The sequence below is a fragment of the Lynx rufus genome, unplaced genomic scaffold (assembly GCF_022079265.1).
Source record: "Lynx rufus isolate CCGP_SWC_20201006 ecotype Redwood Valley unplaced genomic scaffold, mLynRuf1.p SCAF_14, whole genome shotgun sequence".
Classification (NCBI taxonomy): domain Eukaryota; kingdom Metazoa; phylum Chordata; class Mammalia; order Carnivora; family Felidae; genus Lynx; species Lynx rufus.
In genome coordinates, this window is record NW_025814828.1 from 11481668 (window position 1) to 11613907 (window position 132240).

A 132240-nucleotide genomic window follows, 5' to 3' on the forward strand; every position below is an offset into this window, starting at 1 on the left:
ACTATTGAGACCACATCAAAATAAAACTTTTGCACAGCAAAGGAAGCAATCAACAAAACTAGAAGACAACCTACTGATAAGAGAAGATATTTGCAAATGACATAGCCAATAAAGAGTTAATACCTGGGGCACCTGGGTGGCTCAGTCAGTTAAGATTCCAACTTTGATTCAGGTCATGATCAGTGAGTCAGGTCAGTCAGTGAGTTCAAGCCCCACATCGGGCTCTGTGCTGACAGCTCAGAGCCTGGAGCCTGCTTCGGATTCTGTGTCTCCCTCCCTCTGCCCCTCCCCCACCCACACTCTGTCTCTCTCAAAAATGAATAAACATTAAAAAATTTTTAAAAAAGAGTTAATACCTAAAATAGAGAACTTATACAACTCAACACCAAAAAACACAAATAATCCAATTAAAACTGGGCAGAAGACATGAACAGACATTTCTCCCAAGAAGACATCCAGATGGCCAACAGACACATGAAAAGATGCTCACCATCACTCATCATCAGAGAAATATAAATCAAAACCACAATGAAATATCTCCTCCAACCTGTCAGAATGTCTAAGATCAACAGTGCAAGAAACAACAAATGTTGGAGAGGATGTGGAGAAAAAGGAAGCCTTATGAACTGTTGGTGGGAATGCAAACTGGAATATCCACTGTGGAAAACAGTATGAAGGTTCTTCAAAAAACTAAAAATAGAATTACCATACAATCCATAATGCTGCTATCGGGTATTTAGCCAAAGAAAATGAAAACACTAATTTGAAAAGATATATGTGCCTTTATGCTTACAGCAGCATCTTTTACAACACCCAAATTATGGAAGCAACCCATATGTCCATCTATAGATGGATAAAGAAGAAGTAATATAGATAGGTAGGTAGGTGGGTAGATAGATAGATATAAAATGTAATATTAATCAGCTATAAAAGGGAATGAATTCTTGCCATTTGCAACAACATGGATGGATCTAGAGTGTATTATGCTAAGTGAAATAAGTCAATCAGAGAAAGACAAATACCATATGATTTTATTCATATGTGGAATGTAAGAAACAAAACGAATGAATAAAATAAAGACTAACCAAAACCAGAGCCTTCAGTATAGAGAACAAACTGAGGGTTACCAGAGGGGAGGGGGTGGGAATGGGTAAAATAGGGGAAGGGGATTAAGAGGACACTTATCATGATGAGCACTGAGTAATGTATAGAATTGTTGAATCACTGTATTGTACACCTGAAACTAATATAACACTCTGTTATCTACACTGGAATCAAAATTAAAAAATAAAGTGGGCAAGGAGGCTCACAACCTATATGACTAGCCTGTTAACAAAATAAAAGAAATACTTTTTCTGGGGTGACACCGCAGAGATTTTGATTTAAGAGACATGGTGTGGACACTGGCATTCCTTATAGCTTCTCTGGTGATTCTAAGGTACAGCCAAGGTTGAGAAGTAACATGCTAGAATTTTGTTTCTTGGGGACAGGATGGTCTTATTCATCTGGGTATTCTCCCTATGACATTCCCCAGAGTGATCCCATAATAGATACTCAACTGATGTCTATTGAATCAATACAATAAAATGAGTGAGAGAAGCAAAGCTTGAATGAAGACGGGTAAAGCTTAGAATCTCATCAGTTGAGCATTCTTAGTACTGTGATTCTTAGCACTTTACATGCTTTAGTATCTGGGCTCATTGCAGCAGCCTTGCGTAGGTAGATGTTTTTCTGCTTTGTTTTTTTCTGAGGCAGATGTTGATATTCAGAAAAGTTAGACTGACTCATTCAAGATCAAGGAGCAGAGCCATGACTCAAACTTTAACTGCCCTGACTCCAAAGACCGGGTCCTGTCTCAAACAGATAATGGCAAGTAGGGATTCCAGAAGAGCGTGATTCCTTTCCTCTTACAAGGACCTGAAAGGAGTGCCATAGGGCACTCCTAATGATACTCTATATACTCAGTGGTGGAGATTACACACAGAACATTAGCGCCATGGCAGGCAATGGAAAATCAGAAACCATCATCTCCAACAGGAGCTAATTCAGCACTGCTGAGATGTGACCATAGGACCTTCTTCAATGAAATCCAAGTCTTTGTGTGCAAGCTTTTTTTATGATTTGAGCCCAGTAAGCAAGAGGAAGGACAAAGAACTCAATGGCTTTAACCCTATGAATCAGAGATAATACAAGTATAAGCATCCACTAACCAGAAATAAGTTTGCAATGATTGATAGGTAGGCTGTAGAGAGTGAGGTTTCCTTGTCTGAACATCAACTGTTTATAAAACACAAAACATGACAGAGACTGCGAGGCCTCTAGTTCTTCTCATTCTAGAAAAGATGGTGAGGGAAAAAGGCTACTGGTCCACACACATGCGATTACACCACAGAAGGTTTCCATCTGTCTTGGCATTAACTTCTCCCCCACCACATCCACAAAAGAATTTATCTTAACGGGTATGGCTTGAGTAGAATGGTGCACGTCATGGGGTTAGAAATTTCCAGCTGCTGTTCCATACACTTTGTGAGGGGGCAACCAACAGTAACAGCAAGCCGCCTTTGGTTTCATAGACTTAAATCTTGTGATGTACAAATGGAGACACTTTGTACAACATAAACACAACCTGACTATTAACAGTAGTACGAGGAAACACTGCTATTTTTTTTTTTAAATATAGAGATTTCCCCCCAACCTGCTGCGACGCTTTCTTCCTACAAAGCCTGGGAAACAAAAAGTCGACAAGTCTGACAGGGACTCAGAAATGCTATACTCCATCGCTCAATTTCTGTGTCTTCTGACTTGCTGACAACCTTTTGATGATGCGTGAAGTATCAAATGTGAAATGCGTGGTAGATGTCACAAATGCAATGATGCTCTCAATCTGGCCCCTTTTCAGTGGAATATATCTATGCCCGAGAGCTGCAGGAGCAAGTCGATTTGTATGTGTAATTCAATAATGTGGTGCTTCAGAATGAAGACAAATTTAAAGCTCTGTGTTACGACACTGTCATCATCTCAACGAAATGAGAAATGGCATGTTGAAAGAAAGTTAACACAGGGCCAAGAAAATGGTAACTTTTAGGTCAAAGCATAGCCATGTCTCCCGGTTCACCATTAACTTGTCCATCAGAAAATCCTCACATCTAAGGTGAATTGCCCTGTGCTTGCTGGCCTCTATGTATTCTCAAACCCGAAGCCTTTCAGGCACAGTAATCAGTAAATGTTGGCCTCCCTAATCAGGTTTTCAGTGAAGACCAAACTCTACCCATGTCTCCAGTTAAGTCTATTTATGGTGCCAAAATCAGGAGACAAAAATGCTGTAAACAAGCTGTTGAGTCCCTCCCAGCACAAATGGAACACAGAGGACATTCATCAGAGCAGAGACGAATAAATCACTCTCCCAACTGTCTCAGATAGGCAAGCCAAAAATTGTTTTACTTTCCAGCGCTAAAATATCTGTTGGTAAAATTTTTTTTTTTATTTTCCCACTCTGTATTTTTAATCTATCCTTTCACGGAAAGAAAAGATATATTTGAGGTAACAATAGCAATCAGACACGAAGTTTAAAGGGATACTTATGCCAGAGAAGCCTCGGTGTTAGAATCCTTAGTAGGATCTTGAGCCAAAGTTTTGAAAATTAAATTTCATAAGGAGAAAGTGAGTAAGAATATTAAAGTCACTTTGCTCATTCGTGATACTATTTAAATAGGTAAACTTCTATTTCTGGCCCAATGGATTCTAGAGACAGGAAAACGGAAGACTCAAGATTGATCATTTGAGAACACTCGTGTCCTATAAGAAAGGGAAAATTTGGAATCAGCAAAGTGTTCAGAAAAAGAGGCTGGGAAGCAAGGCAAGACGCCCTTCGGACCCTACTACCCTACGTAGCAGTTCTGTGGAGAAAACAGGACCCCCCCTTCCCAAGGACCCACATCTTCTCATCCCCTCACTTTCTCTCCATCTTTTGTACTCTCCCTTATCTGGCAAGTCTTTTTCTAGTCTGCTTGGCAGGAAGCATAGCCCTGTCTTATCACAACTTATTCTCTGTCTGTGCTCCAAGTCCCCTTAGGACCTAAGCTACGACACAAAGTCCTGCTCCTGTCCTCCCGCCGCCCCCTTGTTGCAACATCCCTTTCCACCGGCTGGAGCTGCCCAAATGATCAAGAGGGCCAGAGAGGGTAAGGGATATACATCAATAACAAGGGGGGAGGATGAAGCTCTGGGCACAGCTGCCTCTGCTTACTCCTAACCATGGACATCTGGCCACAGCTTCATCCAGGTCACATGCTAAATCTGGGAGAGTCACAAGATACCAACGGTCTCTCTCCGGATATGTGCTTGGTAGGACGAGAAAGGGCTTCCCTTGTAAGGTCTCACTCCTGGATTTATTTATTTCGTGCTTTTTACTGAGATCTAACACACACACACACAGTAAGCCGTGTAAAGTACGCAAAAATGCACTGTTCCGAGGAGTTTTACCAACGTTTACACCAAGTGACCACCACCTAGATCAAAGACACTTCCAACGCCCCAAGAGGCTCCTTCAGGCCCTTCCCCTGTCAATAGCCCCCTCCCTCCCCATACTCTACAGCAGTAAACACCATCGTGACTTCTGTCACCACTGCTTACTTTGGCCTCTTCCTGAACATCACGTATAGCACACACCCTCTGTGTCTGGCTTCATCCACTAGAGCGTGTGCAAGGGTTCTCCATATGGCTGCACATATCAGCGGTTCTTTCTTTTTCATTGCTATGGAGTATTCCATTGTACGAATACACCACAACTTACGTTTCATTCTCCTCTTGATGGACACATACGTTGTTCCCCGGTTGGTGCTAATATGAATGAAGCTGCTATGAACTTCCTTGGCCCTTTTTTTTTTTTTAATGGGCAGAGGCACTCATTTCTCTCAGGTATATATCTGGGAGTATAAAATTGCTGGGTCATAAGGTAGACATTTGTTTAGGGTTAGTGGACACCAAAGGGCTCCCCGTTGAGAAGTTCAGATACCCTCTGCAGCAGCAAGTTGAATCTCTTTATAAACCTCTGAGTCATGTGACTTCACAATGTTACCGCCAACAGTAAAGACTTAGTGATGGAGAAAGCCATTGAACAGAAGCCAGGCAAGATGCTTGAACATGCACGATTCTTCCAGAAAGCAAACCCCGTTTAGTTTCCACCAGTGGTATGCATCTATAGGTTTATCCCCCGGGAGAGAAATTAGAATCTTAAGCATTGGATATTTTATCTTCCCCAAATTGCAATCTCATTACACAGTATACCCAGTTTGTAAACGAGTTTCAGCTACTTGCCATTTTTGCCAAGACATTTAATTAGTTGTTTCTGTTCTCAGTGCCCTGTTCCCTCTGGAGATACATAGGTAATAAAATAAATGAATTAAACATTCTTTAATATTCACTTGGCAACATGTGTCATTTAGCCTGCAATTAAGAGAATACTTATACATGAGACTGGTTAGTTTATACATATTTAAAAATTTCCCCAAATCAATTGTGTTGTCGCACTATGGAGTATAGATTTCTCAGGAAACTTACACTGGTCTCGTGTTTACTTTTTTAGGTCTCTGTAATTAATTCTATGTGGGATCGTGGAAAGAAGGGAGGGAGGGAGGGAGGGAGAAAAGATCGATTTTTCATGTAGCAATTTCATTTATTTATTTATTTTTCATGTAGCAATCTTATACTCACGTTCCATTTCAGGTCGCACTTCACCCCACTGTCACTACATCAGTGTAATAACCTACTAAGGACCCGGCACCAAGTTTGTCCTTACAAATTCTGTCCTCAGAAATCTCAGTGGCTTTTGATAAATTGTGAGCCGAATTGCCTCCCCATGAGTTCTAAAAATATCTCTAGATGGATATTGGGTACCTCAAAATATAGAAGCAATAGATCAGTAGATGAGACAAACACCCAACTGACTTCAATTCTCTATGTTCACTCAGGGAGAAGTAAAGCACTTCTGGGAATGGAGGTATAGATTTTTGCCGGCCCACACTATTCAAGAGGTATAGAAATTTAGGAAGTTGACAGAGATCAGAGTCACAAATCATAGAAAAGAGATGTCCTAGAAGCTGTGTCAATTTCACAAACCAAACAACAAGAGATATTATAAGCCAGGTTATTGGAGCTGGATTTCCATAAGGTAGGATACAGGAAAAAATCCTGTCAAATCACAGAGTTGAGAGAAACTTTAGACATCACCAAAAATGAGGAAGTTCTTGGTCAAAAGGTGAAGTAATTTGCCTAAGAGAACAAAGAGAAGAAGATTAACATAATTATTATAAAATTAACAAGAATAAGTTCCTGGCCATTATATCTTATGCATAATGTGTGTTAAATATTTCTGCAGGTACGTGTCGTGTGTATGTATGTGCATATCTTACCATATAGGTATATGATTATTCCTAATTTACAAACTAGGAAGAAGTTAACAATAGTTACTCCTGAGGATAGGGATAGGAGTGGGAAGTATGACATTATTTTAATTTTTTACTTTACAAATCTATTTAGTTTTTGAATTGACTATTTTAATTGGTTGCTTGAGGACAACAAATAATGTATTATTTCTAATTTAAAAACTTACTGAGTCTGAAAGAAAGACACAAAATCCAGACTCCACAAAGGTCATTAAATTTGACTATTAAAAAAAATTCTGCACGGGGAAAATTCCCAACAAAAGAATTTTAAAATATATGTGCATCATTTACATTATGGCATTAATTTCAAAGGGTTCATTCTAATGCAGAAGAAAAAGCAGGACAATAGAAAAATAGAAAAAGAATATAAACAGGCAGTTTCCAGGAAACAAATTATAAATAGCCAATAAACATGTGAAAACATGATGAAACTCCTCTGTAATTTTGAAAACGCAAGTCAAGAGATATTTTTTCATGCACTAAGTCAGCACAAATCTCATGGGTTTCTTGATACGCAGTATTTTCATGCCACATGTGTTATAAACATTACTATCTCTTTTAAATTTTTTTTTAAGTTTATTTTTTTTTCAACTTTTTTTTTTTTTTTTTTTTTGGGACAGAGAGAGACAGAGCATGAACGGGGGAGGGGCAGAGAGAGAGGGAGACACAGAATCGGAAACAGGCTCCAGGCTCTGAGCCATCAGCCCAGAGCCTGACGCGGGGCTCGAACTCACGGACCGCGAGATCGTGACCTGGCTGAAGTCGGACGCTTAACCGACTGCGCCACCCAGGCGCCCCTTTTAAGTTTATTTTTTGACAGAGACAGAGTGCGAGCATGAGCTGGGGAGGGGCAGAGAGAGAGGGAGACACAGAATCGGAAGCAGGCTCCAGGCTTTGAGCTGTCAGCACAGAGCCCGACATGGGGGTCGAACCCACGAACCCTGAGATCATGACCTGGGCTGAAGTCGGACGCTTAACTGACTGAGCCACCCAGGCGCCCTGGACATCACTATCTCTTTTAAAAGTCATAGCAATCCTACACGTGAAGTAATTATGAAAGGAAACATACATGTACAAATCTATATATTATCTTTTTTTCAGTTAGAGGGTGTTTTCCTAGGTTAAGACCAACAGTGATCTGCTAATTTAAAAAAAAATTAATCTTAGGGGCGCCTGGGTGTCTCGATTGGGCATCCAACACTCGTTTTCCGCTCAGGTCGTGGTCTCACAGTTCGTGGATTCGAGCCCTGCATCGGGCTCTGTGCTGATTGTCCAGAGCCTGCTTGGGATTCTCCCTCTCCCTCTCCCTCTTCCGTGGCTATCTCTCTCTCCCTTCCTCTCTCTTTCAAAATAAATAAATACACTTAAAAAAATAAAATATAGTATGCTCTCCAGGAAATCAAAATACACGCACATTGCACTAAACAAAAGATACCCAGCATTTTCGAGAGTGTAGGGGAAACATGCATTTTCATACATTGTTAGTGGGAGTATAAAGAGCTCTGGGGGGGCAACTAGGGTAGTATCTATCTAATATAGAATTATGCAGGCTCTTTATCAATTTTTCTCTCAAAATTTGTCCTATGCGTCTACTTCACCATGCATAGGTAGAAGGATGTTTATGACACCATTTCTCTGAGTGACAAAGAACTTGAAGCACTTCAAAGTCCATCAGCAGGGAGCTGATTAAAGAAAGTATAAAACATCAATCCTGTGGAACTTTATGGAGCTTTAAAAGAATGAGGTAGATTTGTGTGCTTATGTGAAAGGTAGAGAAAATATATCATGCAGTAAAAAAGTAAGGTACAGAACAGCTTGTGTCATGAATTCCTCTGGTGTCACGGAAGAAAAGTGTGTGTCTGTATCTCTCAATATTGCTATAAAGATATATGCACAGACATATAAAGTATATATTCCAAATACAGATAGATGATAGGAAGATAGAAAAAACTTTTTTTGTGCAGGGCTGGGATCAGGGTGAGGGAAGTGAGGCACTTCAAAAGGACACCAAAAAACGTAGTCATCAAAATATGTAATATTTTCAAAATCAAAATGCAAAAACTTCATGATGAAAAAATATCAAAAGTTTAAATAAAGATAGGCTGCTATTTGTTTGTTTTATGACCTATGGTATCAGGCAAGGCTGTTTTCACAGCCCTGGAAGACAGAGTTAGTGTCTGTCTCCAGGACAGGAGGCAGGTTTGTTTGCTGTGCGATATAATTAAGATAATGTTCCTATCTGGGACAAAATTTAGGCAGGTTTGCTTGCAGCCTATTATAGAATATTTTAGTTTCCTAAGATTGGGGCTCCTCAGCTATGACATGAACCCACTCTGTATGCAGCATTCTCTGGGCCACTCCATGTTGCCTTTGTGGGACCCGGTGGGCAAGGGAAACTGGCACAAACATGAAGTTCATGCTTCTTGTTGTACCACAAGTAATAAAGATGTTTGTCTCTGACTCAGGGGTTTCGTGTCTCCTCACTACATCCATGAAATCCATGCTAACTTGTATAATTGCTAGTAGGGCAAAAATCACAGAACCTTCACAATTCTTGACAAGAAGACTTCTTTTCTCCAATTTTGGGAAAAAGGAATAGTTTATATAAAGATTTGGGGTTCCAAGAGAAGTAAAGCTTGGATAAACTTAAAAGGTAGCGTGAACAAAGGGAAATAGCTGGAGATCGAGACAGAGAATGGGATTGAGGCTGGACCTTGAAGAGTCCTTTGGGCCACGCAAATAACCTGAACTTTGGTTCATAGGCTTCACGCAGCCAATCAACATTTTAAGCCAAAATAGAAGTTTCACATTTGTTTATTAGAAAGATCACTCAGTGGCAAAGTGGAATGTTGATAGGAATCAGGAAGAACCATTAGGAAGCTGGTGAAATAGTAAGATAATATAATAAAAATAATAATCTGGGGCACTTGGGTGGCTCAGTCGGTTGGGCGTCCAACTTCGGCTCGGGTCATGATCTCACAGTTTGTGGGTTCGAGCCCCGCGTCGGGCTCTGTGCTGACAGCTCAGAGCCCGGGGCCTGCTTCGGATTCTGTGTCTCTTCCTCTCTCTGCCCCTCCCCTGCTCATGCTCTGTCTCTCTCTGTCTCTTAATAATAAACGTTAAAAAAATTTAAATAATAATCAAAATTGCTAACATGTATTGGTTCCCGGGTGCCAGACACTGCGCTAGACTCCTCAGCTAGGATTATATTCTTTATTCCTGTGAGAAAAGAAATGATTATTTGTATTTTATACATGAGGGAAATGAAGTATAAAGTAAATGAACTCATTCAAGTCAATGGCAGAAATGAGATCGAGACTCAAGCTGACAGCAGATTCCAAGGTCTTAATCACTGAGTGGAATTTTGATTAAATGTATTCAATTTTGGGGGCACCCGGGTGGCTCAGTTGGTTAGGCATCCGACTTCGGCTCAGGTCTTCTTGCGGTTCGTGGGTTCGAGCCCCGCATCAGGCTCTCTGCTAACAGCTCAGAGCCTGGAGCCTGCTTTGGATTCTGTGTCTCCTTCTCTCTGTGCTCACCCCCCCCCCATGCTCATGCTCTGTCTCTCTCAGTCTCTCAATAATAAATAAACGTTAAAAAATTTTTTTAATGTATTCAATTTCTGCCATTTAAATTCCTATATTGTCATCTTCTCTCCAACATGGAGTACAGGCTCTTTATATTACACTGAATGTTTACTTCTGCTTATATTTAATCTGTAATTCTAGCTATTTTTGGCTATACTACCTTCCAAATATATTACTATCACAGTTGTTTTTATCTCCTCCAAATACATTACTTTGTCATCGAACAGGTTAAATCCTCATAGCTTGATTCTTATCCACATCAACTCAAATTCTCTAGATCTATTTTTATAACTTTATTGGCCTCCCCAGTGTGAGAAAGCTTTCTAATTGGGTATCAGTGGAAAATTTAATGAGCCTGCTATTTATTCTCTCTTCCAGACCAGTAATGAAGACTTAAAATAAAATTTCCTTTCTTTTCGTGTCATCATGCGTTACAAATTAATGCAATCCTTAGAATGTTAGGAGATTCTGTATGTATTAAGAAATGTAAGTAGAAAACACTAATTAGGCACGCCTGTAAAAGACTACCAAACCTAATACATATTGACCGTTTATATGGATTATTCTATTAATGAATGACAGCAAGCACCATTAGATAATCTGTAATTCCTCACATAATATAGATGGAAATTGCGAAACAATTCCCAAATCAGCCCAGTTTTTGTCAGTTTGTTGTGATTCATTACGATTTATTATAATTTATCACTCAAGGGGAAGTTGTCACGATACAAAACAACACACTTTAGTAAGAAAGAAAATGGGAGGGGGGAGGAAAATTAGATGGAGATACTCAAACCTTTCTGAAGGAAAACACCAAATCAACTATCTTATAAATACATAGCTCCATTTTCTACTTCACAGTTGGGATCATAAACTATTAGTTTGAGGAAACGGGACCATTTCATGTTGCTAGATATTTACCCTTCTTCTGTAACAGATTTATTTAGATACCACTCACATACCATAAAATTCAAATATATAATTCAATGGGTTTTAGGACATCCACAGAGTTGTGCGATCAGTGCCCAATTTGCAAACATTTTCATCACTCCCAAGAGAAACTCCATGCCCTTCAATTATCACCTCCCAATTCTCACATCCCCTGCAGCTCTTGGTAACCACCAGCTATATTCTGCCTCTATAGATTTTTCTATGCTCGGAATTTTATATCCTTGGGATCATATAATATGTGATCTTTGGTGACCGGCTTCTTTTGCTTAGCATGACGTTTTCAAGGTTCGTCCATCTTGTAGCCTGTATCACTGTTTCACTTCTTTTTGTGGTCAAATATCATTCCATTGTATGGACGTGCCATATTTTGTTCATCCATTCATTACCCGAGAGACACCGGGATAGATTCCACTTCTTGGCTATTATGAATACACCGCCATCAACAGTTGCGTACAAATTTTTGTGTGGACACATTTTTCTTTCTCTGGGGTGTATATGCAGGAGTGAGGAACTACCCCATTCTTTTCCATAGTGGCTGCACCACTTTACATTCCCACCAGCAGTGTGTAAAGGTTCCAACTTCCCCCACGCTTGCCAACACTTATTGCCTTAATTTTTTTTTATTATTATACCCATGCTAGTGGGTGTAAAGTGATATCTAATTGTGGATTTGATTTACATTTCTCTCATGACTACTGATGTTGAGCTTCTTTTCATGTGTTTATGGGCCATTTGTGTATCCTTTTTTTTTAGAGAGAGAGAGAGAGAGCACGCGCACATATGAGCAGGGGAGGGGTGGTGGGGGGAAGGCTTAATCAACTGAACCACCCAGGTGCCCCTTGTGTATCTTCTTTGGAGAAATGTCTATTCAGACCCATAGCCCATTTTTTAATGGGGTTATGTCTTTTTATCACTGAGTTGCAAGAGTTCTTTATATATTCTAGATGTAAGTCCTTTATCAGACATGTGATTTGAAAAATCTTTTCTCCCATTCTGTGGGTTGTCTTTTGACTTTCTTGATAATCTTCTTGGAAGTGCAGAAATTTTTTTAACTTTAATGAAGCCGAATTTATCTAGTTTTTCTTTTGTTGCTTGTGCTTTTGGTGTCATATCTAAGAATCTACTACCAAATTCAAGACCACAAAGATTTAGTCCCATGTATTTCTCTAAGAGCATTAAAATTTTTGCTCTTACATTTAGGTCTTTGGTCCATTTCATGTTAATTTTTGTATATGCTATGAGGTAAGGGGTCCAACTTCATTCTTTTATATGTCGCATCCTTGTCAAAAATCAATTTACCAATATATTTACTTTTAAAAGTATATACTTCTCTTTTTCATACATAAAATTTTCTTTTATCTTATTTCTGGTAACATCACTCCCATATTCTCTTTTCCTTCTTTGCTTGTGACTCTTTAAGGGAGAAATTCACACTCATGATACATAACTCATCTCTGGCCAATCAGGACATTTCATTCCCTCAACCACAACTACTATTGGTTAAGGGATATACTTGTGACTCAAGTGAAGCCAATAGTTCCAGTAAGAGTCAAACCCTGGTCTTGGTGAGAACTACAGAAAAAAAAAAAAATCTTTCCCTTTGGATTTGAATCTGGGATGATGAAGAGTCAAGGGATAGAGCTTCTTGGGCTAAACCCACTTTGAGTTGGGTTTCCATTTCTTGCAGCAAAGAGAGTCCTAACTGATGCATAAGCCAAGTGGCTTTTTATTTTTTTTTTTCAACGTTTATTTATTTTTGGGACAGAGAGAGACAGAGCATGAACGGGGGAGGGGCAGAGAGAGAGGGAGACACAGAATCCGAAACAGGCTCCAGGCTCTGAGCCATCAGCCCAGAGCCTGACGCGGGGCTCGAACTCACGGACCGCGAGATAGTGACCTGGCTGAAGTCAGACGCTTAACCGACTGCGCCACCCAGGCGCCCCCCAAGTGGCTTTTTAAACAAAGAGAGGAAAAGAGTTTCTTTCCAACCCTTCCTCTCTAAAAACATACCAGGAGGAAAGTTCAAGGGGTTCATATTTCCCTTAATGGAGAGAATGCAGGCAGGGACCACATATATTCAGAATAACCATGACCCAAGCTTCTTATATGAAATCAGAGCACCGGTGCTTTGAATTCAAGAGCAGGATTTGGGTTTTCAATGTCATGTTGTATTTGTGCACCTAGCAGAATATCCAACACATGATAGGCTTTTAATAAAGATAATGGATGAGTGATTAGTTGAAAAAGTATCCCATCTGCCTGTAACCTTTTGATACGAAGGTATTTATCCCATCCAATTCTTTCCAGGACCATGACTCCGTGTATGGCCCTGAAGCGTTTAGTTTTAAGGTCTACTTCTGGTTGTGTTAGTCAGTTATTGCTACATAATAAATAACTATACTCATGTGTCTGTGAGTTGGCTGAGTCTGGATGTTCTAGGTTGGCCTCTAACAGGCTGTTCTGCTTCAAGCTGTGGGACCAGCCAGGACTCGGCTCTGTCCTGTTCAAATATATTTCATTCTTTAGCCCAGGCTGAAGATGTACCAACTCCCCAGAGGAAGTTCTTCTCACAGTGACAGCAGAGACACAAGTGTGCACACCCAACCCCCAAGTAGGCTTAAAAACTTTGCATCATGCCTGCTAACACCTCACTGGCCCTAGTAAGTCACATAACTAAGCCCAACATCAGTGGAGCTGCAAAATGTATTCCTTTATTGGAGGTGGAAAGAAGGAAGAGTACGTTATGAATGATAATTCTATCACAGTGTTGTAGAACTCTTTTCACATCAAGGGTTAAATCTTTTTTCTTGAAAAAAAAAACCCATCTTTGGTTGCTCTAAGTCAAATGATTCCATTCACTTAGTCACTCATTCACTTATTAAAAAGCAATTCATTGAACATCTACTAATGCCTTGTGTGTGTGTGTGTGTGTGTGTGTGTGTGTGTGTGTGTGTGTAGGAGGGAAACGGGAAGGTTGAAAGTACTTCTCAGAATAAATCTACAACTATTCAGAGGTTGACCTTTTTTCCTCAAGGATAGCGCTAATACATCCTGTACCATCGTCTCCGGGACAATGATTCAACAGCCCGATAACCCTCAAGGAAGAATACAAGGAAAGCAGGGGAAACCATGGATGGCATAACAACACGCTTTGTTTTCCTCTCGTCAGGCATTTGAATTATCCTCGTGTTGACAAAGCAGTACCCAGATTCCCAAACTAAGCCCTCTTTGTGTCCAGTCGTGCTGCCAGCACAATCCAGCATGGCTCCTTTGTGGTTCGCAATAAAGAGAGGCTTCCACGAATCCGCCCGCTTTCAAGGGGAAACTGCAAGGGCAGATGTGCGGTCTGGGATGGCTTCCAGAAGCTGACAGTGCTGAGTTGACAGCAGCTCCTGCGTCCACCAGGAGAGGTCCACCTGTAAAGACGCAGTCACCTGCACCCACATTTTAACCAACGTTCACGGCCACTGGAGCACAGAGGTTTGGCTCTTTCCACCTAGCAACTCCGCCCACAGACCTCTTGTTCAACACAGACTACAGCCTCCAAACGACATGCCATTCAGTAGAGCCAAGCTGAATTTGCCTTACACCTGCTTGTGAAGGCCAACTGTTAAGATGCCGGGACTGGAGACTCACCTGGTAAGCACAGCCTATGTTAAAAATTAAAGGACACAAACTTACAATTAAATTCTTTTTTTAAAGTTTTGTTAACGTTTATGTATTTTTCAGAGACTGAGAGAGACAGGGCGTGAGCAGGGGAGGGGCAGAGAGAGAGGGAGACGCAGAACCTGAAGCAGGCTCCGGGCTCCGAGCTGTCAGCACAGAGCCCGGCCCGGAGTTCGAACCCAGGAGCTGTGAGATCATGACCTGAGCCAAAGTCAGACGCTTAACCAACTGAGCCCCCCAGGCGTCCCATAAACTTGCAATCAAATGATTTTAAAAGCAAGGTTAATACTCAAAACTCATCACTTTCTAATTATTTTACTACCTTATAGGATCATGCTCTTGAGACCGAGGATATCTATTATTTCTGTATGTTGGAAATACCACATAACGGTGTTACTGTACTTCTCTCTTCCCAAGTTTTCAATGATGCCATGTCAGTAGCTTTGTACCTGCCACTGTGGGAGTATTTATACCGTGGAAATCAACAAACGCTGCAAATCAGACATCTGACGTAACTTTTTTTTGAGAACTGGCTGCTCAACGTTTACAAGCACATTACTAATGCCCTTCGGTATCTACTTTGTATAATAAAGGCATATTTACATTTTATAAATATTAACCCCTTTTAACCTTCATAACAACCCTATGGGTAGGCACTCCTGTTGGCCTCACTCTACTGTGGCATGGCGGAGTTAAGGGACTTTCCCAAGCTCACATAGCTAGTAAGTGGGGAGTCTGATTCCAGGCTCCATGTTTTTATTCACTGTCTACTCAGCCTCTCCTTTCCTGAAATCACAGCATATTCTAGGGAACATTCTACCTTCACTCCTAATTAGAGCCTGAGTTGTTCTCATCATCTCCAACCTCCTTACTGTGCTCACCCTGGTCCTAGGCCCACGCTGGTAACTGGTCTCAATCTACAGAGTTCAAAGCCCAAATCCAGGGCTGGCCACCTGGGTCCCCACGTGCAGAATTCCCTCACCACCTTCCTCTTCCCCTTCTCACTCCATCATGCCTGTCTGGTTTGCCCACATTGCTATTTTCAGCTAACGTCTCTTACTAGCATTGTGACCCTGCGAAAAATATGTAAAACCTGTTGGAGTCTTAGTTTTTCCGGCCACAAATTGGGGCTCATAATGGATGGGTAACATATGCCAAGACATTGCTCTGCGTCAAGCAAGTTTGAGTTGAATTCGAATGGGCTGCTACTCACCTCCACACATTCTCCCCTCTTTAGCTTAGTTTGCAGGGATCCAACCTGCTGGCTTCACCCTGTCTAGAATGCCTTCTCAAGTCATCAAGAAAGCGATGGGGGATCCTGCTTCTAGACAGGATTTCTTAGAGAGTAATAGTTTCTGCAAAGATGCAGGATTGCTGGATGGGTCTGCGGGGTCAATAGCCAGCCTTGTCTTCAACAGAAACGCAATCCGTTTTGGCTGCCTCAGTGGGACTCCTGGGGCTTCGACCCTATGCAAATGCAATCCCTGATTTTCACTTAGCTCTGTGAGTTCGCTCCTGGCCCTCACCGTTATCCCCATCTCTCCAAGACTCTTCTGCAATTCGGCCTCTTTGTGACAAAAACTGCCTGTGGGTCTCCTCTCCAGGCTGCCTCTGACCCAGTGCTCCTTCTCCGTTGGCCAAATACACTACTCCCTTGTGCTCTGCTCAAACTTGTTAGAAAAAAAATTCTTCCAACAGCTGGGACCGGCGATTCAGAGCAAACTCTGTCAAACAGAGCAGGACTCAAGCCCCTCGTTCCGTTACAGCCCGAGTCGGCAAACTTTATAAAAGCAGACAGTAAATATTTTAGGCTTTGCTGGCCATACAGTTTCTGCTTCACCTACTCCATTCTGCTGCTGCAACAGGAAAGCAGCCACAGAAAATAAGGAAGCAAATGGATGTGGCTGGGAGACAGTGAAACTGTATTAGCGGACCCTAAGATTTCAATGGCATATAATTTCACACCCCACAAATACTATAATTCTTTTGATTTCGGGGGGGGGGGCATTTAAAAACATCAACTATTCTTAGCTTACGGGCTATACAAAAATGGGCTGTGTGCCAGATTTGCTCCATTGGGTCATAGTTTGCCGGCCGATGCTCTACAGGAAATCTGCGGTGGAAAAACAGTCTAGGAGTTTCATGTTATCTTCCCAGGGTACCAGGCATCCAGACCTAACACCTGTGCCTGAGCCAAGCCGTCCACGTGTGCTTATTCACTGGATGCTGTCAGTTTGGGGCAAATACCTCTTAATGGCCCTTTGAAGTGTTTGAAAGGCAGAGAAGGTATTTTTTTTCTAATTTTTACAAAAAAAAATTTTTTTTTTTTACTGTTTATTTATTTTTGACAGAGAGAGAGACAGAGCATGAGCGAGCGGAGGGGCAGAGAGAGAGGGAGACACAGAATCCGAAGCAGGCCCCAGGCTCCGAGCTGTCAGCCCAGAGCCCGGCGCGGGGCTCGAACTCACGAGCCGTGAGATCACGGCCTGAGCCGAAGTCGGATGCTTAACCCACTGAGCCACCCAAGAGCCCCAAGGTATTTTTTTTTAACCAGATTTCTCTGAATCAGTGAATAATTCTTAAAAGAAATTTTAAGTAACTGTTTGGTCACCGCCCAGCCCCTGTCTTCGAATCAGTTCCCTAGAAGCCAGGCCTGAGACCGTTTTTGAAAGGATGTGGTTTATTGAAAGGAGAGCCCTCTAGAGAAAGGGAGGGCCGGAAGTGGATAGGGTGGGGGTGGGGGAGGGGGCGTGGCTGGAGATCAACTTCCGTCTGACCCCATGGGAAGCTCCGGGGCATAAACAGCACCGCGGAGCCCTGCATTCTTTCAGGCCCTCATGCCAATAGGTCATCGGCTGTGGACTCTGGGGGTGGCAACAGAGGCCTTCAGTTCCAAGTGAGCCTGCTGCCATCCAACCGAGGACACAGCACGTGGGGGATGGGGGCCTTAGCCCAATAAAGGGGATCCTCTGGGCCACCTACAGAGTTAGAGCCAGCCAACAGCAACAAGAACACATGGGCTGCCCGTCCTTTCTGGCTCCTTCCTCGCCACAGACTCCCCTCCCCAAGACTTCCTCCTGAGCCTTCCAGGAATGAGAACGGATGGAAGCACTCTACTTCCCGAAGGCCTGAGAGGTGCTGGCCGCCTCAGGTGTGGGAAAGCTTCTCTTATTCTGAAGCAGGTGGCTCATAAACCAAGGGGAGGGAAATTCTTTCTTTTCCATTCCGGCTGCCACTCTCCCACAGCCAACCCGTAGAAGATGCCACCTTCCCTAACCTCCTGTTCCGCTGCTCCTGTCCCTTCCAGCATTTCCCGGGAACTATTTCTAGCCACTCAGTCCGATGTCTCTGTCAGGCCCTTCATAATGTTTTTTTTTTTTTTTTTCTCTTGGGTGTAGTACATGGTCCAGCCACAATGCATGACAGATGCTTAAACTTTCATTCTAAGTAGAAAACCTAGTCGAGATGCCACAGAGGGTTCCAAAACCTTGAGGACGTAGTAACCGATTCAGCATCACTGCCGAATCTAATGTTTCTACCTTTGGCTAAATGAAAAACCACAACCCTAATAGGTTTATCTTAAGAAGAAAATCTTGTCACACACGTAAAAAGCAAATGAAAAGTACACAACACAATCCCTAATCCACCCCTGGGGGAAGGCCCAATGTGTGTCCTTTCCTCAAGGCTGAGGGCACAGTTTGGATATCCCCAGGACGTGAAGGCTGCGAATCCGTACCCTCCATTCTAGAGCAATAGTTACCAAAAACATGTTGACGGGATAGCTACAAACCTATGTTTGCTGTAGAATTTCTCGAACCGCGCACGGAGGGATGTGTATAGCACTCAGAAGAAATGAGAATAAAAGCATTTTGACTGGTTTGCCCTTCTTCCCTCTCATCCCCCCACCTCTGCACTGGAACCACAAAGAACCTCTCAACATAGGAAACTGATCTTGTCACCTGTCTAGTTAGCATCATCGGGTGGCTTCCGATGTCTCTTCCAATGAAGCCCCGAATCTGTGCCATGAACCCTAAGGCTCTATTTAGCGCAGCCCAGCCCTCCTTTTTGCTTTTACCTCACAATTCTCTTCTCACTCTCCACACTCCGGCCACAATGACTGCAAATGAGCCACAGGTCTCTGCACACGCTTCGTACCTGCTTAGGACAGAGTTGCCATCATGCTTCTCCTAATGCTCACTAATCTCTCAGACATCAGCTCAGATGACACATCTGTTGGGAAACTTTCCGACACCAACTTCACTCCCTCAGACAAACTTAAATTTCTATTTTATATGAACTTAAGAGTCTTGTGTCTCTTTCTTTCAGAGAGTACTTATCACAGCATGTATTTATATTTTGCTTCTGTGATCATTTGATTCTCTGCCTCCCTCATTGGATGGTTGGGATTTTGTCTACTTTGATCACCATGATTCCCAGCACCTAGAACGATGAAATAATTTGGGGAAACTCAGAGTTAAAGAGGAGGATGTGGGTCACATGGAACAGAAGCAACGCATCTTAGCCAAGACTGCCCCAGATGAGCAAAGCCCCAGCCACTCAGCTAAATGTTTATTTTTTATGCCACTGAGATTCTGTAGATGTTTGTAACCCAGTATGATCATGGTCATGTATGACTAATATGCAGAAATTTTCAGAACTTTTATCGTTATACTCATAAGCAGAGTAAATCTCCAGGAGGGAATTTAAAATATACAGCATCCCAGGGGCACCTGGGTGGCTCAGTCGGTTAATTGTCCAACTTCCGCTCAGGTCATGATCTCACGGTTCGTGGGTTTGAGCCCCACATTGGGCTCTGTGCTGACAACTCAGAGCCTGGAGCCCGCTTCCGATTCTGTGTCTCCCTCTCTCTCTGCCCCTCCCCAGCTCGCGCTCTCTCTCTTTCTCAAAACTAAACATTTTAAAAGAATAACAAAAAATGAAATATACAGCATCCTTCACTTATTTGACCATAAACTCACTTTTTTTTTTCATGGACTATGTTATGGGAGTACTTTTCTGATGACGTGGGAAATGCTGTTTTAAGGACGTTACCAGCTCTAACGTTAATTCTGTGATTCCAAACAGCACGTAGCTTAGTTCTTAGGCTTAACCTGTAGTCCTTTTTTATTTAGATAATGATAGGTATCCCTATGAAATTAGAAGAAATAACACAGAGAGTTCCCATGTACACTTTACCCATTTCCCCCATGGCAATATTTTACAAGAGTATAATGTAATATGACAACCAGAATATCAATGGTGATATAATCTACTGATCTTATTCAGAGTTCCTCAGTTTTACTTATACTTGTGTGGGTAATAAGTCTACACAATTTATCACAAGTGTAGATTTCTTACAAAACTACCCCCGCAGTCAAGATGCAAAATACTTCCAATACCACAAGTTCAAGGACCCTCATGTTTTATAACTACATCCAAAATTAACTGAAAGTGAGTCACAGACCTGTATATAAACCACAACACTACAAAACTCTTAGAAGATAACATAGGAGAAAACCTTTGGTTTGGCGTTGGGGCAGCTCATTGAGAGGACACGATTACCAGTTGAGCGGTGAGCTGGACCCCAGTAATCAGAGGCTCCTTACCTCTCCCCTTATCCTTGGAATGTGGGTTCCACCTGGGCCTTCCCTGCTCCTAGAGGCTGTTCCAAGAACACAGTTTTGATTTAGTGATGTGGTGTTAAGACCATCCAGGCAGTCATACATGACTGAACCCAGTTAATTCCTCTATGTAAACTTTTTAGAGTTGATGGGCAGCTGTGGAGATCTACTTATCTTGTTGTTGCTCAAGACAAACCTCACAGGTAAGTTCCCTTGCTTATTAAACCTATCCGTTACCAACCTGGAGTAGCCGGCCTCTTTCTCTGGTCTCTCCTTGCCCTGTAAGTATGGGAGCCAGTTTCAGATTATACCTGGGATGCTCCTACAGAGCTTGAGCACCCACAGTTGTCAATGACTTTTAAAAATTTTTTTAATGTTTATTTATTTTTGAGGGAGAGAGACAGAGAGCCAGTGGGGGAGGAACAGAGATAGAGGAAGACACAGAATCCGAAGCAGGCTCCAGGCTCTGAGCTGTCAGCCCAGAGCCTGATGCGGGGCTCGACCTCACAAACCATGAATTCACGACCTGAGCCGAAGTCCGACGCTTAACCGACTGAGCCACCCAGGTGCCCCGGCAATGACTTTTTAAATAGAACACCAAAGACATGATCCCTAAAAGAAATAAGTGACAAGCTGGACTGCACTAAAATTAAATTTTTCTGCTGTGCAAAATGACATTGTCAAGAGAATAAGAGAGGCGAAGGAATGTGAGGAAGTAGTTGCAAAGGACACATCTGATAAAGGGCTATTATCCAAAATATACGTAGAACACTTAAAACTCTATAATAAGGAAACAAAACAACCCAATTAAAAAAATGGGCCAAAGCCCTCAACAGACACCTCACCAAAGAAGCTATACAAATGTCCGATATAGAGAATATGGAAAGATGCTCCACATAATAGGTCATCACAGAAATGTAAATTAAAACAATGAGATACAAAAAAAAAAAAAAAAAAAAACAACGACATACCCCTACATACTGATCAGAATGCCCCAAATCTGGAGCACTGACAATACCAAATTCCGGCAAGGATGTGGAACAACAGGAACTCTCACTGCCGGGGGGGGGGGGTGGACAGCAAAATGGTTTAGCCACTTTGGAAGACAGTTTGGCAGTTGGTTACAAAACTAAGCATACTCTTGTCATACAATCTATCACTCACTTTTTGGTATTCACCCAAAGGAGTTGGAAACTCATGTCCCCACAAAAACCTGCACATGGATATCTACGGCAGCTTTATTTATAATTGCCAAAACTCGGAAGCCACCAAGATGTCTTTCAATAGGTGAATGGATAAATAAACTGTGGTACATCCAGACAATGGAGTATTATTCAGTACTAGAACGAAATGAGCTATCAAACCATGAACAGACACGGCAGAAGCTTGAATGCTTATTAACTCGTGAAAGAAACCAATCTAAAAAGGCCATATACTGTTCGATTCCAACTGTATGACGTTCTGGAAAATGCAAAGCTATGAAGGCTATAAAAAGATCAATGGTTACTAGAGGTTGGGCAGAGGCAAGGATGAATAAGTAAAGCACAAGAGATTTTTAGGGCAGTGAAACTCTTCCCCATGATACTATAATGATGGACCCATATCATTATATGTTTGACCAAATCCATAGAAAGGCAATCTCTCCCTCTTTCCTACCATATTATATCACATGGTTTCTCAGCACTGCTCTTCTCTGCTCATGTATTTTATTCTTTTCTTTATTTCTTCAGTTATCTTGGTTTCTCTGTGCTCAGGGCCATCCCTCCACAGACCCTAAATTACCATGTCCTCAGTTCAAACCAGACACAGAGGATTCCTATCCTTCTCTGAATCCTGATTCTTTTTTTTAATATGAAATTTATTGTCAAATTGGTTTCCATACAACACCCAGTGCTCATTCCAACAGGTGCCCTCCTCAATACCCAACTCCCACTCCCCCATCAACCCTCAGTTTATTCTCAGTTTTTAAGAGTCTCTTATGGTTTGCCTCCCTCCCTCTCTAACCTTTTTTTTCCTTCCCCTTCCCCATGGTCTTCTGTTAAGTTTCTCAGGATCCACATAAGAGTGAAAACATATGGTATCTGTCTTTCTCTGTATGACTTATTTCACTTAGCATCACACTCTCCAGTTCCATCCACGTTGCTACATTCTTTCTCATTGCCACATAGTATTCCATTGTGTATATAAACCACAATTTCTTTATCCATTCATCAGTTGATGGACATTTAGGCTCTTTCCATCATCTGGCTATTGTTGAAAGTGCTGCTATAAACATTGGGGTACAAGTGCCCCTATGCATCAGCACTCCTGTATCCCTTGAGGACATTCCTAGCAGTGCTATTGCTGGGTCATAGGGTAGATCTGTTTTTAATTTTTTGAGGAACCTCCACACTGTTTTCCAGAGTGGCTGCACCAGTTTGCATTCCCACCAACAGTGCAAGAGGGTTCCCGTTTCTCCACATCCTCGCCAGCATCTACAGTCTCCTGATTTGTTCATTTTAGCCACTCTGACCGGCGTGAGGTGGTATCTGAGTGTGGTTTTGATTTGTATTTCCCTGATGAGGAGCGACGTTGAGCATCTTTTCATGTGCCTATTGGCCATCTGGATGTCTTCTTTAGAGAAGTGTCTATTCATGTTTCTGCCCATTTCTTCACTGAATCCTGATTCTTAATCCTCAGGACAGAGAATCTAGTTGCCCTAGCTTGGAACACATTGTTCTCTAATAGCAGTGGATAGTTGCTGGGAATGACAGTAAGGCACCTGTCACAGAGAATTGATATATGACTGTCACCCTTGTGGGGTGGGTCTTCATGGGCAGGTCAAATCTATCATGAGCAGTCTACTCAAATCCCTACTCTAATTTGGTGGTGATATGGCATTTTGTTAAAACATGATACTCTTTCCTCTAGTGGAATTAGGTGTTGCATTTCAAGTTGAAATAAAGACATGTTTGTGTTACATCTTAAAATTATGAAATCCACCTAGATAAAATCTACTTACATTACCCTTAAAATCTACCTGTACCCAATTTGGGCCTTTGGGAAGGTGGCAACAACAAAGCAAAACAAGGTTAAGATAGTCCTATATTCTAGCCTCCCGCCCGCCCCTGTACTGGATACCTTTGGCCCATACCTTATAGGACATCTGTGGATGAGTATAAGGTACTTTAGGTTTTTTTTATTGTTTATTTATTTTTTGAAAAAGCGCAAACAGGAGAGGGGCAGAGAAAGGGGAACAGAGAATCTGAAGTGGGCTCTTCCCTGACAGCAGTGAGCCTGGCGTGGGGCTTGAACTCGTGAACCACGAGATCATGACCTGAGCCGAAGTCTGACGCTCAACTGACTGAGCCACCCAGGTGCCCTGGTACTTTAGAGCACCCATTTCTTACTATTGGTAAGGACAAGAAATAGAGCTGGAGAAGGGCATCTAGAAATGCTTGCTTCCTACTGACCAAGCTTTTATCCACGTATGAATTCCCCAAATGGATAGAACGATAATAATTAATAACACATGGCTATAACACTGTCCTGAAGACTAAATGAGAAGACACATGTAAAACACTTAGAATAATGCATGGCACTGAGTAAGAGCTTGATAAATGTGAATTATCATGTAGCATCTTAGCACTGTCAACCATCAGTCACCAACCAAGTGGAACGGTTGAAATTCTCAAGGAACACACTAGACTCAACTCTTAAGTGGTCAGTAATGAGCCACACTGATGGGTATTGCTATGCAGGGTGGTTTGGTCATAGGCAGAAATGGCCTCATTGAAGAAGTGGTGGGTTTCCATTCATACGGGTGTGTTAAGCAGATATACTTAAGGACTGGTCATCGGCATCCTTTGTATCATTCAAAATTAGACACAGACATTCAGAATTGACCATGAATTCAAATTCCAAAACAAAACTAGCATCAGTAAAAATTCCTTTTGTTTCTTGGCCCTTTTCATTCTCCTTCATAATATATGGATGAAAACCCTTTTCGAGAGAGCTGGCAATTTTCAGAACTTGGTCTACTGCCATGTGAGCAAGAGTGCTCTTTATCATTCGCTCTAATTTTCAGGATGTATTTTTGGCCCTAATTTATATGTTCTGACAAGGGAAATTTGTGTGTGCATTGGAGGAGTTGAGTGATTTTAATTTGGTGGGACCCAGGGAATAAGACACTGCTCATGTGGACGGTATTTTTTCAGGGTGTAGTTATCAGTGTTTATTAGGGAATAAATGAGAAAATCAATCTTTTCTCCACAAGTAAATGGAAATACATTTTAGCTGTATTAATGAGGGTCAGGCAAAAGGTTTTCGTGTACAGATGTGTTATTAGTTAAAACTGAGTCTTTCTTTTCAGTGTTTGCTATTGGGGGAGCTCAGTAACAGTCCAGTTATATTTTAAAGGTAGAGTCACAGTAAATTCTATTCCAACTGGATAGTCTAAGTTCATTGCTGGCTTTTAAAAATAAAGGCTTTTATTTCCTTAAATTCTTAGTTGGTGCTGACATTGCACCCTATAGCTCCTATCCAAAGTACACAACAGGATGACACATAAATCCATCTACCATATGATCAAAAAATAAATAAAGGCTCTGGATTGCTTTCTTGTCTGTTTCAGTTCTTCAAAAGAATTATCTAATTTCCTCATTGTTGTGGTTATACTATAGTTCCTGGGATAATAAACACCAAAACAAACAAAATAAAAAAACAAAATCCAAAAGTGGTGAGAAAAGTCTATTAAAGTCATAAGCTCACAGGAGTTCTAAAGGAGGACTTCTTTAAGAAAAAGGAATTAATCCCTTCCCTTTTTCAAGGCATCTGGGAATCTGGAAAACTGTTGAGAGTCTAAAGTTAGGGTCGTGCAGCTCTGGAATAACGTCCCAGAACAATGAATAAAGTATGGCAGATGATGTCAATTGGTACACAATAGCCATCCCAACCCTCTTCTCCCTTGCTACTTTCTATTAAAGAGGTTAAAAAAAAAAGCTTACATTCCTGGTCTCTCCTATAGATACAGATGTCCTTGTGACACTGATCTGGTCAGTTAGATCGAGAAGAAGCCTGCTGGGAACTTCTGGAAAAGATCTTTTTCCCTTATAAAAGAATAAATGTGCCAACAGTACTCTCTGGTACAGCTCCTTCACCCGTTTTCCTGCCCTGAATGTGGACACGGGATGCTCTGATGCATAGAACTGCAGTAGCCACCTTGACTTAGGTAACTACCTTAAAGAAAAATGCACCCTATGTCTTTATTCTTATATAATTTTTATTTACTACATAGTATTCAGTTGATGCATATGGCAGTTACTTCATCCACCCTATTGGCTATCTAGGGTTACTGTGGTTCTAGATATAATTTTTAAAACCCTACATAGAAAACCTTGAGCATTGTATAGCTAAATTTTTGTGCATAGTGATTATTTTCTTAGGCTTTTCCTCTACGATCAGGAACAAGACAAGGATGTCTATTCTCACCACTGGAAGTCATAACCACATAAATCAGACAAGAAAAAGAAATAAAAGGCATCCAAATTGGTAAGGAAGAAGTAAAACTTTCATTATTTGCAGATAACATAATACTATACATAGAAAGTCCTAGGAATGCCTGGGTGGCTCGGTCAGTTGAGCATCAGACTTCAGCTCAGGTCATGATCTCATGGTTTGTGAGTTCGAGCCCCGTGTCAGGGTCTTTGCTGACAGCTCAGAGCCTGGAGCCGGCTTTGAATTCTGTGTCTCCTTCTCTCTCTGCTCCTCCCCCCGCTTGCACTCTGTCTCTCTCTCTCTCTCAAAAATAAATAAACATTAAAAAAAATTTAAAGAAAATCCTAAAGACTCCACAAAAAAAACTACTAGAGCTGATAAATGAATTCTGTAAGGTCACAGGATGTAAAATCAATATACAGAAATCTGTTACATTTCTAAACACTAATAGTGAAGTAGCAGAAAGAGAAATTAAGAAAACAATTCTATTTACAATTGCATTAAAAAGAACAAAATAGCTAGGAACAAACTTATCCAAAGAAGTGTAAGACCTGTACTCTGAAAACCATAAAACACTGATGAAAGAAATTGAAGATGACACAAACACATGGAAAGATATTCCATGTTCATGGATTGAGAGCACAAATATTGTTAAAATGTCCATACTACCCAAAGCAATATGCAAATTTAATGCAATATCTATGTAAATACCAATAGAATTTTTCACATAAATAAGACAAAGAATCCTAAGATTTATATGAAACCACAAAAAAAAAAAAACCAAATAGCCAAAGCAATCTTGAAAAAGAAGAACAAAGCTCACAATCTCAGATTTCAAGATATACTACAAAGCTATAGTAATCAAAACAATATGGTACTGGCATAAAAATAGACACATAAACCAATGGAACAGAATAGAGAGCCCAGAAATAAATGCATAATTATATGGTCAATTAATCTCTGACAAAGGAGGCAAGAATATGTAATAGGAAAAAAGTCTCTTCAACAACTGGTGCTGGCAAAACTGGACAGCTGCATGCAAAGGAATGAAACTGGACCACTTTGTTACACCATACACAAAAATAAGCTCAGAATGGATTAAAGACCTAAGTATGAGACTTGAAACCATAAAATTCCTACAAGAAAACATAGACAGTAATCTCTTTGAGAACAGACAGACGTTTTTCTAGATAGGTCTGTGGCGACAAAGGAACAAAAGTAAAAATAAACTTTAGGACTACACCAAAATAAAAAGCTTTTGCACAGCAAAGGAAACTATCAACAAAACAAAAAGACAATCCACCAAATGGGAGAAGATATTTGCAAATGATATATCTGATAAGGAGTTAATATCCCAAATATATAAAGAACTTATACAACTCAACACCAAAAAACCCCCAAACAATCCAATTAAAAATGGGCAGAAGACATGAACAGGTATTTCTCCAAAGAAGACACATAGATGGCCAACAGTCACATGAAAAGACACTCCACATCACTAATGATCAGGGAAATGCAAATCAAAACCACAATGAGGTATTACCTCACACCTGTTGGAATGGCTAAAATAAAAAGCAGAAGAAACAACTAGTTGTGGGGAGGATGTGGAAAAAAAGGAACTCTCACGCACTGTTGGGAATGCAAATTGGTCCAGCCACTGTGGAAAACAGTATGGAGATTCCTCAGGAAATTAAAAATAGAATTACCATAGGATCCAGTAATTCCACCACTGAGTTTTTACCCAAAGAAAATTAAAAGACTAATTCGAAAAGATATATGCACCCCTATGTTAATAGCAGCATTATTTATAATAGCTGAATTATGGGAGCAGCCCAAGTGTCCATCCATAAATGAATGGATAAAGAAGAAGTGGTATGTACACACACACACACACACACACACACACACACACACACACACAGAGGAATATTACTCAGCCATAAGAAAGCATGAAATCTTGCCATTTGCAACAGCCTGGATGGATCTAGAAGATGCAAGGCTAAGTGAAATAGTTCAGTCGAGAAAGACAAATACCATAAATTCACTCATATGTGGAATTTCAGAAACAAAGAATAAAAGGGACAAACAAAAAAAAACCCCAGACTCTTAAATATAGAGAACACATCGGTGGTTGCCAAAGGGGAGGTGGGGAGGAAAGGATGGGCGAAATAGGTCAAGGGAATTAAGCGTATACTTATCGTTATGAGCACTGAGTAATGTATATGACTGTTGAATCACTATATTGCACACCTGAAACCAGCACAACACTGTATGTTAATTACAATGGAATCTTTTTTAATGTAATAAAATACAATAGTAAGAAATAACAATTTCCTTAGGAAAAAAGTCTTAGAAATTGAATTGTGAGGCCAACAGATATGAATGTGTTTAACAAATTCCCCATACACAAAAGTTCTGTCAATTTTCACTCCCACCAGCAGTTGTAGGTGTGTGTCTGTTTTTCCACACTGTCCTTATCATGGAAAATTACTTACGCTTTCAATCTTTTACAATCTCGTGGGTGAAAAATAGTATCTTCCTGTAGATGCAATTTGCATTTTTAAAAATTTGGCAAGGGTGAACTTTAGGAATATGTTTATAGGTACATCTCTTTGGTGAATTTCTTATTTGTATTTTTTGTTCTCATGTTCACTGAAATTGTTGTTTTGTGAGTATTCTTTATATATTAATACTCTTAATTTCTCTATTATGTATCTTACAAATATGTTCCCTAATCAGATGCTTTAAAAATTATGCTTTTTGGCATTTCTTGACAGAAGTTTTTTTGTTTTACTTTATAAAGTCATACTAATCCATTTCTAAAAAATTTATAGCATCTGTCTTTGTTGTCATAGATAGAAATGGAACAGAACCTGTAATTTTTATGCCTTATGTAGACTAGCAGAACTTTTCATCTAATCAATGTAAACAAATTAAAAAGGGGGAAATAGGATGCATTACGTGTATCTTAATTATTGTGCACAACTCTAGAAACTTTTTTCTTTTTTAACATATTTAGCCCTTACACTGTAGAGGGTGCTATGATTGGGCCTACTTTTACAGATGAGAAAACTGAGGCTCAGGAAAAATATTATATTCATTTATAGGATTCGGAAATGAATTTGCTATTTTATATTATCCTGGAAATTTACATTTGTTTCTTAACTTTGATGGCTATGACTTTTCCAGTCATAGTTATTTGATACTGTGGATCTGATCACGGGTCTGACCCAACTGTAGTTCTCTCTCAGAACAAAACTGGACTCCTGGACTTCTAAGAGCTAAAGAACACAAATCACAGAACTTTCCCAGCCCTAGAGAGGTTACCTCAGTGCCCAACTCAAATGCATATTCTTAGGGATGGGTAGCAGAACTCCAGGTGTCAATTTCTACCACCGGGATGGAGACAACTGGGTTTAAATGCGTCTCTTTTATGAAATCAGGACAAGACAACATTCTAAGGAAAGCCCAGAAGAAAACATCCGAAACTTCCAAGTTTTAAAGATTTCTCTTCTGTTGATTTCATCCATTAAGAACAACCTGGAAGCAAACTGCCTACATAAACAAATAAGCTGATGTTTATGACATGCGACAGAGCCCCTGTGCCCTCAGTATTCCTCGGATGCCAGGGTCTTAGTTAACAGCAAAACAATCAGCAGGTGTCTTCGAGACTGCTCAGTGCGAAAGGTTGTGCTAATGAGGAAAGCTGCGAAAGGTCAAAGTGGCGAGTGCACAGAAGGCATGTGTTCTCAGAGAAGCAAATGCCTTTGGAATTCCCCGGAGGGAGCTCGCACTTTTGTGCAGGGTAACTGTGCCCAAGACTCAGAATTCTAATTTCATAGAATCTTAAGGTTGACAGATCCCTTAAAAATAATTCAAGCAGATTAACGGTCATTTGGCACTTGGGCTGGGTAACTGGGATTGACTGCGAATGCGCATGGCGGGGCTATCTTGAGGGTGATGAAAATGTTCTCCAACCGAATTGCGGTGATAGTTGATCATCTCTATAAATTGACTAAAAATCATTGAATTGTACGTGTTAAATTGTGGAATTTTATGTTATTTCAAGTACGCCTCAATAAAGCAATTTTTTAAAAGTAATTTGGTCCACCCCTTTCCCCAATGCTTGCAGCCTCTTTTATCCATTGCCTCACCATCTCTCCTCTGGCTTTCTCTGATCTACCCGCAAGAGACAAAGTCAGATAATTCACTCTATGTATAGTCTCTGATAATGAGGGATGGGGGTTTGTGTACAACGGTGTTTCCAAATTCTTCAACATGTGAAACAATACATTGAAATACTTGGGAATTCTCGGGGGTTCCCCAACTTATAAGTTATTCTTTAAATACATCCATGTTCTTCATACTCTGTACTATTACAGGTATCTAAAAAACTTTAATGAATGATACATGTTAAGTGGTATTTCCAGCGAACAGTAGCCTACGGTGAATATTTGCAAACCAGAAATATGAAAATTATTGCATATTTCTTGAACATTATTTGAATATTCTGATTGTTCAACCAAGTTAAGAGCACTCCCCAAGATCACATATTTTACTCACAATTTAAGGACTTATTTTGCTTCTAAAACGTGTTATTCTAATGTACAAATCCACACACTCCTGTTTTTGTTCCCGGAAATGTTGACCTTAAACTTTCACTCCATGAGTAAGCTTTGGCTCATGTTTTGCTCTTGCTTTTGACTTAACATCAGTAGATTCCTTGGATATCATAAAGTCTCTGGATTGAAAGTTAACTTTTAATTCTTACAGGAGAATTATAATACCCCCATTTTCCCAATGGGTTTATCTTAGAATGTGGAATTCAGAAAAACACATAGGTGTCCTAGGGAAATTCTGGGGAAGAAACTCCACAGGGAAACAGTAATAACAGTGGTTCTCAAAGTGTGTTCCCCGGACCAGCATCATCAGTATCACCTGGAAATTTGTTAGAAACGCAAATGATCAAGTTCTACCTCAGATGCACTGAACCAGAAAGCTAGGAGTAGGACCCGGCAGTCTGTTTTCGCAAGCCCTCTGGTGATTCTGATCTAAAGTTTGAGGAGTAGTGTTGTATAAATATCCTGGCTCTCTCACCTCTAAGGAGAAATGACCAGAGGAACGTGTTGTACACTTACTCCCAGAGCTTCCCTCACCAACTGAGACCTAGTTGCCTCTAGTGCTAACTGGCTTGATAACATACCCTTTATTGACTGCCTTCTCTTTCCTTTTACTTCTCTACAGATACTTCCTTGGGTCACCTCCCAAATAAACTACTTGTACCAGAGTCCTTGTCTCAGGGGAAACCCAACAAAGACACTTTCCACAAGCCCCAAAAGGCAGGTGAAGAAACGAGAACAAAAAGTTCTGGTGTTGGACAACCCTGGCTCAGATTTCAACGTGCCACCTAAGTGCAGACTTTCTCTGAGCCTGAGTTTCCTCATGTTACCTGAGGATCTTGGAGAGTTGTTAGGAAGACAGATGATAAGAAAGGCCTGGAGATGCTCGGCAAGTGGTAACGATCACAAACAGACATAGTCAAAAGCGAGCTAGGCATAGTTTGAATACTTCCAGGTGTCGGACAGCTCAAAGTTAGGAAATTTCTCTATGGCCTCTCTTGTTGCCTACAATTATAATCATAGTAGGTTAAGCTATATTCAACAGTAACAAAATGCCCCTAAAATCTCAGGGGTCTGTTGCAACAAAGGTTTATCTTTTGCTGCCATCACAGTCTAACAATGGTTGAGAGGGACCATTGGCTCTTGTCAGAGGAAATGAGACTGAGCGGAAGATTACACATCAAGTTTTGTAACCAAGTCCATAAGTAATATGAACTCTTAAGCCTACATCCGATTGGCCAGAGCCCAGTCAGATGGTCTCAGAGAGCTGTACCTAGAAAGTGAGACAGTATTTGGTCAAGAGAAGATTTTCTCTGCCACAGTTCATACACCTACTACGAGAAACTGATGGGTTTTATGTTTTGGCTCACCAAGGTTATTTTTCCTCCCTTGTTTGTATATGTTCTTCCCAAATGTCACATCCACAGGTATGTCTCAATGTCCTTCAATATTGAGAATGTTCTTTGAATCACTATGTGTCTGTCCCTGTAAGCCTAGTGTGTGGTCTCCATTCTTTCCATACTGGAAGTGATAATCTACTCCATTCGGTTCAGTTTTTGTTGACTGATTCTTCAGGTATTGGTGCAGGATGTACAACCAACCACATTTTCTGCCTAGCTGCAGATGTGCTGTTGAATGTCCCGGTTTCTCTCACCCTGGGTCATTTTACCGCTGTTCATCTTAATTGGTCATACTCAAAACTCAAAATCTGATTCCACGTCTATGTATATTTCCAACAGAAATGTGTATACAAAGTCACTAAAGAATATCTTTTAGCATGTTCATAGAAAAACATTTGTAATTAGCAAAACCCGAGAACTATGCAATTGCCCATCAGTAGAATGGATAAATTGTGGAACATTTACATAATGGAATATCATATGGCAACGAGAATAAATGATCTACAAATATGTACATCGATATGGATGAATCTTACCAACACAGTGTTGGACAAAAGAAGCCAGACAAAAAAGAGAGCCTATTGTGTGATCCCATTCCTACAAAGTTCAAAACATACAAAACTCGTATGGTATGAGAAATCAGACAAAGGATTGCTTTTGGGTTATCACTTGATCGAGGAACAAGGTGGGACCGTCAGATGCTGGAAATGTTATGTTGTCTTCATCTGGGTGCCACTTACATGGAAGTTTATTCAAATTTGTTTTCACCTGTGGGGCACCTGGGTGGCTCAGTCAGTTGAGGGTCTGACTCTTGATTTTGGCTCAGGTCATGATCTCGTGGTTCGTGAGTCTGAGCCCCGCATGGGGCTCCACAATGTTAGTGTAGAGCCTACTTGGGATTCTGTATCTCTCTGCCCCTCCCCTGCTTGTGCTCACTCTCTCTCTCTCTCTCAAAATAAATAAATAAGCTTAAATTTTTTTTCAGCTGTATGCTTAGGATTTGTGCAGTTTTATGCACGTATGCTATGTTTCTGTAAGTAATTAAAAGCTACCCTGCTTAACCTTTTTCTTCAATAAATCCTCACCATATGTTCCTTAAGTATAAGGATTTAGTTTTACTCATTTTCCTCTCCCAAGCACATAGTAGATGCCTAATTAATTTCCATAAAACTGAACATAAAATTATTCTATTCTGCTTGGGTCAGCCTGTTACAGCTTACTACTGAAAAAAAAAATCAATTAGATTCCATTTCATTTAATCCAATATCTGATTGTTGAACTGTTAGATAACCTACAACCTAGCAAGAAATTAGATAATAAAAACAATGTCATCATAATATCACAATAATAACTTAGTCGAGTGCTGGCTTAATGCCAGGCACTGAATTTAATACTCACAAAAACTGTGTTATAAGTTGTATCTTTATTCTCATTTTATAGATGAGGAAACTAAGACACACAAATTCTCAGCCCAAGGCCCTTGACTAAAACAAAGTGGGTCAAATGCCAGAACTCCTTCTTTTAATTATTAACTATATTAGTTTTTTATTGTTATATAATAAATCACTACAAACTCAGTGGCTTAAAACAACATACACTTATTGTAGTTTCCACAGGTCAGGAGTCCAGGCACAGCCTGGCTAGGTCCTCTGTCCGGAGTCTTGAAACGATACAATCAAGGTGTTAACTGGGCTACATTCCTACCCGGAGGCTTGATTGGGGAAGCATCCACTTCCAAGCTCTTACACATTTTTATTTTATTTTTTATTTTTTCACAAGTCATTTTATTTTTTTGTTTGTTTGTTTGAGAGAGAGAGAGAGAGCAGGGGAGGGGGAGAGAGAGAATCTTAAGCAGGCTCCATGCTAGGTGTGGAGTCTGACATAGAGGTCGGTTTCATGCCTGTGAAATCATGACCTGGGATGAAATTAAGAGCCGGACATTTAACCAACTGAGACACCCAGATGCCCCTAAAGTATTTGTATTTTTTAAATTTTTTTAAGTAGGTTTCACGCCCAGTGTGGAGCCCCATGTGGGGCTTGAACTCACGACCCCGAGATCAAGACTTGAGCCGAGATCAAGAGTCAAATGCTCAACCAACTGAGCTACCCAGGCACACCTAAATTCATTTTCTTGCCATTAAATGACTGAGACCCCTATTTTCTTGCTAGCTGTCAGGTGGGGCCCAGTCTCAGCCCTCGAGGCTGCCCTAACATCCTTGCCACATGGCCACCTCCAGAGGCCCTCTCACAACATGGCAGTTTACGTCTTCAAGGCAAGCAGCAGAACCTCTCTAATCTCGAGACCCTCTTTTAGAAGCCTCACCGATTAGGTTCAGGCCCATCCAAGATCATCCGAATTTTAATTTCAATTAATTCAAAGTTAACTGATTAGGGATCTTTATTTACCTCTGCAAAATCTCTTTACCTTTGCCATATAATGTAAGCTAATCGTGGAAGTGATAGTCCATCATATTCATAGGTCCTGCCCACACTCAAAAGGTGGGGGATTATATAGGATGTGACACCAGGAGGTGGGAATCTCAGGGACCATTTTAGAATTCTATGTACCATATCTTCCTATTTAAACACAAGCATGTTGGGGCGCCTGGGTGGCGCAGTCGGTTAAGCGTCCGACTTCAGCCAGGTCACGATCTCGTGGTCCGGGAGTTCGAGCCCCGCGTCAGGCTCTGGGCGGATGGCTCAGAGCCTGGAGCCTGTTTCCGATTCTGTGTCTCCCTCTCTCTCTGCCCCTCCCCTGTTCATGCTCTGTCTCTCTCTGTCCCAAAAATAAATAAACGTTGAAAAAAAAAATTTTAAACACAAGCATGTTGGATGTTAGGAAAGATGATGTGGGAATATCCAATACTAATTGATCCTGAAATCACCTTCCATGGGGAGACTTTGGGTGATGGGGCCAGATGGGGCCATTGCCCCCCTGGCCGTGCCATGTCCATTGTGAGGCAGGGGAGACATGGGTGAAAATGCAAAAGAAGTGGGGCATGGCACCTGCCTGTAAGTTCTGCCCATCTTCTTTAACATCTCCCCCATCTCAGGAATCGCACGCCACTCCAGAATCCTGGAAGTATCTTCAGAACCATCTGGGACAGACGCAGGCAGTGTCCTGCTCTATAGCCCTCGGTGCCGCCACTGAATGAGACGGTTTCTGCTGGCTGCCAACTTCCTTCCTCGAGTACTCGCCTCGTGTCTGTCTGAGCACTTTCACAGGAGAGGAGCTCGCTCGGCCACTAGCGCCTAACACAGATGCGCAGGGGACTCACAGCCTCAGGGAAAACCCTCCCGAAGCGGTGCAAGTGAGTAAATGCCCCTTCCTTCTCATCAGCTAACTTTGAGGTATGTTCCACACACGTCCTCAGAAGGTACCAGTGGCACTGAGTCTCCCTTTCATCACTTATACTTTCTGGAGCCACCCACCCCCCATAACTGGTAGCACCCAAGCCTTTGTTTGCTTTAGGGGATGGGGAGATCAACAGAGACTCCCTTTCCCTCCCTTATGCCTCATCTTTAGTTAATACCCAAGTTCCCAAGTATTTCTTGCATCCCCAATAGCGTTTCCATAATTTACATCTGCACCATTTATTGCTAGGATGAACGCACTCATCTTCTGATCTCCTTCTCCCTCAGCCGCTTGCAACCAGGCTTCCCTTGGCTGTCAGCATGCCCTTTCTAAAATGCAAAACTTATCTTGTCAGCCTCCTTGCTCACAACCTTGAAAGGGCTCTTCTCTAATAATTAGAATCTAAAATTCCTTAGAGCAATATACAAAATGATTCAGTCATTTATTCAATGAGTAGTGATCAAGCGTCTCTTTTGTGCAGGCACTCCGCTAAATGCCAGAGATGAGAGAGGCACACACGATCCTCCCTTCATGGGGTTTAGAGTTGAAGGAGACACACATTTAAGCAACCACCCACGCAGGTGAACACGCAAACACCACAGCAAAGTGGTTTGAAGGAAAAGCACAAGACTGTAGAGTTCCATTGTCCAATATAGTAGCCACTAGCCACATGTGACTATTTAAATTTAAGTCAATTGACATCAGGGGGCGCCTGGGTGGCTCAGTGGGTTAAGCATTGGACTTTGGCTCAGGTCAGGATCTCACGGTTCATGGGCTCAAGCCCCGCGTCGGGCTCTGTGCTGACAGCTCAGAGCCTGGAGCCTGCTTGGGATTCTGTGTCTCCCTCTCTCTCTGCCCCACCCCGACTCATGCACGTGCTCGCTCTCTCTCTCTCTCTCTCTCTCTTTCTCTCTCAACAGTAAATAAACATTCAAAAAATGTAAATCAATTGACATCAAACATTGAATGCTTCAGTCTCACTGGCTACATTTCAAGTGCTCATTAGTCACATGTGATGTATTGGACGGTGCATATATAGAATTTTCCACTGTCACAGGAAGTCTCATTGGATAGCGCTGCTAAAGGCCTGTCTAAAAGACAGACTGCATCAAGACTTGGAGGTGGGGAGATCTGCAGGTCGGAGGGGGCCTCTGCAAGGAAAAGCCATTAGAGGTCAGACTAAAAGGATTGTAGGAATTGGCCAGATTTGGGGGGGTGGGGCTGGGCAGGGAAGGAGACAGTGAGAAGCCTGGAGAGTCCACAGAACAGATGGAACCTGATGATTGAGAGAGGAGGTAGAAAGAGATACAAAAACTGGAAAACAAGGTAAAACCAAGTAGGGAGGGGTCTGTGCAACTCATGCCAAGGATTCTGAAATTTTTCCTTAGAGCAACATGAGGACATTTCCCCAGTTTTAAAGCACAGCCATGTTCCTGGTTTTAAAGGGCCACTTATTCTCTGTGCATTTATGCAGGAATGAGAAAAGACTAGAAAGGTTCTCTTTTAACATATTTTCTTTATGTAATACTATGTTTTTCAAGTATATTTCAAAGAAATATTAAATGTATTCATTTTAACTACATTAAAGGACTTCATTGTGTAAATAAAACACAGTGTACATTTTAAAGCATTCAAAGCAATGCATTATGTTAAGGTTCTACACATGGAAGTAAAAGCATACAATCTTTTATAGGAGTCAAATACCCCATCTTCAGGGAAAAGGAGAAGGTTAAAAGGATAGGAGAGAGGGAAGGAGATTTAATTCTTTTTTAAGCCTATTTAGAGAGAGAGTGGGAGAGCACAACCAGGGGCAGGGCAGGGAGAGAGGGAGAGAATTCCAAGCAGGGTCCGCACTGTCAGCACAGAGCCCGATGCGGGGCTCAAACCCATGAACCATGAGATCGCGGTTAATGATCTGAGTCGAAACCAAGAGTCAGATGCCCAACTGACTGAGCCGCCCAGGTGCCCCTAAAGAGATTTAATTCTATTTTTACTGTTTTCTTTCTTTTAAAAGAGATCCAAATCAACAAAAGGAAAAATACTTATCTCTGTAAAAAAAAATATTTTTCGCTGTAAAGGAGTGATCATATTTTTCTGATTTATCTACATAAATGTACATTTTCTCTATAGTGAATACTAAAATACCTTCTGTTGAGAGTTCTCATTATTAGTTTCTAAGTCCTAGAAGCAACCTGTAGAAAAAGGTTCTCAAATATTTAAATCAGCCATTTAAAACAGACTTTGTGGGGGTGCCTGGGTGGCGCAGTCGGTTAAGCATCCGACTTCAGCCAGGTCACGATCTCGCGGTCCGGGAGTTCGAGCCCCGCGTCAGGCTCTGGGCTGATGGCTCAGAGCCTGGAGCCTGTTTCCGATTCTGTGTCTCCCTCTCTCTCTGCCCCTCCCCCGTTCATGCTCTGTCTCTCTCTGTCCCAAAAATAAATAAACGTTGAAAAAAAAATTTTTTAAATAAATAAATAAAACAGACTTTGTGGGGGGTGGGGGGTGGAGGGGGATTTGAATATTGGCTCTGCCAGGTTTGCTGCATGATTTATGATGAATTACTTCACTATTGTGATGGTCAATGTCTTTGTCTATAAAATGAACAGGACAAGAGTACCCTTCTCATATCGTTTTCATTATGAGAACTGCATCAGTAAAAAAATATCTACTGTTCCTATATACAAGAGATATTTCTAGATGGGCTGTCAACTGCAATAATAGAAGCATTACTTTCTTAAGCTTAAAAATGATCAGGTTTTGGCCATTTAATATTTAAATGTCAAAAGAAGTTGTGGTTTGTATATACAATGGAATACTACATGGCAATGAGAAAGAATGAAACACGGCCCTTTGTAGCAATGTGGATGGAACTGGAGAGTGTTATGCTAAGTGAAATAAGCCATACAGAGAAAGACAGATACCATATGTTTTCACTCTTATGTGGATCCTGAGAAACTTAACAGAAGACCATGGGGGAGGGGAAGGAAAAAAAAGGTTAGAGAGGGAGGGAGCCAAACCATAAGAGATTCTTAAAAACTGAGGGTTGATGGGGGGTGGGAGGGAGGGGAAAGTGGGTGATGGGCATTGAGGAGGGCACCTGTTGGGATGAGCTGGGTGTTGTATGGAAACCAATTTGACAATCAATCAATCAATCAATCAATGTCAAACTATTGACATTTCCTAGCTAAAGTATTCTAACCCCCAAGGAAGCAATGAGCCTCATTCTGAAACGTTTGGAAAATAGGAAAAATCCCTCATAACAACAGCAATTCTACGGCTAAGAGCAAAGCTGCCGACTGATTTTGCTGATAAGAAGTAGTTGAAAAAATGGTGGTTAAGGTTGCTTTTTCCGAGTGATGCTGGAAGGTTCCTCAGCCCGTGCTCTGTAGCATCAGCAGTCCTGTGTCATGGGTGTTAAAGGACTCACACAATAGGAATTGTACTTTTGAATGTAGTGCTTGGATTGCCTGAGGTAAGAGCTGGCAATGGCTGTGAACCCTAAGCTATTATTAACAGGCCAACTTAGATATGAACCTCTCCATTTCGTTCCCTCACACAGTGATTTTCACAAAAGCCAGAACATTACGGTTATTTTTGCCTATTTATTTCACTTAGCTTGGAACGATCTTTGGTTCTCCAATTGGCCTATGAAGAAAACAATACCTAGGCGTGGTGTTTTGATTTTTAAAGGCTCACAGACAATCTTATGGGATACGTTACTATCGTAAGATGAATGAGCACATTTTAAAATAAGTTATTTCCTTTTCAAGCACTCCAATTAATCTTCTATTATCATTCTATGGCTTCCTACTTGTTAACATTTTTACAGATACAAACTTGCTCTGTCTTCTCCTAAAAAACACTGGGAAGATTTTTTTTTTTTTTAATGAAACCCCTTCATCCCTACCAGAGAGGGCCCCAACTCTACCACACTCGGGGTTCTCAGAGCTGTCATAGCAAGCCTCTTCCCAGCCACGCTTTCCTCCCCACCCCAGTGACTCTCCAGGCACGCGTGTGGGTGTCTTAGGCTGTGGACCCCAGTAAGCTGGCCCTGAGACACGCACTACATTAGGGAAGCAATCCCTGGACAGATGAGACAGGAAAGGGGACGAAGCCGACGTGGTCACTGGGTACATGACTGCTATGGGCACAGCGGTGTCACTCCAGCTTGAGACTGCTGGAGAAGATCTAGAACATGTCTGAGAACTGTCCCACCTGAGGGGCAAGGAAGCTGGTGTGTTCATTTTATGAGTCAACGGCTGAGGGTGTTCTTAGAGGCTCCACTGCTTGGCACACATGGCTGGCCCAGTGCACGAACAAATCTGCTTCCAGAGCCCGAAAAAGTCCTCAGCCTTCTAGAGAATTTAGTATCTGAGGAGCATGCCTTTGGGGGGTATATTAGTCTCCTCTTGTCACAAACTTAGTAGCTTAAAATAACACAGATTTAGCATCTTATAATTTTGAAGATCAGAAGGCTAAAATCTGTTGGCAGGGCTTCAGTCTTCCGGGAAACTCCAGGGAAGAATCCATTTCTTTGCCTTTTCCCGCTTCTAGAAGCCACCTGGGTTCCTTGGCTTGTGGCCTCTTCTTCCGCCTTCAAAACCAACAGCATAACGTCTTCAGCCTCTGTTTCCGTCACCGTGTCTCCTGCCCTGCTTCCGACCCTCCCTACTCTCTCCAGTTCTCTCTCCCAGGTTCCGGGAATCAGGACATGGACACTTGAGGACCCGTTGTTCTATACCTACCGCAGGTGATACAAGAATATTGAATGCCCAGGGGATATGTGGGGCACTGACAGTGTTTCTTCTCAGACAGAGTTAAGACTCCGCAAGATAAACGTCCTTCATCAGTCTTTGAATACTTTATGGAAAGAAAAAGTAGGTGCTGCACAAGAACTGTTACTTTCATTTGACTGACATCCTTTGTGGCAGAACATACACATCATATCAAGGGGGACATCTAGTTGTTATTTTGGCACTAGAGTTAACGTGTTTGGAGGCCCGGGATCACAGAGGAAAGCAGAACGCCTGAATTTCAATTTCCCGTCAGATTCATGAGGGAACAGAAAGCCTCAAGACGGTCGCCTCTTAGTTTAGGGGCCCATCTAATTTTAAGAAGTTTCATCAAACGCTAAAAATGCGTTTTCCTGAGGAACGCTGCTGCTCTGTTTATGACAACCAAAACAGCGAGTGTCCACACAGGTGTTGGGAAATATAGGCAGATGAAATCAAAGGAAGGACTCTGCCTGCCTTGATGAGCTTTTGCCAGAGGAACCAGGAGCTACGAAACCAAGAAAGCTTAACAGTTGCCAAAAAGAATGAGGATGAACAGAGGAGAAAGGGGGAAAGCCCTGGAGGAGTCACCAACAAAAAGGGACAGGTGTTTCTTGCTATTCCTTCTTCTTCTCTAAGTGGAGCTTTGAGAGCACTCTTCGCATCCTTATTTATTTTTTTGTTCCAAAAGAATTCGTCGAGCCATTTATTTCCGGAAGAATTTCCTCAGTACTTCCGAGAAATGCAAGTCTTATACCAGAGACAGAAGTTAAGAGGCGAGCAAGAAGTGGGCTCTGTCTTCAAGTTCACCAGTCCACGTTAAATAGATAGAGGCAGCCAAACAATGTCAGCACGCGGCGATACTTCCCCTCTGTAGAACATTGAATTCTTTGTCCCCGGGTCTTCGCTCAGCTAAGGGGACATTAGATACCCACTTCCTCACCAGATCTTCTTGACGGACAGTGACTTCTCTGCCCCCACCCCCCGGCCGAGTTTGGGTTTCACTGTGCAACTTGCTTTGGACAATAGGATGTGAGCGGACATGCTACAACCAGAGGCTTGACGTATGTTTGCTCTATCAAGCTGTCTTTTTCAGTCTGGTGCCCTGTCATGAGAAGTACATGCCCCACATAGATACTGCTCCTTCATCTTGGGTCCCTGAATGAGACGGGTTGGGTTCGTCACATGCCCTGGGTAACCGCTAGTCCACAGAAGATGAGAGGCATGCCAGACAGAACTGGATTCAACCTGGAGCCTCGAACCTGAAGTCTGGAACCTAGATCTCAGAACCGGGAGCCCAGACACCAGCGAAGCCCAGTCCAGATGCACCCAAACCACAGACCTGTGAGCACTAGAATGATTACTACTTAAAGCCACTGAGTTTGGGGGTGGTTTGTTAGTAAGCATTATCATGGCAATATCTGACTGATACACTGTAACAGAAGTTGGAGACAAAGGATCCCAGAAGGTGGAGGAAGGAAAACTAATGCTCAATAATGACAGAGTCAAAGAAGGAGCTGAGAAACAAAACAGAAGGCCTCCACAGAAAAACAGAACAGGGAAGAAGTAACCATCCCATGGTAATGCCCTCCCTTCTGTAATTAATAGAGGGCCAAATGAGGAAGTCTTCCAAGTGCCAGGTCATTCTGGGCTCGGCTAACGTGAAAGGCAAGACATGGTCATGACTTCCGCCCCTTGGGACCTCTCAGTGTGACCTCCTCCCTCCCACCTGTGCTCCGGCCTTTTATAGAAACGGCCTTTTATAGAAATGAATTGGAAAGAATCACAGTCTACAAAGCTACACTTAAATTTGAAAAAAAAAATCACCCTAAATGAGAAAAACAGTTTGCTCTAGCAATGCGAGTCCCACAGTTAGTCACAGAGAGGGGATCATATATTTTTGCCGCAACGAAAGACTCTCAGTCTCTCTGGACCCGCTAGCTTCATTTCAAAATGTGAAAACTAAGATGGCAACCACTAACATAAAGTGTTATAGTCCTAGGACCGGATATAATTTAAAAAAAAAAATTGGAAATCTTTTCCAACGGCTCCTCAAAACAGTATATGGGGACCTATCAGCCTTTTATAGGTTTTCTGTTGATCAGACTTGTAAGTTTCAGTGAGACAACTATATAAACATTCCTCTCAGGTAATACTTCTGAAATACTCGCCTTCATCAAACCCACATCGCAGATACATTAAAAACTAAGCCGAGATGTCCACGCTAAGGTCTGCCTACGGACTCGCAGATGGGAGATACACGCATATTAACGTACATCCACGCGCTCGGGTCCCTGAGACATTTTCCTGCCGTAAGAGTGGCGTCCTTTTAAGCTGAAATTATAGTTTGTGGGTCTGACTCCCCTGGATTGCCAGCTTTCATCACGTGGTAAGGTAGAGATTAAGAAAATCGCCCCTATGCACGCCAAGAGCACACACACACACACACACACACACACACACACACCGCGCACACACTCGTGGAGCTGTCAGCCCTCAGGATTTGTTGTTGTCGCGATTTCCCCTGTCCTCCGTGCCTTCCAAGCCCTGCACCAGGGGTCTGCATGCTTCCCCAGGTAATCACTCTCCAAAAGGGCTGTCAAGGCTTGCCCTTTCTCAGCAAGCCTTCTGGCTCAGGTTCGGGAAGCCGCACAGCACATGGGAGTGGGGAAAAGGTCATTTTGGAAAGGGTTTTCACCAACTATGCCACACCGGTCACCTAAGAGTCACGTTGTCTCATGGGGGTGGATTACACAACCCCATCTCGGTTCTTTCTATTCCTTCTTCCCACAACCTCTCTGTAGCCGTGAGATCCGCACGATGATCTGGCATCTGACCACAAACTGTATCAACGGGCAGCCAAAACAGAAGCAGAACTGACTCGACCCGACGTTGGCTACCTTTTGACTGAAACTCTGGGAGGAAGGGTTTTGGTTGTGGTTTCTGCCTTTCAAGAAAAATACAACTTGGAAACGGAAAGCTGTTCTCAGCGGTGAAGGCAGCCCCAGGAAAGTTAAGGAGACTACCCACACCTGTTTTCGACAATTCAGCGTAAAGGGTGACCCTCTTTTGCCCTTTCTCACTTGGGTTCTTTGCTTCTCAATAAAAGTGTTTTCTATTATGAGAGGTAAGACCAGAGCCCCTGGGCTCTGAAAATGGTTTGTGTGGCTTCAGGCAGTTGTCTTTGCAAATATGACACCGTATTCTTGCCCTGGAGTCCACAGAGACCCTTGTCCATGTTGGGAAATAGGACCCAGTGGTGTAGGGAGCACGTTGGCACAGAGTCTGGGAGGCCGTAGGACCAGTCCGAGATCAGCCGGTGAAGGGGGGAGGGGTTGGGCCTCCGGTAACATTCTCCCCTCTGAGCACCATCTCCCTTCCCTCCAAGAGCTATTCCCGCTCTGGAAAGCCAGAACCCCACAGCAACCTTCCCCCGCCACCCCCCTCCTCTGCTCTCAGGGATTTCTCTTCCGTTGGTGTGTGTGTGTGTGTGTGTGTGTGTGTGTGTGTGTGTGTGTGTTTCACCCAGTTCTATAAAAGTTGCCCTTAATTGAAATGCGCCAGGGTCTTCCTCTCTCCCTCCCCTCTTATTCCGCATTTTCTGCTCATCCCGTAGCACTTCAGTCCTCACTCCAAACAACCCTGGGAGTGGCAAGGCGTGTGGAGCCGCAGATCCTGGGCCTCCATCTGCATCTCATTGCGCCACCTAGTGGCCCCGTGGTCACTGGCAACCCACCCTGGGAACTGTACTTTTTCAGTTGAAATCTTGGGGATCCCCAAGCTGGCCTGAGAGGACTCTTTGAGGAGAAAGTGAATACGAGTGGTATTGTTTTGTAAACTGTTGATTATTGACGTCAAGCTACGATAACCAGTCAATCTCCTTTCTCTGCCAGCTTGGGCTGGAATTTTCTCTTGCTTGAAAACGTAAGCACCTCAAACCCAGCTTCTAAGTGACGTGCTGTGCCTCAACTTCAACCATTTCCACCCGCCCTTCTCCTCTCCTGCCATCCAGGGCGAAGCTCAGACCAAGATCAGGGATCAGAGCAAAGTCTGTAAGGGGCAAAGACAAGCCAGCAAACTAACACTGGGAACTGGGAAGAACCTCCTGGTGGCAGTGAATTTACCAGTAAATCCAAAGAAAAGGCAAACTTGAAAGATTTGAGGCTTCAGGATCCAGAAGACGAGACTGCTGACCGAAACAATGGAATGGGAAAGATGGTCTCCAAAAGAGGCCTGGGGTAGGTCTCACATCAGCCTCAGAGACCTCGTTTTCTTAAGGACACCAGACTGGAAACTTATTCAGACTCAGCTATCGATGTTCTGTGAAAGCAAGGAAATAAATGAATTTTTATTGAGGAAGAAGCACAATTCTGTAATTTTGTTCTGAATATGTTTTCTACCCTGAGACTCCTTACCCATCAGGGAAATAGATTCTTGTACTTTGAACAGCTGGCTGAGAGTGTGATGGAAAATTTATATAAAGCTGGAGCTCTGAGGAGACCTTGGGGATAAAGCTACATCCCCAAGGCTGTAGTTTTATCAATTTTTATCTCTTGTCTGGTGGTTATGGATGCAACTAGCCATGAATACAAAAAGGCTTCTGTTTGGAGGCGCTTCTGGCCACTCGACCTCAAGTTCAAAGGAGCATATGCTCCTGAAAATCTCTCCACACTTTGCGGGCGGTGGTGCTTGCTGGTTCGACACACGAACGTTTTGACCAAGCGAACAGGATTGTTCTTAAGGACACCAGCACCATCCATGGGCAGTGTGGTCCCCGTCTTGGTCCTTCCAGGGAAAAGCAGCTATAAGTATTTTTAAATAACCTATGAACTTCCCCGGAGGCGGGGCTGGCCGTCAATAAACAATAGTTTGCTTTCTGGGAACATGCTAATTAAGAGGGGTGTTTGGATCAGGGGATCATATCGAGTCACTTGCAAGTGAACGGAATAGTCTTTCTTGAAGAGAAGCAGACGTGATTTTGGGCAAAATTACTAGTATCGTCTATCAGGACAGAAAGCCCATTTTCCTCTTCTCTAACCAAGATACCTTGTTTAGAGTTCTAGCCCCGCGTCGGGCTCTGTGCGGACAGCTCGGAGCCTGGAGCCTGCTTCGGATTCTGTCTCCCTCTCTCTCTGCCCCTCCCCTGCTTGCACTCTGTCTCTCTTTCTCTCTCTCTCTCTCTCAAAAATAAATAAACATTAAAAACAAAGAAACATGTCAGCTGATGGACTCTAAATGTCTCAGAAACATTGATTTATTGACCCTTAAACCTCCATATCGTATGCTCACCTTAATTGGGGGCAATTTTAAATTATTTATCTTCAGTGTATACATACATAAATGGAGAGAAAGGATAGTTAATACGGAGATCAACTGGAAGAGAACAAAACCACCTTGTATTTTGCAGATAATTTCTCTTAAGGCTGATATGTTTGGGCTAAGTTATAGCAAAATCAAGTAGATATGAGAAGTGTCACTATCCCATTAACCTGCTCATCTCCTTTACATAGTAAAGTGTGCCCTTGGGCCAACCAAGCATTTATCCAATAGATGATATGTTCCTGGCACTGGAGAGGGGAAAAAAAAAAAACCAACACTTGATATCCTCAAGAAATGAACAGCCAAGCAGATAGCCTTAACTGTGCCTCATCCATAAAGTGGGAATACTACAACCTGCTTTAAAGGTGCCATATGAACAAATCAGGAGACTATAGATGCTGGAGAGGATGTGGAGAAACGGGAACCCTCTTGCACTGTTGGTGGGAATGCAAATCGGTGCAGCCGCTCTGGAAAGCAGTGTGGAGGTTCCTCAGAAAATTAAAAATAGACCTACCCTATGACCCAGCAATAGCACTGCTAGGAATTTATCCAAGGGATACAGGAGTACTGATGCATAGGGGCACTTGTACCCCAATGTTCATAGCAGCACTCTCAACAATAGCCAAATTATGGAAAGAGCCTGAATGTCCATCAACTGATGAATGGATAAAGAAATTGTGGTATATATACACAATGGAATACTACGTGGCAATGAGAAAAAATGAAATCTGGCCTTTTGTAGCAACGTGGATGGAACTGGAGAGTGTGATGCTAAGTGAAATAAGCCATACAGAGAAAGACAGATACCATATGGTTTCACTCTTATGTGGATCCTGAGAAACTTAACAGGAACCCATGGGGGAGGGGAAGAAAAAAAAAAAAAGAAGTTAGAGTGGGAGAGAGCCAAAGCATAAGAGACTGTTAAAAACTGAGAACAAACTGAGGGTTGATGGGGGGTGGGAGGGAGGGGAGGGTGGGTGATGGGTATTGAGGAGGGCACCTTTTGGGATGAGCACTGGGTGTTGTATGGAAACCAATTTGTCAATAAATTTCATATATATATATATAAAAAGGTGCCATATGAAGATAAAATTAAAATTAAAATTAAAAATTAAGTTAAAATCAAAATTACATTAATATGACATACAAACTTCCAATATAGAATGAGTAAGTTACAGAGATGAAAAGCTTGTTAAGTATATAATTGTCCAATCACTATGCTGTATACCTGAAGCTAATGTATATATATCAACTCTGCTTCAATTAAAAATTAAAAAGAAACATGAAATGTAACTAAACGAAATAGCATGAATAAATAAAATCACATGAAATGTAAAACTAACGTGAAATCTTGTCAATTCTTTAGCTTAACAAGCTTAACACTTAACAGGGTCGGGTATCCTCATTCCTGTCTGTGGGCGAGGTTTGAAGAAACTTGGCTGGTGTTCCGGAATGGAGTACAGATGGCAAGGTTAGGAGTTTACTCTCTGCGAAGAGAATCTCCACTTGGCTTGTTCCTGTGAAGTCGTGATGACTGTATTAGGAGAGTCAGTGGGTTAACATTCACACTGAAAAAATTTCCAGCTAGGTGTGAAGGATTAAATGGAAAATGAACTGACAAACAGACCCCAAAGGAACTGGAGGGGGAGTAGAAGGAAACACAGGTGTATATTTTCATATTCTTTGGGAGGGGAAAACGTTTCTACATGTGACCAATTCCCAGAGGAAATATTTGAAGAAGAATAAACTGGCATTTATAAAAATGCTATACATTCACATACCCAAAAATTATTAATGCTAAAGTGCAAATGAAAAATTAGGAAAAAATATTTGTGATACATAGAAGGGACAAAGCTTTTCAAGCCAAAAAGATTTTGTAGCCAACTCAAGAGAAAAAGCATTAAGGAGGTGCACAGACAATTCACAAATGAAGAAAACTCAAAGCCCAAACACATTTGAAAAGATGGCTAAGTCACTAACAGTAAACTTGAAATAACAATAAAGAAGCAGAAAGCTATGTGTCAAAAGGTCTGGCAGAACTTTAAAAGGTGGATAATGCCCACCGGAGGAGGAGGGGCAAGGGGGCCCACACAGCCTCACATACTCTTGGAAGAAACGTAAATTCAGACAACCTTTACTAGTTTAAGCCAGCGGCATAATCTAGGACTAAGAAATTACCCGTCTAGGTATTTGTCCAGAAGTACTACTTGGAATAATGCACAAAGGTAGAAACTATTGACTATTCACTGCCACTGTAGTCGATACAATTGGGAACGCTCCCAACGGCCACCAGTAGAGAACGTGTTAAATGAATTGTGGTACATCTATTTCAGGACTTCTCAACCTCAGCGCTGTTGACGTCTGAGCCAGATTGTTCTGTGCTCAGGATGCTGAGCAGCGCCCCGGCCTTCACCCCTTTGATGCCCCCGGCACCTTGTGCCCAATTGTGACAGGCAAAACTTTCTCCACTCACTGCCAGCTGTCGCCTGGGGAGCAAAATCAATTCCCCATTTCAGGAATCATCGATGTAAGTGACTATGACGTAGTCTTTAAAAGCAATGGATCAGAGCCACGCACACTGACATGGGAGGATGAGCATTGTATGTTGTTAAATTAGATAAGCAATTGCTGAATATGACGTGCTATGTAATCTGATTTTCGTAAACAAAGATAATGTTGCATAATTATCTCTGCATACCACTAATATGTTCCTAGGGAAAAAAGGTGGACGAGTCCTGGTAAACTGATGGTCGACAATGATGATCCTGCACCTCTAAACCTAGACATGGAAGAATGTCTGTGTTTAGTAATATGAACCAGTCACTTGACCTCTCTGAGTCTCAGGATCTCTCCTCTATACAGTGTCATTCAGAAGATAAAGGATTCACGAGGAAGACATTCAGAAACTGCCAGGGAGCACTTGTGGCAAGCACAGAGTTGTCACATCACTACGTTGCACAACTGAAACCAGGAACATTTGTCTGTCAACTGTACTTCGATTTCTTTAAATGACAGTCATCTTAGCGAAAATATTCTGTCACTGAAAGGGATCTAACTTTGGCTTGGAGGCCATTGTTTTTAAGCTTTTGCAAAACAGATTCATAATGATTTCTAGAAGAGTCTGTTTGAGGGTGAAATTCCTATTTCAGAACCGATCAGCAGACACTCAGCTCACCCCTCTCCGCTGCCTTTTCCATCAATCCCTGCCCTTCCCTGCTGCTGTATTTACTTGGTATTTCTCTTTGCTGCAATTCATTTTTGCGCTGACCTTTTTTTGTTAAACAAAGAAAACATGACCTTGGAACTTTGGACAGACAAGCCATTTAAAACATGAAGGTCTCTAGGTTTTGTTTTTGTTTTTATTTTTGCGTGTTTTATCTGCATTGATATCTATCTTACGGACCGTAAAGAAAAATAATTTTCTTGGCTTTTGTCGTTTAAAAATAGGCAATGATGATTATACATCTCAGAATTCAACATGTTTAAAGCTCAGAGAATGAGGGAAGTTGGGCAGCAAATACAAACTGTCCTCGCTGATCTATCTCTAAATGAAAACGGAGAGGGTGACCAGGTTAGCCATCTAATTCTCTGCACCTTCAGTGGCAAATAAAGGAATCTATTTGATTGAGAGGTTTCCTTAACAGGAGTCCCCATCTGTGATAGAAAGAACAAAATTAACTGTTATGCTTCATTTGTTTTCATTATCCACAAAACAGCATGTCTCAGAGCAAACAGATTTTGCTCTTTTCCTCTTAATGCAGCTATGGCAAGTGTCAGAGAGGAGAGAAAAATCTACTTTCTCTCGCAGGCCAGAGAGCCTATACGAAATAAGGTAGGGAGTGCATCAGATTGAGGATTTTAACACAAATTAGATCATATGATAGTATTTAAAGGAGAAATTGTTCAGCAGACATCACCCGATGTCACACATGGACGAAGCCTTCCTGGAAATGATGAGAGATGAGGTTATCGGATGAAGGGAGATTAGACAAAAACTCCACATTATGTTCAAACCAGGAGAGCTATATTCTGCTGAATTACATGCTCTTTGTATAAGTAATTGGGGATTAATTTCAGAGTGCCTTCCTTCAGTAAGTTCTGCCATTGAATCCCCGAAGCAATTCTGAATCATTCAAAAGTGAGTTATAAAACAACTAGCACAGAGCAGATTTTTACTAAGAGTGGCTGCCTTGAAAAAAAACCAGCGCACAGGGTCTCATTGGGTACCATGGCTGAAAGGCTACCTGGATCGTGACAGACTCCAACCCTTTACTTCCTTTCCGGGTCCGCCCCCAGTCACGTGTTCTCTGCTCCCGCTCCCCGGGGGCCTCTGCAGCATGGAACTTTCCTGTGAAGTCTCCTCATCTGCCTGGTGGACTTCAGGGTTTACGCCTCCACGCTTATCAGTCCAACTGTATTATTAAATTTTTCAGATACTCCTCAAGATGTCTGATCTGATGATGGTACCCGAGTCTCTTTCCGGAGCTGCTATGAGTTTATCATAATTCTAAAAATTCTTCGGGCACATCAACGGAATTTCTGAGTGCAGAACGCAGTGGAGTTTGCTCTCCTGGTACAGAAGCAACACGTTAGTATTTGGCGTAGTGCTGTCTTACGTAGAACAGACCAAGTCCATTGTTCTTTCTGACTCCTACAGAATTACGGGAAACATGCCCCATATACATTTAAATATTTAGTATCTCCTCCTTGTTCATTTATTTCTTATCCGTTTTTGTTTTCTCCTGTATGAAAATTTCAAGATCTGCGATCATACGTTAATTCTGAAGTTCTTTTTGCTAGGAAGAGATGTCACCTCTTTAGATGAACAAATAATGCACACACCTCTAATGGTATTTTTCTGTTAATATTTAGCAAAGCATTAAATTGAGTCTCTGTGTGATAAACTTACAGAATTGATGAGCTCTGATGCTGGGGCCACATAACAGGCTTACGCCTCTATAAGACATGACCCTGTGCGGAGGGTTTCATATTAATTTCTGAAGTGCTTGGATTAATTATATTTAATTAAGGAGCCCTTAACAAACACGAAGTGTTCACTTTTATGGAGGGATTTAATGGGAACTTAATGGATTTATTCTATTATTTTGTTCATTTAAAAATATTCTTTAATTAGATATTACTATTAATGGACCTATTATGCACATTCCAAGGAGTCTCTCCAATTATTCAGAATTTAATCATTAAAATTTATCAAATCAGATGGAGAAAGCATAGATGAAAACAGTTAAATATTTAGATAAGTACCCCTCGATTTGAGACATGTAACAAATGAACAGCTGAGATCTAATAAGGAGGGGAGTTCTTCAATATATTTGAAAAACTGATCATTCGTCCAAATTTTTCTTTTTTTACATACAAGAGTTTAATTATTCAGTCATTTATTAAACATATTATTTGTCTACTGCTGATAATGTGTGAGCTACAGTGATTCAAAAAACAGAAGAATTTCAGAATCAAATGAAAGCAGAAACAGACAAACCGGTAACTACATTAGAACAGGCAAAAACTGGGGCGCCTGGGTGGCGCAGTCGGTTAAGCGTCCGACTTCAGCCAGGTCACGATCTCGCGGTCCGTGAGTTCGAGCCCCGCGTCGGGCTCTGGGCTGATGGCTCGGAGCCTGGAGCCTGTTTCCGATTCTGTGTCTCCCTCTCTCTCTGCCCCTCCCCCGTTCATGCTCTGTCTCTCTCTGTCCCAAAAATAAATAAACATTCAAAAAAAAAAAAATTAAAAAAAAAAAAAAAGAACAGGCAAAAACGGTGTGCCAAGGAGCAAAGAAGGGAAACTCACTTGACTTTAATGCAAAGGGAGAAGAAGACGCTAGAGACAAGGTGACATTTGAGTCGAGTCTTAAAAGTTGACTGAACACTAACCAGCACACGAGAGGGGAGGGACACTGTAGGCAAAGAAAATACTGAAATGCGGAACAGTGTGGGTTTCAGGAGGTCACGGTGCACAAGGGGATACTGTGAAAGCCTGAGCTGATGCGGTAGCCATGAGGATAAAGAGAAGAGGATGAATTAGAGAACTATTTCAGAGCTCGACATGCCTTGGGTAACTGATATATGCAGAATGGGTTGACAGAGAGGCCTAAGGCATTCACCAGATTTCGGAGTCAGGTGACCGTAGGTATGGCAGTGCCTTCCACACATGCAGGGAACACAGGAGTAAGAGTGCATTTGTGGAGGGGACAGTGTCAGGAACTGTGATGAGTGCCATCTTGGAAAGGCTTTGTAGAGAAGCCTATAAGAAATCCAGATGGGCCAAGCAGCCAGATATTTGACATGTATCTTCCGGAGTGAAGACACACAGTGGCGATTGTTATTATTTTCCCTCAGGAGATCTTCTGATTATAGCATGAAACCAAGTTGTCGGGAGAGGTCCGAATTTATTTTTGTCGGAGAAAAAAAAACCAATGGCTGTTTTTAAAATTAGTGCCTGCTATCATCACCTGCCACAAAACTGAAACTTGATCACCTGCACACACCCCTAAATTAGGGACCCCTGGGACATGGGGTAAGGAACGCGAAAGAGGTCAACAGGGGACCAGAAAACCGGGGGGTTAAAAAGTAAATGATATACACAAATGTTCACAGAAGCAATATTCATAATAGCCAAAAAGTGGAAACAATCCAAATATCCATCAACTGCTGAACGCAGTATATCCATTCAATGTAATAGGAGTCAGCAATAAAAAGGAATAAAGTCCCGATACATGCTACAGTATGGATGAACCTTGAAGACATGCTAAGTGAAGGAAGCCAGTTAAAAAAGAACACATATTATATGATTCCATGCATAGGATGTGTGTATAACAGGCAAGTCTCTAGAGACAGAAAATAGATTAGTGGTTGCCTAGGGCTGGTGGGGGTAGAGGGTGGTGGAGAGAAATGGAGGGCAATTGCTAAAGGTATGATGTTGCTTTGGGGAGTGATAAAATGTTCTAAAATTGACTGTGGTGATGGTTGTACAACTCTGTGAATGTATGAGTGTATTAAAAGCCACTGAATTCTAAACACATTAAGTGGGTGAATTGTATAGTATGTGAATTATATTTCATTAAAGTTGCTACAACAAAAGAATTTCATGGTCTTATTTAACAAATGAATATTTTAGTAACTAGGTGTTGAGAGCCTACAAAAAAGCAAATACTGTCCACATGATGAATTATTAAGTGAGCAAAACAAGTTGCAGAGTAATACATATCTTAGGGACCCATTTTATAAAAATAAGCACCAAGGAAAGCCCTGTTATGTGCATTTAGGTTTGTGTAGCATGTATAAGTTACAGAAGGACAAACATATTGCTTTCAACAAAAGAATAGGAAAGGCAGGGAGAAAGTGGATAATTAGCTTTTTAAAATACATGACTGGACACAAGAAACAACAGGTGTTGGTGAGGATGCGGAGAAAGGGGAACTTTCTTGCACCGTTGGTGGGAATGCAAACTGGTGCAGCCACTCTGGAGAACAGTATGGAGGTTCCTCAAAAAGTGAAAAATAGATCTACCCTAAAATCCAGCAAGTGCACTATTAGCCTTTTACCCAAAGGATACAAAGATACAGATCCAAAGGGGTACACGCACCCCAATGTTTACAGCAGCACTATCAACAATAGCCAAACTATGGAGAGAGTCCCAATGTCCATTGACTGATGAGTGGATAAAGAAGATGTGGTGTGTGTGTGTGTGTGTGTGTGTGTGTGTGTGTGTGTGTGTGTGTCGGAATATTACTCACCCATCAAAAAGAATGAAATCTTGCCATTTGCAATGATGTGGATAGAGCTAGAATGTATTATTCTAAGCGAAACACGTCAATCAGAAAAGACAACTACAAGATGATTTCACTCACGTGTGGAATTTAAGAAACAAAACAGATGAACATATGGCAAGGAGGGGGGAGAGAAAAGAGGGACACAAACCACAAGAGACTCTTGATGATAGAGAACAAACCATGGGTTGATGGAGGGAGGTGGGTAGGAGATGCGTGACGGGCATTAAGGAGGAAGCTTGGGATGAGCACCGGGTGTTGTATGTAAGAGATGAATCATTGAATTCTACTCCTGAAACCGATATTGCACCGGATGTTAACTAAAATTTAAATTTTTAAAATGAGGAAAAAGAAAAAAAAGAAAACATGACCGGATATTTTTCTATTCTTAAGATGAACAGGTTATACTTTTTTATTTCCAAAAATTAATACAAAAATTATAAACAACAAAATAAATGTGGCACCAGGCCTCGAGCCTCCTTACAAGGGTAATAACTCTCTCCTGCTTGTGTGCTTCACTGAGTGCCCGCTCTGACCCTCCGCCCAAGAGAAGTCAACTCAGCCCCACACAATGCACCCCCTACCTTGTATCCACGTGTCAAGACCCATTTGGGCCTAAAGATGGGGAGTGAGAAAGAACATGCGTAGGCAATCAATCAAAGCAATAATGGGGTATTTGGAGATATTTTTGTTAAGCACCTATTCTGCATCTGGAACGTTATATCCATCCTCTAGTTTATAACCCCGTAACAAATCTAGGAAGAAGGTATTCTTATCTCCACTAAACATACAGACATACTGAGACTCAGGAAGGTCAAGTGATTGACCCAAGGTCACATTTCTATGGAATCAGAGGGCCTATCTGCCTGGATCTCTCCAAAATCTCTACTAGCTTTGTGTGTCAAGAAGCTTTGAGTCCATGATGATATTCAGAGTCAAGGGGGCAAAACTAAGTCTCAAGAAAAGAAACTGGATCAATTTATGTGGGGTAGTAGTGTCCTTTAACAGTAAAATGGGGTCCTGGCTAGAATCAAGGAAAAAGAACCTTGGTAGAAACTCAGTCCTTCAGGCGGGGCCAACACGAGGGAATACAGAGTGGAAAGATCAAAGACCCAGAGGAACAAGCCCCCATCTGTGAAATAACCTGGAGCCATGGGGATCTTGGGAAACAGGATCTTAAAGGGGCTATAACTTTAGGGATCTCTTTGAGTACTTCAGACTTTTCCCTGAGGATACTGAGGTCTAGTCCCGGTTTGCTGCCGAAGCAACTTCCGTGAAAGAGATGCACAAGAGTTTCATGGTCATGGCTATTATCAGTAAAGTGGTTTAATCCCATGCCTTACCAGATGGAGGTGAATATCAGTGTGGAGGAGGTATTGAGGTTGTAGCTAATCCAGGCTCAGATACATATCACGTCTGAGGGCCACTGGCCCTCCAAACAACAGTACGTTAGAGCCAGCTTACGTTGGCTTGCCGAGAGCTGATTGCGCACATAGCCTCCCAACTCCAGGTTCACTGATGTCACGTTGGTCATTCGTAATCATCCATGGTGGGAGCATTTATCCCATGGATTTATGGGATAAATCCATTATGCCAATGGATTTATCCCATTGGCAAATGCTCCAAATCAGGGCATTTTCCCCTAAAGAGCCAGTTGTTAAACATTTAGAGCTGCCTTTAGGTATTAAGACAGATGGGAAATGGTAAGGGAACCTATGAGGAAGTTTTGAGCATCTGGAAGTGGACAGGAGAGAGATCAAAAGGCAGTGAGGATGCTGTTATATCCATTCCACACATTGACCTGAACGAGGGGGGTTGACCAAATCGAGGGGCTCTACACAGCAGGAACGCTGGAAATAAGCAGCACCATTCAGGTATCTAAGTTGTGACCAGGGCAGGTGGGGAGTATTTTGTCAAGTATTTGCCTTGTAGATGGCTTTGGGAGTGCAATGAGGACTGAAAGAAACTCCATCTCGGGGAATACTTCTGCGAGAGAGTACTGGTAATAATGTCAGTGCCTGGCCGCAGTTCTTAAAAGCTGTAATCAAAGACCAGGATGGGCTGATGCACGAGACTATATGAGCTACTTTTGTGGACTCTCGGAAATAAACAAAGTTGGGGCCCCAGGGTGGGTCAGTCGGTTAAGCGTCCAACTCTTGATTTCGGCTCAGGTCATGATCTCACAGTTCCTAAGATCGAGCCCCGGCTTGGGCTCTGCGCTGACAGCCTGGAGCCTGCTTGAGATTCTCTCTTTCCCTCTCTCTCTGCCTCTCCCCCATGCATTCATGCTCGTGCATGCTCGCTCACTCTCTCTCTCTCAAAACAAAGAAACTTAAAAAGAGTGGTTTTTTTTTTAATAAACAAAGTTGACTTTGAGGGAAAGGCTGAACATCGTGGTAGCAGGTAGAGACTACAATCCGGCGATATTTGGGCACACTGATGATGCTACCTCATTTGTACCTCTGTTTTGTGAAGCATAGGGGAGTTTGGGGTCGTGGTTATCTTATCTGCCCCATCAGATCTGGTTCGCGTTTGTCTGTGTGACAGGCAGGCTTCTGAGATGGCTCAGTCGAACAGCCCTTGAGGGACTGAATCCTGAAAATCACCACGTGAGTGATCTTTCCCCACTGCTGAGTCTATGAGACCTTAGCCTTGGTCCATACCTTGACCGCAGTGTTGTAAGACTCTCAGAGTCGGAAGAGGTAGCCGTCTAAGCTATGCGTGAATTCGTGGCCCACATCACCTTTGAGATAATAAATGTGTGTTGTTTTTAAGCTGCCAAGTTTTGGGGGAGTGTGTTTTGCAGTGGTAGTTAGCTAATACGGGCTGGGAGGCCATAGACGTTCGTGCGTTCAGTTTCAGGTTGTCACTAACACTCAATCACAAATCCTGCGGCAGAAAACGCTGAAAAGGATAGTTAAGAGATGGCAGGCTATTAACCAAAATAATACCCCATGGTGTAAAGAGCCACGGTGACAAGCAGATAGACTTTGGAAAGTCAGACCAGGCCTGACAGATTCGACCAGTAAAGAAACATGAATGCTTTGTACACTCAATTTATTACATAGACACCGAAAGGAAGAATGGTCAAGATGTCAGCTCCCCAAGGTCCTTACTTAGGGAAACACTGAAATAAAAGAAGCTAGGTCACTGTAGCATTGACGACAGGACATTTTCATGCGTGTGGACAAGAGATGTCTGCGTTACTATCGGTTATCCGCAAGTTAGAGCTGTAAAAATAGCTCCTGTAGAGTCAGAAAGCAAATAAAGGCAGAAAGGCACGTCCATCAACGCCGAAACACAGAGGTTCCTCACATCACTGTTCCAAGCGCTGTGAGCGTATTAACTCGTTTACGATTCACAATAACGATTTAAGGGTGGTAATATTATTAACAGCATTTTGTAAAGAAGAAATCTAAGGCACCCAGAGGTTAAACTGAATCATTCAAAGTCATCCAAAGTGAATGGCAGAGCCAGGTTTGAGCTGGGCCCGTGCTCATGCCCTTTGGACTCTCTGCAGTAAGCCGCTTAGTCAGCTTGGTTGGACAAAGGTCCTGAGGAAGGAACTATTGAAAAAGGGAAGTTTCTGACTTTTATGGTCAGGAGCTGTCAAGAACTGAGAAAGCATAAAGTTCGGATGATCAGGTTGTACTTTACGTTCAAGAAGCTGCTATGCCTGTTGCCCTCTATGAAGGAAAAAGGAAGCTAAGAGCAAAACAAAGCGAAGCTTCTGGGCGGGGCCGTGTTTTCTTCCTTCTTCGGACAGGAAAACCAAGGCACCAAAGCTTATGGTGTTCCTGAGATGCTGGCAACTCGGGGGCAGCCCAACCAACTACGAGAAGAACCTTCTTTGTGTGGCAGCCACGTTTCTTCTTAGGACAATCAGGGGGGCACCCTTAGTGGCGGGTACCGACGAGTTTCTGCGGCTTGGCCTGGAGGCTCAGAGACCAGAAGCACTAGAAACCCCTGCTTGGCACGGAATGTACTTGCTCTCTCTAAAGCAGTGCTTCCCCATGGGGGCAATCCTGCCCTCCCCCACTCCCTCCGCCCCCCCACTCTTCACCCCAGGGGATATTTGACGATGTCTGCTGCTTCACACCCGACCATGCACAGCACAGCCTCCACCTCCCCCCCACCCCACACACACACACGATGTGTGGGAAGTCTTGCCCTAGAAGAAGTAGGCTGAGTCACTGACTCAGACACTACTCTGAACATCTGCAGGAAGAGAAAAGCATGGGGCGGGGGAAACAGATCAATGAGCATAAAATCAAGCATTACCTACATCTTTCTTTGGTGACATAGGTTCCTCAAAACAGCCAACAAGACGGGTCAATGGAGCCCTCAATTGTTTTCTGCCTTAAATTATTGGTGTTATGGATCTCCTAGAAAAATCAGATATCTGGCTCATAGCTGGAACCAATAACTGAGAATCATGCCATGAAATTTAGTCTAAGTCATCTTTCTTCCCACGCCTGCAACATCCTCAGTCAACAATTAGGATCATCTGGTACCTTATAAAATACCTGCATATCCATTTTCCTGGTTTCTAAGTAGACAAAGAAATACCGGAAAACCTGAGGTGCTTCATTATTCAGCAGCAAAAGTGATTCACGGAGCACCCACAAGCACGGCCGCTTTAACTCAGTAAGTGCATTAGAATAATTTGAACAGCGCACTAGCAAAGCCAAAAAGCCACTTGGTAATTGACAGATACAAACAAGCCCAAGCAACGTAAAAAGAACCGCCTTCCCCAAATAAAACCGAAACATATGTCAGGGAAATAAAATTAATCCTACCCCTTGTATCAATATAGAAAAGAGAAGGAGCACAGTTTATTACTACCAGGTTGATGTGCATGAAAGGAAGCTCAAAAGTATCCACCACGTTCAGACAGAATTTTATACAAGTTTCTACAGTGAAATAGAAGACTCATTCAATCTTCTCCTGTCTCCTTGAGAGATAAAGGGATTCACTTTGTGATAGTCTGCTCTATACCCCGTGAGAAATTTAATCGTGGCGGTACGGGTGCACAGTGTCAAGGATCAGAAGGCTTCTGACTTTTCACTGTAAAATAAAGAGGTCAGGCCATCTTATCGGCCCTAGTAAGCTTTCAAGGAAACACCCTAAGGAAAGGAGGTTAAAGAAGAAGCTATCTCTCCCCCTCAAAGAAAATTCATCATTTTACTCGTATGCATGGGAGAGAAGTCAAAGGAACAAGTATATGTTTAGCCCCAACTAAGTACCAGGCATTTAGAGTATGGACAATTCTTGCTTATGCATGGTGGTTACATTCTCTAAAATCACCATAAACACTGAATTCGCGAAAACGAGGCCTCGGCGCTTAGGGGAGACACAGGGTTAAGGTCCTGTGATTGTCTGGTCACAGCGTTTTCATCAACTAATACGTAACCTTTTTGTGTGTGTTTCTGTTTAAAGACACCTTATGCAATATACATTGCTGATTCATTAACGTGGAACTAACAGCCAGAACACATGTTTTTTCCATAAGGCACGCCACAGCCTTCTTGCGGTTAGGAACAATAGTTTTAGCCCTATGCTTGCAGGCCATTTTAAACAGTGAAATCACCCCCAAAAAGAACAAAGATGCAAAATATGTGCAGTAAATAGATTTTTTTTTTAAAAAAGGACACTTATTTAGTCTGAGAGCTGACACTAGAAGGCAGAGGATTGTCCTATTTGACCTCAGGCGGGAATGTGTGCTTTGAGGGACTCGAACTTTTTGCCACCCTGCATTCCTGTGAAATGATTACAAAAGAAATGTAAGTATCGCTTATGGGTTACAAATAAAATTTACCCACTAGGCAAATTCACAAATACAGAACTGTGAAAAACAAGGGCTAACTGTATATTACCGTGTTGAAGCTTTACAATGACCTTGCAAAGTAGGCCTCGTCATCTCTATCATACATGAAAAGTTCAGAAAGGTTAAACAACTTATCTAATACCAAACTAGTAAGCGATCAATTCGGTAAATAATTCTTAGGTTTCCCTTGTAGCACACTGGGACTTGAAGCCCACTGAAGCCATCCAACAGTGGCAGTCAGGCCAAATAGGAAGGACCAGTGGACTTACAGGTCAAGAGACACATTTGGGGGCTGTCGCTCAGCTCCTATTCCAACACTTCTTAAGTAACATAGTCAGACACACCTTCCAGTCGCCATATTTGTGTGCTCTTCTCTATGAAAAGGAGCAGCTAAGTGGGCACTGTCCTTCCGGAAAAGCAGTGAAACTACCTAAACAAGAAAGTTGAGGCCCAGCCAGAAAAGGACTACTTTAACTAAAATTGTAACTTGAGGGGCAGAAGTTTGTTCCTCCTTAGCCAAACCTCCACGTTACCCAATATAGTAACTTTGAAGATTTTGCTGTTACTAGATAGATCAGCCGACACAAAGGTGAGCAATGTTCTCCAACCCAATGCTTCCCTTACCTCATACAAATGCTTCAATTCTCAGCCTGAAAATGGCATATTGGCTGAGTCTCACCTTTTGGAAACTCCCATTGGGGGTTTCAGCTATTCCAGGGACCTTGAGATTTCCGACCCATTGGATCAAGCAGTCTGGTGCCATGGTTTAACAACTGTTTTACCAACGGTTGGTAAACAACTCCAGCAATGGCCTCACCTTGTGTGTGGAGTCATAGTCTCTCCTGTTCTGAAGGTCAATCCTCTGGTCCTCTCTCTTCTGTAAGCTTCCTCTCGTCTCTTCTTTCACTCAACTAATTCTCAGGCACGTAAAGCATCCAGCCAGTTCCTCCGGACTCCTAAGTGAAAAAAATAAAGAGTCGCATCGCTGACGTTAGCTTGGTCCTGTGCCCAACCTGGAGGAGAATCAGGGACCCTGCCGCCTCCTTCCTCTCCTTCTCTCAGTGAGGTGACCGCTGATGCTCCCGGTCCCCAGCCTGAGAAGACACACAGTGACTTGAGGCCAGACACTCGCAGGGGAACAGGGGCCTTCAGGACAGCAGTCCGGAGCCTAGGCAGTTACCAGTTGAAATGGCAAAAGACAGGAATGCTAGAAGAGGAATGTTCGCCAGCACACAGGGAAGCTCCAGGAATCCTCTGAGTTTTTCCCGGAGTAGCAGGAGGGACTTGAGGGAAGAATTGGCTTTGTCAATTCGGAGTAAGGGATGAAGGTCTACTTCTTTACAACGGAGACCCTATCTTATGCCCAGGCCTGGTGAAACGTGGGACACGTGTATTGGGTCAATAATGCGCTCCCCAGAGCTCACACAAAGGTGTTGCTATACGAAGTCTAAATACGGCACCATTTCTGGAGAGGGCCGTGGTTGTACACATCGGCGCAGGGCTCTAGGAGTGATACATTCCCATAGGCACCGAATGGGGATATCTCAAGGTTATCATACCTGGCCTTAGTTTAGGGGAATGGAGAATATTTAGTTTTGCCCATATTTGATACCTACATTTCAAATGAGACTTCTTACAACTTATAAAAAGCACTGGTAGCTTAAAGAAAACAGGCTAATGGAGAGGACAGATGAAAGGGAATAAACTCCAAGGAATTCTTAGTATTCTTCAGATACTCTTGTTTGCCACCTGCCGAGAAGTTATACTTTACTCCTATAAACATCATTTAGAGAGTAAGAAGTTTCCATAAATGCCAAATGCGGATCTTTAAGAATGTTTTGAAGCAACTTCTGTGAAAACTAATGTCCAGAAGGAGCTGAATGAACCTTATTTTTTCACGTGTTGATGTCTCCAACTAGTTCACTCTCTAGAAAGTCCAAGCTTAAAAAGTAGATTTAAGAAAAAAAGGCTTATTCCTCATTCTTTTTTTTTTTTATTTTTTTTTTCAACGTTTATTTATTTTTGGGACAGAGAGAGACAGAGCATGAACGGAGGAGGGGCAGAGAGAGAGGGAGACACAGAACCAGAAACAGGCTCCAGGCTCCGAGCCATCAGCCCAGAGCCTGACGCGGGGCTCGAACTCCCGGACCGTGAGATGGTGACCTGGCTGAAGTCGGACGCTTAACCGACTGCGCCACCCAGGCGCCCCTTATTCCTCATTCTTTAAAGATGTCAACTTTTGGGGCGCCTGGGGGCGCCTGGGTGGCGCAGTCGGTTAAGCGTCCGACTTCAGCCAGGTCACGATCTCGCGGTCCGGGAGTTCGAGCCCCGCGTCAGGCTCTGGGCTGATGGCTCGGAGCCTGGAGCCTGTTTCTGGTTCTGTGTCTCCCTCTCTCTCTGCCCCTCCTCCGTTCATGCTCTGTCTCTCTCTGTCCCAAAAATAAATAAACGTTGAAAAAAAAAATAAAAAAAAAAATCACCTTTAAAAAAAAAAAAAAAAAGATGTCAACTTTTTTTTGTTCCAGGAGTGGGAATAAAATGAGATGTTCAAATAGTGTGTAGGGTTAAGTGGCCCCTCTTTTCGATACCATCCTTTGAGGAAGTACTATACTTGAGGTCACAGTAAGTTTTTTTCCTTGAGAATAAAGCAACGAAGCCAGCTTTAATGGCTCCCAAGGAGGTTTCATGCCTTTGTTTAACCTGCCTGTGAGTTACTTAGTTCCCTTGAAAAAAATCATAATCAATAGAAAGAGACATGCTCCCTTTTGTCAGAGCCCGGTTGTAAAAGTTCAAGTAACATAGGCTGGTCGGTCAGGAGACCAGTTGCATGAAGCTCTAACTCTAGCTTATCGGGGTCACGTCTTAGTTCTGAATCAACCTCAACCACGGTGCCTAGAGCAAGCAACATGTTGATCCTAAATGGTGGCTTATATTTGGTGTCCCGCTGAATGAATTCATGAATGGCTGATGGCACTGGCGATGCACTAGGGGTGGGGGACCAGAGGAGGCAGTAAATGGCAATCCCACCAATGAAAACCCAGGGGAACATGTTGCTCCATAAATTCACTACTTCCTCCTTTGAATCTGGCCTTCTCAGAAAAATTGAACAATTTCACCCCTTTGTTTTCCACTATGGCAGCTTTCTGTCTCCTTTCTTAAGTAAATGTACCAATAAGCCAAATTCACTTGCACCTGGACGAAGGATAAACCGTACACGAGGTGAGAATGGGGCTAGGAAAGATGTTAAGCTCCCTTCCCATAGCAGCCAAAGTCTCAGCGTTGCCAAGTTATCTTAACAAAGTCAATCGCGTGTAAGTAACTATGGTATGTCACCATATGCTAGGATATTCTGCCACGGTACCAATATTTACTGTACCTGAGTATAACGACACCGTTACCTTATCTCCACAGGGGTGCAGATATTCAAGAGGAGTTTAAGACAACCCCTTTTATGATGCCCTTCAAGTGCCATAAATCGAATTGTAAGACTTAACGTTCATCTGGATGTTTTCCTGTTTCTAAAAGGCTTTTAAGCTATGGTGGATAAAGTTCCTCGTGCTTTTTCAATTTGATGGCTAACCTTTGACGGGGATTCTGAAAGCCAAGAGAATGTAACTGCTGCTACTACCCACTGATTCAGCAAACATTTGCTAGGCTCCTTGCAAGTGATCGGTTGTGAGCTGGGCGCTAGATACAGATGAATAGGCGACAGGCCTCACCCATGAGCACTTCTAGTCTAGGAATCGTAACCAAACATCTGCATAAACAACGCTATAAAGACAGACATGAGTTGTGATTAATACACGTACAGGGTGCAGTGAGACCCAACGGAAACCATCATTAATTCTGCCTAGAAGATTGAGGAATGGCTTCACAGAAGAGATGAAATTCAACCAAGCCCTGAGGAATGAGTTGGTCCCAAAGCAGCTTAACCCCTTACAGTGCAGCGGTATTTTTCAAACTTGAGTGATAAAATGATAGCCAAAAAAAAAAAAGGTTTGGCCTCTTCGAGTTGACTTAGCGTATTTATTCCAATGAGATCTTGAAACATTCATACGTCAAACTAGGTATAAGATCCTTATGTTTTTATTCCGTTATAAAATCAAAACAAATTAACAAAGTAAGTAGGATCAAAGCTATCCTATCAATGGACTCCAAATTAGCCACATTTCATTTCTTGTAATGGATGATGATGTTCTCCTGAAACCAACCCACTGATGTTGATGAGGTGCATTCTGTTTCTCTGGCTTATCGAACTAATATGTACAAATAATACATTTAAATATAAAATAGCACAAAAGGGCTGATGATGTATATAACAACGCAGTTGCCTACCTTTGAAGAAACCACGATTTCTAATTTTGTCTCTCTGATAGGTAGGGTTTATTTCTCAATAATTTGCTTATCTTGATCATTTTATTTATGTATCAGCCTTATGCATTTTGTATCAACTTGTTGCTGTTTAGATGTAGACTTAACACTCGTATCTGCTACTCACTTCCGCTCTATATTCCACCCAATAGAGTGACAAGAGTGGTCATCTCTGAACATTAAACAGCACTTTAAATCTCCGTGTCTGGAGTTATCAAACACAAGCTCTTTTCTCCTTTCTCTCATTTTATCAGACAAGGACTGTACTACCCCATCCGTCTTTCAGTTTCTTCTCCCTCTCTTTAATCTCCCAACTATTGACAATTCTATCTTTCCTCACATAAGATTTATATCCTGACTTGTAACCAGAGTTAACTTTCCTGCGATTTGTCTATAGATTGATCCTAAAGGTTAAAAATCTAAAAGCTTTGTTAACACTGGTTTGACCAAATATTGTTCATCTTAGAGCCGAATGGTGCTCTCCAGAGGCAGACAGACTATTGAAATCCCAGATCTGTTTGCATTACCTATGTAACCTTGGCTGAGCAACCTCACTGTGCTTTTGTTACTTTACCTAAAAAATAGGGGAGAATAATGTTCCCTACTTCACAGGGTTGCTGTATTTCAGTAAATTAGCATATGTAAAATACATAGGGCCTATCCAAAGTAACCCCTCAATAAATATTAGCTTTTATTATATCTCCTTCCTATGGTTTTCAAAGGAGAATGTCCCCCAGGGTCAGGTTCAAGTTGATTATCTTCTTTTGTGTATTTGACTAATAACCTTTTCCTTATACTAGATCAACTCCAAATGATTCATTTTGGTGCTTTTGCTCATTCCTTTTGTATCTGGACACTTTCCTCATGGACTCTTGCATTCTCTTGGGTCCTTCCTCCTTTGGCTGAGCTGGATGTTAAGTCACCTCACATCTTTGTTAGCCTCAGATTTCCCGTCCCCATCACGGTGGAACTCTTTCTCAGATCCCGGATTTTTTAGACCCCCTATTTCTCTGTCGCTTGCCTTCCTATCTCTTGGCTTATTCTATCATTTTTTTTTCCTCTAATACAGACTTCTCCACCCCTGGCCTGTGATCTGGCATCAAAGATCACACAAGCAATTTGGCTGATAGTCATAAGCAGTGGCTTTATTAATTATTTGATTGACGAATGAAGTTTCTTAGTTCTAAGAATAACTTGGTTCTTCGTTTTTGTAATTTCATATAGTTGGTTCTATTTCATCATTTTTAAACTAAAATGTATTCTCAAGGTAACTTCCTAAGAAAAAAAGTCTACATCTAAAAATCAAGCATTGTGCCAAACTTTCTGAAAGTCTTTATTCGGTCCTCATACTATTTTGATAGCTTCTCTATGGAATTTAGGTTAAAATCATTTTCCTTCAGAACTTTGAAATTCTTCTTTAGTAGAGTGACCGTGTGTCCCAGTGTACCTATGATAAGTCATGGTTTATACCCGTTATCCCAGAGGCATGTGTCACGGGTGAGATGTACTGGGTCGGAAAATAAATTACATGGTCCTTGTAGCATTTAGCATCTGGTATTGCTGATGAATAAAAAGAGAGTGATTTAATTCTTGTTCCATTCTAGATAACGTATTTTCTTCTTGTAAGCAGACTTTTCTCTTTATCCTCAATGTTCGAAAAAAGCCATAGAGGGGGCGCCTGGGTGGTTCAGTCATTTAAGCGTCCGCCTTCAGCTCAGGTCATGATCTCACGGTTTGTGAGTTCGAGCCCCGCGTCGGGCTCTGTGCTGACAGCTCAGAGCCTGGAGCCTGCTTTGGATTCTCTGTCTCCTTCTCTCTCTGCCCCTCCCCGACTTGTGCTCTGTCTCTCTCTCTGTCTCTCAAAATTAAATAAATGTAAAACTTTCTGAGGGTTTTAAAAAATTAAAAAATAAAAAATAAAAAAGTCACAGAATATGTAAGTATTTATTTTATTATCATGGCTGCTTGGTTATTCCTTTTAATTTGAAGATATTTTCTTGTTCAGCTATAGAAAATTCCATTTCCTAATTTCTTTGAACACTTCCTATTCTCCATTTTCTCTATCCTCACTTCCTTTAATTCTTAAGTTTCTAGTTTAGGTGACTGAGAGGGTATTGGGGCTACTTACCAAAACAGTGGATATATACAGAAGGAGGAGTAGACATAGCGAAGAAGTCAATTTTGGAAAATGCTTTGCCCATGGGACATCTAGGTAGAGAGCAAGATTATTCTCTACTCAGAATGTTTTCCTCCCCTTTCCTCCCCATTCTCTAAGAATGAGGAGTATGTCTTATTCGTAGCCTTGTTGGGAGAGAAACATTCACTTGGAAAATTTTTTTGGAAAAGTTTATTTACCAAAAGTCCCACGAGTCAAAATATGGTTTCTCCATTAAACCAAAGGTCTCAGTGCAGGTTAACATTTTCCAGTCCCTGGAAGAGCCAAACAATAACATTCATCATAGGGAAGGACTAATACTGATTCCCAAGGCACAACACTGGAAGCCAGGGGAATAGAACTGAACAAGATGTTTAAAAGTCATGTCTCTTACATCCTTTTCCTTGCCTTATCTAGTTTCTTCCTTCTTAATCACACATTAGCAACCCATTTCAGCTCTCATATTCCAGGGTAACTTGTAAGGCTTGGAGTACGGTATACAAACACTCCAAGGTCATAAGACATTTCTAGTTGAGTATGCCACTTGAAAGAGAGAAGAGACTTGAGAAAATGAAATATTAAAACGCCTCTCTTGAAATTTTCCTGGAACCCTATGGCTGTCACTGCACAAAATGTTCCCTTTTACTACAGGAAATTGAAGCCTTGGGGACCCCAGCAGTTGTTCAGTTCATTTAAGCATTTAGCCCACAGGCATTTTAAGATGGTTCCTAAGGGATTCTCCTTAGTTCCTTCCCGCTGCTATTTCCTTGACACCGTGTTGGCAGACATATATGCTGGAGTGTTTAAGCAGGCTCCAATCCGGCCAAGGAATATTAGGGTATTAGGAAGCTCTAAAGAAGGAGCTGACTCACGAGACTGTCAAGCGTTAGAAGTAGGCTACTGAGAGCAGAACACCATCTATCTTGCACGAGACTCAACTGCTAAGCCGCAGGAAAGATTTAGACATCAAAATGGTACCTGGAGAAGACACGGTTTCCTTTGTGCTAATGAAAAACACATTACTGTAGATCTACATATGCCAGGAATATTGTGAACACTACGATGGACTTCCCAGATGTGCCCTCAGGAAAGAATGACTTCTATTTCCAGATGTTGGGAGCCCTCCACCGGGACTGCCTCAGCTGAATCTAATAGACCGGCCCAAGTTCACACTCCCTTTCCAGGGCAACTTCATCCAGCGATGAAAAAGGCAGGGGGCATAAAGGCCTAGTCACTGGGACATCCCTGGACGAGTCTGAGGGGCCGTCCCAGCTCCAAATGTCCGCATGGGATGGGCGGAGCCCTTTGTTTAGAAAGCATCCTAGCTCGATTTCTCTCTCGCCCGATCCTTCTTCCTTTCCCTCCCTTCTATAGGTGCTGATCCCCAACGCTCCCCAATAAATGCCTCAGCCCTTAACCCTAAGTTCCATCCTATAACATCTCCAAGTCTACTTCCCAGGTAACCCAGCTTGTAACAAATAGAAAGAGCTTAAGTGCAAGAGGTATCAAGATGCCTTTTAACACTCCAAACCTAGGGGAGCACCCTCGAGATGTGTGTGTGGCGTTGCGAAGTTTACGTAACGCTTTCTCATCTCTAATGAGAAATCCACTCTGTGACTTCGGGATAATTTTACCTCCATTTGACAAATCAGGAGTGTGAGTCTCAGAAAAGTTAAGCGACTGGTGTCAATTCACTAAACCATCGGTGAGAAGGTGTGTAAAAAGTGGCCTTGCGGTGGGGAGGTACGTTTGACTGTCACCTCCTGGATTCTTAGCTTTCCATTTCTGCCATAACAAATCATCACAAACCCCGTGGCTTGAGACAGCACAAATTTATTATCTCACAGTTCTGTAGGTCAGAAGTCCCGGTAAGCTCAGCTGGCAACCTGGCTTCATATTTCACAAGGCCAAAATCAAAGTATTGAGGGCCTGGGCTCTTACTGGGAGACACTGGGCAAAGTCAGTTTCCAAGCTCATTCAAGTTGTTGGCCCACCTCAGTTCCTTAAGGTTGTAGAACCGGGGTCCCAATTTCCCGGCCAGCTATCAACCAGGGGCGGGCCTTCGCTACTAGAGGCTGCCGGTATTATTTCTCATGTTTTCTGTGTGCCCTCTGACCCCAGCATCGGCAGGTCAAGTCCTTCTCATGCCTCAAATCTCGCCAGCATTATTTCTGCTGCCACTCTCTGAATGCCTCTCCTCTACGGTCCAAACATCGCTGATCGTTCTTTATGGGCAGGGGTCCCCGAATGTTCCTCATGATGGTATTCACCTGTTTCCTAGGATTCTCTGCCCTTTCCTACCACCAGGCATTTGTCTGCTCTCCCTGCTCTTTGCAGGCTCAGCTCCTTCCCCGTCCCTCAGGCCTCAGTTGTCACGTTCCCTGAGCAACCTGTCGACTTGAGATTGGTTCTCCTCGCTAGTTACATTTCGTCCCGTTTTCATTTCCTGTACAGTGCTGATCATAATCTTCACATATTTTATTCAGGAGTTTGCTTGTTTCTTATCTACCGCCTAAACTAGCATGTAATATCGAACAAGGCAAGGACCATTTTCCAAGTTATCTCTTATACTGAGCACACTGCTTGACACACAAAAAGTGTTCACTGGATAAATGAATGAATGAGCGAATGAATGAATGAATGAACTGCAGCAAACTCATAAGCACAGCGCTACAGTCCAATAAAAGCCAAAGTCCACTAGGGCAAAAGCATTCCCTAGATGCTCATCTGACGGTCTCCTTATTTTCCCAGTAAGAATGTGTGGGAAAAAATAAATATTTGTGTCTAATTTGAATAAACAAACTGGAGATGTGGATGCAATAGTCACCTGAGAAAAGATTTGTGCAATCTTAGTGTTGCAAGTACTCCTCAAGTTATCGTATTTCCCTGCTTAAATATGTAGCCAAATGTGGATAGACTTTCACGTAAGTGTTGGTGGATAATCTAAACTTCAGGCTAAAAACTAATTCAAGTGTGCCCCAACTGGTTACTGTAAGTACTGTATCTAAGTCCTATCCTCTGGGGGAGCTAACGCACCCCTGAAACTGATGTTGCTCGTGTACATTTCAGACTTGATTCATGAGGGAGTACACAAGATGGGGACTTCCCTCTTCCTTGACCAGCCCCCGGCTCTCTTCTCCCTCTTTCCCTCGTTCTTCTATGTGCCCCAGAGGGCTGACTTCTAAGGACTGCAATCACTCAGACCTCTGTAACCTCTGGCTTCCGGTTGGCTTTAGCTAATGGGGGATCACATGAGGAGTAATTAGAGCACAGGAGATTAAAAAAAAAGGTCAAAGTAATTATTCCCATAGCTCTCTCCTACCTCCATCCCATTCTTCTGTGACAACAATGCCTATGGGTGGAGGAGGGGGGCTCTTACATGGTTCCAGCTGTCACTGTGCCGGGCACTTCTGTTTCCTCTTTTGCCTCATCTGGCCTAACAGTGCTAATAGCTTCCCGATACTGCCATATTCTCGTGCCCCAGCAGCCCTTAATGGTTCCCTTAACTCTACCCGTACCTCTACGTAAATTCCTTCCTTAAAAAGATATGTTCAGGGGCGCCTGGGTGGCTCAGTCGGCTGAGAGTCCTACTTCGGCTCAGGTCCTGATCTCACGGTCCATGAGTTCAAGCCCCACATCGGGCTCTGTGCTGACAGCTCGGAGCCTGGAGCCTGCTTCGGATTCTGTGTCTCCCTCTCTCTCTGCCCCTCCCCTGCTCGTGCTCTGTTTCTCTCTCAAAAATAAATAAACATTAAACAAAATTTAAAAAAAAAGACATGTTCAAAACTCCCAACTAAGCGTACTGTTTTCTTCCTGAACTCTTACCTATATACTCATTTTCCTTGGCCCAATTTCCCATTTCACTTGTGTGATTACAACACTAGAGAAACTGAGGGGGCATTCCTAGGGTATCTTCTGCTCCGGACCATTATATATGACCCTTCAGGATGCTAGGCAAATTTCTTCTGTCTTCACACTTCTAATGTTTTAAAAGACTGAGAAAGGCAAAAACAGTTCACAATTAGGGGTTTTCTTCTCTGCTTAGCAGAAATCAGAGCGAAGACTTTAAAGCTAATTTGAATTTTTTAAATGACGAAGCCGACCTTGAGTACTTATATTTGAACGCTTAATTGTTCAGCTTTAGAGCCTTTTCATTGATTTGTGAATGATAATCAATCATTTGAGTGGACTATTTTGCTTATAAAGAGCTTCATTTGGCTGTATTTCAAGACATGCAGCACGGCAAACAATACTTGTGATATGAATGGTTCAGAAAACAAACAGAGAAAGAGCTAATAACATTTCCATTCTTTGAATCCCTATAAATGGGTCCTAGTACTTGAACAAAGCTCATCTAATGAGTATTTACCATTTTGCCTAATTGCAAAGGGACCACTTGCTACAAATGAGTTGTGAAATACCCTATGCCACTGCATTTTTAGACAGATAAATGAGGTATTGCACGGAAAATGCTTTGAATCTTAGGCAGAAAGGAGACACTGGTGTACAAACAGTGGACTGGAATCTATTCTATCACATGTCCTGAAGCCATAGTAAGAAAACCTTCCAGCTTCATAAATAATGAGTAAATATATTAGTTTTCATTCCCTCCTGTAAAGCAGGAGTGAGAGAACACGAAGAATGGGGAAAATGCAATAAAAAGACTTCGTGAATGGCCTGAACCCGCACCCACGGGGGACTCTCTGAGCATCTGTGTAAAATGATTCTCGGAGTTGTTTCTCTGAAGGACGCAGAGGGCAGCGGCTAAAGCATTTCTCCAGAGACTTTCCACTTGTTGAAGGTTGCCACCAGATGTGCAGGTGTGGCTCCTAGAGGTTAAAAGGACCTCTGAAGTCCTAGGGCAGAAAAGAAAAGCAATGCTTGAGGTCCGATGCTTTTGGGGTACACGGAACCGTCCCCCTCAGGGGTGCTGAAACCAGAGGGACGCGACTTGGGACAAAAAGGTGTCTGTTAAAAAAAAAGGCTTTTTGTTCACGGCCCGAACTAAGGCAGTTGTGGTGGGGATAGGAAGGAAGGTTTCAAGAGACATCTGAGGTAGAAATTACAAGGCTCATGACCAGCCAAATAGAAAAATCCAGAATGAACTAAGGTAGTAATTTGGTGCCAAATCAGTTTTGTTCAAGAAAAATAAAGAGATCTCTGTTAGGCAATACTTAGTTAAGGATAAGGAATCCGTTCACTTTCTAGTTTCCACAGTGTTAAGAAAGTCAAGTCTTTTATCGTCATGATGTTATTCTAGGATTCTAGAATTCCTTGTGGCAACGGCATTCTCAACCAGGACAGTCAGTGGGAAGTTAGTGGAGCTTCCTTTTCTGTAGGAAACAGGCAGTAAGATGGATCAATGAATAGATTTCACACTAAGAGACGTAGGGGTCCTCTTACACTTTCACACTAAGTGACGTAAGGACGTAAGTCCTCTCCATGTCTGGCATTTCCTTCAACATGGAGAGATCCCCATTCGTGCTGTCCTTCTGGCCTCTCCATCTGAGAATGACTTCTCAGCCACACCCTTTTATCAGAGACTTGTGGTTTTCCAGGGTTACTGCTGCCTTGGTACAGTCAGTCTGATTGTTTCTGGAACGCAGTGTTAGGAAGCCCGGTTGTCCACAAATATAAACCACATTCTCCAAAGTCCTAAATATTGGTTTTCCCGGTGAGTTTAGAGCCCAGGTAGTAAAAAGGGATGCTATTAGGGCTCCTGGAATACCTACAAATGAAGGCCGCTCAACCAGAACCTCCCAAGTCCTGCTCACAAATTGCAGCTCATTTCAGAAAGGTCTTTGCAGTAAATAGAGACTTAATAATTACTTACGAATAGGCCAGGTTTTGGAAATGAAATAAGAGAGCACACGTTTCCAGGAATTTAACAAAGGGAGAAGCCAGAAATCTGGACACAGCTTTGACCTTGAATGACTCCACCTGACCAAGCATACAATTATGTATGTAATCAGAGTACATGGGTAGAATACACTGAAATATTGGAAACACGGAAGAATAGAAAAAAAAAATGAAATATTTCCCTTTGGAACAGAATGTCTTTATAGGACATACTGATCTAATTTACCAGAAGGGATAGCATTTTCTGGCTATTTCTCTTTTGGAGTCAGACAGCCAATTTTCCCTGTTACCAAGCATCTTGGCAGAATTAATATCTCTTTGTGCTTGAAAGGTCCTTAGAAAATTAATTCAGCTCCCTTATTTTCTGTTCCCACTAAACCAGGGTGGACAAACTTTCTTATAAAGGACAAGTAAATACTTTGGATGCCACAGGGTCTCTATCACAGTAATTCAAGCCTGCCATTGTGGCATCGAAAGCAGCCATAGAGACTATGTTGAGTGAACGCCTGTGGCTGTGTGCTAAGAAAACTTGGTTTCTAAAATGGGTGGTGGGCTTGTAGGCTATAGTTTGTCAATCCCTGCTCTAAGCAGGTGCTACTTCAAATATGGCCATGGGCCAACGCCCATCTAAAACAAGTGTTTGTCAAGGGTCCACGATGAGATAGGTACAGAAATTGACAGTAAGCATTTAGAAACTCACATTGCCATTAGACACTGTCAACACCCAAGCACATGAATTTTCGTTAGTAATTCATTCCTGCTGTATTTCACAAAAGTATCAGGGCGTGATGAATTAGAGGAAAAAAAGAAAACAACACTGAGCCTTCAGTCATACGGTCGGAGAACCAAGATTCTAAATTCCAAGCTCATCCTCATTTTCCAGACAGGTACTGAGACTCCAAGAACGGAACTGTCAGTCTCATCCAGCCCGTTAGGGGAAGAGTCAGAATACAAACCCAGGTTTCCTGATTCCTAGTCCAGTGATGCTCCCCCACATGGTACAAATTTCACAAAAATCCCCCATAGGGGACAAAGTCTTATGTTAATGACTTTATGCCTTAACATCTTTTCACAAGGCCATACGCTATGGCTTTGCGCCCTTTTGGCCGCTCGGAAGGTTAGATGATCCCATGCTAAACAATTTTCTGTGAAGGTAGAGAATAAGACCCTTCGGCTTTTGAACTTCTAATTCTGTGTCTGATGCCACCCGGAGACAGGCTGCTGCTCCAAGCCAGTCTGCCTTTCTCGGTTATTAAGATTCTGGAATTTGCAGGCCAAACAGCTGTGAGAACATAAAAATTAATTCTAGTATCCCTTCTACCTCCACTCATGCAAAGGTGCTGGGTTATGAGGACCCGACATATCTCAATGAAGCAAAAAGCCACACTATCCAAATATTCTGTCCCCCTTCTAATCCCTAACACGCACCTACATCCACCCTCATATGGGAAAAAAATAGCTACTTAAGTATGCAAAGACAGCCCAGATAGCTATTAACAATACAGTGAGTAATGAGGGGTAAATGCAATGTCAGTGGAAGATGAAGGAGGGCTCTTAAAGGCCTACAAATCTAAATGATGCCAAAGATTCATTGACCGTGTTAGTGCTACCAGCTTAAAGAATGGTTACTTAAAAATGAATGAAAACTATTGATTCCGAAATGAAAAAAAAAAAAAATGACTCCTGCTCACCTAATTCAGCCTGTAGGATAAAATGGCCACACCATGGTAGGTCAAGGATCGGTTTTAGAAATAACTGCCTAAATTTTATTCAGAGGACATTTAAATGCAAAAGTCTCAATTTCAGATTCTGCGGATTTAACATCATTGGTGAAAAGACTGGAGACTTGGGCCAAAGTTGGCTTCTGCTGAATGAACTCCACAAAGATTGGAGACAATTAATATTAGACACTTATGATGGACTTGATTCAGACTTGTAGACTTATTTCTAGTTTCACCCCATTTTTCTCTGTTCTTTAAATAGAGCCCTGAAGAGCCTTTGCTACAGGACATGGCAAGTTTATTTATTTCTACGTATCTTCATGAAACAAAAGGCATCTATTTTAAAATATCCCCTAATTCATATATCCAAATGGTTCTGATAGGCCTTTTCGTTTCATTAATCCAGATTTGTGTTGCCCGGGACGTTTAGAATCACCGTATTGTTGATCTATCTAGGGCATTGAGAACATCCAGGCTTACATTCACTCAAAAGATCTCACCAAAAGGGAATGTAAAATAGCGTGTCCACATGGAAAACAATATGGAGATATTGGAATAATACAGTATTTGTCTTTTTGTAACTGGCTTATTTCACCTAGTATAATGTCCTCAAGATTCATCCATGTTGTAGCATGTAACAAGATTTCTTTCTTTTTTTTTTTTTTAAAGTTTTTTTTATTTATTTTTGACACAGACAGAGCAGGAACAGGGGAGGGGCAGAGAGAGAGAGGGAGACACAGAATCCGAAGCAGGCTCCAGGCTCTGAGCTGTCAGCACAGAGCCCGATGCGGGGCTCGAACTCACAGACCGCGAGATCATGACCCGAGCTGAAGTCGGCCGCTCAACCGACTGAGCCACCCAGGCGCCCCGATTTCTTTCTTTTTTAAAGGCTGAACAAGATTCCATTTCATGTACATCAAGTAGTCAAACTCACAGAAACAGAAAGTAGAATAGTTGTTGCCAGGGGCCGGGAGGAGGGAGAAATGGGGAGTTTGCTGTTTGATGGGTATAGTTTCAATTGTATGAGATTGGAAAGTTCTAGAGATCTGTTGCACAACACTGTGAATATAGTTTACCATACTGAACGATACACTCAGAAACTGTTAGGTTGGTAAACTGTGCGTTCTCCCACAATTTTCCAAATTAATTTTAGGGGCACCCGTGTGGCTCAGCTGGTTAAGCATCAGTTGAGCGACTGATTCTTGATTCTGGCTCACGACTGTGAGATCAAGCCCCAGGTCGGGCTCCACGCTGGGCGTGGAACCGGCTTAAGATGGTCTCTCCCTCTTCCTCTGCTCTGCTCACTCTCTCTCTTTCTCAAAAAAAAAATGAATTTTAAAAATGCTCACTAATCTTTTTGTGCATCACCATGGATGAAGAGGTCATGTGCGGTAGTGAGAAGACTGCATAGACGCCGGCATTGGGAGACCACGATTCAAATTCAGCCCTGACATTTACCAGCTCTGTTGTGTCAGTCAAGTTGCGGTTCCAAGCTTTAGCTCCCTCCTCTAGGAAATACTCAGCTTCTGAGACCATTGATCAGACTAAAAGCAACCATGAACGTAAAGCTTCTAGTATGCTCAAAAAACAATGGCTACAACGATGCCGATGATGTTGTCGCAGTATGCTAGAGGAGGGGAAAAGAATAAAAGAGGCTTCCCAGCCCCAAGAGCCTTCTAGTGATGTTTCAGTTTTTCTCTGACTTGTTTCCTGATCTATAAAGAAACCCCTCCAGTTTTTCCTGCAACGCTGTAGCAAGCCAGCAGAAGTTGCAAACGTATTCCCTTATTTTGTAACAGGGTCATTTAAATTTTTTTTTTTCAACGTTTATTTATTTTTGGGACAGAGAGAGACAGAGCATGAACGGGGGAGGGGCAGAGAGAGAGGGAGACACAGAATTGGAAACAGGCTCCAGGCTCTGAGCCATCAGCCCAGAGCCCGACGCGGGGCTCGAACTCCCGGACCGCGAGATCGTGACCTGGCTGAAGTCGGACGCTTAACCGACTGCGCCACCCAGGCGCCCCTGTAACAGGGTCATTTAAATGATGAGCCCACAACCTCTTATTATTCCAAATTCTTCATTTCCCAGAAGCAAAATAACCTCCTCAAATAATAACCTGCACCTGGCTACCACTAAAGTTTATAGGCATTGGCTATGAAAGAGACAGTCTGTGTTCAAAAGCCAGGAGGGAAGTACTCTATACCACATATCACCCGCTGCATCCTTGGATAAATTTATCTTCATGTTTATACATGTTAGCTGTCACGCGGCCTACATGTTTTATGACTGGTAGTCACAGATTATATGCCATGTGCTGTAGTTCCTCTAGTATTTTTCTCCAGTGCAGATTATTTTTAGGGCCTTCTTGTTGAAATTTTCATTTTAGGAAAAACTTGTCAGGAAGCGTCATGATTTGGGCTCTAAAGAATTTTTCATACAGCGCCCTGGGTGCTCATGAAATGTGAATGAGTAGAAAGTAAAAAGGGCCAGATGGCTCAAGAGTGGTGGGGGTTTTTTTCCTCCCCATCTTAAGGGATCAATACAAACAAATTTCTTAAATAGGTTTCAGATTTTGATTATCTAGGCCAGAGGCTGGCAAAGCGTCTCTGTAAAGAGCCAGATAGTAAATATTTCAGGCTTTGCAGGCCACGATGCCTCTGTCACAACTATTCGACTCTACTGCTGGAGCATGAAAGCAGTCATAGGCAACACATAAATAACTTAGTGCGGCTGTATTTATGGGCACTGCACTTATGGACACTGAAATGTGAATTTCAAATAATTTTCACTGGTCATGAAATATTCTTCTTTTGACTTTTTCAACGAATTTAAAAATGTGAAAAGTCATTCTTAGCCTGCACGCTCTACAAAAAAAGGCTACGGGCCAGTTTTGACCTGGAAGCTACAGCTTGTTGACCCCCCCCCCCCCCCGCCCGGTTTGGATAAATTGTCCTCTGGAACGCCGTCAATACCAAGAGGTATCCTAAATATCCACAAAATCAAACCCCAACATCTCAGTCTAACATACCGAGCCTTTTGCTATCTGACCCAAATCTCTTCTCCCACTACCACGCTCCGACCTCTTCCATCTCGATCTGTCTGGTTTTTCATCATTCCGGAATATACCATGGACCGACGCGCTCCTTCCTGATCACCCAATCCCACAAGCCCTTGTGAAATGAGAAGGTGGAGCTCAGAAAGAAGACGGAACCCACTACCTGCACCACCCCCCTTGCGAGTCAAGCCTGGGACACAACTGGGTCAGAGTGTGTTCAATGCCCCTTTGCTGAACGTACATTTTCTTTCCTCACGGGTAGATATCTAGGAGGAGGACTGCTGAGACAAAAGTAGGTGTGCGTTCGTTTAACTGGGTAAGAAAACTCAACTGTTTTCCTAACCGTTTGTGCCATTTCACACCTCCACCAGTAACGTGTGAGGGAATTCAGTTCCTCCGCCCCCTCACCACATGTGGTATGGTCATTGTTTTTTAGTTAGCTGTCCCAGTGGGTGGTGGCACTTCCTGGCACCATGGCAGAGGTCCCAGGGAGCATCTGACACATCTTTCATTTGCAGTTCATTTGCATTTCCCTGTTGACTAATGGGGTTGAAAACGTTTTCATGGGCTTATCGACTGACTGCTCGTAGGGTGTCCTTAGGAAAGTGTCATGTTTAAGTCTTTTGCCCCCTTCTTATTGAGCTCTGTGTCTTTTTATTGGGCTGTAGGGGTTCTGGAGCCTGCCATATTTCAAAAAGAGCCTTGCAGATAGTTTTGAGAACATTTGACCAGAATAAATCTATGACGGCTCACGGTATTTTATTAGTGTCTCACTCACATATACAATTTATGCCCCCACATCCTATTCCTAAGCAGTGATACAACTGCCTATTTCTCTGCTCACTAAACTGACTCATACTTTCGACTTGCAGCCAAAACACTCAATTTCTGCCACAGATTCCCACAAAAAGCCACAATATTCCAATCCAATATATGAAAATAGATGTGAAATAAATTGAATTTCTCGTATCGTCATCAAGCCCGTTGACCAAAAGCTATTTGATTTCCAAAGCCCTTCCTGCGTAGATGGGTCAGTGTTTATTTTCATGGATTTTGCTGTCCTAAATCAAATCAACCACCAGGCCTTTATTGAGTGCTCTAAGTCATCTCTGTGAGGCATTTCATGCATTACATATTAAATTCCAGTTCACAAATTCAATTCCTCTTTTTTGACCCAAGTTTTATTTGCATTCTTTTGACAGCCTGTGTTAAGCCTTCTCATCATTTTCAGCAGCCAGATTTCCAAATGGGAAGGCAAATTATTTCCCTGAAAGTTGACATCATCGTAATTCCAGTACAAGTAACAATGATAACAACACTAATAAAACCTTAAATTTTTGTAATAATTCATAGCATGTGCATATAATTCAACTACACCTCGCTACCACTCCATAGGGTGGAAATTACTTCTCTGTTTCACTGACAAGGAAATAGCTTCAAGAAGTAAAGAAACTTACCTGAGACCATGTAGCTACTGACTCAGAAGGAGAAAATCTGAACCCTTGTCTTACCAATGAGCCCACTCGTCTTTCCACATTGTGAGGAATATTTTCCGAAGTGGAGTCTATTCCAAAATTAGACACAAAACAGCAAATGTAATTCCTACTAAGAGCTGCTATCAATTAGGCAACCTGGGAATTTGGTTCCTTTTTCAGCCCATATACACATATCTTAGTGACCTATTCTCGTTATTTAAAAAGAGAAGTTGGGGCGCCTGGGTGGCGCAGTCGGTTAAGCGTCCGACTTCAGCCAGGTCACGATCTCGCGGTCCGGGAGTTCGAGCCCCACGTCAGGCTCTGGGCTGATGGCTCAGAGCCTGGAGCCTGTTTCCGATTCTGTGTCTCCCTCTCTCTCTGCCCCTCCCCCGTTCATGCTCTGTCTCTCTCTGTCCCAAAAATAAATAAACGTTGAAAAAAAATTTTTTTTGAAAAAAAAAATAAATAAAAAGAGAAGTCAAAGAATCAGAAAAGCACAAAGATATTACAAGTCAGTTGAAGTCACACCACAGTTAATTATTTGGAACGTTTAGACATCCTTCCCAATTGCCCACTCTCAGTTTCCCCTCCACTTTGTCTCCCATGGTCTATACACACACACACACACACACACACACACACACCCCCTATGTGGAACCACTGAGGTCACGCACCTATATATCTTTATTGCAAGTGTCCCCCACCACTCTTAACAGAGGCCCCAGGGAGCACCTCATGGGTGATGGGGCGCGCCCTCCACTCCAGCACCCCTGCTACATGGCCCATGTGCCGCCTCCCCTATTACAGAGTATTGTGAGCAGGGTCCTGGCTCTCTAAGGCACTGCTATCCTGGCCAGGTGACCACTGCTGTTTCCCAGCTTTTCACAAAGGAATGCTATTATCCCATCACCATCTTTATCACAAGTGAGGAATATACCCCATTCCATCGCGCTCATCAGCATTATCACAAACCAGGCTATGCCTTTTCATAAGACTTTCCTGTAAAGCTGGTGATAATCAAAAGAAAATTTTAAAAAGAATCATTTGATAGCAGTACCCAAATGAAGACCCCTCTTTAGGGCCCCTCCGGAGGGGAGTTCTCAGGTGTGCCTCCAGCCTCCACACGGCATCTTCCACCTTCCTCCCCTATAGGAGCATGTACAATCCTGACCCTCGGTTCCAGAAAGAGAATTCCTCCCTCCACTACAACCTGACCAGTCATCATTTAACACACCAAATCAGCCTCTTCACGGGCTGATGACGAGGAAAAATCCCATGCTATGTAGGTCCGTTATCCCACTACAAAGACGCGGTCCAAACTTATGGCCTCAACAAAGTAAGAGGACACCTACTATAGAAAAGTTTATTATAAGGCACTGAGCACAAGACTATGAGCACATCCAGTGACTGATGCAGGGCCCTCGAGAGCCTTAAGAGCCCATCCGAAACTTGTACGAAATCAGCTTCCTGCCACCAATTGAAAGGCATCCTATCACGCCGAGCCTGCCTCTCGTGCTAGCCAGAGGACTATACTCACGACCTGTCTTACTTAGTATACTTCCTCCTTTCTGCGCTGTATTTCACCCTTCTGATTTTTGTTCAGACAGATGTGAACTCACACCTGAGCAACACAGCTCTCCTCTCACAGGCAAACAACAAATTCAGTTATGGAACTACTTCGATTTTTTTTTTTTACCCATTTATCACCTAAGTCCAATTCCTAAAGTTCCCATTACTCAGTCTTAAATAAAATCACATGGAAGAACGAAGAACTCAACAGCCCGCTTCTGACTTGCTCCGCCAAACTTCTCAGCTTTTTTTCCCCGAGTTCTTTTAATACTCTCTGAAAATTAACACTTACATACATACACACACATACATGTATATGTTATTTTACTTAAATGGAATCCTACTATAAGTACTGATTATTCTCAATAATATGTCACGAACATCTTTCCATATCAATAAATATAGATTTATAACATTTTTTTCTAAAGGCTAAACAATTTTCTATTGCATTTACCTGCCATAATATTTGTTTTAATTTTTTTAATGTTTTATTTATTTTTTGAGAGCAAGAGAGAGAGAGAGAGAGAGAGAGAGAGTGGGGGAGGGGCAGAGAGAGAGGGAGACACAGAATTCGAAGCAGGCTCCAGGCTCTGAGCTGTCAGCACAGAGCCTGACTCGGGGCTTGAACTCATGAACCACGAGATCATGACCTGAGCTAGAGTTGGACACTTAACCGACTGAGCCACCCAGGTGCCCCCGTACCCTTTTTTTTTTAATGTTTAATGTTTATTTACTTTTGAGAGAGAGACAGAGACAGAGCACTAGTGGGGGAGGGACAGAGAGAGGGAGACACAGAATCCAAAGCAGGCTCCAGGCTCCAAGCTGTCAGCACAGAGCCCGATGTGGGGCTCAAACCCACGAACTGTGAGATCATGACCCGAGCCGAAGTCTGACGCTCAACCGATGAGCCACCCAGGTGCCCCTACCTGCCATAATATTTTTAATCAGTTCCAACCAATGTACATTGAGGCCATAGATCAGGATTCTTTGGCCACAAGTGACAAAACCCAATTCGAAATAATTTATGCAAAATGGAGAACTGGACGGATAACATAACTGAAAATTTAATGGGTAGATGGAGAATGACTAGATCCTCGAGCTGAAACACCATCAAGGACTGATTTATAATGATCTCTCACCTCTATTCATCTCTGCTTCTCTTTACTCTCTGGATTTATTATCTTTTCTCTCATGTTGCTAAGGAAGCAGTACCAATATGCTCAATCTTAGGAAGATTATGATTGGCTTCTGTTGGGTCATATACTGGCCTATAAAGTAATCACTGTGGTCAGTAGAACACATTAAATTAATTGATTTCCCTGAGTCTCTATCTCACTGACATGGAAGAAAAAGGTGGAGAGCCATGATAGAGAGACTTTCTAGAATCTTATGGCACGGGGGAAGGCAATTCCTCAAGTTAAGTTCAGACTGCATTTATCAAATAAAGATAAAATAATGATACCAAAAGCTGATAATGAAAGCAGTAGAAAACTACAGCTAAATCCCAGCAAACGGGATGTAAAAATATTAAGCAAAATATGCCAAAAAAATCTAGGACATCTTAACAAGTTTTCATTCTGGAAGTTCATGATTTTTTTTTCAATATTTGGATATCAACGATTATAAATTACAAGTACTACATTGAAAGGTCAAAGAAGAAAATACATATTAGGTCAGAAAAACAGGATGAGAAAAGGGCACTGGCCTCCCATCTGAGTTAGGTTCCTTTAAAAAATTGGGAAATTGGAACCCATGCACACTGTAGGTGGGAATGCAAAATGGTGCAGCTGCTTTGGAAAACCATTTTGTAACCAAAATGAAACCTAAGCCAGGGTCAATTCCTTTCTTTTTGTTACAATTTTTTTTAATGTTTATTTATTTTTGAGAGAGACAGACACAGAATGCGAGTGGGTTAGGGGCAGACAGAGAGGGAGACACAGAATCCGAAGCAGGCTCCAGGCTCTGAACTGTCAGCACAGAGCCCCACGCGGGGCTCGAACTCACGAGCTGTGAGATCATGACCCCAGCTGAAGTCGGATGCCCAAGCGACCGAGCCACCCAGGCGCCCCTGAGTCAATTCCTTTCAATGCCTCAAGGTTAAGAAATCAAAACTGAAGAACCACCAATTGCAAACAGCCAACTAGGCTTTCCCAAATAGGGTAACCACTTAAGCTACAGCCAAATAATTTCCTTGCTTTGGGCACCTGGATGGCTCAGTCATTAGAGCATGTGACTCTTGATCTTGAAGTCATGAGTTTACATGTTACAGGTAGAGTTTACTTAAAATATATACATATATATGTTTTATTTATATTTTGTATATAAAATTATATATTATTTCCTTGTTTTACTTATGCATCTGCTCTGTAAAAGCCTTTCTCTTAGCTCCTGTTGGTGGAGCTCCGCAAACAATTTCACTCTGATGCTGCCTGTTTCAAAGCGATGTTTGCTCAGCCTTAAAAAAGAAGGAAATTCCGTGATATGCAACAACATGGACAGACCTTGAAAACTGTAAATTAAGTGAAGATAACCAGATACGGAAAGAATTACTGCATAATTCCATTTATGTGAGGTATCGAGGATAGTTAAAGTCATAAAATCAAAGACTGGAATGATGGTTACCAGGAATTGGGGGTGAAGGGAATGGGGAGTTAGTAATCAATACACATAAACTTTCAGTTAAGTATGATGAATAGGCTTGAGATCTGAACAACGTTGTATCTGTAGTCAACAATAATGTACACTTCAATGTTAAGAGGATAGAGGTCATGTTAAATGTTCTTACCACAATGTAATTACAATAGAACAACTTTCCAGGAAAGCTGACCCAACAATTTCTGCTTATCTTTTATTGAGCCCTCATCAGCTTCAAGGAATGCTGAAAAAGACAATTTATTTGAGAGTCCGGGCACATTGGTATTCCTGATAATCACGGGGTTCTGTTCCTAAGAAAGACAGGAGGAACAGCCAAGGAGAAGCATCTAAATTTCTTTTCACGCATGTGGGATTATACAGAGAGATTATACTCTTCCACTATTATCCCATTTCTCGAAAACATTTTTTGTTGTATTTCTTATTATGTTAATTGGGATGTAATGGCTTCTAACAGTCCTATCTTCGCGGTGGATTCTACCCTTCATTGTTTTAAAGTGAACCTTTTTGTCCTACTTAATGCTCTTTAATCTCTAATGGAACCCTTACTTGCTTTCTATTTGCCTAACCTATTTCCCACATTCTTTTATTTTTTAATCATTCTGATTCTTTTGTAGAAGTTTATCTCTTACATTCAGCATATAACTGTATTCTAGTTTTTTCTTATACAGACCATTTACTTTTGTTTTTTAAACATCCATCTTAGTGGGGCACCTGGGTGGTTCAGTGGGTTAAGGGTCCGACGTGGACTCAGGTCATGATCTCGCAGGTTCCTGAGTTTGAGCCCTGCGTGGGGCTCTGTGCTGACGGTTCAGATCCTGGAACATGCTTCAGATTCTCTGTCTCCCTCTCTCTCTGCCCCCACCCCGCTTGCATTGTCTGTCTCTCTCCGGCTCTCTCTCAAAAATAAATAAACATTACCAAAAAAAAAAAAAGTCTGGGGCACCTGGGTGGCTCAGTCGGTTAAGCATCCGACTTCCGCTCAGGTCACGATCTCGCGGTTTGTGGGTTCAAGCCCCACATTGGGCTCCGGGCTAACAGATCAGAGTCTGGAGCCTGCTTCAGATTCTCTGTCACCGCACCCCCCTTCCCCTCTCCCACTCATGCTCTCTGTCTCTCCCAAAAATAAACATTAAAAAAAATTTAAACACCCATATTAGAGCTTTATCTTTTAATACATAAACTTATTCTTTCCATTTAATAAAACAAATGTTTGATTATAATCTTTCCATGGTATGTATTTTTTAAAGGCTTTTTTGACATTTTATGTCTTCTTTTTTACATAATTGTTTGGTCAGCTCTTAGTCCCTTTTGTAGTAAGATTATAGTTACACATCTTATTTGAAGTTATAATTTTATCATACACACATCACCTATGTAAAATATATTAATGTTAAAAATGTTAAATGGAAATGGAATGATATCTACTAACAATTTTATGGGAGATGAGAGAAAATGCTAACCCCCCTCACCCTCCAGTTTTGTCACTGCTTCTGTGATTTTTATTCCAATTACATACATTAAAATTGTTTACATCATTGCATCGGGAAATTTCAGATTCAGCTGCAAACTAGAGACTCCCAAATAAGGGCTTAAACAAATAATGCTCATCTGTCATTCTTGCTAGGAGCCGCTGACACCTCAGCTCTGCCCTGGTCTGGTCCTCAGAACCTTCTCTCACCTTCCGTAATCTCACGCCAGCCTCACACGCAGGAAAAGTTGTTGTTCGCTCCAAAGTTTTCTCAGCTTGGACTAATTTTATTGTACCTGGTCACTGCTCTCCAGACACTTGGTGAAGAGTTAGCGTCTTCCCTACTTTCCACATGAGGCTTTGAGTTAAAATTGTGTTGTGTACATCTTGGTAGGTATTGACTGGAAGGTCCAGGAGTAGGTGCCTATTCTAATGTATTTTCTAGAAAACATCCTCAGTTTACTTTTTATAAAGTAATATATCCTTATTGTTAAAAATGTGGGAAATACTAAAGTCATAAAGAGAAAAATCAAATTATTTTTACACGTTAGTATATTTCCTTCCAGTATTTCATATATCTGTATGTAAGTATGAGGGAAGGAGGGGGGACGAAATGTTTTTTACTTTTTGTTTATAAAACTGTGATTGAAATTTATAATATCTTTTTTTACTTAATTCACTATAAATATTTCCTATGCCATTATATGTTCTTTCAAAATATTTGAAAGCTATGTAAGATTATATAGATGTACCATGATTTCTATAACCATTTTTTGTCTTTAAATATCTTATTTCTAACTCTCTGCCATAATAAATAATGTTACAATGAATACTGTTTTCCATAAAGTCATCCTTACATTCCAAACATGTCCTTAGAATAGATAACTGGGAAATGAGTATCTAGCTTTTTGATGCACATTTCCAATCTGTCCTCCAGAAAAGTTGACAAATTTGGACTCCCTTACATCTATTTTTAACAATTTAACCACACCCTTAACACTACAAGTATTATATGTTAAAGGGGGGGGAGTCACATTTTTGGATAGGCAAAAAGAAAAATCCTCACTATTGCATAAGTCACATGTATGGCATTTGACCACTAATGAGGTATAGGTTTTCCATTTGTATTTCTTATTTTCTCAGTTGTATTTCTAGGGCCCATATTTTTCAATAGGGATTTTAATGTTTCATTGATTTCGTTCTTTGGCCTTTTACACCCTCACTTTTCAAAGGTAGAGTACATCCAAATTGCATGTTTTCCTTGCATGCTGCAAGAAAAATTCCGTATTTTATTCTATAATCTAGAGAGGGAAAAGAAGGCAATCCATTTTTCAACAGCGACTTTCCTCATTCTCTTCCAGAGCCCGAGGTATATTACCATGAAAACTGTGTTGTCTTTATGAAAGCAATGTGTGTTCCAGCCATGGACACAAGGGAAAAGCTAATTAGCTTATACTGGGACACGGCTGTATTTCACCTTCTTAAATAAAATGATATGAACTAAACTCAGTCACTTGAGATTTGCTCAGCAGACTCCTTATGAAGTTTCTCATCACATAAGAAGTTTGTTCTTCTTTATCTTTATTTGAAAAGGATCCCAACAAGGACAGGAATTGATTTGGGAAATGAAATCCTAAGGCCTCCAAACAGGAATGATATTAAAAATAGTTTATGACCAGGCAAGATGGAAACCAACCAATGGAGAGGATGCCAGCCATAAACAATGTTTCCTCCAGCTACATGGGTGTGCAGCTGCTGAAAAAAAGTCCTACCAATGCTAAGACTCCTCTCATAGAATGACACATATCCAGGGGACTTTAGCCACTTTCTCTGTCTTTAAATCCTATGATTCTTCTTTCAGTTGGTATTCTACCATCAGTTTAAAACCCCCTAAGCATAAAATGACATATCGGATAAATGGTTAGTATCCAAATTCTATAAAGAACTTACCAAACTCCACACCCAAAAAACAAATAATCCAGTGAAGAAAAGGGCAGAAGACATGAATAGACACTTTTCCAAAGAAGACATCCAGATGGCCAACCGACACATGAAAAGATGCTCCACATCACTCATCATCAGGGAAAAAGAAATCAAAACCACACTGAGATACCACCTCATACCAGTCAGAGTGGCTAAAATTAACAACTCAGGAAACAACAGAGGGTAGCGAGGATATGGAGAAAGGGGAACCCTCTTGCATCATTGGTGGGAATGCAAACTGGTGCAGCCACTCTGGAAAACAGTATGGAGGTTCCTCAAAATATTAAAACTAGAAGTACCCTATGACCCAGCAATAGCACTGCTAGGAATCTACCCAAGGGATACAGGAGTGCTGATGCATAGGGGCACATGGACCCCAATGTTTATCGCAGCATTTTCAACAATAGCCAATTATGGAAAGAGCCTAAATGTCTATCAACTTTAGAATGATTAAAGAAGATGTGGTTTCTGTATACAATGGAATACTACTTGGCAATGAGAAAGAATGCAATCATGCCATTTGTAGCAACGTGGATGGAACTGGAAGGTATTATGCTGAGTGACATAAGTCAGGCAGAGAAAGACAGATCTCATAAGTTTTCACTCATATGTGGAACTTGAGAAACTTAACAGAAGACCATGGGGGAAGGGAAGGGGAAAAAATAGTTTCAAACAGAGAGGGAGGCAAACCCATAAGAGATTCTTAAATATAGAGAACAAACTGAGGGCTGATGGGGGGGTAGGGGAGAGGGGAAAATGAGTGGTGGGCATTGAGGAGGGCACTTGCTGGGATGAGCACTGGGTGTTGTATGTAAGCGGTGAATTACGATATTCTACCCCCAAAACCAAGAGCACACTGTATACGCTGTATGTTAGCCAACATGACAATAAAATACATTTTTAAAAAAAACAAGTGTATGTTCTAGCCTGACAATCACAAACAAATCGCAACCAGTTAGTGAACTCCTCTAGGGAGTGACTAAAGATGACAAAAGAAGTATTAGGGGTCATAGTTTTATGGGTAAAATAATTAAATATATCATTAAAGCAGAACCAGGGATAGAAAAACAGATTGTTGTGAAAATAAAGGATCAAAGCATAAAAAAATAAAAAATAAATCAACCCCCCCAAGCATATTTAAGAAAACTAACTGGAAGTTGTGGGAAAGAAATTAAAACAAGTGGAAATAGATGAAATAATGTCAGCCAAGTATCCAAATTCAATAAGTATCTATAATTGAATATTTCTAAGTGCATAATTACTATACAAGTTTACACAGAGGCCATTATCTAAGGACTGGAGAACCAGTTGAAAATTCAAGGATTCGTTCTCTGTAGAGGTCCTTCAGGGACATTGTGAGAGGTGGCTACTCATGTCCATAAAAACTATCGGTTTCTTCTGGAACTTAAAAAAAGTTAAGAGACAGTTCAGAGTGTCAAAAAAGAAAAATAATTCCTCCAACTGAAAACAACCGGAAACAAATGGACCCAATTATGTATCAAACTGGCATCATAACCATAGAAAATAATTATTTCAAGTGTCCCTGAAACACAGCATTTTCATTTTGCATCCTTTGGGTATACGTTATAAGAAAAAAAGAAATGCAAAATAAAAATCTTAAATTTTATTCAGTTTTATGGTTAGTGGTAATACTGTATTGCTATTTTGAAACCATTTTTGTGTGTTAAAGGATAAAGTAAATAAATGATAGAACCCAAGATTTTTCAGGGCAAGAGAAAAGGGCCCCAAGTATAAAACCAAATAAGAATGCTATAAAAATCAACATAAACTTATTGTGGGTGCCCATGTGTTTTAAGGCTGTCTGCTGATAGCACCTGGAAACAACGATACGCCAAAAACTCCGATTCCTAAATGCCATTAACGACTAAAAGGACGTGGTGCTCTTTCGAGAGTTGTTTCTAGATACACGATATGGAAAATGCTAGGTGAACATGGGATGGCCTGCTGAGCTAGAAAGCCAGAAAGCACTCAAAGACTAACCAAATTTGGGGCTAAGAATTGAAGAGTAGAATAAAGATGAATGCTTGAGTAATGCAAACCAATTTTCATAACATTCTAATCAAAATTAGCTGGCATGTTTATAAACCTCTGCTGCAATAAATGAAAATCACATGCTTTCCAAAAATATGTGACTATGATTGATTGAAATGCATTAACTGTATTAAAATGCACGGGTCTGTAAGAGGAAAACAACAACAAAACACTCATTTCCCATCACTAAAGGGGATTATTACACCTACTCCTTACTTTGGAATTTGCATTGAAGAAAACACTTATCCTGGTTTGCGACAGGAATTATATTTCAGAGTAATCAAATTGACGCAGCTGATGAGAAAGCTCTTTCTCAAAGTAGAATGACAGCTGATAAATGTAGAATGAATGATTGAATTAGAAAACCACCAATCGGTAGCCTCTTCTGTAGTCCTTCATCAGAGCAGGGATTAACCACAGATGTTAAAACCATTAAGTGAATTGTTAATGGGGAATTGGATAATCACAGGGTATGGGAGAATCACCCCAGAGATTACAAACTGCTTGCCAGGGGGAAAATGTAACTTTAAGAGGGAGGGGCCAGGCTGTCACCATTTTAACCCAGCAATCAATCAGCATTTTCAAATAATGGGACAATCAGACCTTATGAGCCCCCTGAGGTGATGTGGTAGGAAATACACACCATCACTTATGAAGCATTCTGCCCAATAAATGTTTAATATTAACTGAACCAAGCCTGAAGCTCTGACTTCCATTTTATAGCAAACACAGGGCTCAGCTGGAGAAGTGAAATGGCCCGGAGGTAAAACTTGAACAAGACCAGGAAGTAGAACTATTAGAGAACTATTGTTTGAGGCAAAGATTCCTGTTGGACCCTACTAATCATCAAAGGCTGTGGACAAACACCTCTGATCTTCCCACGATGTAGGCTGGAACTCATAAGCCAACGGTTTCTACAGTAGGATGTGTGCACAGCAAACAGCGTCATGGGTGAAATTACAGAAAAAGGGACTCGCTTTCATGAGTGACTCACAGGCGGAGCGAGTCTGGGAATCCTGGCCTCGGGAAAGTGGTCACTAAGTACTGAGGCAGCATCTGCCGAGCGGAGGGAGAGCCACCAGCCCCAGGTAGCAGGAAACCTGCAAAGAACCACCAAGTGCCCTTCAGTGGACAATTCTTCTGGTCTCCTTAGGGACTTCTGCCCTGGACTCTTGAGGTCAACGGTGGGGCGTGGGGGGTGGGGGGGGGAAGAGAGAGGAATGGGACTTGTAGTTTCTGGGTCTGTGTATAAGGAGCTTGGAAGTCACCGATCCATCCTAACAACAAGTGAAACACTGAGCCAACTGAAAAATCAACAGCTCTTCTTAGATCTGTAAGAGAAGGTCACAGGGCAAACCCCCAAACTGGAGAGACAGGCCAATAAAGAAAAATGACCATTTACCTGAGTAGAAACTTAGGAGCGGCAGCGTGGGCAGGAACGGGTGTATGAGCAGGAACACCAGAACTGTAATTGACCAGTAGCTAGAGGCTCAGAGTGCACAAACCTGAGGCTTAAAAACTCCAGGGGGGAGCCAGTCGGAGAAGGGCCCTGACACATTTGTGATTTTTAACTCCAGGAGCAAGACCAGGATCCCACAGTCAATTTGGGAGAAAAACCCCCTCACGCTTCTGACGGGGTTGGGGGGGGGAACCATTTTGAAACCTGCCAGAGCACCGTCTTTCTTAACAAGGTCTACCCTCAGGCGAAGTCAATTAACCGGAGCCCAAATGACCTGGGAGAAGGGAAAAACCCAACTCCAGCCAGCCCTCTCTAGCCGTCCTGTTCCACCAGGGGAGGAAGGGGAAACTGAGAAGCACTTGTGAAATTCACAGTCCAGAAGTACAGGCTCACTGCAGATTGAGACCTAATCCTAGGGCTATAAAACACTTCCCCACACCCACACTGTATCAGCAAATCACTAAAAGCGTGTTTATATCAGTTTCTTTTACCCCATACATCACGTCTGGCTATCAAGTAAAAATAACAACGCATACTAAAAGACAAAAATCACAGTTTGGAAAGACAGAGCAAGCATCAGAACCAGACCTGGCAGAGATGTTGCAATTACCAGACGGGGAACCCAAAACAACGATGATTAATATGCTACAGGCTCTAATGGATAGACATCATGCACGAACAGATGGGTAATGAAAGCAGAGACATGGAAATCCTAAGAACCAAAAAGAAATGCTGGAGATCAAAAACACTGTAGCAGAAATGAAGAATGCCTTTAATGAGCTTATTAGTAGACTGCTAATAGTCAGTAGACAGCTGAGAGATGCATACTGAGCTATTTAGGCAATTTAGCTATTGTCATAGTGTGTTTAAGTTACTTGAAAATAGACAGATGAAGCAAATATGGGAAAAAATCTAGTTGATGGATGTCCATTATATTTCTATTTTTCTCTGTCTTTGAAAAATTTATATATAGTCCAATAAGTATTTAATGAATGAAATCAAGCCTGCAGATTTATATATTTAATTAAGTATATATGCAATATATAATATGTTTACATTACATTTACATTTAATTATATATAAACATAAAAGAATAGAGTTAACTATATTATCATTTTCTACCAAGTACTAAATGATTGCAAGTAAGCTGAAGACTTTAATTAAAACAACATCCGTAGAAGCCTGAGCAGGACCTGAAATTAATAAATGTGCTAATTGGATAGTCCTGCTGAGAACCTTAACTCTTTTGGACTTAACTGTGGCATACGTTATTTCTAGTAGGAGATTTAATGTTTGTACAGCTCTTTGTTTTTATAGCTTTGTTTTAAAACATGATCGAAACATTGAAAGTAAATATCTTAGGCCCCCATTAGCCATCCCCAGAAGGAAAACAGCACAAGGTTTTTTTCCACAAGTTTTCGGTGCCGATTCGTTGTTAGATTACTACGCTTATAATTATCCACCTTGCTTTTTCATTTTTAGTTTTTAGCTTTTGACTTGAACATTTTTAGCTTCAGTTTCTAACTTTCAGTATTGACTTTTTATTAGAGAAAATTTCAAACATTCAAGTAGCAAATGAAACCCCATGTACCCATCGTCCGGATATAATCATCTTAAACTCAGGGCCAGCCCTGTCTCATCTGTGCTCTGCTTTCTGCCCACAGATTAATACATCATTAACCTTCATAATCTATAGATTCTTATGAAGCAAATCCCAAACACCAGATTACTTCCCCCAGAATGTTTCATTAGGCTACTTTGAAATATGAAGGCTCTTCTTTACTTTTTTTTTGTTGCAAATTTTTGTTTAAATTCTAGTTAGGGGTGCCTGGGTGGCTCCGTCGGGTTAAGTGTCCGACTTCGGCTCAGGCCATGATCTTGTAGTCTATGGGTTCGAGGCCCACGTTGGGCTCTGTGCTTACAGCTCGGAACCTGGAGCCTGCTTCAGATTCTGTGTCCCCCTCTCTCTCTGCCCCTCCCTCGCTCATGCTCTGTCTCTCTGTTAAAAATAAATAAACATTAAAAAAAAGAATCTCTTATGGTTTGCTTCCCTGTTTTTCCCCTGTTCCCCTATGTTCATCTGTTTTGTTTCTTAAATTCCACATATGAAATCATATGGTATTTGTCTTTCTCTGACTTATTTCGCTTAGCATTATGCTCTCTAATTCCATCCACGTTGTTGCAAATGGCAAAATTTCATTCTTTTTGATGGCTGAGTAATATTCCATTGTGTATATAAACCACACACACACATACACACACACACCCATCTTTGTCCATTCATCACTTGATGGACATTTGACATTTGGGCTCTTTCCGATGTTTAGTTATTATTGATAATGCTGCTATAAAAATTGGGGTGCATGTGCCCCTTGGAATAAGTATTTTTGTAGCCTTTGAGTAAATACCTAGTAGTGTGATTGTTGGGTCCAACAGTATTTCTATTTTTAACTTTCTGAGGAACCTCCACACTGTTTTCCAGAGTGGCTGTGCCAGTTTGCACTCCCACCAGCAGTTCAAGAGGGTTCCCCGTTCTCTGCATCCTTGCCAATATCTGTTGTTTCCTGAGTTGTTAATTTTAGCCATTCTGACAGGTGTGAGGTGGTATCTCATTGTGGTTTTGATTTGTATTTCCCTGATGATGAGTGATGTGGAGCATTGTTTCATGTGTCGGTTGGCCATCTGGATGTCTTCTTTGGGAAAATGTCTATTCATGTCTTCTGCCCATTTCTTAAGTGGATAATTTAGTTTTGGGGTCTTGAGTTTGATAAGTTTCTTGTAGATTTTGGATACTAACCTTTTATCAGATATGTCATTTGCAAATATCTTCTCCCATTCCATAGGCTGCCTTTTAGTTTTGTTGATTGTTTACTTCACTGTGCAGAAGCTTTTTATCTTGATGAAGTCCCAATAGTTCATTTTTGCTTTTGTTTCCCTTGGTAAAGGCTTTTCTTTAAATATAACTTCACCACCATTATCACCACTGGAAAAAAAAAACAATATTTAGTATTATCAGAATACCCAGTGTTCAAATTTCCCCAACTGGCATATCAATGCACTTTTAAAGTTGACTCATTATAAACAAAGTCCACATACTGCATTTAGTTGAAATGTCTCAGTCCCATTAGTCCCTATCTGCTGTTTTAATTAATGATGCTTCATAGAGACCATTCCAACAACCTATTTTTCTTGCCTGCATAGTTTGCCATTGTACAGGTGTCCCATAATATATTTTACTCAGCCCCCCATGATGGGTGATGAGGCTTTTTTCAGCCGCTTACTGGTGAAAAGCATGCTGCAATAAATCATCTCAAAGATATAGCTTTGTATATATATGTAAGACAGGTTCCTATGCAAGGAATTGTTGGTTTAAATGGCAAGGGACTTTGCAATTTCGACAGAAATGAACAAATTGTCCTCCAAGGAGAATGCCTCAAGGGTATATCTGTTTCCTCATACCCACACCAGCCTCGGTGTGGTCTAAAATTGTGTGCCAATAGAAGAGGTGAAAAATGGTAATTGTTTTATTTTCATTTTCTTAACTACAAATAAACCATTATCCTTTTGTATATTTTTAAGACACTTGTCCTTCATTTTCTATGAACTAACTCTTTGTGACCTTTGACCATTTTTCTATCGGATTATTGGTCTTTCCATATTGATTTGCATTACCCATTTACAGAGCAGGGAAATTAGTTCTTCTGATACGTGTTGCAAATATTTTTTCTTGTTTGCCTTTCAATTTACTTGTGTTACCTTTTGATAGACAGGATGTTTTCTCCAAAAAATCCACATGCTCTCTCTTTCATCTACTCCATGACAACAAAATTTCTATGTTTTCTTTATACACAGGGTATTAGAATTTCCAAAGGCTCTGCATGTGTTATCCCATTTGTAACAAAAAAGAGTGGCAAGAGTTGGCTGAGCAACTCAGCTCACATCTCTTGTCTTCATTGTGAGCACTTCTCTGTGAACATCGATAAACGCGCAAGCGTGTGTTTTCCCCGAATGCATCTCAGATGTGCTCTACAAGAAATGGACACTTTGGTCAAATCATTTTTAGAAATACTGGCTAACTTCCCAGATGGCCTCTATTGTCCCTTATTCTGCGTAGTGATATCACTGAGAGTGACTGAAGGAACTGGTAAGTGGTGGTGTTTTTCCTGAATATGAATAGAATTTCCAACAATTATTCATTGAGGAAGACATTTGGTGGAATTGGTTACCTAAAAAAGTCCTTCTAAAACCAAAGCAAAAACAATTTCTAATGGGAGAAGCTAGAAGTCATGTTTCTTTGCCCTTTAATGCATAAGACTGGATAATGGAGGAGATAATTTGGTCCCTTTCAAAATGAGAAGCTAGTCAGAAGTCAAATGAGTTACCCAAAGTCACCTACGGAGTAAGTGCTGGAGACAGGATTCATACCCACATTTTTCAGTTTGGATTGCAGCCACTATTCCATTTTCTCCAAAGAATAATCCAGAAACCAGACAGGATATTCATGTGAGGCAAAGTATACATTGAAAGTAAATTCTGGATATCATTGATCCCCATTTATCTCGAAACCCAATAGTTTCTGTCTCTAATGCAAACTATTTCCCTTATACGACCCACGAAGCGTTTGTTTGTAGGAACTTGCTTTTCACTCGCACGCTCCTCCTGCCCACCGTTGCCCAGGCATCACACCATGCCTTCTAAGCCCCAGAGGCTTGGTATTGGTTGAGTGGATGCTCACTGCTACTCAGAATCTCCAGGAAGATTCAGTGGTCAATTGTCAAATTGTGAATCTCGATTCTACATATACATGCACACATATTTTAAGATGTCCACACCAGGGAAAGAGCCACTTCTCTATTGTGAACAGACCAAATCAGCTGATTAAAGAGAAGTTTCCATCATTAAAATGAAACCCGGAGCCTGAGCTAAGCCAAGGAACTAAAACACAGATTTTCTTTTTTAATAAGCAAAATTAGTATATGTATGTATATGCAATGTATAAATAAAATACAGAATTCCGCAGCCCCAAAAAGAATATATATCTTAGCCCATTAAAATCTTATGCGTAAACTATAATTCTAACAACTTTTACCAAGCATTCTCCATGTGCTAGGCACTGGATTAAGACCTTATTTGGGGGGCACCTGGCTGGCTCAGTCGGTTAAGTGTCCAACTTCAGCTCAGGTCATGACCTCACAGTTTGTGAGCTCGAGCCCTGCATCTGGCTCTGTGAGGACAGTGCAGAACCTGGAGCCTGTTTCAGATTATGTGTCTCCCTCTTGCTCTCCGCCCCACCCCGCCCACACTCTCTCTTTCTCAAAAATAATAAAATAAACATTTAAAAAAGACCTTATTTGGATTATTTCATTTCATCCACATGACAACCTTTTGAGTTATCTATCAGCACTAAAAAGAAATGAGCAATCAAAGCTGTGAAAAGACATAGAGGAACCTTAAATGCATATTCCTAAGCGAAAGAATCTAATCTGAAAAGGCTACATACTCTTTGATTTCAACCATATGACTTTCTGGAAAAGGCAAAGCTATGGAGATAGTAAAAAGGCCAGTGGTTGCCAGGGTTTCTGGGGGGGAAAGAGACGATTAGGCAGAGCACAGAGGATTTTTAGGGCGTTGACGATACTATGTATGATACTGTAATGAAGGACGAATTTCATTATACATTTGTCCAAACCCATAGAATGTACAACACCAAGGGTGAACCCTAACGTAAACTATGGACTTTGGGCAATGATGACGTGTCAATGTAGGTTCATCAGTTGTAACAAACGTACCGCTCTGATGAGGGATGTTGACCACGGGGGAGGCTGTGCGTGCATGTGTGGGGTGGGGGGGCAGTATGGGAAATCTCGGTACCCAATTTTTCTGTGAACCTAAAATTGCTCTAAAACTAGTTTCATGGGGGGGGGGCGTGCCTGTGGTTCAGTCAGTTAAGCACTCGACTCTTGATTTCGGCTCATGGTTCGTGAGCTCAAGCCCCACGTTGGGCTCTGCGCTGACAGTATGGGGCCTGCTTGGGATTCTCTCTCTCCCTCTCTCTCTGCCCCTCCCCTGCTTGCACACGCACTCTCTCTCAAAATAAATAAATGAAAATTTAAAAAAACCCAAAAAACTAAAGTTTAATGGGTGATGGAGATTAAAGAGTACACTTATGATGAGCACTGAATAATGTTATTGAATTACTGAATCACTATATGATACACCTGAAACTAATATAACACTGTATGTTACCAGTACTGGAATTAAAAAACTTAATAAAAAAATTTTGCAGCACAAAAAATACACCAAAAAACGAAAATTAGGTCTATTAAAACTCGCAATATAAATTATAACAACTTATAATGATAAAATTAAGATAATCCAGAATAAAAATATGTGTACATTTCAACCTTCTCTAAATGCATCATGGTTTCTGTTCTCCCTGCCCTCTACATGTAACTTTCTTGCAACATTCAACACACTGTATTTTAATTGTCCCTGTGGACTCTGAAAAATGGGTAGTTTCATCAGGCAAGGAAACGGGCAGAAGGCCTTGGCAAAATCAGACATTATTAATATTTAACATGCATTAAACATTATTGCTCTGAGTAGGGTGCTATAAACTGGCCTTGTAAGAGTTCGACTTTCTGCCAGTGGAATATGTTTAAATTCTAACGTTGGAGCCAACATTTCAGAAAAGCTCCTTCACCCTTTGTGAATTGAAAAACCAAAAAGCCCTTCCCGGAGATGTCCCCTCCCAACACGCGGGCCTCTCTGATTCTCAGAAAAGGTACAGCTGGGTGTATTTGCAGTCTGGGCCCCTGCCCTGCGGGTGTGTGAACAGTCTGGAACCCGTGCCTTTCCACGGCCTTTCTTCCCATGGCCTCTCTGGACGCATCTCACAGTCATAAAATGTTAACTCAGGCCGAGAAAAGAAAGATCTATTTGGGAGGTTCTTCGGAGGAGATAAATGGACAAAAATTCAGAATTCTAACTGCAAGTGTCTCAGATCTTTAGAGAAGTTTAATAATATAAACCTAATGAGGCTCTGGGCTTTTTAAAAAGGGAAAATTGTGGAGATTATAGAGATGTCCTATAATTATATGAAAATCGCTGCTCAAATCATAATTATTTTCTCAGTTCATTTTCAGGTTCACAGTAAAATCTCAAAGAACCAATTTTCGTCCACTACACATAATAAGTGATTATGGTTTCTTTTTAACGTACAATGGAAGTAGATTAAAACGAGAAAGAGGTTTTCACTTGATTTGTGTGTATGACATGTTGAAACAATGTTCGCCACAAACAGAAGTCTCATTTCTAAGCCTATGGTAACTAGCAAGATGGCCACTCATGTTCTCAAGTATAAAATGATCCACAGTATAAACATATTTGTTTTGATTTTTGTTATAACTTTTTGTGGCAGGCGATCTCATTTTGCTAAGATCTAAAGCCTTGGGGGTACTTGTCCAATTTATCTATATGACTCTAACTGCCAGATAACAGGGGAGCTCTCTTTCCCATCTTTGCATCCAGCTCTACCTTTGGCAGAACCCTCAGTATCATCTGAGGAAAAGGAGACTGATTCAGAGTATAAAGCTCCAGATGAGTGGTCCTCAACTAGGGGTGAATTTGCCCCCCAGGGGACATTTGCAACATCTAAAGACATTTTTGGTTGTCACAACCAGTGGTGGTTGGGGATGTCATTGGCTCTAGTGGTCAGAGGTCAGGGGTGCTGCTGAACACCCTGCAATACACAGGACAGCAAGGAAACGAATTCTTCCCCAAAGCTTCTAGAAGCAGTAGAACCCTGCCATTTAATCCACTGAGACCCATTTTTAGACTTCTGACCTCCAGAACTGTAAGATAACAAGCTTGTGTTGTTTCAAGCCACTACTCCTGTGCTGATTTGATACAGCAGCATCTAGAAAAGAATTCGTACAGGAACAGGCAATTTATAGAAAAGGAAACATAAATGCCTAATAAATATATTTAAAAAAAACCCCTCAAACGCAGAAATTCAGATGAGACACTATTTGAAACCCATAAATGCAAAGAAAAGACGTGGGGCGAAGTAACTTTCGCCACTGCTGGTGGGAGTGAAATGGACATAACCGTTCTGGGGAACAATGTGACAGCATTTACTGTCATCAAAAATGTGCATGGCTAGAACTCCACAGTTCCACTTTGAGGGATAAACCCTAGAGAAAAGTCTGGCACAGAAGCATCAGGAGAGTTCTAGAACAATGCACATTGTAGGATCATTTCAATACAAAACAACTGGGAAACACGCTAACTATTGGTCAATTGAGGAATTTATAAATATATTACGCTACATGCATAGATTGAATACATTGCCTAGAATGAATACATGAACTATGTGTCTCAACACAGATAGATCTTGAAAACATACCACTGAGGACACAGAGCAATTTGCAGTGTGATACACACAGTATAATAGCCTTCGTGTCATTGTCAACACACACAGGGCTATTATATGTTTTTCACAGATGTCTACGTGTGTGGTAAAACACGGAAACACGGACTGGGAACATTCATGCCCTTCTGTGCTGGTGATAGACGCTGGAGGGGATGGGAGATGGGACTAGAAAGGACGACAGAGGGGATTTCAACTCCACCTGCAATGTTCTACTTCTTAGACACGTAAAAACACAAAAATAAAAATGGCACAGAAGATACCAACTTTTGTTCACAGATTTTCTTCTTACACTTTTCTTTCTCTTTTTGCCTTAAATTCTTCTCAAAATACAAGCATAACACCCAAAACAATGGATGTTAAAAGGAGAGTGATCATATTGAAATTGGTTTCGAATAAACCCTGGCTTAAAACTTACATTCAAGCCACCTGGGCGGCTCAGTCGGTTAAGCATCCAACTCTTGATTTGGGCTCAGGTCATGATCTCATGGTTTGCGAGTTCAAGCCCCTCATCAGGCTCCACGCTGATGGTGCAGAGCCTGCCTGGGATTCTCTCTCCCTCTCTCTGCCTCTCTTTCGAAAAATAAATAAAATTTAAAAACTCACATTCAAAACTTAATAACTCACTTTGTCTTTCCGACCTCAGGAAGTATCTTGACACATTAGTTCAGACCTAATATCTTTAAGAATTAAATTGATATTGGATTAATGGGATAATGGAATAGGTGCTAGATGAATGAATGGAATAATACCCGAGTGTTACTAAAATCGGTATCACATTTTCAATCAGGAAAAGTGTCTGACATGCACTGCCTAACTGATTTTCCAAAGAACCCCATCAGTGAGGTAAGGCAGATCTTCTGAAGAGTCCTGTTTTCGGGGTGAAAAAATGGAGGCCTAAAGAGGACAATGACTGGTTCAAGGTTGAAAAGTGGTAAGAACCAGAGCTTGGACGCATGTCTTCTGATTCTAAGTGCCATGCTTTTTGTACTATATCAACTACCACCTGGGATGAGACATGGATTATTTAGTAGCTGTTCCTATTTAAGAAAAAAGAAGGAAGAGAGGGAGGGATGGAGGGTGGAAGGAAGGAAGGGAAGAGGGAAAGCAAACCAGGATATTTTAGATGTTCTAGATGTTCTAACCAGCTCAAATGCCATTAACGTCTGCTCTGTGAACTGGCTGTTTAAATAAGCAAGGAAGCATGCAAATGATTCTTATTCTGGGTTCATATCTAGTAGTGTTCACATCAAAAGAGGGACTGGTCCTAACATTTAAATTTTATTGGGTAAAGTCCTGGGCAAGCAATATCAAGATGGCTAATGGTAAAAGAGAAACAAGCAAGAGTTAGAAAGATAATGTAGAAATCATGTCGAATTTGGAATCATTAAGGGAACCGGTCATGTTTCACTGGGAAAAGAGAAACCTTAGGGAAAGTGATACTTCTAAAATATAGAGCTGTCAAAATATTAAAAAAAAAAAAAGGAATGGGTTGCCTCAGAGGAGTTCAAGCAGAAACTGGATGAATGGTTTCCAGCAATGCTTAAAAGGAGATGTTTATTTTGGAAGAGGCGCTGAACTAGATGAGAGACATAGAGTCATTCTCTGCCAATCACTCTCCCTAACACCGGTCTAATGGAGGGAAGCAAGAATCCACTCGAATAGTTCCGGAGGCCCCTCCAGCAAGGGGCATTGAAATAACAGAGATTCCCTCCAGATCTCACAAACGTCACGCAGGTATGTGTGTGTCTCAAAGGGAGAGTGGAAAAGATACACCGAAGATCTTGGAGAGGGATGTGACTTCTGCCTTTGTCATCTGAACCTATTCTTGTGGGGTCTCTGCAGGCTGAGGTCAGGTATGTGACGAAGAATGTCACACGAGAAGACAGAGATGGGTAAGAACCAGAGGAGATGGGTCTCATCCGTCATGGGAACACCGGTGCCCGGCAGGTCCACACAGAAGCAAGTTGACAATTGCCATGAATTGAGGTCAGGTGCCCAACTGGGAAATGGCGCGAATGATCTGGCAGGTAGCTTGACTGGTGGTAGTATCGTGAATCACTGTATTACTCAATATGAAATCTAGAACTGGGAAATGCGAGAGAGGAATAAGTCAAAGCAACTTGGGTAACTGAGGTCGTCTGTAATATCTGATGGAGCCTTGCGTGGGAAGAGGAGTAAGCTGGGTGAAGTCTTGTGGACAACAGAGAGTGGATCCAATCTTCCATTTCAGTCCTCCACCTTCTGTAGGAATACAATACACAACTGCAACTTCCCACCCTCGTCCTAGTGTGCTGTCATCTCACCACGCTCTCCTGGAGCTTTCCTTGCTCTTATGGACATTAACATAATCCTTTCTGAGGACCTGCCCTACCAGAATCTGCACTTTTTTTTTTTTTAATTTTTTTTTTCAACGTTTATTTATTTTTGGGACAGAGAGAGACAGAGCATGAACGGGGGAGGGGCAGAGAGAGAGGGAGACACAGAACCGGAAACAGGCTCCAGGCTCTGAGCCATCAGCCCAGAGCCCGACGCGGGGCTCGAACTCACGGACCGCGAGATCGCGACCCCAGAATCTGCACTTTAACAAGATCACGGTCACATGTATGCACATTAAAGGTGGAGAGGCCTCGCCTCAAGGATTTAGAACTGTGGCCCAATCAGGACTGTATTTGTGAATTAGCTTAACCGCACAGCAACCAACCAACAAGGAGTTATTATTTTGAACCCAAACTTTTCCAGAGTTATCAGAAAATCTAGTTCTATACCTGAACAGAGTGGACCGTGGGGGTGAAGGTAAAAGATGTTTTGAGAAGACACGACCCCTTCCTTTTTGCAAATGTCAAACCAAGAAAATGAGAATGAGATCAGAGAACAGACCTAGGGAAGCTTTCTTAAGGGACTATTTCCCTGAGCGTGGCCTATTTTGCCACCGAAATCTTCGGGACTACAGAAACTGATAGAATGGTAGGCACTCCCACTTCTAATGTTGAGGGTTTGCAATGCATCAAAGGAGACTGGCTTTGTGAAATTAAATCCGACTTCCTGGGATTACTGCAGTTTTTCAGAGAGGGCTTCCTGAGTGTCCTAAGAAGGTTTAATATTGAGCCAAAAAAATATAATAGTATGGTGGATAGCGGATTCTCCAGAATCCATTCCACCCAGCCAACCGTGGAAATTCCATCCCTCTTGCCGGTAATTAATTCAGGGCTGGGCAGGCCTAAGCCTGCCAGTTTGGACCAAAGAGAGGTGCTCGGAGAGACTTGCCGAGCGCATCTGAGAAAGAAGCTGCCCCGGTTTTAGAAGAGACCTAGGAGAAGCCTCCCCTCGCTTGATAGACATGGACAAGGGTGGATGGGGGGCAGACTGCAACCTGGGTAGCCATCGTGCAACCACAGGCACATGCCTTAGGATGAAGCCAACCCTATAGGCTTAAGAAGAAATGCTCTTTTTCTCCCTTTCTGCAAATTTCGAATCCTCGGATGGGGGAAATAGAACGCAAGTCCCTAATGGCACTATCGAATCCCCGAAACTCACTCGACTTCTTGGCTTTCTGTTGCACGTGCTATTACATTCATTCCCTAAGTCCATTTGATGTGAGGTTTATTGCTGCCCACAGCCATAAACATCCTTACTGATACAAATCATCGGTGAGAATCCTTTCTTTATGGCAGGCACGACACGACGGCACAATTAGCACGGATTCGCGATCCTCATTTCTGAAGTGATGCTACTTAAAAGCACATGCTCTTATGCCAGGTGAAAGAATACGATTTTTACCAACTATAATGAGATTCAACAATGACAGCAGAGTAATTTTGCAAACAGATGTCATGATACTCCCATCTTGTGGAAAGCTTATTTTAGTATGTTTATTGGCAATTTTTCACCAGGTGCTCAGGGCTGCGGTCGCTGTAATTGATAAGACTGATTGCATCATGGAGAACATTAACTTGCTAATTTCACTTCGACTTTCAGATCGTATTTATTGAGTCGACTCTATGTGAAGCCTTCCACTGTTTTCACTTGAAAAGTTCAAAATGGGACTCCGTTTTACATTTTATTATCTCTACCTTTAACCATTGAGGGTGCCCCGTGTCTTAACATGTCTGGAATTTGCAACTCAGGGAAGAAGGTGATTTTAGAGGTTTCTTGGCAAGCTGGTAACTGATTAGATCTGTTAGGGTGGGAATTGAAAGTCTGGGGCCTTTATTCCTTTAAAAAAAAAAAAAGAGCCAGTGAATTCCATTTTTGAAGTTAACACGTAAGCCAATTGTCAGGTATTAATGTTCATGATTCTCCATATGGGAGTTCTCCTCCCTTGCACGCTCTTGCTTGTTTTCTCTGCTAATTCAAATTTTAGCTATCCCCTGGTTTTTAAGACTTAGTTCAAGTACAACTCCTTCTTTAAATCTTTGTAACTGACTCATGACATAGCCTGGAGGATAAGCTGGTACCACACTGAGACCTAGAACTAGACCCATCTTGACTTCTGAGCCTTGGTACTCTCGCCTGTAAAATGGGGGAACTGAAAGTGCAGGCATACCTCGCTTTATTGCGCTTCACTTTAGAGTGTTTTGCAGATACTGCAATTTTTTTTACCAACTGAAGGTTTCTGCAGCAATCGGACAACAGATAAACTGCCATTTATCCAACAGCATTGGCAGACTTCGTGTCTCTGGGACACATCTTGCTAATTCTTGTGATATTTCAAACTTTTTCTTCATTATTCTACTTGTTATGGGGATCTGTGATCGGTGACTTTGATGTCACTACTGTCATCATTTGAAAGCACCACGAATCGCACCCATATAACATGGCAAAATTAATCAGTAAATTCTGTGTGTGTTCTGACTGCAGAGGTGGTAGAAACAGAAAGAGAACAAGAATCAGAAATGGAGCCTGAAGACGTGACTGAATTTCTGCAATCACATGATAAACTTTAATAAATGAGGAAGTGTTTCTTATGAATGAGCAAAGAAATTGGTCTCTGGAGGTGGAATCTACTCCCGGTGAAGATGTGGTGAAGGTCATTGAAATGACAACAGAGGATTTAGAATATTACACAAATGCGATTGATAAAGCAGCGGCAGGGTTTGAGAAGATTGATTCCAATTTGGAAGAAGTTCTACTGTGGGTAAAACGTTATCAAACAGCATCACGCGCTACAGAGAAAACTTTCATGAAAGAAACAGTCCATCGGTGTGGCAAACTTCATTGTCATCTTATATAAGAAATTGTCACGGGGCGCCTGGGTGGCTCGGTCGGTTAAACGTCTGACTTCGGCCTAGGTCATGATCTCACCATTTGTGAGGTCGAGCCCCGCGTTGGGCTCGGTGCTGACAGCTCGGAGCCTCGAGCCTGCTTCCAGATTCTGTGCCTCCCTCTCTCTCTGCCCCTCCCCTGCTCATTCTCTGTCTCTCTCTGTCTCTCAAAAATAAATAAATGTTAAAAACGAAATTGCCATAGCCACACCAACCTTCAGCAACCATACCCTGATCAGTCAGCAGCCCTCAATGTCAAGGCAAGACCCTCTGCCAGCAAATAGATTATGACTGGCCTAGAGCTCAGATGATGGTTAGCAGCTTTTAGCAATAAAACATTTTGTAATTAAGGTATGTACCTTGGGGTGGTTTTTTTTTTCTCTTATATATAATGCTATTTCACATTTAATACGCTACGCTGTAGTGTAAACACCACTTTTCTATGCCCTGGGAATCCAAAAAAATCACTTGACTCATTTTATTGTGATATTTGAGTTATTACAGGGCTCTAGAACCGAACCTGCAGTATCTCTAAGCTATGCCTGTATTCCATGCCTGGATGGACCACAGTTTATGTATCCATTTGCTTACTGGAGGACATCTTGATTGCTTCCAAGTTTTGGCAACTACAAGGAAAGCTGTTACAAATAACTGGGTGCAGGTTTTTGCGTAGATATGTTGTCAACTTGTTTTGGGTAAGCGCCAAGGGGTGCGATTACTGACTCACGTGGTAAGAATATGTTTCGTTTTGTAGAAAACCAAGAAACTGTCTTCCAAAGACAGTTGCATTCCACCAGCAATGAATGGGAGACCCTAATGCTCCCCATCTCCACCATCAGTCGGTGCTGTCGTTGTTCCCGATTTGGGCCATTCTAATAGGTGTGGAGTGATATCTCGCTGCTGTTGAAATTTGCATTTCCCTTATGATGTAGGATGCAGAGCAGGTTGTGGTTGAAATATATTTCCTCGTGGAGGGAGCATAGGGGTAGGGGGTAGAGGCAGGTCTTGATAAAGGAGCATAGGCCAGAATTGGAGAACTGTAATTGCCCTGGAAGAGGTTGGCTTTCTCTGGAGGCGATGACAAGTCCCTAAAAGGGATGACATGATCAGATTTGTTTCTTAGAAAAATCACTGTGGCTACATGCAGAGCATAGACCGACCAGTCAGAAGATAGAAATCAAGGGAAGAGATGATACAAGACATGGAAGGAGGGTTGGAATTAAATGGATGGATTACAGAGCTCTTTGGGGGAGGGAAAGACAGGACTTAGACTGATGCCCTCTCTTCCAGCAAGCCCTCCCTGATAGCCCTTGCCCGCGGGACAGCAAGCCTCCGTGTGCTGTGCTTCCCGGAACCCCATTTGTGCTTCTACTGTCATTCCTCCAGCATCCAGCTTCATCCACCAGGGGGGAGTCAAGTGCAAAGAGGGAGAAGAGAGAGGCACAGAATGGAGGTCAGAATGCCTGGGTTTGTATTCCAACTCTACGACTCGTGGCTTCTGACATCTTAGGTAAATTGCTTAACTCTTCTGTCGAATCTCCATCCCCATATCTATGAAACAGGAACTGCTTAAAACCTTGTATCATAAAGTTGGTTTGAGACACAAATAGGATAGTGCCATAAAAGTGGTATAAAATAATAAACAATTGTGTCTTGCTATTATTGCCTCCACAACCCACACACGCATGTGCACAAACACATTACACGGAAGACAACAGCTTGACGTAAACAAAGATGGTATGAACTGACAGCCCAAGGCCTGACTTTGTACCTGGCTAGATCTATGACTATGGGCAGGTCAAGGTCCCCTTGAACCTTGATTAATAATAGCCAACATTGCCTACGTAGAATTTAAGCTAACGTTTTCTAAATAGAACAAGTTAGCTGTAACTGCTCTGCATGTTCGAACTGACTTAATCCACACACAACAACCTTACAAGGCAGGTACTGCCGTGATTCTTCCCATTTTATAAATGAGGACACTGAGGCACAGAGACAGTAAGTAACGGCTCAAGGCTACACGGCTAATAAGGGCTAGAGCTGGGATTCAACCCCAGGCAGTCTGTTTCAAGAGCTCAACATCCTTTTTTTAAAAAAAAAAAATCTTTTTTTTTTTTAACGTTTTATTTATTTTTGAGACAGGGAGAGACAGAGCATGAACGGGGGAGGGTCAGAGAGAGGGAGACACAGAATCTGAAACAGGCTCCAGGCTCTGAGCTGTCAGCACAGCGCCCGACGCGGGGCTGGAACTCACGGACCGCGAAATCACGACCTGAGCTGAAGCCGGCCACTTAACCGACTGAGCCACCCAGGCGCCCCAAGAGCTCAACATCCTTAACCACGATGGGCCTCTTCCAGCTGTACGAGTACGATTCCACGGTGGCACCTTGCAGAGCTATTTGCACCTGGCTGTTTCACTCTTTTTGAATAGGTTATTTGCATTCTCCATCGTCATCTTTAGCTGTCTTCGAGAATTTGGTGACATGTACATTTATCTCATTAATTCCTCTGGACTAATCTTCCCATCAGTATTTCAGGGCTAGACAAACTCTCCTAAGACACGCTATGTGTCATCCCTCCCTATTTCAAATTACTTGATGCTTGGTGACTTCAGCTATTTCTCTAGGGAGCCTTGTTCCACATTTCATATTCCAGTAATTCCTTAAGTGAAACTCATTTCTTTTTTTTTTTTTTTTTTATGAAGTTTATTGACAAATTGGTTTCCATACAACACCCAGTGCTCATCCCAAAAGGTGCCCTCCTCAATACCCATCACCCACCCGCCCCTCCCTCCCACCCCCCATCAACCCTCAGTTTGTTCTCAGTTTTTAACAGTCTCTTATGCTTTGGCTCTCTCCCACTCTAACGTCTTTTTTTTTTCTCCCTTCCCCTCCCCCATGGGTTCCTGTTGAGTTTCTCAGGATCCACATAAGAGTGAAACCATATGGTATCTGTCTTTCTCTGTATGGCTTATTAAGTGAAACTCATTTCTAAAACCATCTTCTCAATTTCCTTTATCACTTGTTGCAGTCACAGTTTTATTTGGCCCTTCCTACGTGTTCTTAAACACAGTCACATGACCTCAGTCAGCAGCCCTTGATCCTGGTAATCCACAGCATTCCTGTTCTAATATCTAAAGGTAAATAGAAAAAGCAAACTTGACTTTAATGAATATTTCATTCAATGAATATCTATTTTTTCATGCTCTGGCACATGCACAAAAAAACATCGAATCACGAGACCTTTGCAAGCTCTTTAAAAAGTAGATATTGAGGGTGTCTGTCTGTCTGTCTCTCTCTCTCTCACACACACACACACATGCATGCACATTTAAAAAATTTTGGGGGGGGGGCTCCTGGGTGGCTCAGTCAGTTGAGCGTCCAACTTCGTCTCAGGTCGTGATCTCACGGCTTGTGAGTTCGAGCCCCGCGTCGGGCTCTGTGCTGACAGCTCAGAGCCTGGAGCCTCTTCAGATTCTGTGTCTTTCTCTCTCTCTCTGCCCCTCCCCCACTCACACTCTCTCTCTGTCTCTCAAAAATAAACATAAAAAATTTTTTTTTAATTTTTTTAAATGTTTATTTATTTTTGAGAGAGAGAAGGAGATAGCATGAGTGGGGGAGGGCAGAGAGAGAGGGAGACACAGAACCCAAAGCAGGCTCCAGGCTCCGAGCTGTCAGCACAGAGCCCGACGCGGGGCTTGAACTCACAAACCGCGAGATCACGACCTGAGCCGAAGTCGGACACCTAACTCACGGAGCCTCCCAGGTGCCCCACACATGCACATTTTTAAAATGCTCTCCCTTTAAACAGAGACCAGCGAAAACTTTTCTAAAACTCAAATAAGCACCTTTGACATTTCATCCCTGTGCTCACTCACAGCCTCAGCCTTGAGAAACCACAGGATGACACATGAAGAAGCCTTTTTGTTTTCAAAAACAGATAGTATCTAGCCCAGCAGTTTTCGACCTGGGGTGATTTGGCACCACAGGGATCATTTGCAATGCCTGGAGACATTTTATTTGTCACCACTGTGTGGGGGGGAGGGGGTGGCTACTGGCATCTAACATCCAACAACGCACAGAACAAAGGATTATCTAGCCCAAAATGTCAACAGGGTTAAACTTGAGAAACTCTTGAAGCCTCTGTCAACATTTGATACAATTTATGCTTGCACAACTCAACGTCCTCAAAATGTGCCCTTGTAATAATTACGTAACATTTCAGCCCGCGGACAACTTTGGAGCCACCAGAGGTCCCCTCATAAGTCCTTCATTCTGGAAATAAAAGCATGGACACATCAGGCTATAAAGACAAACCAGGCCCCAAAACTTAAGGAATCAGAAAAAGCAGCCATCCACAAGGCCGTTTTGGGAATGTTTCTAAAAACTTTTTGTGTTTAAAAACAAATAAGGCAACTTTAAAAAGCAAGCCAAATTTCTTCTCTTGTGATTTAATTTCCTGTTCTCAGAATTTCAAGTTTCTAACGCTTAGTGTCATCTGATCTCACTTTTGTCTTGATTCCGTGTTCCTATGAAAGGCTATGTGATAACAGCCCTCTTGAGTTTCTAAATGGGAGAATCTAATGTTCTGACATATGACCTAGCCTCAAAGTGCACCTCCATATGCGATCCAAATCTGAATCATTAGGGAGAGGCTACGCAGGAGAGGAGGGTTGTGTCTTTTTAGTTCTCATGCAGAAAAATTCTATTTCTTCTTATCGACCTCATTTCCATAATGAATCACCACTGGAAGGACATGGCAGCCTCTCAGTTACCCATGGCCACAACCTTCTAAACCCAGCTTAATGGCCCTCCTTTGCTTGGCCCAGTGCCACCAAAGACTGTTGGCTCACGCCAAAATCAATCCTCTTGGCTGCTCTCTAATTTTCATTTAGTAAATTTAGAATATTATGAAGAGCCCTTCTAACCCCTCTCTGGGATAATGTCCAGGAGCCACTTTGCCCAAACAAAGTCATTGATTTTAATGGAACAAATGAGAGAGCAATTTGTATTGCATGGCACCCTGACAAAGATGGGGAAATGCTAGGACTCATTTGTCCCCAATTCTATCTCGAATGATAATAACGACTCTGCAACCAAAGCAATCTTTTACAAAAGTAAATTAGATCACGTCACTCCCAGGTTAAACCTTTTCCATAGTTTTCCATTACTGTTAGGAGAAACTCTGAAATCTGTCGTGCAGCCTATAGAAGAAGACCATTCCCTAGGCCCTGCCTTTCTTGCCAGTCTCAACGTACTCCCTCTCCATCAAATTCTGTGCTCCCTTATTCTGGATCTCTTCAAGTCCTCTTCCCTCTTCCTGGAAAGCTCATGCTTCCCGTGCCTGCCCCCTTGCTTTGCTTAGCCGATCCCTTCGCATGTTTCAGATCATGGCTTCAATTCGTTCCCTCAAAGAAGTCCTTTCTGCTTGAATTACGTCTGCTGAAAATTCCATTGGCCAAAGCAAATCATATGCCAAGTTGGAAGCCAAAGGTGAGGATATACACTATGATGAGGCCAAGGCAAAGAGTAAGGATGTAGGGCAGAGGGAGGAATTGGGGCCATTTCTGTAATCACCGCCAACCTCTTCCAGGTGCATACAAGTGATGATCAGGCACCGCCTCACGATGGTTCGTGTGTACCGATGCTCATCTGGACACAGTCAACTCATTTAGACAGCTGAAGAGTCGTCTGTTTCCAGTTCCTTGTCTATACTTGTCCTCCACCTGAAGCCCTATTACACCTACAACACCTTAATCAGATCCGGTAGATTTCCCCTTTTCTCCACGTACCTCCACAATGCATTCTTTCTTTGAAATTCCACTGAAATCCAATCTATTGAAGGAATTAAATACAGGAGACCAGGGGCAGGTCTGAAACACAGAGGCAGCCATGTACCTGAGAAAGACAGCCCTATTGGAGCCAATCCCGATATTCTCAACTGGTCGTAAGCAAAGCTGACAAAAGAAACAAAACGAACTAGGCTCAGACAAGGCCACCCCGTGAGCATGTCTGGCACGAGGCCAATCCGCAACCACAAAAATGATTAAACATTCCTCTCTTATGATCAACATGAGTGACTGCCGCTTCTTTACCAATGACCACTCAAGCCTTACTTTAATCCTCCCGTCTTGTCTCCTAGATAAACATTATTAAAGTACCCAATCCTCAAATTGTCACAGCTCCTTGAAAACAGGCAAGCTAGAAGAGGCTCTGATTTCTTAAATCCTCCTTAAGGATTTCACCTAAGCCCTCTAAGGAGGCCTTCCCAGACCCCTCTTACTGAGATGTCCATGGTTCTTCCAGGGAATGGTACTTCTTGTGGCAACAAGAACAATAAACCTGACATTGTTTGACTCTAGCTGTGTTCTTGGGGTGTTTGTTCGGTAAGCTTCAATACCTTTAGGTAACTCATTCCCATTCAAAGGGTTAAGTGCTCTGACATAGGCCTGGTTTGAAACACACTGAATTTCAAGCACTGCTCAAGAGCACAAAGAAGATTTAAATAATATCACCAAGTGAATTTAGGATTTACCCAGGCTGGGCAATGTGCTGAGACCAGACAGATGCAGGAAGCATTTGCTGATAACACACAATGTCCCTTTTCTGTAAGTTCTGAATAGAATAGTCATAATGTATTCAGAGTGACTGAATTTATTCTCCCATTAGTGCCTAGACTCCAACAAGATAAAGCGAGTTTCCATAGGCTAAAATGTGGATTTTTTTTCTCCCCACATTAGCTGCTTTTAAGACTCAAACCTGCGTCTAGTAAGCAAAATCAGTTCTTATGGGGGCCCAGAGACTCATTCTTTAGAGTTAGTGTGGCCCGAATTCCTGGTTCATTTACCTTCACATTTTTTCCAATAAGTATTTTGTACTTTCTTACATGACACTGTTTTCATTTTCGGTCATTGAGGAGTGGAAATGAGCAGTAAATTCTCACTTCTGCCAATTTTCCAGATGCCATCAAAATCGTACACTATCATATTACCAGGAGACACATGCGCATTATTGTAGAAATGTCATTAATCATAGTATTATCAGTAATTGGTATATTTTCTCAAAATAAATTTTATTTGGGGAAAAAAACAGATGTGTATTCAGTATCAGCCTGAATACTTTACCAGATAAGAACTGTTAAATCCTATCGAAATATTTCCCCAGGTAGTCAACCAAAAGAGCTCTAGAAGCAACAACCTACTCTTCCAGCATATGCGAAGCTCTCCCGTTCGAGAAATGAAGATGACCGTTTTTTACTTCAATGAGGAAATGGGTAGGTGAGTCATTTTCAAATACTGACGGAGCTTTTATGGATGTTACCACAGAGGTCTGAGCTCCAGTTTTCTCACTTGGCTTTCCCTTCTTCATTTCTTAATTAAAAAGAAAATTGTGCAAATGTGGTAGACATTAGGGCTGTAGGCAAATTCACCTCTCTCTGGGCACAGGGTCTGTTTGTTATTTCCCTACCCGCTGGGACTCAGGGTGGCCATGAGACTCGCTTTGACCAATGAAATTCAAAACTGTGTTAATTTTTGAATGTGTGTTAATTCCTTCCAAGAGAAAGGCTCTAGACGGCCCCCGCGAGACCGTGTAAGATAGACCCCGTGAGACCACGTGTCATCTCTTTCCTCTTGCCATGGTGACGAGTGAAGCTGTTTGTCATCCCAGGCATAACCTAAACCATGCCAGCAGATAGGCGTTTTATTGTTAAAAAAGTAAGGCTTTTTTTCAAACAATATAAAGATATATAGAGCTTCACTTGCCAACACATTAGCCACTAGTCACACATGGCTATTTTGATGGGAAAAAAAAAGAGTTAAATTAAAGATTCATTTCCTCAGTCACGCTACCCACATTTCAAGTGCTCAACAGTCACATGTCACTAGGGGCTACTGAATGGGACAGCACAGGTACAGAAAGTTCCGCTGGGCAGCGCTAAAGAGTTGGACAGCAAAGTACCCAAATCACTGTCCCCACACCCCTTCACCAACCCCTCCCTAAATGCCACCACTCCTTACGGATTGTCCTTCTTCTACCTTATATTACTTTTCCTATGGTTTCACATTATAAATATAAATACATCCACATACATACATATACATGGTGCTTGGTGACCGGCCTTTTTAATTCAGCCAATAAAAGGTCCCGGAGATCGTTTTTTTCCTGCTGGATATTTCGGTGGTTTCTACAAGTAACCACTTCTTAGCATATTGATAGGGATCCTTCTAGCTCTTCGTCCGGGAATTTTTTTCTACCTTGACATAATATATAATATGTATTATACTGTGATTTCTTTTTCCAGTTAAGTAACAATAAGATTTGGAGTTTATTCCATTCATTTATATTCTCCTAAACCTTTTCTAATAATTTTGTCATTTTGATTTTACGTTTAGCTCTCAAATCCAACTGACATTTAGTTCTTCGGAAATAAACAAATAATTGAAATAAAGATAGAAAAATGACAGTGGTGTGAATTAGGAATCTAAAATATTGGTTTTCCACATAGAGAGCAAATCATATCAATTTCGTTTTCTAACTACTCTATAATACTTAAAACTAACAGAAATGGATTAATAGAACAGAAAAGAGAATTCAGAAGCTGATGCATGTTTATTTGAAGTCCTGTGGCTTCATAGGGCACTTATAGTTTGTTTCTGATATGGCCAGTTATCCTCAATATTCTTTTTAAAAATCTCTCTTGGTTCCTTTCATTATATTTTCACTTTTATATGAATTTTAGGGTTGAATTGCCCCCCTTCCTTTTACCATTTCTTGTTGGACTTTTGAGTTGGAAAGCACATTCAGAAACATGGCATGACTACATTTTTCAGGTATTATTTAATATCCTTCAGTAAATAGTTCTTTTTTAATTTCTTCAGCTAAATCTTACAACTTGCATTAGATTTAGCCCTGGTTTTATTTATTTTTACTGTATTTGCTATTGTTGATATTGTGAAACTAACTTTTTAAAATGCCATTTTCAGATAGGTGATTGGTAGTATAAGAAGGCTATTAATGTTTATATTTTTATTTTCAATTTCTTTAACTATATGAACATTATTCATAGGTTTAATCATTTTTCAGAGAAACCTTTTAGATTTTTCAAAGCAGATAATCAGTATTATCTTCAGGCAAAGACACTTTTCTCTCTTCTTTCCAATATTTATGCCTTTTATATCTTTTCCCTGTGTTCCTGCTTTTGGACATTTTTGAGGTACCTGAATGTTAAGATTATCTATTTACGTCCTCTTTATTTTTCTTGCTATCACACTCGTTAAAGGATAGACTGTTTGGGAGATCTTTTAAAAGAATCAGGTTTGTGGGGGCGCCTGGGGGGCTCAGTCAGTTGAGCATCCAACTTCAGCTCAGGTCACGATCTCACAGTTTGTGGGTTCGAGGCCCGCATCAGGCTCTGTGCTGACAGCTCTGTGTCTCCCTGTGTCTCTATTCCTCCCCCTGCTCATGCTCTCTCTCTCTTAAAAATAAATAAACATTAAAAAAAATTTTTCTAATCAGGTTTGTGTTCTATTGATTAACTCTATAATTTTTGGAAAAGTACCATTAACATCTGCTTTGCCTTTATATTTATTTTTCCAGGTTTTTCTGTTCTTTTATTGGGTTTTAGATTTCACTGCTAATTTCATTTTCTCTGCTTCTCTAGGGAATGTATTTATAACTGCCTATTTTTCTTCGAGCACTTTTTTGGCTGTACTCCACATTTTTTTTTTCAATCATTAAATAGATACATTTTACTCAAAACCAGTATACCAAAGCTTAATTTCCATGATTTCAAAATCAAGTTGATTGTAGTGCAGATCGCTGTGGGCTTTGTCCCCTCCTATTTTCTGCTTTGGACCCATTTTTATATTTTGTACTTGTGGTTACAACGCCCGGGAAAAAAAGTTTCTGCAGATAGTCTTGTCTGACCACTCTGGACTGGTGAACTGTTAGTCTGGTGTAGGCATCTTCTCTATCTTTTTTTAAAACGTTTTTTATTTTGAGAGAGAGAGAAAGAGGGTATGCAAGAGAGTGGGGGAGGGGCAGAAAGAGAGGGAGAGAGAAAATCCCAAGCAGGCTTCTCGCTGTCAGTACAAAGTCCCCCTCAGGGCTCGATCTCATGAACCGTGAGGTCATGACCTGAGCCGAAATCAAGAGCCGGAGGCTTAACCGACTGAGCCACCCAGGCGCCACCTTCTTCTCTTTGATGTCCTCGTGACTCCAGAGTCTGTCACCCATGGCACTTGCCCACGGCCACAATCTTGGAATGAAGTAAGTTGCATCCACGAATTCTCCCCATAGACAAGCTTCTCTACCAATGACAAGTTTTGTTCTGTTCTTGGGAACCATCAAAGTCGAGAGGGTCCACATTATAGCAATGTCTACAATCTTGTCCATAACTAATCAAATCTAAGCACCAAGGAGGAGAAAAGATCACGGGGAAACCAGCTGCTGTGTTTTCACCCTGTTCCTCATGATACGTTTTATCTTTTCGTACTTGAACGATTGTGCCTGACCAAAGCTTCACACGATCATCAAAAACCTCTTGCCAGGCTATGGGTCCCTTGTTTGTGGTTGACACAAAACCCAAAAGCTCCTGAATGCAGAAAGATTCTAGTCTTCTAAAGTCTTCGCCAAAGCCTTTCTGCTTCGTGAAATAATTCGATTTTTGGATTGGATTCTCAACATTGAAATTCCACTTCGTCACCTCCCAAGTGAATGAAGTGATCTGGAAACACTGTACTAACTTTGAAAAATTTTAGACAGGGAGCTCTAAACTGAATTCAGAATAGAGTTTATAGCTCTAAAGATCCCAGACTGCTTAGGTCTCCCCAAGAATGTGTATGTCCAAGGCTATAAAGCTCTGGTATGACTCGAATCCCTCACAACCAGGCATACTCGATCGCCATGGAGACATCATTTGGTGTATAAACACGAGACAAAGAATGTCTTCTTTGGTGCCTAACTCAGGGAAAGCAGCATCTGATAAGGGAAAGGCTGGTCATCAACCATGTGCCAGTGCAGAACATTAAACTCATTAAAGGCTATGGCAGCCTTGTAGTACTCCCAAACTCTGATGGCCTTGAGGAAAACCACTGGTCCTTTCACAAGCAAAATACAAGAGTCATCTGAAGAGCCATTGGGGAAAACATCACACTCTGAGTCAAGGGCAAGTGAGACTAGAAGTTGCTGTAACTCGACCGCAGTATTACGTTTAGCAGGGCCGCGACACCATTTGTAGAAGCCAAAAATATCGTCATGGTATCATCGAAACACTTCAACTTTTTGTTTTCATTCCAGTTAAACACAGTGTTATATTAGTTTCAGGTTACGATATAGTGATTCAACACTTCCATACGTCACCTGGTGCTCATCAGGACAAGGGCATTCCTCAATCCCTTCTTGCAGGAGGGAGTGGGCCGGGCGGCAGTGGACGAGGGGCTGTGGCTGACGAAGTTCCAGGGGGAGAGGTGCAGCAGCTGTGGACACATCTGTGCCAAGAGTGGCATAGGCCACAGAGCCTTGCCCGTGGGCGGAGACGGGGGTGGGGGCCAGTGCCACCAGCAGCGCTGGTTTTTTGTAGGACTCTCATGACCTTGATGAACCTTATAATTAAGAAGTAATTCAGGTTAGGGGCGCCTGGGTGGCTCAGTCGGTTAAGTGTGCGACTTCAGCTCAGATCGTTGTCTCACAGTCCGTGGGTTCAAGCCCCATGTCGGGCTCTGTGCTGACAGCTCGGAGCCTGGAGCCTGCTTTGGACATGGATCTGTTGTCAATACGATCTCTCTTTCTCTTACTACTTTTGGCTTTCACTTTTACAAATATTAATAATTCTGCCCTTGTTTATTTCTTTCATTCTAGCATTTTATGATAGATCTTTTCTAACCTTTACTTTTTCGCCTGTTATTTCGCCTGAAGCCTACTTTTAAATTATTCAACCAATCTGTTTTACCTTTTTAAAAATTTTTTTTTAACATTTATTTATTTTTGAGACAGAGAGAGACAGAGCATGAACAGGGGAGGGGCAGAGAGAGAGGAAGACACAGAATCTGAAACAGGCTCCAGGCTCTGAGCTGTCAGCACAGAGCCCGACACGGGGCTCGAACTCACGGACCGTGAGATCGTGACCTGAGCCGAAGTCGGCTGCTTAACCGACTGAGCCACCCAGGTGCCCCTGTTTTTCCTTTTTTTTAATTTTTTTTTCAACGTTTATTTATTTTTGGGACAGAGAGAGACAGAGCATGAACGGGGGAGGGGCAGAGAGAGAGGGAGACACAGAATCGGAAACAGGCTCCAGGCTCTGAGCCATCAGCCCAGAGCCTGACGCGGGGCTCGAACTCACGGACCGCGAGATCGTGACCTGACTGAAGTTGGACGCTCAACCGACTGCGCCACCCAGGTGCCCCTGTTTTTCCTTTTTTTTAAAAAAAAAAAAAGTTGTATTTAACCCATCTACATTTAATGCAACTGTTAATATCCTTGGGTTTATTCATGCCATCTTATTTCATTTGTTCTACTTACCATGACTTGCCCTTATTTCTTCTTTTTCCTTCCTTGCCTACTGTTGTGCCGATACCTATGCTTTGTTCCACTTAATTTTCTTCTAGTAATCGCGAAACGGCCATCATTTTTCTATTTTGCTACTTGCTGCTTTTATATTTTTAGCAAATGCATACCTAACATTATAGTATTTTAGTTGCAACCAAAGGCAATGGGTATCTAAATCTTGCTCCCCAACAAAACGGAAATCTCACTTTGTTCTCTAACCCTTTCATTTCCCTTCTGACATCTAGGATTTGGATCCTGGATTGTATCATTAGTGTTATTATTATCATTTGACTTTTGCATCTATAATCATGTGCAGTGATCAGTAGCTTTTTCATGACCTTGATGAACCTTATAATTAAGAAGTAATTCAGGTTAGGGGCGCCTGGGTGGCTCAGTCGGTTAAGTGTCCGACTTCAGCTCAGATCGTTGTCTCACAGTACCATCGTTGTCTCACTGGTACCATGCTGACCTCTGTGACTCTTCAGCTACATCTCTCTCTTGGCATCCGTTTTTATTCTGGTGGCACTGTAAGTAAGATTTTTTTTTAATGTTGATTTTTGAGAGAGAGAGAGAGACAGACAGACAGAGCATGTGCGGGAGAGGGGCAGAGAGAGAGAGAGAGAGGGAGACACAGAATCCGAAGCAGGCTCCAGGCTCTGAGCTGTGAGCACAGACCTCAACGCGGGGCTCGAGCTCATGAACCTGAGATCATGACCTGAGTCCGAAGTCAGATGCTTAACTGACAGAGCCACCCAGGTGCTCCTGTAAGTAACATCTTTAACTAGCACTTTCAAAGTGCCTCCGCGAGTCTCTGCATATCTAAAAAGTCTTAATTTCTCTTTTTTTAAGTTTATTTTTTAATTTATTTTGAGAGAAATAGAGAGAGAATCCCAGGCAGGCTCCGCACTGTCAGTGCAGAGCCCGAAGCGGGGCTCGATCTCACAAACCGTGACATCGTGACCTGAGCCGAAACCAAGAGTCTGACGCTTAACTGACTGAGCCACCCAGGCTCCCCAAAAGTCTTAATTTTGCTTGACACTTGAATGGTAGTTCGCCAGGTTATGGGATTCAAAATCTAAAATCATTTCCCTCAAGTTTGTCAAAATACGTGGCAAGAGGGAAGGTTAGAAGAAAACTAATGTTTATCTAGGGTGGGCCATCATAATAACCGGAAAGTAGAGGTAGTTGTCTGCTCTTTTCACATCAGTGGAAACTCAAGCACAGAAAGGTTTTCTCATGCGCGAGCTGCACAGCAAGTGAGCAAAAGGGATACTTTCAGCCCAGTGTTCTTGGACCTCAAAGCCCTACTCCCAGTCTAGACCACTGCCTTCCCATAGAAACAGAAGGCAAGCCACATGCATAATTTCAAATCTCCTAGTAATCAGATTTTAAGAAGTAAACAGGTGGCATTCATCTTAATACTTTATTTAGCTCAATTTATCCAAAAAAAAGCATGCTCATTTTGGTATGTCATCAGTGTTAAAAAATGATCGGGGAGATACTTGGCTTTCTTCCTACTGACTCTTTAGAGTCTCGTGTGTCTTTTACCCTTACGGCCCACCTCCGTTTGAAATGGCCATATTTCATGCCCTGCACGACGACATGGGGCTAAGGAGCCACTGTACTGGATGGTCCAGCTCTGTGCCATGCTGCTTTTGAAAGCAAACGCTTTCCAACACTGATTGAAAGCGTCCTGTGTGGGTGATTTTTCCATCCCAGTTTGAGATGAGGAAATCTGGCTCTCCCTGGAAATAATTTTACGGCTATTTTTTGCCGATTGCAGATACACCACTAATTCCCCGTCGGTGCTCATCCTCATTATGTAGCATGGCCTCTCCTCGTGGTCTACACAGCCAAAAGTCAGAAGCGCCTTCTTAAAGCCAACCGTTAATCCATTCAAAAGACAGATTAAACAGTTCCCCCCCATCTAATGCCCGCTGGGTGTATATTTCTATACCCGCCTGACTTCCTTTTTTAGGCAAATACCTGGCCCAGTTCAAACAGGCTCTTTATGACTCTTGGGACAGCACTGGGGCTGGGGCAAACATCCCATAGGTTTCCTTTAGTCAGCCCCCAAGAGTGTTATGAGAAGGAAATAACACACACACAGCAATTTATTTTAAATCTCTGAAGCATCCACCATTTCACATTCTCTTCCGCCAGAATTCCTACCAAAATTAATCTCCCAGGCCCCTCACACTGTCTCCCCAGAGCCTCATATAACTCTAGCAGTATCAACTTAGAAACTGGAGTTTTAAATAATAAAGGCTACCCTCCCTCAATGGAGGCTATTACAGATTGACGGGCTGGGACAGTAGAAGTTGGATATCAGCATTTGGGGCTCCAAATGGCAGCTTGACTTACACGACAGTCAGCAGAGAACAGCTGTTCCAGGCCCAACCAGAAACCCTTGGGATCAACATTTTGCAGCTCTGTCTTACTTTAGAGTTGTATGGTCTTGGGCAGGTCACTGAATCTCTCTACCCCTTACTTCCTTCATCTCCATATGAGGACCATGATGTCTATTCCGTGGGTGGTTGGTAAGATGAACGGATATGATGTATCGAAAGGTTCATTATAACTCCCCCAATAAGTGTCAGCTGAAAAATAGTTAAGAGTTAACATTTTATGTTTCCAGCTTTACTGAGGCATAACTGACAAGAGAAATCATATATATCTAAAGAGTAAAATGAGATTATTTGAAATACATATACTTTGTGGAACGATTATCACAGTCGAGTTAATGAACGCATTCATCACCTCACATAGTTACCGCGTGTGTGTGCGTGTGCCTGCGTGCTGAGAACACTTAGGATCTACTCTCCTAGCAACTTTCAAATACACAACATGGTATTAGTAACTAGAGTCACCATGCTGTATATTAGATCTCCAGGCTTATCCATCTTACAGCTGAAGGCTTGTACCCTTTGGCCAGCATGTGCCCACGCCCCCCACCCCCAGACCCCCGTGGCTAACATTCTACTCTCTAATTCTATGAAATTGTTTTTTTTTTTTTTTTTAAGATTCCACATACAAGAGATGACACAGTATTTGCCTTTCTCTACCTGGCTAATTTCACTTCTTGCTTACGCTCAAATGCTGGCTTTGCCGCTTTGAGATCGTGGGCATGTTTCTTCCTTTGCCAAGACTCCGTTTCCTTGACTTTAACCTCATAGAGTCAAGGCCTTGGTCTCGCGAGGCTATGGTTGGACTTGAATAAGGCAACATATGGAAAGTTCTTTGCACAACATGAGCCACGCATTAAGAGCTTCAAATATTGGAGCTCTCGTTATCATGGACTAATGTGATATTATAGTGACAATACTTCCACCATGATGTTTTAAGAAGTGAAGACTAATTCTAAATGACATTCTTAGGAATGTCACCGGCATACCGCAAACTCTTGAAGATACCATATGAATAACCAACTGGTGACCTGCGGACAGGAAGGCGTTTCACTTATTTCGAAAGGGGCTGATGAGGACACTGGGCAGAGGCCACAAGACTTTGAAGACAGCTTGTTAGGAAAGGTGTGTGGAGCGCCACGCCCGCCTGCCTAGAGCAGCCTGCTGGGGTTGACGGGCCACCTGGCATCGCCGGTCCATGTTCCGCATCCTCACGTGCTGTCATTTGTCTCTGTCACTTCCAGTCTCCGGGTGGCATCTGCTCACCTCACTCAAGGTGCACGCCACCCTGACCCCTCCGCCCCCGGTGTCGGCTTAACCCCTTTGCTCTCTGCCTGAGTCTGCTGGGCCATGAGCGCCATGAGCCTTGGGTGGATTCTCCTCCAGCCCCCCCAATGAGAAAATGGTATTTATCTCAGCAAACCAAAGGTGGGCCCCTTATGACGTGCGCATCAGGAAAGCAGAGAGATCTTATCTCTTTGGCTTACCTGAAATTTGTGCCGCAAAGGAGCAAACATTAGAGACCCAACTGAGGGTTGCTGGAGGGGAGGTGGGGGAGGGGAGGGTCTAAATGGGTGACGGGCGTGGAGGATGAGCGCTGGGTGTCCCGTGTAAGAGATGAATCACTGGGCTCTACTCCTGAAGCCAAGACGACCCTGTATGTTAACTAACTTGAATTTACATTTAAGACAATAAAAATGTTTAAGAAATGAGCAAATGCGGGCATGTGCCGACTGATTTCAATCTATCTACACGGTGTTTCCTGTTTTCTGTTGCTCCCAGCGTCTCCCAGAAAGTCAGGGCCATTAGCCATGAAAATGCATCCGGCACAGGAGCAGCTTGTTAGAGGACAGCGACAGCAGGATGTACATAAAACGCCTGAAAAAAAGCAGGCCCCTCAAAGCAGAGGGCTTCCCCTGGGGAAAGTCGGGCTGGCAAGCTGAGGAACACACTCCATATGCCTCGTCTGCCACCATCAGCCGCAGCCACCTGTGACAAAATGTCCCCACCTTTCCAGGCGCCGCAGGGCGAGGCTCTCCCCAGCTGTGTGCTGCTCTTTTTCACGTCTCCCCGCTTGTAATCTCATTTTCACTCTCTCTTCTCCTGTTCCTTGTCGGTTTAATTATTCATTCGACAACCATCCCCTTAGCACTGTGAGAGACCATGTTCTCCCCGGTTCCCGAAATGGTCTTCCTGGTCTACCGGCACCCAGATCACGGAAGCTAACAATTAAAATGCATATTCCTGGGCTTTTTCCCAGCTCCGCTGAATGAAATCCTCCCATGTGCAAAGCTCAAGGACTCGAATTTGGGACAAGCCCTCCGAATAGTATTGCGATACATGGGGGAGTGTGGATGCCAGTCATATGGATTTCCCTTCTGTTCTACCTTTCTCCTATAGCAGGATCTCTCCAGCATCAGTCAAGTCTGCACAATGCCCGGTTCCCCACGCCATCGACTAGACAAGGGAAGACTAGCTGCTTTAACACATCCATCCCCCAGAGTTTGTGGCTTAACACAGTAACACGTTCCTCCTCCCCAGAGCACATTTCAATGCCGGGCAACCAGTCATGCAACTTCTCTCAAGGTGGTGATTCAGGGCTCAGACTCCTTCCATCATGTGGCTGCATTATCTTCAAGGGGTAGCTCCCAAAATGCCCTCCACAAGGCGCCCCCCACATTCGAGCCATCCAGAAGAGGAGTATGGAGGACCGCGAGGGAGTTGGGTCCATTTCATGAGTTGGGGCTGGAGGTGGTATTTTCCACTTCCGTCTACATTCTGCTGGTCACTCGGGGTCACACAGCCACAACTGACCTCGAGGAACGTGGACAAGTGGTCTAACCATGTGCACAGAGAGCGGAAGATCTTGAAGAAAACTTATCAGTGTCTGTTTCATGCAGCTCATTAAAAAATGTTTTTCAGTATTGAGGTTCCTCCCCAAATTAAAAATAGAAAAAAAATTAAAAACAGAAATACTACGTGATGCAATAATTCCACTACTGGTTATCTACCCAAAGAAGACAAAGACACTAATTCAAAAAGATGTATTCACCCTGTGTTGATTGCAGCATTGTTTATAATAGTCAAGATACGGAAGCAACCTAGTATTCGTCGATAGATAAGGAAAACACGGTGTGTGTGTGTGTGTGTGTGTGTGTGTGTATACACATACAATGTAATATTATGCAGCTATAAAAAAGGATGGGATCTTGCCATTTGCAACAACATGGATGGACCTAGAGGGTATTATTTCCCTAAGCGAAATAAGTCAGACTGAGGAAGACAATACCACATAATTTCACTCATGTGTAGAATTGAAAAAAAACAAATGAATAAACAAACAAAAAGCAGAATCAGACCTATAAATACAGAGAACAGGCTGAAGGTTGCCAGAGGGGAGGAGGGAGGATACCGAGCAAAATGGGTGGAGGTGGGGGGCAGGTGCAGGCTTCCAGTTACGGAATGAGTAAGTCACAGGAGTGGAAGGTACAGCGGCAGGGAACAGAGTGAATGACGTCATCGTCACAGCGTTGCACGGTGACAGATGGTAGCGACACTTGTGGTGAGCACAGCATAACGTATAGAGAAGTCGAATCACTGTCGTCCGCCTGAAACCCATGTAGCATCGTGTGTCAGCTCTACTCAAAGAAAAACAATGTGTTGAATGGTTTTTCGGCACCAGTGGAGAGTAGCTGCAAACCGGAACGAGCTATCCAGAGACTGGAGACCTTCCCCGGGACGGGCCGCGACTGCTGATGCTGGCACGATCCTTGCCAAAGAACAGAAACGAATCAATCTAGTCGATCCGTTCTCTGCCTACTCCAACCCTCTGCAGGCTTCTGGGGCCACGCTGGGCCCTGAAGGTGAGCTGCAGCCTTACTGGGAAACTGAGGGCCAGACATCTCAGATGTCCTCCAGATGGCTTGAAAAATTTACCAATGGGAAATCTGACCAGAGTTGATCCATATACTAAGACTATTCTTGTCAGGCAGGAGCATTCCAGGGAGGCCTGGTCACCAAAAGTATACAATCGAGAGTCCATTACACTGATAGGATCCCGAAGCAAATCCAAAGCCCAGACCCTTGAAAGCTGTGATAAAATGAACAGATAGAATAACGCAGAAAAGTCAGAAGTCATCATCCGAGCCCCTTCACTCTGAGGCTGTGAAAGGACCATCAGAAAAGCGAGACCTTGGTGCTCCGTGATTTAAAAAAAGAGCAAACCTACGGCAGGTGACTCTCAATCATGAGATGGGCGGGTGGTAACAATGAGAAAGGCACCAGTGTGCTCCTGTTTGACATTACAAACTGGAGTGTTCTGGGAGGAATCTGTTTCTGTTGTCGTTGAACTCAAAAAGACGCTACAGCTCCATTTTGGCAAGAAACAGGGGGGAATGGTCTTTATTAAAACCCCAGCAGAGCCAAGAGTTCACTCAATGGCGGTGATGACAAGATCTGAGAAAAAGCACCAGGCGATAGTCATCAGGAATGAATGAGTGAGTGGAAAGAATGGGATGGGGAAGGAGGAAAAGCCAACATCCAGGTGCCTTACTGAAGTCACTGCTGTGTGGAATGGGGGCTCCATTCTGCTGGAGAGGCAGAAAAAAATGACCACCCTAAAGGTGGGGCGTCAGAGAATTTATACATTGGCTTCTTTCCCTCATGGTGGGGGTACTTTCCTCATATTTCTGGGCTATGCTTGTGCAAGGGCCTACTGAGCTTCCAAGATGTCAGAAGAGACCCTGAAGCAGAAGGCAGGAGAGGGAGGCGGGGCCTTGTAAGGGCAAGCCGAGTCTAGATTGGCAAGGAACTGTCCATCTCAGCTGCCTCTGAAATCAGAGGTCAGCCAAGTGGACGTGACACAGTTATTAGATGCGTCTTCCAAAAGAGGACCCTGAGCTTCACCCTGGTTTCTTCTTGAAAGAACGGCCATCTCTACTCCCTCACCTACCATTCGATTTCAACCTACCCCCGTTTCTTTTCAACCCACCACGATCAAATTTCAAACTCAGCGAAGCCGAGTTACTGTCTGATTATTGAACTGGTGGCTGCCAAACCAGACAGTCACTTCTCAGGACTTGTTTGGGGGTGTTGGTATTAAGGGGGCATCTACAGCTGTGGGATTGCATAAGGGTACCTTGGACTTTACCTTGTGCCTCGAGGACTTGTCTGTTTCCCAGAATCTCCAAATATGTTGCTAGAAAATGTCTTGGGCTTTCATCAGCAAAGGTCAGAGCAGGAATTGTTAGCAGGCAATAAACGCCATAACGGTTGAATACAGGGGTCATGGATTCTGTGGCAGGAAAGGGATCACGAGAGGTGATAAAGGACGGCCCGTCATTACCAGTTCGCCCTACTGCTCAGCCCGGTCTGAGTCACATCACCGTCTCCCACACCTGTGTGACAATGTGTTTCCTTCCCTCCTACCGTTTCCATTGTCCCACCATGGCCCTTCTTTGCCATGGGGCTGGGCAGACCACCTCTACCTCTGACTGTAGGTCAGGGCTGGAATATTGGTTGGAAACCCATTTGTCACCCAGCTGCCCCACCACACGAGTTATGACTGCACACAAGTCCTTTATTTGGACAGGAGCTGAAAATAATATTCATTAGGAGAAGGACGACGTCTATCAGCATGCACGCTATATCGCGGTTGACATGTGATAGATCAACGTTCATGGATAGAGGATCAATATTTCAGTACAAGATGAACTGAACAAAGCTCCAAGCGTGGGTCCTTCTCCGGCTGGTGCCAGAGCCTTCCACAGAACCCTCCCTGATCTTGGCTGCCCCTTTTTAGCCAAGAGAAACATGAAAGCAGGACAGAGCTGAATGACTTCTGCGAGGCAGTCTGAAGTCAGGAGCAGAGTTATAGTTGGAAGATATGTCAGAACAGACAGAATGGTACCCCTTTTTCTTCTCTTCTCGACCTGGCCGCTTTGCTCCTCCTTCGAGACCCTCCTCTCTGTAAGCCTGACACTACCCCGAAGCTGTGCACACCTTCGTCTGCACTCACATTCTGGGCCAGTGTTCTTCACTGCGGGTGGGGAGGTCTGTCCTGAACATTGGAGGATGTCCAGCAGCATCCCTGGCCCCTACCCGCTAGATGCCTGGAGCGTCCAGTTCTGATAGCAAAAATATCGCCAGACACTCAAATGTCCCCTGGGAAGGGGCTAAGTACCCCCTCGCCAGGAAGTCAGGGAGCCCATGAGGACCCCAGGAGATTCCACTGCATCGTGCAGGCTGGACAAAGTGCTTCTGGAGTCAACGGTGGACGTCAGCCCTGAACTTAGACGACTGTCAGACGTGGTTAGAGCCCAGACCGGTAGCTGAAAGCCAACCAAGGCGCGTCTTTCTCAGCAGCCGGGGCGTGGTTGAGCAGACCCCTTTTCTTTATTTAAGTGGAGCCTTCCGCCCAAAGCATTTCTGAATAGCCAAGCCCTGTAAACAGATTTCTGCTTACCTGACAGGGAAAAATCAGCAGAGGTGTGGGTTCCCCGCTGCGCTCACACATCTTAAGCTTTCGTTTTACCGCAGCAATAACAAGCTGATGCCAGGTCACCCGTGACCCGCTAATGGGGTGCGTTTTCATATTTATCTGCTTGCACATTGTCTGTGGCCTCTTTGGGAACGCTCCCTGATTGCTCTCCAATCACTTCCCGCCCCTTTCGAGAACATTAGGTATTAATTCAAGCTTGTCAAATCTTATATGATATATTCCATTCAGGAGCTAATACCTCATCAACCTTACCTGGCACGGAAAATTCAATTTCTCAAGGTACCAGCTGTTATCCTGGAGACCTCGCATATCTGTTTGGAACAGCTAATAGGAAATGTTCTTGCTGAGGGTTTTTGGTTTTTTGTTTTTTGCAGCTGGTAAAGTTCTCTGCATTGCATCTGAAGCGTACACCTCCGTGAATCCCCCCAAAATTAACAAAATGAATAAATTTACGGCCTAGAAACTTAAGTGCTTTTCTGTTATCACCCTAAATAGCAACAAATGAAATAAAACACAATGCATACGTGCAAGGTACAGGGTTCTTCAAAAGACATTTTTTTTTTAATGTGAAGGTTGTTGATGCTTAGTTTCAAAAACAAAACAAAACGAAACAAACAAAAAAAAAAACAAACCTAGACTGTGGAGTGCTATTGGATGCGATTGGAGGCACATATTGTTGAATAGCCAACCGACGTCGTTTCTGTGTTTTAGCGGTTACCCGTGTGGAAAAGCCAACCCATAGAGATACATTATCGCAAGCGAAATTCAACTTCCATAGCTCATTTTATAAGGTCAAGATAATCTTCTCTCGAAGACATCAGAATTCTCCAGAGCTTGTTTTAAATAGTAACTCTAAGCTGTCATTAGCATTGCTGTTGTTGTTATTATTATTTATTTTGTCAGTAGTACTGTCGGGTGTTTTTCATTGAGGTATAATTGCCACGTAACATTAGTTTCAGGTGGACAACATAACGATGTATCCTCACCACATAGTTTCGATTTTTCTTCTTATAAGGAGAGCTCTTAAGATTTACTCTCTTAGCAACTTGCAAACTGACCCTCCTAGAGCTTTCTGACTTTAACTCTAGTTGTGAAAATATCCAGCTTCGTCACTTGATCTGGCAGGTTAACAACTAGAGCAATTTCAAAGACGGGAGGCACATAAAAGACACTTCGGATTGTTTGTAACAACTTATAATGGGATATAAAAATATCTGGGAGGTCCGCGCATGGCAGAGTTAACGAGGACTGCTAATACTACTCTGGGTGCCTGAATGCCTAATTGAAAGAAATGTTCCATTTCAGTTACATGGTATAAAATAGAGATATTTTAAGAAAATGTAAATGTATAGGCCTCTTGAGCTCTATCCATCAACTCCCAGGTTAAGAATTCCGGTTCTAATGGACATCGCAACAGGAAGGTAAAGCAAGGCAGATTCCAGAAACATTTCAGACCACATGACTCAGATTTCCACCCAGCATCTCCACCTGACCTCTTCAAGATCGTCTACTGAGTTTCCCCATCGTTCATTCAGACTTGACCTCAGAAACCCCCCCCCTTGCTTTTCCACGAACACGATCCTGCCTCAGGGCCTTTGCACTTGCTGATCTCCCTTCCTGAATGGGGAGAGGAGCTGCCTTCAGATTTCTAACATAGCCGCTTCTGTCACCACCTTGACATTTTGGCTTAAATGTGTCACCTTTCAGTTAAACTCCCTGACTTCGTATTTAGAATTGCAATCTGTGCTAGGAGAATTACTTGCAGCATGCCTCGAACTGGCCTAAGCTATTCTGTTGAAATAAGAAACGCATCCGTACGGCACTGACTCCTGGCCAAGGCACGAAACCTATTAGTTAATAGTGCTGCTGTGTGACCGCGGGTTCGAGAACTTTGGAGCAGTTCATACCAACTTGTCAGCATTATTATTGATAATAGTGAGATTGATAACCTGTACCGGGTCAGAGTGAGACCCTCAGAGGTCTCTGATGGTAAGGCTGGTTACAGAGCAGAAATATCCACACATAACCAGCAAAATATAAAAACCTCCAGGCAGGACTCCAGTTGGACTTCCCTGGTTTCCAGGGGTACCGTGTGCACATATCCATGGCCCCTGATCGGAAAGCAAGAATGAATCCTGCCACAGCCCTTCAGATGGAGGACGACACAGCCCCAGCCCGGACTTCTCCAGATCCCTTTGCTACGAGACGGCCTTTGGCTGTGATGCACAGCCTCACTTTAAAGCTCTTTTTCTATCGTACCCTCTTCCGGTAATAAACTCCAGATTGGTCAGCATTGTCACTTAAGGTCCCGCGAGTCTCCGTTAGCAACCAAACTCTGTCTAAGCGCCACCATTAGGGCACGATCCCGACCCAACTCTCCCTCTGGCTTCCTCATTTCCGTGGCACTAAGCGCCATCTGACATACTATATATTTTACTTATTGATTTTGTTTATCACATTACCATATCTGTTATGACTTTGCGGATTATTTTTTTATTGTCCTCCCACTGGTCTAATTGTTTCTTTGTTGCTGTATCTCTGGACCATAGCAGACCTTCTGCATTGGTTATTTGATGAATAAATAAGTACAGAAACAGGCAGAGGAGAAATATCACTTAGAGTTCAAGGCTGTTTTGACCCAGCTCGGAGGCTAGAAATCAATACACAGAAGCTTAGCAAGATGGACAATGATAAAGAGTGTGTTCACCTGCTGATTTATGCTCAAGTCAGTTATCATAAGGGGCAGAGATGTTAACTGACAGTTGGCTGCAAAGAAATTGACGTATCTAATCTCCATTGACTCAAAGACCCAAAACTAATGTCCACGAAGGGCCGCAAGTGGCTAAGAACTTGTCTTTCTGACAGTTCCTCCAGCCTCTGAAGGCGATCAGAGTCACCCAGATGGGGCATCTCTTTTGGTTTCCCTAATCCCTTCAGAAGTTTCTGTGTTTCAGGGACTTTGCTCTAGGGGCAGGACGATGAACTCTGGTGGGAGTTGGCAAACACCGCCGGGCTCGTCAGAGGCCTCAGCCGCAAAGTTTGGGGACCTAACAGTTTGAGGAGGAGCCATTTCGATGGGCCACTGATACTGAGGTTTGGCTTCTTACTCCTGGCGACATCAATTTGTAAATCCCTCGGTCTTTCTGGGCTCCCCTATGGACTGCTGATCTGGAAAACACAACTTAACTTTGAGTGCTGTTTAGCTGAACAATGACAAAGTCCCTTCTTGGTCTAGAGCATCGGAGGAGTTGTTTTTTTTTAATTTTTTTTAATGTCTATTTATTTTTGAGAGAGAGAGCACAAGTGGGGGAGAGGCAGAGACAGAGAAAGAGGGAGACACAGAATCCGAAGGAGGCTGTAGGCTCTGAGCTGTCAGCACAGAGCCCGACGCGGGGCTCGAACCCACAAACCACGATATCATGACCCGAGCCGAAGTCGGACACTTAACCCACTGAGCCACCCGGGAGTGAGTTTTCTTAAACACAGGGTCTGCCCTTCGTCTCCACTCCCCACCCCAAATGGAATTCTAAATCATCAGGTCTGACGTGGGAAACCAGCATGTCTAGAACTTCTGTGTGTGATTTTACAGTTAGGGACTACCTTCTCTAAATTGTAGTATAAAGAATTAATGAATTCAAAACGGATTTGTGATTTTAATGGGCAAATTGTATTCACTTCTTTTGAATTATAGAGGAAACCTTTTTTATGTTCATTTTTCTATCAAGGCATCTGTTTTTAATTTTTTTTTTTTTAATTTTTTTTTTTCAACGTTTATTTATTTTCGGGACAGAGAGAGACAGAGCATGAACAGGGGAGGGGCAGAGAGAGAGGGAGACACAGAATCGGAAACAGGCTCCAGGCTCTGAGCCATCAGCCCAGAGCCCGACGCGGGGCTCGAACTCACGGACCGCGAGATCGTGACCTGGCTGAAGTCGGACGCTTAACCGACTGCGCCACCCAGGCGCCCCTGTTTTTAATTTTTAATGTCTCCCCAGTTTTATTGAGATATAATTGGCATATCAACACCGCATAGGTTTCAGGGGTACAACGTAAGGATTTGATATATGAACCGTGCATCGTGTCACATAGTTAAGTTCCTTTTCCTGTGATGAGAATTTTTACAATCTATTCTCTTAGCAACTTTCCAATACACAACACTGTATTATTAACTATTATTAACTACCACGCTGTACGTTACATTTTTGAGCGTCAAGGTGGTGGCATCTTTTCAAAGAAGACTGTGCGGTTTGCTCTGGGCTTGGTGGGTTTGCTGACATCTTGTTTCTACCTTTCATTTATTGTCCTATTGTTTGAACTTCCAGAAGGAGAGTAAAGAGGAATGTTGCCTTGCTTTTGAGTTGGTCTGGAAGAAGCTGGTGCCTGGTTGTTATTCGTAAGTTGTTGGGGAGGCAAAGAAGTGGGTAGGTGACATATGATTTGTTCAAGAGTGAAATGGTCAAGGGGCGCCTGGGTGGCTCAGGCAGTTAAGTGTCTGATTTCAGCTCAGGTCATGATCTCACAGTTCGGATCCTCTGTCTCCCTCTCTCTCTGTCCCTTCCCCACTTGCACTCTGTCTCTCTCTCTCAAAAATAAACATTTTAAAAAAAAAAAAAAGAGTCAATTATCGGAAAAGCTGGAGAGAAAAGAAAGATCTTCCGCCCGGTGGGTCCCCCTGTGCTCCCATATGAAGCTCTAACAACTCTGTACTGCCACAGTGAAAAACTGTAGCGGGAGGCCACGTACAATTTTAGAGTAGCCAAATGAATCTGCATCATTAGACAGCTTCTCCTCCGTTTGCGTTTAAGCCACAAAGGTGAGGCACAGTTAAAAGGGACACTCTCAGAACATATCCCCTTAACTCTCCTCTCCAACAGATAGTCTCCTGAGGCAGTCAGCAGGAGCCAGCTTCGTCGTATACGGTCTAACCATTCCTACAAATGCTCGAAGCTGATTGTGCACGTCTGTTCCCAACTCTGCATTCAATGGCATCAGGCCAGTGGCCTGAAATTGGCCACAGTGGGTGTCTATCTACCCCAGACATTGGTAAACACTGCAAATCCGATGTCTGATTTTTTTTTTTCTGGAGACCTGAATGTTAAAGATTTACCAGCATACCACTTATCAAAAGCCATTGTCCATGTCAACGTAGACAAAGGCAAAATGTCATTATGTTGCCTCCAATAGTCGGGCGAGATGTTTGCTGAAGGGGGTCCTCTACATGGAGAGCAACCAAATATCAAATTTTGTCTTAATCGTCCACATCAGGGGACAAGAAGCCCCTTCCCTAATTCCTGAGCCATTCTTTACATGACTAATGCTAATTCGGAGAAGCTCATTATTCCCTGACTTTCTACTCAAAGGGGGACCTCTGCCCCGCTAGGACAAACCTAAGAAGATGAAAGGTTTCCAGAAGAAAGTCATTTGTTTTGATGACTTCGTCCAGCATAGCGCAGCTGGAAGTCTCACATCAAACTAAAGTCTTTCTTCCTTCAGAGTAGCTGTCTCTCGTCCTGACCCAGAGTGGAAATCACACGAGACACAAAAATTCACAGCCCAAGGAAAGCTATCTGCCAGTCTCATTTAACCACCAATTTGGCATCACCAGCACAGCTGCCTTCGGTCCACAGTTGATTGAACCAAAGACAGAGAATTGCTTATTCATTAATCAGACGGGAAGTGGTCGTCATTGACCAGGCACGGCAAAGAGTGAACACTTAGAGCCTTGGAACCCAAGACATCAGTATTCCCACTGGTGGAAATCCTTCCAAATCTCTGTAGCTGGTCCTAGTACACATATTTCCTTCTTCCTCCCTTCTGCTGCTAAATTTCCAAACAGCAGAGTGCATTTTCACTAAACCCAATGAACAAACTAAGCGACTGGATCAGAAAAGCATTACTGAGCCAAAGGGCACAACAGGGCCATTTCCATCCGTAACCGTCAGTCGCTGGGGGCTGTGAAGGAATTTTTGTTCAAGTTTTTTTTTTTCTCCATTACCCACAGTTTGACAGGTCCAGAGCATAACTGATAAGACCACATATGAAATACATTTCTACGAACACCACGGTTAATGTGAGTTCTGGAAAATGCAGGGAGGAAAACAGCCAAGGTGACGCTCTAGTTAATAAAAAATCTTCCAAGGAAGCCATTTGCACGTCAAATGCTTCACTCTTAGCTTTGTCTGAGAGACTCCCTAGGCTATCTTTGGATGCCAAATAACCCCAGTGGCTCTTGCCATGTCAGTCCTTCCTTCAGTTGGGTTCCTGCTGTCAGTGAGTGGTCTTCCCAAGAGCCAAGACTGACTTGCATTTGCGCCACACCATCTGTATCCTTTCTCCTTATGACAAAGGGCATGGAGCATTACTGGCCTGGGAAGCACATCTTACCTGAAGTCCTAGAAGAAACAAGACAACGGACCCACTTAGGACCGAGAACATGGCCCTTCGTTTCGGTAACCATTTGGTTCCAAGGAATACAATCTACTCAAGATTTAGTTTACACGAAAGAATGAAAAGATCTCATGGAAGAGGAAGCTGTATAGAGTCCAGGTTCCAAGAAGAGCCGAAGTTTAAAAAAAATAGTTTCAAGAAGCTTAACAATAGGCATACGTGAATACTTACTCTGCTGTCCCACAGGTCGATTGTCTCAGTTGACCATTCTGAGTCTTTGTATTGCTTGATTCAAATTTTCCAGAGAAGGAATGTGAGTGCCTGAAACAAAATCAATGGGGTCAAAATGGATGACCGGGTGACCCAGAGCAGACTGAAACTGAAAGGAACAGAAGGATTTGACATTTGTGTGGCACAAGAAGTTACTGTGATATTAATGGTGCTTACCTCTCAATGTAAGGTTAATGCTTTTCATGGCTAATTCTAGTTCAGGGGTCAGCACACCTTTTCTGTGAAGGACCAGATAGTAAATAATTTAGGCTGGGGCGCCTGGGTGGCTCCATCGGTTAAGCATAGGACTCTTGATGTCAGCTCAAGTCATGATCTCACGGTCCCTGAGTTTGAGCCCCATGTCGGGCTCTGAGCTGATGCAGAGAGAATCCTGTGCTTGGGATTCTCTCTCTTCCTTTCTCTGTCCCTTTCCTGCTCACGTGTGTGCTCTCTCTCTCTCTCTCAAAATAAATAAACTTTAAAAAATAAATGAATAAATAATTTAGGCTTTTGCATGCCTTAGGGTATCTGGTCCAACTACTCAACTCTGATTTAGTGCCAAAGCCAACATAAGTAACATGTAAATGAATGGGTGTAGCTATGTTTCAATAAGCTTTTACTTATTAAAACAGGAAGCAAGATGGGTTGGGTCTGCTAATCATTGTTTGCCAACCTCTGCCTTAGATCATTTCTCTTCCTTCTCCCTCAAGCCTCTAGCTCCTTCTAAGTGTATACCACCAGAAGACACGAGCCACCACCTCTTCTGCTTATGGTCATCAACAAATGCCTGGGTTTTAGACCTGGCTCTGTCTTCCTCACGAGCTTTTATGCTTGTCATTGTTCTTGGAAATATTCCACTCCTGCAGAAGAGAATTCACTCTACAGTCTCATTTCTCTGTCCCTTGCAGCCTCTACTTCCAATGATCTTTTCCTTAACCCATTCACTGTCTCCTAGAGCCTGTCGTCTCCAATAACCAAACTACCTCCAAAATCTTGATTTGGGGACTTTCACTAACAACAATTCCTCCTGCTCTAACCCATTGACTCTAGATACAAATAATTCTCTGAGTCCCTGAGGTCACTGGGACTTCCAGTCCACTGGCCCTCCCAGTTTTTCACTGTCCACCAGCCATGCCCTCCGGTGTCCCCCCACCCTACCCTGCCCAGTTTAGGCAGCAACCATCCCCTTGTTTACTCCCCTTCAGTCCCTTGATGGTCTTGTCCTTCTTTCCCAGTTTTGCACCCATGCACTGGGTGTGGCTGGAGGAAAAACACAACCGTGACCACAGATCTCAAGTGAGTACTCCACTGCCTAACAATCCTACCACGTTTCTCTTGTACGGTTAACTTCTCCACTATTAGAGATGACTGCTTTCCATCTTTTCCATCCTCTAACAACCAAAGTCACCTCCTCCTGCTCACTCTTCCTGCTTCATTGGGAAAAGAGAAACCACCCAAGCCCATACTTCCCAGAGTCCATGGCCATTTATGATGTGGGCTGAAAGGCTGGGGTTCCCTAAAAGCAGGCACCTTCTGTGTCAAGTGTTTGAGTTCTTGGTTTGTGTTTCTGAAACACACAGTTTTCTAGGAAAATCATGCTGGGAGGGCTGGAAGGGAGAGAGCACTTGGAAACCTAGGGTGGAGTTTGCTCACACAAGGAGACATGAATTCCCCAAGACTGGGGTGCCTGGGTGGCTCAGTCGGTGGGGCGTCCAACTCTTGATTTCAGCTCAGGTCATGATCTCATGGTTCATGGGATGGAGCCCCGTGCACTGTCAGGGTGGAGCCTGCTTCG

At 42.5% G+C, this 132240-nt stretch overlaps 1 pseudogene; it reads right to left on the reverse strand.

Moving 5' to 3' along the window:
* Nucleotides 1–43835: 43835 nt before the first annotated feature.
* LOC124509616 (beta-hexosaminidase subunit beta-like) lies at nt 43836–120915 on the reverse strand (annotated as a pseudogene).
* Nucleotides 120916–132240: the final 11325 nt, after the last annotated feature.